This window comes from Pieris rapae, chromosome 6 (assembly GCF_905147795.1).
Source record: "Pieris rapae chromosome 6, ilPieRapa1.1, whole genome shotgun sequence".
In the NCBI taxonomy this organism is placed as follows: Eukaryota; Metazoa; Arthropoda; class Insecta; order Lepidoptera; family Pieridae; genus Pieris; species Pieris rapae.
In genome coordinates, this window is record NC_059514.1 from 10663355 (window position 1) to 10807533 (window position 144179).

Here is a 144179-nt window from a genome sequence, read left to right on the forward strand (position 1 = left end):
AATAACTTACTTCCCCATTTGTTTATTTTAGAAACTTTTTCATTGCCAGATTTCTCAGAGCCTGAATTTTCTAACTAAAAATTAAATCATACCCTATAGTTTTCGGACTGATACAATTGTAACCGAAATAAAAAGGAATAGAATAGAAACAGATAGTAGTTAAAATTCTACGAACAATATGTAGGCATAAAGAAAACCGTGCACATATAAGATTTCTTAAAGCCACAAGAATTTGGACCGATAGCTTCCTTTGTCTTAGAATTTAGGAACTAATAACCGAAATTCATCGTGGCATCCAATATCTCCATGCAAATATTTTGAATTCTTGGTGTATTTCAAGGATTTGTGGGCATGCGCGAAAAGTTGTGTGGAATAGAGTCCGTTCAGTTGACGGGTACACCCTTAACGAGAGAGTGGCGTGTTTTCCCGCGAAATTTCCACGTTTTCGTGTGAGTGAAGTGCGTTGAAGTGGTTTGAGTGGGATAAGAGGTGAGTTCGTTTAGTTTTTCAATCGAAATTAATTTACGTACGGGTCGTTCAAATATCGAATACTTGGGCTTGGGCTTTTAGCACCCGAAATACAAAACTTAATAACTTATTTAGATTTATTTCTATATTATTTACCTTTGTTTCGTTGTAGTTTTACAAATCGTCAAATTAGTAAGATACATTGTTTAACTTAGGTTTTAGTTCATATTAGTACAGTAACGTTAATTATTAAGTTAATAGCTTGAAAAAACTATTGTTGTTAAGGCGCGAAAGGCAATCCTATGATAACATGTGGAATCTTCTTGTGCAGTTTCTTTGAAAAACTTCAGGGATTATAAAAAGTTTTTTTTTTTTCGTTTATCTTTCTACACTAAAAAGAAAGTTATTATCTGCTACAAATACTATTTCATATTTTTTTTAAGTTAAAATGAACTAAATAAACCAAAATCTTGACCTCAAAAAGACCCTTTAGAACGTTACTTACTATGATTAAAATCGAATTAAGTGTAACGCCTCGATATATTTCTGCGTTTTCATTGAGAATACTTCGCAGAGGTACGGTACAATTTTTATTTTAATATGTCTATTTGTCATAATATTGTTAATTTGTCATATTTTGGATCAACAAATATTTAAATTGTTATATTTCTTTATGTATTAAAAAAAAAATTGAACTGACTATAATATGTATAAATGATTACTGAAAGAAGAAGTACAGTACTTCCGATCAATTGCTGATCTGCCCGTATTTTTTTCTTATATACAAAACTGCTTTTCATCAGCTACAGAAGCTGAGCTTAGGATCAGTTCTCGCTTAAATGTTTTCATACTTACAGTAACAGATAAGAGAAATGCCAGTGGCATAATTAACATTTACGTAACGAGATTCTACGCCAAAATTATGCCAGGGAACAGTCCCAGTTAGCTGGTGGTTAACTTGTATCAGGTGATGGTAAATACCAAAGAATTGGACGCGGTCAATTGTGACAATTTTAATTATATGTTGAGTTTTAAAAATATTTATAAATTCTTATGATTTAAGAATTAATACGAATTGCGCGATATACGATGATTTGTACGATGCGTACAGAATTTTAATAAAATTAAGAATTTGTGAATGTTGAAAAAAAATTATATTTTACACTCAATATTGCAGCGTGATATTCTTAAAATCTCTGTTATAAAATAGTTTAATAGAATACAAAGCGTAGCAAGGGTTGCCACCTCATTGCTTCATTTTCACCCCAGTGAAGCGAACGTGGATCATTTTTATTATATTCTTTATAATTAACTCGCTAAGCCCTTCTCATTTTACATTTTAGTTCTTCGTTTTTTATGTTTCACGGACGAGCAGAAGTGTATTCTGGAAAATACGTTTTACAAAAAATTCGTTATTCACGCGTAAATTTAATTATATTTAATTAGCTTTGAACACAACTTATCCGAGAATAATACCATATGGGCATAAGTTGTGCGCGATTTGTCAAAGCAAAGTAGTTTACAGACTACTTATTCTTATGAAATAGTATTACAGTAGCGTTAGTGTAACGGTAATAATCATTGTGTAACGTTAATTGCGAGCTACTCGATTGTCAGGGAGTTGCATTGATTCGGTTATCGCTGCGCATTCTTAAGATATCTTTACATACGTGTATATATCGTAAGTATCTGTTTGTCCTTTTTATAACATGTGTGAAGTTTGAGAGCAAAAATAAAATAAATCATGGGACTGTCAATGGCTAATATAAATATACATGGTTAAAATTTATGTTACAACTAATTACTGAAATGTAATATCACGTTTTTCTCGTGACAATTTTTTTATGACGTGTTCCTGGTCACCTTCCTTTAGAGATGATTACTGAAAGCGCTAAAACACAGATGCTAAATAAGTAGAATACTTCTTCTTAATTATCTTACTATTATTACACACATTACACTTATGTTCCTCAAACGGGGCAGATGATACCTAACGTAGATAATAATCAACCTGATCGGTCCTGGGAAATCTCTTCATTTCACTCCTATACTATTATTATATAACTATTTCTTTGAACATATAACATACCGAAATTGTCTAGTTATAGATAGACTTGCTAACCCAAAAACTCTATATGAAAATAAAAACGAATGAAACGTATTAGGATTCCGTACATGTCGCACGCATCTATCGCGATAAGGTGAGCAAATACCTGCTTTCCGTTCCATTTCATCGCATTAACTTGCTCAATTTGTGCCGCTATACCCATAACGCGTAATGTATCATATAGCTATTTGTATATATTATTTCTTTGCACGCCCTTTTGCCAACGACTATAGATAAATTCCTTGAACGTTTTCTTTAGATGACACCGCTCTTAGACTGTGAACCCTGGTTTTGGCTTCAAGCGTGCTAGTACCGTCTTTCAGCACAAGTATACATTACTCAAACAGCGACTTGTGAGCTTCCTAAGATAGCGTGTGTCGGAATATTGATTACATACTTAGCCAAAAATTAATAAGAAAACAGGTACAGAAATCTGATGCCCAGACATGTTATAGTGGCAATCTCTATAGTTTATTTGTTATATAATACATCATATTCTTTCATTTGTTGGAGTTAAAAGGGATTTTTTGTAAAATTATCGTGGAGTTAAACCAAAGCGTGGGCTTATGTGGTCGTAACGGCTATTAACGGGGCTTAGGACAGGTGTAATGTGGCCTTCATTAATTTACGCTCATTAATTTAAATTAACATTTATTAACGGATATTATTGTAAATGTTTGAAATAAATGAGATAGCTGCGTTTAAATAAACGGTGCGGAGGTATTTCGTTTTTTATAGAACATGAGCTGAACGGGCAGGAGGCTCATCTGATGTTAAGTGTTACCGCTGCCCTTGGACACTCTCAATGCCGCAATCGCGTTGCCGGCCTTTAGGAATTTTTACGATATGACGTAGAGGGATGTCCCAAGATCTCTACTGACACATATTTAAAGGTTTAGATTAAGTCGCTGCTAAGTATAAGTACTAAATTTTGATAATGTTATTGAATTATTAATGAAACATAGTGCTGTGTTATAATGATTTAACTACTTTACTTCGACATATACTTAATCAGATTTTTTTTAAATGTCTGATAGTGGTGAAAACATTTACTATTTTTCTGTTCACCAGACTAAAAACTTACATTAAGACCATAAATATAAACTTATAATTATAATATTGCGCGTATAAATCGGCACAAACCCATTCAACAGTCGCTCAATAGGTAGCCGATGCAAGAAGCCTGCTTTCGACGAGAATTCTTCTTTGAATACAGGATGTCTGTATAGTATTTTTAATACAGGGCAAGTAAAATTAAAAGATTCAAATACAGGTTTCAATTGTCTTATAATTAATTTATACAATAAATGTAGACAATCTTACACACGTAAGCAGGAAAGCTTTATGTATTTATGTTTTTAGAAACCTATGTTTTTTTAAGTATCTAAATTTAAAATCGAAATGTAATTTATTGATGTCGGTTGTTGCAGTCTATTTCATTATTCAATTACAGGAGAAGTTTATGAGAAGAAATAGATATACCCAGAAATAAATATTTTATTAATTTTCTCTAAGTGAAATTTCTCCAGTGTTTTGTGCCTATTATACTTGTTATAGTTATGCAACTCTCATTCTTGAGGGCGCAAGTGCGAGTTCGACTGTGCACCAATTGGAGTTTCTGCCTTAGACCCAAAAAGTCGATGGCGTGTGTCAAGCACAGGAGGCTGATCACTAATGCCTAATAGATTGACATACGTTCATGAAACAGATATCTGAGGTCAAGACCTAAAAAGGTTGTAGCGCCATGCGATAAGATTGAAAATAAAAGCTGGGCTAAAGTTGTTTATCCCAGTTAATATCTTAAAATTGTATTCGAAAATACCAAACAATTCAAACCGGAATCTGGATAAAATCCTCACGGGAATTGGCACATTGATGCAAAATTAACGTCAAAAGTTGAGCCACAGCCTGCCGATTGTAATGAAAAATTAATTAGATTCCAATACAAGCTTTACAGGCAATTCCAAAACGATAGCCTAACTTTCAAATTGTTCAGTTACGGTTTATTTGCGGGATTGTTGGGTAAATCTCTTGATAACTCGAAATACGGATTTGGACGCGTACATGAATATTAATTCTTGAACTATCAGAAAACGTAACTTCTATCAGCCTCCTTATGTTGCCTACTGTATGTATAGAATTCATCCAACAAAAAACTTTACCACCCTTTGATGGACTTTAGGATGTAATAGGAGGCGAATGGGGCGGATTACCTGATGGACCCTCACATTGCAAGAAGGCAGGTAAGTGCGTTGCCGGCCTTTTAAAAATTGGCACGTTCAAAAGAAGGACCTTAAGTCGAATTGGTTCGGAATTACTTCAGTGGGCAACTGTTTCCACATAGTATCGGTGCATCGGTAAAAACTGTCTAAACAATCGCCCAGTTGTGGAGCGACGGACGTCGAGGTGAAACGGATGGCATTTAATCTTTCTTAAATAATACAAAAAACTATATTTGTGTAGGTAAATATTGTTTCTTAATACACACGGTAATATATTATATTATAAGACTCTTGTTAAGTGCATATTAGTTATCGGATGAAAGGAAACTAAACAATAGTTGACTTTGTAGACTTTCAAACGAAACGTGTGAAAAGAACGTGTTTACCTGTTTCTGTTTATTATCAAACTATAATACTATAGAAGCATCCAAATATTCTCTTATGTCATATTAGCCGGTGCTTGTAAATGTAATAGTTATTATTTGAATAATGTATGAGAAAATATTTATTTAAGTGGTTAATGTAGTTGCTTACAGAGAGCTATGTAAACTATAAAATTTATTCATGTAACTTAGGAATTGAATTTCAATGTAGTATCTCCAAGAAATGTATACGATATTATTTAAGAAAGCGAGTTAACTTATCTACATATGTTATGAACGTTTTACTTTAGGTCAAAGCGAATTTGCTCCCATTATTTACAAAACTTAATTAAATATCTTAAACTAAAAAGGTGGAATGAAGTCAAAATAATTAATAGAGGGGAATTATGTGTGTTCAATTTAAAAACTCATGAAACAATTCAATATTATACCAGAAATAAAACTGTATATTTACTGACAACTGTATAGTACAGTTTAGAAGATAGTTCTTATATAAATACTTAATCTAACCTTTACTATAAATCTTATAGTAGCTTATGTATATAAATATAGTACACACAATCAGAATAATGTAGCGAAGAACCCTGAGGTCGAATAGCACTTAATATAAGACTGGTAATTGAAAACCACGCAGATCCATCTTAAAGAGAGCTCTACGAAGAAATGCTTTTGTTTTATTCAACTTTTAATCAGATCTTCAAAGGTCTATTAGTGTTTATCTAAGAGGAGGTGATAGGATCGAAGTAAATATTGATCTCATTCTACTCTTTGAATAAATAATCTGTGTTTTTGGGATTGTAAGTTCGTAGGTAGTTTCATATAAATATAATTAAAACGGACACGAATACTGTTTGATAAATTATAAGAATATTTTGTAGTAGATTAATTTATTCCATACGTTTGTTCTTGATGCGTAGCGTAACTTGTTGTACTTGTTAAATGTATTATTCTTTCTTAATAGTCCTATATGCAATTGTTATGCACAAACAAAATCTAATATATAAAAATCTCGTGTAACGGTATCTCTTATAAACTCAAATAAACTCCTCAAAAATGGTCGAACCATACTGATTTTAGTGTAATTTTGTGTGCTAATTGATTATATTTGCGATTTGACAACACTTTTTCATTCCCCTACAATCAACCCCAATTTTGTATTTGTTAATTAAAAAATTATATCTTAAAGTCTGAGGTTTATATAGAGGAAAATTCACAGAAAAACCTAAAAAAAAAATTCAGGAAAACCGAACAGTCTTCGGGGTAGCATAGCAAAATGTTCCTTAGCAAAATTTTGCATGCTACAATAGATGTTGTCTAGAACATTTATTTTCCGAGTTTTCTCTGTTATTCGCGTATTGTAATTCCTAGCGCAAGTGTACTATCGATTACGTGGAGAACGACTATGGATTTACTCGAGATTAAAATCATGGAATAGATTATTCCTGGTATCTTTTTTTATTTATACTCGTGTATAATTTGAAGTTTGATTGAATCGATCCTTAATCGTATTAATTACGTATAATTGACGAAAAGCATCAGACATAAATGTCTTAATATCAACGTAATGTCATGTAAGCGATCCATTCTAACAATTAGGGTTCGTATCTCTCGAACAATCAGCCGGGGTTCGAGCTCGACTGTTTGCAAAACTCAAAACATAATTACATTTCTAACAATGGGCCTATTTATTGTTTAACCTCTTTATATAGACACTTATATACTGCGTTGCTGTTATATTTATTATTTATTGCATAATCTAACTAAAATATAAAAAATGTGCGTGCGTACAAAGTACACATGCCAGAAGTGAAACTTCTTTGTCAATTAATTATTACTAAGGTTAAAGCCCCAATAGATGATCGTGTACCAGTATATGATCACTCCATGTATTTGTATATATCTATATTCACACTGTATACGTGCCATACTGTATACGTGCTGATGATATATATAAATAAAAGACGTAATGCGACTGAATTTCCATCTAGAGTTCTAATACGTAACTCCTAAACGAATACATCAAACAATGGCGTGTATTTATTTCTCGATCTCCCTTTCTCATTCGGTTTCAATCGCTCTCTCCCTTTTCTTCGACAAAAACGCTGCACATCGCATTCGTGACGTTCCGTAAAAATTTTACCGTCCTGCGTCTCTCTAATAATCTCTCCGCCTCTCTTTTTTTTGCATGACTTCATTTATTATACCATGTTTTATGTAATGTTTGAGTATTTTCATACATCTATTTGGTTAATGATATATAATTATTTAAAAAAATAATTAGTATGTCATTCGATTATATTATTAAATCTTATATTGCTCTGTATACAGTAAATACAATTTATATTGTTGTGAAGCACAAGGTAACATTGTTTAAGTCAGCAATACTGGAATATTGGTGCTAAGCGTCTCTGTGACCAAAGTTGCTAAGCCCTGGGGTGTCGTGTGCTTGGACAATGGACACCGTTCTGTTTATTACACAATACAGTACATCATTAAATAGGATATAGGCCACAATAATCGGAATAGCTTGAATACCTTGATTCGAGAATAAATTTTCTCAAATTAGCGGCATGATTACAATTTCCTAAATACTAAATAACTTATACTGATCACTTTAACTAAATATAGCATATTTTTTTCTTCCTTTGTAGGTCACAACATTAAGTTTCATAAAAACTCAAAGATCTCGAAATCCTATAAAAGGACTTAATAACTGACCATAGAATGCTAATTGTAAGCTTATTTTTTATTATATTGATTTATTGTATGATGTATGTTCGGTTAAAAATTCTGCTTTTAGTTTTTTAGTTCCCCTAGTCAATTTAAAATCACTGCGGTAAGAAAATAACATGAATAAGTATTGAAAATTAAGAAACAGTACTATCAAAAAATTCCTTTAAGAAAAGATTGCTTCAAAATTTTACTGTTGAGAGAAATTTTGCGGCTGGATTTACTTTTTTATTATACACTTGGCCTTGTTTTTTGAACAAGAAAACATACAGAAATTCTAGCAGATTTAAGAATTTACTGTTTTTTTTACGAATCTAATCCAACACATTTTACACAGATTACATAAAGTAAATAACAATTCCACAGCAATCAAAGGCTTTGTAGATTGAAATCTACTTGTTAGTATAGGATATTGAAAACATGGAGATGTTAATTTTGTAAAATGGATACGTCCCCTTTTACGTGATTGTTACAAAATAAAGGTTGACGAGGAAACGGGTTTGATCTTTACAATTCCATATAATTTATGTCCCGTATAGATGTAGGTACAATCACAAAAGAAAAAGGTCGGTTTTAGTCTTCAATTCTAAAAATATACTGATGAAAAGTGATTTAAGGGAACCGTAAAATACTGTTTGGTTTAGCGTTTAATAATATCAAATTTTCATGGGGTCTTAAATTGAAAATTCTGGATTTTCAGAAGAAAAATTTATTTGAGGTTTAATACACGCACTGTATATGTCTACTGAATAAATATTTAGTCTTATTTAAGATAATACGCCATTCTGTATAGTTATAATGAATAAGGTTTGGCCTCCTTAAGCGAAGACACTTTAGAACGAATGTCTTAATTAAATGGCGCACCAATATATTAGGTATACTGAAAGGTATAGGAAATATATAAGGAATAGGTTTACTCAAAGACCATGCGCGATTTGTCCAAATAAGTCAAGATACGTTTTGCCGACTGAATATTCCATATAATAAATAAGATAAAAAAAGTTAAAGCTAAATTAAACACAATTCTAAATTCTAAAAACAATAGACTTCATTTTCAAATTTCTTTATAAGTCCAGAGTTAGTTGTATATTATGCGTTATAAAAGGTATTACATAATAATGAGATCAAGTCAATTAGCTTAACATGTTTCTTATATTACATTTAACAAAATTCCGCTTGAGCCGCAGGGAGTATGTAATAAATATTTAATTAGGTGCCGATATATAAACATTCTGACGAGCTCTTACATAATGCAGTACTTCATAAATCTTACGAACCTTTTAATTAAGCCTGATAATACGCTGAGATTAAATTGATCCTTTTACTGCGTTTGCGTTTTGATACGATCAGTACAAAAATATATTTACTACATATATGGTTTCGACTCGATTGATATATGGACAACTTTAATATTTAAATTATGTTTTATTTATAGACATGTTCTACAGAACTAGCTATTACTTGGGTACAATTGTTTATATTTTTTATTTAATATAAGTATGCTTTTTCCGCAGTGCTTCATTCAACCGTTGAATTACCAATCCCTTAAGCTTGACAATATAATATGTAATAATATAAAATTAAACAATTACTAAATATTTCATATCTTATACATTTTTTTTAAATAAGTTGTTAGAAATTTTTACTAAGACTTCTTGGAACATTCCTATCTAGCCTAACTGAAGACTTATAAGTAATGTACGTCTTAACTAATACGGATATTTAAAATGAGAAAGGGACACTCTGTTCTTGGATAAATTTTTTTTCTTACCACTGTTTAGCACTTACGACAAACGTGCACTAACACCAATTCAAATGGTTTTGTCCTTCTCACTAGGCCCGTGGTGTCAATAAGTTTAATAACCACGACATTCATTAACGTTGATGGTAGGTTAATATTTTTTTCTGTACTAATAACGTAGAGTGCCTTTGGAGCAACTTCAGAATCCTTCGCGCTTCTAATATGACCAACAATAGTCAAACGATTGACTATCAAAATTAAATATCAAAACATTCACACCAGTAAAGAAATAAAAAAAATAAACTGTGATAGAGAAACATTATTATACAAGAATTTTATAAGATTTGGTTGCTGACGGTACGAAATATTTATGGCAGCATGTTAATCCGTAGAATCTCTCGGTAATGAACTTGTAACGTTCGCAAGATTAATATTGAACCTTTGGTTTGTGTCATGAAGATTATAATGTAGTGCTGGGACACGTCACTAGAAAAATTCTTCCTATAATGTTATTTTGACATTATTAGCACTATGATATCTTTTAATCGTTATTGTTATGATAAGATATCTGTTTGGAGGACGGTAACTTGAGTAAATATTGAAGCGAACTTATTCCTTTGTATCAGAACACTGTGGCGGATTCTCCTGATTTTTAGTTGGCTGGTTTTCCTGATTTGTAAAATCCATATTCTGGAGTAAAACCGCTAGTTCGCCGCCCCCAACCAGTAATCCACCTCTGTGTCCTCAGCTTACACTTTGGATAAGTGAAAAAAGCGAAATTACAGGAAATGTATTTCCTTCTTTCCTCGTCCACTTATTTTCCACCTTCAAATTGAAATTCAAAATCATTTAGGTAACACAATGTACACCTCAATTAAGAATTACATATGCTTTTAATTTTATATACAACTTTCAGTAATTAAGTTAAACAAACATAATAATACATAGTAACTAATTTATACATTTCAGTACTGCTACCTGCCTCTACCTTGAATATTTGTAAACCCGCTACTGTATGGAAAGGTAGCAGTTCTATTAATAGACTTAGTCGTTTGCAAAACGTGCATTCAATTTCTGTTCATAAAATTTTATTTATTTATATTCTCATATTACTGTCAAACATTTATTGCTCAGGAATGTATAAAGACTGTTATTATAATTTAACGAGTATTTAATTTAATGGACGACATTGAGTACGGCTTTTTTATTTTGTTATAATATTTAAACGTTTAGTTCCTATATGATATGGAAATGTAAAAACAAGAGATCAAAGAATCTTTTCTAAAATCGTATTTTAAATGTTGACCGGAGCGTTAACTTGAAAGACTTTCCCCTGAATCAATTTTTACGCAAATATTTAAATTCAGCAAAATGTAAATTTACCTTTCCTTTGAACACGCATGTTGTATAAATAGACTAAGAGTTAATGACACACTTTTTAATTTCAAACTGTCGCGCTCTTCTCGCTCTTGACTTACTTTACTTAATGTCCTATAAATTACTTGGGTTCTCTCGGCAGTGCTCCCAAAGTTCCCGAAGATCCCAAAGATCTTCTCGGTCCAGTAGATGCCCAGAATACGGTGAAGACGAAGTTTATGAAGACTTGTAGTCAGTGCGAGATGTCCTTAGTGACCTTACATTTTCACACCCGCTTTTTTCTGGCTTTGCAAATGTCATGGTTTCTGATATGAAAAACTTCCACCGCTTCCGGTCCTGTGCCATGTCCCCATACGTACTTGTCTAGCCATTTGAATGGTTTAGTGATTCTTCGTTTAAAGTCACGTGGTCTCCTTAGCGCTTATAGTGCCCCATGCCTCATAGTGTTTTTTTATAGAACAGGGGGCAAACGGACAGGAGGCTCACCTGATGTTAAGTGATACCGCCGCCCATGGACACTCTCAAAGCCAGAGGACTCGTGAGTGCGTTGCCGGCCTTTTAAGAATTGATACGCACTTTTTTAATAAAAAATTATAAGTCGAATTGGTTCGGAAATACTTCAGTGGGCAGCTGGTTCCACAAAGTTGTGGTGCGCGGCAAAAACTACCTTAAAAACGCTCAGTTGTGGATCGATGAATGGGTAGATCTAGGCAATACCGGTGGAAGTTCGTATTCTGCCTCGACATCCGATGATGAAACTCAGCTGCAGGTATTAATACGAACAACTCCTCTGAACACTCTCCATGGTAAAAGCGGTAGAAGATGCACAGGTTGGTTTAGTTTTAAAGAAAATCGAAAATTTATTAAGATAAAAACATGAATTTTATCAGTTTATAAAGTATTTTAAAAACACCACTTCGTATAAATACTTTTCCAATAAGATATCCTTTTCATCTCTTAGACTACGTAGTATTGTTGTGTCACAATGTACCCGTGGTATATTTGTTTAGGTTGAATGCCAATAAAGCCGGGTCCGATGTAAATGATACAGCAAAAACGGGTATCAGATGCCCGCTATTGTCCTTTATTTCGTTGGTAAGGTCTACCTGTGCTGAAGTGGGAAGGGGGGTTGTATGTTTCTTTGGTTGGCATAAAAACAATGACATACATATATTTTTGTTGTACATGTACTTTGTTTGAACAACTAACTTGATATTTTATCTATATTTTTATTGATTTATTGTGTAATTGTATGTTTTTAAGTACAACAGGTGTTTAATAAATAGTGATAATGCGATACATCCTCCTTGGAAAGAAAAACAAAAACTGTCAGGCATAAGTCAGACATTAGTTATAATAATGAGAAAGTAATCAATGCTCTTTTGTTTTTTTTAAATAGTAGTCAATTGTTTGTGTCTTATCGGATCGTGTTCTAAAAATAGATCAAATAAAATATGTTTTTCTACGGGCGTGATAAATTAAGACGTGTGTATAACATTGTTGTTAGTGGCGCGTTGGTGTTACGAGTTCAACCGACGAAGAACTTCCAATAAACTAGCGGTAGTAACTGAAGGAATGATTTAAAAAGTGAGAAAACACTGACTTGGTTAATTGTAGTGCTACTATTTGTTTTATAGTAGAAGAAATGGATTTTTTCTAAAGGAAGTGTTATGCATAGTATTGCACGACCATTTGGGAAGAATTAAAAAAAATGTTATTGAACGAAATATGGCTAAACCGTTATGATCCGGAAAAAACAAATAGATGACTTGAAAAAGACCGTCATCTCCGATTTCGAAAAAAATTAATGTGATTCTATCTGCCGGTTTTTTTTTAAACAGCCAAGGCTTCGAATACCTAAATCATGGAGCCACTATGAAGAAGACAAATAACAAAGTTTCTTAAGTAAATACGCAAGAACGGGTAAAGTTATTTCGTTTAACCAAGGCTATGGTCACCCCTAATATAGGTCGTAAATTTGAAGATAACGACGCTGTAGTTGCTGCGGTATAGGAGTTTTAAAGTATCAAGAGAAAATTTTAAAGACAGATTTTTAGCTTTATAAATAAGATATTCAAAATCAATAAGCCTGAAAGTCGACCACGTCTTTTAATAGGTATTCTGAAATAAGACTATAAATAAATAAATAAGAAAAAGTGTATATATTCCTAAAAAAATGGGCAGACTGTCCATGGGCGGCGGTGTCATTTAACTTCAGGTGAACTTTTGATTTATGTTAAAGATGTAATAAGTACACGTTTATATACGTTTCAATTTTAATTTATTTCAGTGTACTTAATACTTGAGTATTTAATTGATTAAACTAACATTCTTAAAGCCAAATGATATCATAAACATAAATAATTATTTTAAGTATAGATGTGGTGGTGTTAATATTATAATTTTAACTCCTAGCGAACATTACTAGGATTTAAAAAAAACCTTGGTCGTGCTAAAACATAGGTTTTCGGTGAAGTTATAGAAGTTTTCCGATCCATTTCATTCCGGTTACCTGCGGGAAAACTTTCAAGGTGCTGTCGTTACTGAGCTTTTTTGACAGAAACTTTACCTACAAATCTGCCTTTACACCGTTTTGTTTTTTCTTTCAAAGTTAGGACTTTAGATAGATGGATTTTAATATCCTAAAATGTTCGGAAAGTTGTTTCATTCTAATGTTTTAATTTACAATAGCTTTAAAAGAATAACCACTACTAATTTTTTTTTAATGAAAAAGGAGGCAAACGGGCAGGAGGCTCATGTGATGTTAAATCATACTTTCGCCCATGTATGCATATTACCAACAACTCGCAAGTGATTGGTACGCTCTATTCTTGAAGGACCCTAAGAAGAATTGTTTCGGAAATACTTCAGTCAGCCGCTGGTTGCACATGGGAGTATGTTGTAGTACGACAGACGTCGAGGTAATACGGATGGTATTTTTTTTTCTGCCTTGGCGTCTGATGATGAAACTCAGCTACAGTGAGACTTGAAAATGCGATAGAAGATGCAGAGAGACTTCACATCACAACACAACGTCAAGATCAATTCTACTGATTAATTTTTTTAACCTGTTGCGCCTACAATTGAAAACTTTGTTTAAAGTTATAACTGTAAAATACTTGTGTAACGAATAGAGCATCGAAGTTATTGTTTTACCAATAATACTCGACATACAAGAATGTATGTTAATACAATTCACGATTGGATATCCAAGTATTGGATAATCCAAAGACAATATTATCTGAGGTTGTCGTTACATCTAGTTTATGGGGTCAATCAAATTATGTAGGTTAAGATTCAGGGACCAGGCAAAGTGCGATCTAAGTGTCCCACAGATAGACGGATTTTGACAGCTGGGAGAGGCTTCTAGTTACTATTTGTGATAAATTAATATCGACAATAATATTGAAACAAAATAAAGTGTTATAGTAATCATTAAGTATGCCTTACGTGAAATTTAAAGGCTTTATAATTCTGTACATTAAAACTATTGATTTATAAGATATTTTTGTTGTATCCTTATAAATTCTCTGTATTTCCGCAATATTAGAAAGTAACATTGAAATATAAAGCGAAGGTAGCGTTGACAGGTGGGTATAAAGTGGGATGCAGTGTGTGGAAAATCAAAGCAGTCAGTGGTCCGTGGCGAGCACCTGCGGGGCGCGTCTTACGTTGCTTCATTGATCGTAAGAAACAACTGGCTCTGACATTGGAAGATAAATTCGCTTTTAAGATGATTTAATTTTGAAACTTGACTTATTATGATCGCAATGGAGTTGAAACATATGTACCCGACAGTTACGTTGAATTAAATTCCTGTACCAAGTTTTTGATAGCTTAACGCTAATCAACATTAACAGTAAATTAAACTATTCTATAAAATATTTAAATATAATTTATTTTAAATATTTGTATATTTTAAATAAATAAAAGATAATAAAGAGTTACTTTTATGGCACAGTAAAATCACAAAAACATACAAATGAAACGAATTATTTACTTGATACACTACTACACGTTGTGTAGCTATTCAAAATATTCATGTATGGAATAAAAGTAATTCTTAGTATTAATTCAATCAAAATGGCACTTGAAAATATCTTCTTAAAATCTTGGAACTGAAAACCCATTGAACGCTACATAAAATATATTATTTTCGTTATATTTTGAGCTTAACTCATAGTAGTTGTAGAAAACAGGATAATTACACCGTGTAAAGTGAGATATGGCCGACCCTCGTCTTATGGAGTGTATGAAGTAGCTCAATGACATAAGCATTTGTCTACGTCACTTTCAGATCCATGGATCTTGGAGTCTTTAGAAAAAGTCACCTTACGCACTAAGGGAATGTGTGCAGAATATTTCGTGAAATCCTATAAGCTTTGGTAGGGTAAGAGTAACAAGTTCCTTCTTTTATTTTTTGGTCACTCTGGTGGTTTGTATTACGACAAAAATTAAATTAAATTTATCACTAACATAAGATTTTATAACTAATATTAAAGTATTAAAGAATCTGATGGAAAGTGGTTTTAAATATAATATATTAGTTATTTCCACTATCTGGACTAATATTTCATGTGGTCGTAAGTGAACCCTGTACATACATGCAATTTGTAATAATAATAAAAATTAAACTTAATAATATTAAATATCCTGTACATTATGACCTCCGTTGACAAAAGAGTTCAGGTCGTCTTTCTAACCATGCTTCATCACCACTCTCTTGCAAATGTCAAGCCATTCCAGCTATTTTAGAGCCAACGGGCTTCGCTTAAGCCGGATGTCGTAGATCCCTTGGTAGATGAGACGGGCTTTGGTATGGGATGGTACTTGTGTGGACACGTTTGCCCCGTCTCACCACCCTCGGACAAGCAATAAGCTTAAGCGGCCGCAAATGAGGCGAAACATTCCAATTTATATTATTAATGTGTAGGTTAAAATTAAATATTGTATATTTGATTTTTATTTTTTGGTTTTATTTAAATAAATATTATTTGGAATGAATATAATATCAAAATTGTCTTACAATTACTCCGATATTAATGTTAATTTAGTACATAAATCAACGTAAAACCCTTAATAGAACTCGTAAAGCTCACAATAATCATTTTACATTCCAGAATATATTGCAAAAATTGGTTCTAAAGGGGCAATTTAAATTGCTAACAATTATTATAAACTGTTCTCCGATAACTTTATTACACTTATTTCGAGATGATCGTTGAAAACAATTATTATTATGTTTCAAAACGTTTACAATTATACTCCTTCTAAGAAACAACGGCCTTTAAAAGCATTGGTTAGGGATGGAGAAAATATAAAAAAATAACAATATTACTATCTACTGTTTTGTAAGTTAATTTAACAAAATAAAATTAATCAGTTTCCTAAAAAAATCGTTAAACTAAGTTATCTTTTAAAAACTTACTTGTACTTGTACTCACTGTATACCCTCTCTTATTGCTCTTCAATTAAGTTTTGATAACAATTAATTAGTAAATAGGTTGAAAGTTTATGACTATTGCTGAAAGATTTAGTGAAGTTCTAGGAAAAAGAGATCTGAGATCTAGATATATCTAAACAGAATAAATGCAAAATTCTAGTTGGCAAAAATTACAGATTACTTTCTAATTCAAAATTCGTCAAAATTCATAATATTGTTCTCCTAGCAACCCTACTAAAATAGGCGTGCTGACAACATTTCAAAGTTGACTAAGCACGCTCGGTGCGTAAAGATAAGGCACTTTTATAGTCGAGGATTTTCACAGTTTGTTTTATATTTGTTAATGCCGCGTCTAAAAACTTTTTATTTGAAAAAGTTTCAATTTATGCAAATAGTATTCTATCTTCGTATTTCAGATCTGTTTTTTTTAACTCTTCTTTGTCTAAAGGTAGGGAAGTATATTATTAACAAATATAGAGCGATGCATTGCACTTTGTGGCTGCTAATAAACCAGAAGGATTTTACGCAGACAATTTCTTTTTAATATATATGATTTTAAAATGTTTTTGAATAGTCAAATTATTAATATCATAAAACTTTCATAAAAGGAATGGTTACAACATCCCTCAACCCCGCGCTACGGTGTAGCACCTAACTCGGTCGTAGGCATATGTAGCGTATATTTGCCCCATAATATTATCACAGATATATTTTGCACCATCTGTGAGTCAAATAGAGTCATTTGTTTCAATTTTCGTCCATTAAAAGTTAATACGTGCAGCCTTTATGGCAGGGGGATATAAAGTAGACAGGGACTGAGATTTATGTTCTACTAAATATTCCGTAATCTAACATTAAGTGGACTTATATACCACAGCTGTAAATCAATCCATAAATGAGATAAAATAAATAATTAATTATTATTTCAAATAATATTAAAGAAGTCTTATACAATTTTGTGAGGCCTACGGTTCCTTTTATTGGTAGTTTTTTGATTGAACATTATACAAAATTATTTTGTAATCATCATCATAACACAAATGTAATACTTAATTTTCATTCTTAATAATCGAAGGAACGTAAAATGCCACCGGAAATCATGAAATGATTGGTCTATATACTATACCCTTAATTAAGTTAATAGTCGTAACATACGCACTCAGTTGTTCTTGTACTATCCCCATTCCTTAATCAATCTTAATATATCTTACGCGATATGCAATATAGGTGTATGTAATTAATGGGTTTTGAGCGCAATCAAGTTATGTTGAAATCTTATCCGCAACAAATCGAAGTCTTCAAACTTGGTACAAGTTCACGTCTTATATTTGCTAACTAGTTCCTAAGGTTGCCTTTAGAAAGTGAATGATGTATCGCTTACATATTGTAAATTACAAATTAATAAAGTTGTGTACTTTTACTTTTTAATGTATAAAATACATTTTAATATTCGTAAATAATAATATCGTTGCATATTTGATTATTTTAATAATTAGTATAAGACTAACAATTTTTTTAATAATTTATTAATTTTACAGAATTATATAATAAAAATATAATGATTATGTTACATTAGAATACCACTGTAGTTTGCCATAGCCAAATGTAACCATAACAGTCTTGTTTATGAGCGCGGCAAATGCATGTAAAAGTAGTTTTTTTAATTTACTGTATGTTGGTTAATGTTACCTACTCTCTGACTGGGCAATCCATTTATAAGCCGCGGTAGCAACTACCTCAGCATTCTCTCGCCGAAAGGTATATTTTTATTATTTTTTCCACATGTTCTACGAAAACACCTGCTTCATAAAAATAAGCGATTAAAAATGTATATTATTTCTTTATTTAGAATGAATGTCTCTCGCAATAATGTTGCTTATTTTTTACACCTCTATTTTATTTTTAATGCTTTTAAGTATTTGTTTTTATATGATTTGCTCCAGGGGACAGCTAAACCTACTGTATATAGTTTTGTTTATGTGACTTCTGTCCTGGGTATTAAATATAGTTTTGTGTTATTTGCTATAAAATGTACTAATAGTGAAAAAACGAGTGCTATGAAGGTTACTAGGGAAATCAACCTTCAGAGATTAAACTACCAAAAATGTATTCATGACTGCTTTAATTAAGTAGAAAAATTTCACGTTCCTTGTTTGTGTATCTAAAGCTCCAGCCACATGCTTTATTTTCAGATGTCATTAAGAGTTGATGAAAGATCAAGATAATTTTATTATAATTTACATATAATACTCACCTGCCATCTTAAGCTAGCTCTAGGAATATTTGTTTTAAACCTCAAATATAGCTCATGGTTTAAGCGAAGCCTTAACCCTTGTTCAAATAAGTTTGTGTGAGAAAGTTTTTGCGAGCGATAGAGGAAAGCTTGAGACCACTAATCGATGAACTTACCTGAACTACTGTGAACTATAAATGACTTGGGTATAATGAAGCTATTAATTTACTTAATCAGTCTTAGCCAAAGTTTCTATGTTATTTGTTTGTTACTGACATTCGCATTATTTACTGGATTATAGATAATTCGAACATACGTTTTCTTAAAGTTTTCAAAACTTCTTCGAACAACGCAACTCACATAAATACAATAACTAAATAATAATAAAGTATGTAATATTATAGTCCCATATTAATACAAAACAAGACAAGCTTTTGCAGGAGCATTAAGCAGTATTGGCTTAGGTGCTTAAGCGTGCGACCCTAAGGTCATTCGTTTGAATCACGGCGTTGCACCAAAAGAGTTATCGTTCTATGGTAGAATTGAATACGCTCGTACGGTGGAGGTATACAGTATGATATATTTTATAAAAAATTCACCTATTAATCTATCATAACCTTAAACCTTAAACCTTATTTAGTTTTCATATATGTGATAAGATGATAAACTTCTGACAAACAGTAGAAATATACCTACTCTAAATATAAACAATTCACAAAAGGAGGTAAATAAATTTTCTATATCGTATTCAAATTTAACGTATAAAGCATTCACTGTATATATGCCACTTAACCTGATCTGGTTCGCTAGTCAAGCGAAAAGTGAAGAATTTTCCTTATTTTTATGGGGTAAATCTGGGTCATTGCAGGCGTCCTGACGAAAAGGGACCATGTTTATACGTCCAAAAGAGAGTCGATTGCGGAAGTAACGAAAGGTGTAAAACCAATGGCACGAGGAAAACAACGAAACGCTGTTGTAACGATCGCTGGAAAATAAGTCCTAGAATATCAATTGATTGATGAATTTTTGTTAAAACGATTTATGAATTACTTTACTTACGTCAAAATGTCTCTACTCTATTATATCGGTATAATATATACATATATGTTTTAGTATAATATCGTACTAATGACTGATAGAAACACATATTTGATGCAAGCTGCAAAGTACGATAAACGTTTTAAGATTTGCATAAACTTGAAATGTTACGTCATGAAATGTTGATCACTTCATGACGTTGAGAATATTCATTAGTTTAATATCAAACCTAGATACTATTATGCGCTATTCTAAAATTTGAGAATATTAATTGTGTTAGTGGAAATCAAATCCGATTCTGAACGTTCTTAAGATAAAATTTATTCTCTGCTGTCAAGAAATATTTTAAGCCTATTTAATTCAACATTTAAACAAACACATTTGGTATTAAACAAAACTTTTGTTACGAAAACTATATCATGTAACGACTGAGCTTCGTTCTCTAAAGTCTAACTTTTGTAATATTCTGACAAATGAATTTGTTGACGCTCAAATTCATTTCATAGTATATTTCAGAGTAAACAATTTTATTGAGAATTCAAGATTACAAAGGACACATGTTACGGATATTTTAAAAGAGCAAGTGTGAAATTTGTATGTGCTATAATATAATCATTTAGCCTTTTATTCAGACCATTTTTTAGCTACATTAAACTAAGTATTGGAAGGTTAAGGAAAATGAAAAGTATTCTAATATTTGTATTTTGCTGGTTTTTTGCAGATATGTTTGCCAATGAAATATAGTAAGTATTCATTTATAGTCCATTATTTTTCATTAGATTTGTCATAGAAAACTTATTTAATATTTTTCTATTGTACGATCTCCGGATGAGTAAGGAAAACTAAGGAATTAAAAATGGTGTGTAAGGAAGTTTATTTTATTTTGATAAACTTGTTCGAATATTATAATTGAACATTGTCAAAACACATGCATTCACAAACTCTATTAAAACGAGTAACTTTCTAATAAAACTTATTATCCCTAAGCTCTAAGCACATTAAAATATTAAACCTGTTAGAAAGTTTTACAATGTAAACTACATCAACCCCTGTCACACGTCCGAAACAGATTTTTAGCATGAATAATTCGGAATTACTATATCAAATCGTTATAAATATAGCATATTCAGTAATCAGGATTACTTCTTTTGTAGGTTAATTAAATTAGCTTTTATGAATACATTTGCAGCCGCAATTGGAGATGTTAAACCATCAAACGTTAACTAATTGTAAATTTACATAAAACATTATAATTACAATTATAATTACAGATAATTAAATGGTATGCGTAATGAATTGTATTAACGATATTATTATATGAATGTACCTTATTTTTACATTTACAACTATAGATTGATTTAATAGGTTTTTTGAGCCATAATTAATTGCAAATATATAAGATACGAGAAGTGTTCAAGAAACAGTGATGGGGCTATACATTTTCAACATATAGATATATAATAAAAATATATACAGATATAATAGTAATAAAAGCAATCAATTCCCTTTTGTTTTATTTCAATGAAAGTCTATTGTTTGCATCGTGTCGTGAACGCGCACAAGTCCAGGGTTGCGATGACTGCCATTCAAGCTTAGTGGATAGATAGAACATCTTCCACATCACCAACCCTAGCTTCTAGTGATTACTATTCTACTATTTCACGGTTTAATGAACATCTCAGGGGCCATTAATTTAACAGTAAGATGCAGTATTTAATAAATTTTAAAAAAGTACCGAGAGCTTATTACGCCGGATTTACACCCTCTGTCTCCTTTGCCGATGAGTAGGGATGCCTACAGGTTCGAATTGAATGACATTTAATTCGAACATTATTAATAAAATAACATTTAATGGAAGATAATTTCGTCATAATGAGTATCATGGAACATCGCGTGTATATGTGACTTTGTTAAGAAGTCTCATAGGAAGAATCTTAAAATTATGCTATAATCCAACTGTCATAATATCAAATGAACATAAGCCTAATTATTATTGCAATGCCGCTTATTAAAGATTTTTCCACTGATAATTTTTCTTTATATCCAAATCAAACATGCTGGTTAATCACAATGATTTTCTTTTCTTCTTGCATTTCATACTACTGGCGTTCCAACGCATAACATTAGGCTTGACAATCGCTATTTACCCGACTTACGATCGTAAGTTGGGGTATAATACTAAACCAAAAAAATATTAAATCAATCATTCGTTAATACTGTGGGATAATCGATCTCAATATAAATTGAAGCAAAAGTCATTATGGGCTTAAAGGAACGACATTTTTTCGCGAATCGAGTTTGTTCTAAATCTGGCTTTTATTACTGACCCTTCTGAGTAATGGATTTAGGTGTGTGGTTTTATGTCGGCTATTTTACTTAGAACTTTTTACCTTTTGGCTTAGATCTGTTAACATCAGCATTTCCAATACTGCTATTTTTGGTTATATCACATTGATGTTATTTTAAATGTATATTATATTAATAATATTACTGTACAGCCTGAATCGGGATAATTATAAAGGTAAAATGGTTGCGGTGATGCCAACTATTTGTAACACGATTTCCCAACATATATATATAGAAATAACATGAGAGCGACAGTACGCTCCGAATATTCACTTAGTTTTTACGATCTCTGTCAGAGTTCAGCTCGTACATAATAGAAACAGCAAGTACGACTCTATATTTATAGTACTGGAGCATACTTAGCGTAGGAAATGTGGTTCATCGGTTAGCATTAGTTCCGTCTCACCGCGTGCGCCTTTCATCCCTGTATTTATACCGATTCATCAACAGTAGAAGCGTTTACTGATATATGTAACAGCGTAGATACATGATATAAAGTATTAGAAATTGAACAACGATTATCTTGGTAGAAACTACTTTCGAAACATGTTTCTGTATTTTAAGCATGCAGGCCAAAATAAATTTATACAATGCGCTGCACAAAGAATATGGAACGACGGTTTTTTTTATCTACATGACATAGACAAAATTGGTACTGTAAAGGTACTGGTAAGAGTTGTATGTAAGTTGAAGACCAAGGAAAGTGGTGAGTTAATAAGATGAAAGTGTCTGGAGCTTCTCTTCTCTTACTTCGTTACGGATAATCTGGGCCTTTAAAAGCAAGGTTTATCATATTGACGATGATCTAAATTAGGTTCTCATATATTCTCATTTATATATAGTATGAATCGAACGAAAGCCTTAAATTCCTTTTTCTACCGCAAGATAAAACCGTTAACTAACAAAATATTTAATAAATATTGTTAAAGGAGCTGTTTGTACACCATTTGTGATATGGTTTTCAATAAGCGTATAGAAGTCCTCAGCCGGATATTGAAAACTTCGCGGTCGACTCAAGGTCACAAGATATAACAAAACCTTACAGAAAAGGAGATTATGTGGCACTTTATTGCTTTTCTAGGCGTTTTTCTTGGGAAAGTGTACAGCTTTACTTTTATGTCGAAACAAGGGTTTTGGGAATAAAATATCGGTACTTTTCTTGGGTAAGAAGACATTAGTAACTTTTTTGAAAATAGAACAAACGTTATTTATAAACTTTGAACTCCCTTACCGCACTTGCTACACGATAAAGTTATATAATTGATAATATCTTTGATTTTTATATTCTCCGTTATCTCTTGTATTTCATTCGTGGTTGGGTTTTCTTTCTTGCTAGCCTTTTGCACCTCTGCAGTTGCAAACATTGTTACATTGACGGTCCCCTTTTCATTTTGTGTGATACCTTGTCAGCTACTGTATACTTTAATCTATTTTATTTTTCTAAGTATACATAAGGAAACCAGCATTATTTTAAGCCGAAAATCTATGACATAGAAGCGATCGGCGTAGAAGCTGAACTTTTTATAGCCTATAAATGATGAATAAAAAGCCGAAAAACTTTGATGCCACATTAAGAGAGAGGGAAAAATACTCCTACTATTCTTCGATTTACCCAGACTTTTTTAAGTGATATCATCGCGAGTCCGTTGCCAACCTTTTAAGAATTGATACGCTCTTTTCTGAAAGTCGAGTTTGTTTATTATTATGTCACAGAGTTCATATATTAACCACATCAAAGTCTAATCAGTTTATAATCGGTAATACTTGTAGTTTATTCAATTTGACAATTTTAATAGTGATAATCTGCAGGTCTTGTTTTTCTCAAAATTCAGGTCGTGATTTCTTGTAATTGTTCAAGTTCTCGTTTGTCGCTTCGTTAAAACTCGGTCCGTTTGCCTTTCCATCGTAAGACGACAATAATCATTTCACTCGTTTACCTGCCCATTACGGTCTACCTTTCTTTCTTCAATTGTAACCCTCGACTTTCTGCACCAACATTCAGCTGCCCTCGTACTTGTAACTACTCGTGCTTACTCCTCCTCTGCAACAAATATAACATAAATAAATAAACATTAAAGTATGTATAATATATTTTAAAATAAAATTAACTTAATAAATAAATAATATATATAAATTTTTAATTCTTCTTTTATTTGTATTTATAAAATTAATATAAATGAAATAGTTAAACATACCGAATAACTTATGTTTAAATAATGATACGGGAAAAAATCATCCCATCTTGCTATGAACACTTTCATCGGCATAAAGAATTGTTTACAATCCTTTGTTTATAGAACAATGCTCAAAAGCCTCGTAATTCGCTCCACAATGCCTTGATGAAGTCCAAAATTTAAATTATAAAAATTGTTTAGAACTTTGACAATGGATCAGTTTTCAGTTTTCTTATACCTGACAGACTTTATGTATAGGGTACCAGAAGCCTTGCTGAGCTCCGTATATCTGGACATTTTCATAAATATAGCCAAGGATAACGTTGCGTAGTACCCAGTGACCAGAAGTTATTAGCTATTAGAAACGTACAAAATACATAACTTTCCCTTTTATAATACTACTGCAGATATAACAACTCAATGTGTATTATTACAATGTATTTGAAGTGCTTATGTTGCTAGTAGATACGAGACATTAAAATGATTGGTGCAGGTTAAACATTTTTATACGAGACTATTGAGACAAATAATTGATAAGAGCCCTACTCTAAAGTAAGACTTAATATTTAAGCAACTTAATTTTTTGAAGAAAATAGTATAAAATTGTGTTAAACTTTTTATAGTTTTCTAATAAGGTCAGATTATCTATGTATATATTCTTCGAATTTCTTTATTACTATTCTAGCATTTACTACCGATAATTTTCTTTTTAAATGTTCTTACCAATTTTATAACTTTTCAGGGGCCCGTCTCGGCTTCGCACGGGTGGACATTTATTTTTTAAACATTTTGTAGATTGATATGTTCCTTAATATTGTGGAACATTCTTTTTTTCTATCATCAATTAAAATATATTTTATGGGGATTTTTAAACAACTTGGGTGACATTATTAGCCTATATTAATCAGTGATAGGTAATGCAGCATTCAAATGGTGAAAGAATTTTTTTAGTCCAATATTTTTCGATTCAATTCGTTATAAATATACAATTATTTCCTCTTTATAATATTATTATTAGTATAGATAACACTTGTTTAGAGAAGTGATACGTAATCCTGGATAATGTTCCAAAATTATCTTATTAAAAAAGCTGTGCTTTAATAAATTATATACAGAATTAAGGAAAAAGGAGTACAAATTAATTTAAGTGCCGACCCAATTAGAATACGCAATTATAAAAAGCCTTCGAGTATTTTTAATTCTGACTGTGAATGAAGTCGAGTGAAAAACGCCGCATTTTCTGACGAGAAAAAATTTACTATTCATTAATAATTTCTACTTGCCTTTGAAGGATAGTATCCATTAACAACAAATTTATTAAAATCAACAATTTATTTATTTAAAAAATTTAATAAAAAAAGGTAAAGCTGTAATATATTCTATGAAAGTCAAGATTATTATAAACGAAATATGCAATTTGTGTATAGCCAATGTCATGTCATTGTGTTAAATAAAAAAATAACTGAATTCTTTAAAATTATTTCGTATAATAGTTAATAATTTAAAAAATTAGCAAATAAAAATATATGTGATTGACTTTCTTTTTGACGTTTCAAACGACCGAATCGAAATTGCTTTAACAGTTATGAATGCAATGTTAATCATTCATTATCTCGATGTCCTTAAAGATGATACTTGATTTGATTTTTTACATTATTTCTATTAAAAACATATTCATAAAGTACATTTTCTAAATAAATCATCTACTTATTCCAACTAAATTGACTTAGAGACTGAGACTAGAATTTGAGAATTGCTTTAAATTGGTAAAATCGAATTTTATGAAAACGTTAATGATAGTTTCGTTTAATTTTATATTCGGATTTTAACAAGATCCATCTGAGTAGGTATATAAAATATACAGAAACAAATAATATTTATCTGCCGTATTTTTCTTACAGCGGCCACTTGCCTGAGTAAACCTTTTCTATCCCCGAACAAAGAGATTTTATTAAGTTGAATAATATTGTAGGTTAATCAGTAATAAATCTAATTTTTTCTTTTGTGTTCTGTGATGAAGATAAATGATAATAAATTAGCATAACAATTTAATTTGCATATATGCAATGCATACTCTTTTATAAGTAGAAACTCGTTGAGATTTATTTTTATACATTTGTTTCATTGGGAACATTTATTGTACTTATCAAAAACATTGTCGACGGAGCCACTAAAATGGTTGTCCATAAGCTGCGATGACTACCGGTTTGGATATAGATTCGTTGCGTTGGCATAGGGGCCAAGTTACGTCTAAATTTAACAATAACTAATAATTTATTATGTAATCATACTATCGTCTTCGTGAAATAGTTGTTCTGTTTCACATTCAACTCATATTTATCTAGATCCTATTTTTTAATCATTAGTCATTGCATTCGATTGTATTTATATGAAAAATTGTAACGAAGCATATTGTGTGAAATATCAATAAAACTATAGTTTTAACGACAAGCACGAATCAGTGATATGTCACCAACACGACCAACTTATATTTCAGCGGTTTTAAATTATTCTGCATATTTTTATTTAATATCGTCACGTACGTGAATATTTTTAATTTGTTTCAATAGAAAAGAGAGGAATTCTATTTGTTATTTACAAAAACTAAATGAGTTCAAACACTTCCTGTATTTTTATTATACCTTCAATACAATTAGACGGTAAGAGACAAAAGAGAACAAAAACACCGATTGAGTTTTATGAATAAATGTAGAGGTCTCTAATGAGATTAATAACACTGAAATTAACTAACTACTCAAATACAAACTAATAAAGTGCCGCCACAATTATATTTAGTATCTGGATTTAGGATTAAATGAAGCATCTGTCAGACGACAGCCATTTGTTAATACCTCTTGAATGATAGCGCGCTATTAATAAATACGATCTATTTACTGAATAAATAGCCTCACTCGGCTATGAACAGTACTACTAATAATAGTAGCTTTATTGTGATAATCTATCATAAGGGCCACGCTTTTTTGTCTCCAGAGAGGGTAGCAATATTTTTGTTGTGGCCTCGTGTTTAGTTATACTTATTTTGACCAGGAAAATATAAGGAAAGACCAAGAACAGGTTGCATCCCAATACGATGGATTAACCAAGCATCCAAAATCATCTCTAATCTCCACAGACCAGAGACCGTCACACATGGAAGCAACAGCTGTAATCTGCTCGAACAGGATCGAAGGTATTACGATACCCAACAGCCAGCATGTGATAAAAGGAGGAAGTGATAACGGCAACAATTTATGCCATAATCAGCTTACATACAATATATACAATATAATATTAGGTATTAGGTTATGAATAAATATTTTCTTGTAAAAATGGGATCTTTTTTGTGATTACATAGTGTAAAACAAAGTTGCTTTCTTTGTCCCTATATCCCTATGTATGCTTAAATCTTTAAATCTACGTAACCGATTTTTTAAACAAATACAGAGATTGAAAAGGAAGGTTTTTATGTATAACATCCATTTAATGATGGAGAAATACTGTTATACTTTACTGTTATACTGTTATACTCTACTACTATATTCTAGAAAAGATTCTATAACATATTTCCAAAGTAACACGTGGGATTTATTTTAGGGCAAAATAAAATATAAATAACTTCTTAAACAAACTTGATTTTATATCGGTCTTGTGGTTTTTGTACAAAATTTATGATTGATGTGACCTGAGAACTTTTACATTACAATAAAAAGCGTACCTTTCTCAATGTTGAGCGATTGGAAAAATTTGAATGAAATAAATCATTCATCAATCACAAAAGCTACAAACATTCAAATAATATGTCAAAAACGCTTCTTTCTCAGTCCGCCCTCCGAACTTCTAAGTACTTCAGACAATATACCCAGCGTAACTGCATAATGACTTTGACCCATTAAATAATTTCGCAAGAGTCGAAAGGCACACAAATTAAAGAGCTATTCTAATAAATGGCATCTTAAACGGTCTTCGCCTTAAGCTAGGGCTGTGATTTATGAGTTTTAATGCGAGCTTAAGTTGTACAGCATTGTTTGCGAAAAGTATTTTAATCGCAATCATTGTTTCTTTAGTTACGTAACAAGTTTTTATTTAAAAGTATCCAGTGATTTATTATTTATTCATATCTTTGTTCGTCATGTACGGTTTAAGAACGAATACTATTATTTCATAAACATTTATTATTATCATTACCTATGTGACACTGTCTTATTTAAAAAAATCATATTATGTTACTAGACATTTATGTATATAATATTTATTTATTAGACAGATAATAAGAAACAAACACGTGATGATTATTTTATATTCCTATTTAATTTTATTTGAAGTGATAACCCTTTCTCGCGATAGTATCACATCGATTTATTTATGGAGTCTGCGGCACACAGATGGCTAAGTTATGTTGCGAGGCGTCCCTTCTGATACTAGAATGGATGAGCGTATAAAATTGTGTCTGAACAAAATCGAAATATTTCTTGCACGGACGATGTGATTCGTATAGAAAATATATTTTAGCTAAGCTTAATTTTCGTAACTTAAGTTAATCAAAAAAGCGTTCAAAATTCAAAATTATTTATTTATTTAGGTAACACAATGTTACTTATAAACGCCAGTATAGAAATACACATTTAAAAAGCTTCTATTTTTAAAATTTTCTGCCAGTTCTCAAACGGCAATAAACTCTGCCTCTCTCAATAAACTCTTTAGTGGCCCAGTTTTTTGTTTTACACAATGTTTGTAAGGAGCTGCAAACATTAGACTATGCTCCTCATGACTCCTTAAGTAATTAATAGTTAATTAATAATAAAACAATTAAAAACGAAGACTTGCCTCTATCAGCAGTAGGCATGGTGAAATAGGAGCACGCACTCACGTGGGAACAACCGGCAAATACATAGACTAAATAAATACCTAGCATCAGTGTATACACGAATTCAAGTAAGACCAGTCACCACACGTAGCACCCGTTCACGAGTATGATGCATGGCTAGGCATTAGCCTCCTTGCCGTATAGAGAGACCAAAGAACAATAGCTACATTCAGACATTATTAATCTATCATAATCTTAAATATGTGTGGAAATTGAGATAAAAGAATACTAAACTTGCAAAATAATATTTTTGCTATACAACTGTTGTAAACCACAAACCTTCAAACCAATCAGGAGTAATATCCTCAGAAGCCTCCCAATTTCCCGGCCATTTCCCCGAGCACACGTGCCAACGAATTTGTTGTGATAATATTTGTGGAATTGTAAATATATGTAATCTTACGGGTGTTATATCTTTACGTTATCAGTTACTTTTTTTTAACAAAATTTTATTTCCAGTGATTTATTATACCGACTGCGAATTCTAAATGATACCAGCTATTTCAGTATAAGAAAGTTTATATTGTAATGACGTCAGTGAACCTAGATAAGATTAAGTCAAATTCGTCGTTTTCTGGCATTATTTAGTTCGATCACTTGTGACACACTCGGACTACGTGAAAATAGTACGGGATAATTTAAAACAACATTCGGGAAACTTTGTTTAACTAAATACATTATTAATTTTATAAAAAAAATGATTTAAACTAAAACGCTGTCAATCAAAAGAAATATAATATATCATTAAGTTAGAAGTATATTTTTGTAATAGTATATTTAAATAGGGGAAATATAGGTGTTTTCTTTGGAGTGACGGCAAATTTCAAAGTGAAATCCCAGACTCACAAATTATCAGGCGTCCAACAATTGATTTCGATTGATTTGGTAGATAATGATAATATAAAAATTAACGATCTTTTGCAGAAGTTTGTACACTTATTTAACTATATGGCAAGTTTTATGGAAGATCGAATGCAGTACCTACTTGGAATACGCTGGGTGTAGGTTTACATTACGAGATCAGATGAGACACGATTGCACTCCATACAATTTTTATAATATTACTCCATAAGTGGCGTAACGTTAGCTACGGTCAAAGATCTGGGAGTAAAATTGAATGCGGATCTTAGTTTTACACACCAAATAGATAAAACATGCAAAAAGGCTTACACAAATATCACTGCAATCAAGATCTTAAACAATGAGTTAATTAAAAGTCACTTGGAGTGCAACGTGATGATGTGGCCCCCATATGAAGCTAAATTCAGTCTCATGTTAGAGTGATTACAAAATAAATACACCCCTTACCTACAAGAGACTATGGAGTGTATCCCTTGTACCTGCTTTTGTCCCAGACCCTGTTTGTTCTGGGTATGGTGGGTTATGACCAGCTACGCCTCAGAATAGAGCCTGCATTTTTAGTATATTATTAGGATACTTACGGGTCGGGTTCATAAACTGGATATAATGGAGAGAGGCTGTACCAAGAAAAATAAGACGGAAGCCTTAACTTTTAGATGTTCCGCGCGCACTTTCCAACTTGGTTAGCGAAGCGCCACTCACTGGAGCAATACAAATAATAAATAGAATTTCTTTCGAGGTAGACCTATTTATTTGTACACTCTGACTTCACATGAGTTGCATACTATATTATTAGTTATAAGATCTAGATATATATAATATATACGTTTTTAAATTTTCTGTAGGATTATCGGTGTAGGTATCATTGTGTAGTAACTGTTAAGATACTATAATTATGTGGAATATTCAAATACCTATAATACTAAATAATAAGTGTTTAACATAAACACTTTGTTGTAATTTCTGAATTAGAATTTTACCGTTACTGATAATAAGAGATTTTATATAGTATATTATTCAATCAATTTTGTAAAGCGGGTATTAAGAAACTGTATAAAAATTGTTCCAAGCAAAAAGGCTATATAAGCCAATACTTAGATTACTTTGCAAAGCTCGTTTCGTGAAAGGTGGGAAATCTGAGTATTGCCTTTGAATTACTGGTATCTCTGGCTTCAGACGCTCCATTGTTAATGGATTATGCCTTTTGTTTTGATATTCCATACAAAATAAGGCGTACGAAAGTCACATTTATTTGATGATAAAAACAACATTAATTAAAGAATACCACTGGTGTCTCGCTTTATATATATATATACTTTTAAACAATCACTAATCAATATAGTTTTAACACATTAAATTTAAAAACTAAAGAAATTTCCGTTTTGTAATTTTTTTTTCATCAGGATTCAAAAGTTAAATCCAATGAGACATAGTGGAGACCTACTTTTTCAATAAAGCGTAATAAATTCAATTACGCTCCATTTATAATCGAAGTACTTTGTTCAGGAACTTAGGAGCCTAAAAGCATACGTGGGTGATGAGAAGTGTTTACGTGACCTATAATATAACAAATACGTTAAAGAAATGCTGACTTTATACGTATAAAGAAATTCTTGAATATAGTTATATTGAGGATGGACTAAATGTATTCTGTATATCCACATTTAAAAAAACATGGTTAAGTACCTAATCCACTGTTTTTAAATAAATATTTTTGTTATTTTTTTATGCTGGCCATAAAATGAGGTACCATATGAACTTCAATAAATATATAAATAGTGTAGTGCAAGTAATTTCAATAAAAATTAATTACAAAAAAAGAGTTCGAGTCTCATAAAATATTAGGTTTCTTACATATTTAACAAATTTGTTTTATCAAAACCGATTTTGATTCTCTCCTAAGTGTGTTGCTGTTGAAGTTGTGCACGAAATGCACTGATTTGAATCAATCACCTCGACTTTAAGTTTCTGGAAAATTTATAGACACATATATCCACTAAAGCACTCCTAGTCGGATTAAATAAATAAGCATACTCAAGTATTTTGTTACTATAATATGACATACATACAGGTCCTCTTTCTATTTAGAAGTCGGTTAATAATGGAATACGTTATTTATTCGTTTGGTTAGAACTTGACTTTATGCCTTATAAATGAAGTGTAAAGATAAGAGATGAGGTCTGTGAAGGGTTTGTAAGGATTACGGGACATCTGATAGCGTTTGTTCCTTGAGTAAAATCCACTAAAACCCTCTTAGTACTCAGCACCTCTATGTGTTGAAGCGATTTGAAAATTGAGCATTGTTATCTTTTTGTAGTTATGATTCATGTTATTTTATATTATGATAAAAGAAGTTTCAACAAGAATGATTTAATGAAACATTGAAATTGTATCCTACACGTTTCTCAGAACAAAATAAAAGTTGTAGGAATATATTTTCAAAAGAATCTTTAATACTTGAATCTGAAATTCTGTTACTAAGATAATAAGTTAAACTAAAAGTTATTTTATGCCAGTATTTATGTAAACTGATAGAGTATTCAAACTGCGCACTTGTTTACTTCCGTCTCGCGAAGGCGTGGAAGGATTTCTCGAATAAAACCAAGATTGCTCTATTTTCCCATTTATTTTGCGGTGCTATTTTGTTTACGAAATAGACAGGCGTTTACAATTCATACTATTAGCATAACCACCAGCATTATACAACATTCTGTTTATATCTGCTGTGTAAATCTTACTTTAAAAATGCTTTTGATTACAATAAATCTAAAACATACTGAATATCTAACTATTTATTCATGCTATTAACTCATGCATTACAACGACTAATTAAACACTTAGATCAAAGCTTAAAATCCTGGAAAGTAAAAACTGTATTTGAGAAAGCTGTAACATCGTAAATATGTAGGTATATCATATTAGTCAAAATTAATTACGTCTCAATTCTTTAATGTTCTTCGTTTAATTAAATAATTGTATTAAATTATGACAAGGTAGAAACTCTTTGAAATACTGTAATTACAAGTTTATTGCGGAAATTGTATCGTTGTTGGATGGTTAAATATGATATCAGACTTACAGATTAAGAACATTAAAATTGTTTATTAACATTTAAAGTTATTTAACTTGCATTTAATTGAGTAAATTATGTATGTAGATTAAATCACAGCTATCAAAGAATGGACACAATTATTATCCCGTGAAAAGACCTGTAAATGAGCAATTGAATATTCATATATTTTATCGAAAACCTTTAATAAATAAAGGAGACATATTCATAATTTATCAAATCATAATATTCTTAAAAGCATTCGAGTTAATACGCTTAGCTAAAAACGATATGAAAGGAAAACATAGGGGTTGAAAGTGTTCCTCCCGAGGGTCGTAAACGCCTATTACAAAGGGATCGGTATAAAAGTATCGTAGATAATAAATAAAACACCCTGTGATGTATTTCTGATGGAGGTTCTATGGGACTCGATCGAGTGGGAAGGGTTATTGTTTTCTATGTTTTATGATATGTATTCCGATCCGAGCCATCCCGTGGGAGTTCTTTAATTTCTGCTTATCAGCTGATTTAGACTTATTCATTTGCATTTTACCCGCCTTTAGCGGTTTATCGGTAAGTTTTCATAGAATCGCTAATAAACGGTGACTTAAACCGTTCATAATATAAATTATATCCACCATGGAGGTAATTTTTATATTTTAGTGCTATTTTGAAGCAGTTTTGTTCCTCGTAATACCTCGACCATGTCAGACATGTAATTGAGAGAGCATATTTTTATATTACGAACTTCAACGATTAAAGATTTTGGCCGCTAGAGCATTTCCATCTGAATACCTTTACGCACGCTGAATAAGCCTTCATGTTCGCTTCACTCTCGATTTAAGATAAGCATACGTATATTTTAACGGTTTCTGTTAGGTTATAATAGGTTAAAGTAGGAAAATAAAGAAAGGCATCGCCAATATAATGGCCATGCAGGATTTCAAATTTAACCCTTGATTTATTATATTCAACTTCTCAAATTCCCGATTCAAATTACCGGCAAAACAAAGTCTGAAAATCATTGCGGGCATGTACCAGATAAAGTTTTATATTGGATGAGTTTTAACGCGTTAATAATAATCTAATAAAATTATTATAAACTTATTTTATTCACCTTAAAATATAACAAATGAGTAATTATGCGGGAAAAGCAACACCTAAAAGGTGCTTATTAGCGATATAATTGTTAGTTGAAACAAAACAATAGCAGAAATATGACATAATTTTTCTTGACTTTTTTTGAAACGATACGTCTCAAGTCACTTCTTTAAAAACAGTAAAATCTTAATTGCAAGAGAATTTTCTTCACACTTATCCATTTATAAATGAGGCTCATTTGAAAGCCTTCAGTCGTATTAAGGTAATCAGCAAAATAACTGAAATGAAAATTAATTAATGGAATTTATTTAATTGCTGTGTCCATCAAAGGCAAACCTTTGAAATGAAATAAGAGAAGAGGTTTTATTATAATCCAAAAAAGATAAAGAGATGACTGAAATTTACTGATAAGAAAAAAAGGTTTTATCTCGTAGCTCAACATCGTCTCATGCTTATTGAATAAAGAAGTACTGATTTATTCATATCAAAAACGGCTTAATTTTAATTCAGTGCAATAATAATAATAACAGCCTTTATTCATACATACATAACACGATACATTTGTCATTTGCAATTAAACACATATCCATTTTAATCTTCAAATGTATCTATGTGCCCCTTTTTGGCAAAAGCATGCTCGAAATCCTGACATTACTCTCTGTACTGTGCCACTCTCCACCATGTACCACTAGCTGCTTCTTTTATGTGTATAGTATATCTATCTAACTTTTAAGTGTTCTCCCTCTTTTCCGTTTGCTGGGGACCAGTTTTGTAGTTTTTTTGCACCACTTTTCAGTTCCTCTTGTCATGTGCCGCGCCCCTTTCCACACACACACACACTCTTTTTTTGTTATTTTTACATCTGTTACCTTAGTTATTTTTCATAACGCTGTATTCGCGCTTCTTTTCTTTCATCGTACACGTACGACACATCGTTCCATCGATCTTGGGCTTGTTGTTGGAAGTTTGCGATCTATATGTTTGTACACGTAGTGTACAATCATTGAAGAGCTTTCTTTTAATAATTCTTTAAGTGCCCAAAAGCCTGTATCCATATAGTAAATATTAATATTATTCTTCAGGTATAGGCTAACCACCAACTTGCTGATAAATGTATATATATTAAAAATCAATACAAATGACAATGTTCAATAACAATTATTTAATATTACATAAGTACTAAAAAATAATAATAATATATCCTTCAAATTTTAATATAATGTTATGTTTGTGTTATTTTAAACGTGTTATATAACCATATACTAAATATTGTTAATCCGACCTATCGTTATCTTTAGTATTATGTAGTATTATAATATGGTAGGCATTCTTTTATTAACTATTCATGATTACTTTACCATTGTACAATTACCATTGTACCTACATTATGTAAATGATAATTTGAGGAAACGCTTAATTTGGGAATATTTAAAAAGCCGCTATAAATTTATGTTCCCTTTGCGTTAAAATAAATTCCGCTTAATGATGATGAGTCCCGTAATAAAATGAGTAAATTGTAAAAATAAAACATATTTTATAGCACAAATGCCCATTAGCTGAGTAATTGAGACAAATTCATGTGAGTTTTGTTTAAAAGTTGCTTAGTGAGTATATGGCATTACAATTATTACAAATATCTCAGTAGTCTAGCATTATATCACCACACATATATTCAGTTTTAATGTAACGTATATAAATAATATTGTAATGCAGAGTAGCCATATTTTAAGGGGAAGAAATTAATCAAAAGCATTGGGGATCACTTAAATAATCAAATTATAAACATCTTTATTGATTAATTTACGTTTAATGAGAGGTTTTTAGGTACAAATATTATTTAGTAACACAATTAACAAATTTAAATTTGCAAACTTGTTTGTTGTTAAATAATATAATCGTTATTACAAATTTAATTTATTGTTTCTGATTTAAACTTACTCTAAGACTTTAACATTCTTAAATATAATTTTACATTAAATCATTCAGGTAACTATTCTCCAAAAGTCCCTAAATCTCAGTTAAACATTAATTATATTGTTATAGCGAGTAATATAGAGCAACAGGTGTCCACAAAGATAAATGTAGTCCGAGTGATTTACACTAAAACTTAAATGTATTATCAACGTAAAAGCCACCTTATTTCAAGGCATTACGGTGTATAGTAGAAGATATGACAATTGTTTGCTCGTTGCAAGTTTGGTTAGTGCATTGGGGAACTTTGACTGTGCCTTATAAGTACTGAGTGTGGTAAATGTATCGGCCACAAACTTCAAGAACTTCATTTAATTGACATAAATTTTAATAATCCTAGCAAGCAAATCGAAAGCATTATTCATACTAACAAAGAATTTGTCTGTTTCTGAATTTTTGTTACAATAAAAAAACAATTAGGTAATTTATTGATACATTTTTCGGTCGTATCGTAGAGTTAATATTTTATTTTTAATAGCTCTTATATTATTAATAAAAACTGTTCGTTATATATGATATCTTATAAAACCTTGTTAACTAATCAAACATATCTATTTGCTAAAGTACAGAATTAATAACTCTAATTAAGGTCTTAAACTACACCTTAGTAACGGGACTCGCTTCTTCTGCTCATCTGCTGACTATTAGCTGGAAGAACACTTGGCTGCCAGCTTCCACCTAATCCTTGCTAGGCCCGCAGCTATTGTCTCTATGAAAATCCTACGAGAAAACGTAACAGCATGATGAAATAAATAGTTAAAAACATCAATAGTGCCTATGAAACATTGTCTAAGGGTAAAATTCAATTTGAGACTAAATAGAAACATGATAACCAAATGTAAAAATCCAGGTTATTTTGGACTTTTGGAGATATACTTAGTGCTAAGTCTGAACTCTGAATCTTACCAAATTATATGCCGACATTTTTCTTGATTCCATTAATATTTTTTTTCTATCGTAACATAATACTTTTATAAATAATACAATGAAATTATTCAATACAGAATATCTTACAAAAATAATATTGGTAACAAGTGTCCCAAATCTCCAGCTAAGCCTGTTTACGTACTGTAATCTATTGGAATAGATCGCGATGTCGCGTGATGGATGAGCGTTGTGCTCCCAATATCTGATTGATGTGAAACTGTTCTATACATGCGATTAATATCATGTTTTATTGTTTGCTTTCATAAGGGTTGACCTTCGCATATTGAGGGTTTTATAAGAGTCCTTAACTAAAACATACTAATCCTTTAAACCTATCCTATACCTAAATGATTTATACATACTTCTGTTGCTTGCTTATAGCTTTTCGTTTTAATTTATTCTATAATTCTATATAAAATTAGTTAATTTTAAATTTATGTATAAAACTAAAACTCAACTTGGACAACATCAAGGTCAAATAACTTCTTTCTAAACATGAGTTATTCAAATATTCTACATAGAAAGCTATCTAATATCAAGTGAAAAGTTGAGTTTTCATATTAAAGCGTTTTATTTGTTTCATAGTTAGTCTTAGTTTAGTATCTGGCATTGAGAGTGTCCATGGGTGGTATCACTTAACATCAGGTAAGCCCCTGCCCATTTGCCCCCTGTTCTATATAAAAAGTCTTCATTAAAATCACCCGCTACTTACTACTAGATGGCGCTGTCTAAAAAATTATACACAATTTCTAAGGGAAAAGGGGAGCTGAGTATATAGCTAGTCATGGCATAAAGTGAGTTGTTTAAAATATTATTTTTTATGAATCTTAATATTGAACAGTATAGGTACGTAATTACGAATTGTAACAGACCTCGGCATCAGCACTCATTCACTCAGCAGTTTTCAGCAGCCTTTGTTTTGTCTCTTTTGCTTATGATAATTCAATAATTCTTTAGGTCGCTTCTTAAATGTTTGCATGTCGTAGTCGCTATTCAAATATTGGCAACGTCGACTAGGCATCAGCCCGTAGAAAATATTTTTAAACAAAATATCGCGGCATTTTTCCAAACATTTCGTATTATTAGGTAAATATTTGGTACTTTGATACAGCTTCTGATATCATTTTAAATATCATAGGTTTTTAATTACCACCAGAATTAGGACAATAATTTGTCATTCGCTTAAATTGTCTTTGATAGAACTATTATAATGAATTATTATTAAAAAAAGTACATCATAAAATCTATCATGCCAAGAAAGCTCTAAGTGTAAGCCATATAAATTGAGAATCTAATATGATTTCCATTCACATTTTTCACATACGGAATGTGTAAGTTGACGCTCCCCGGCGATCCATCATGACTTAAGAACCTACTGAAAGAGATGGGGAATAAACGAACAGAAAATATTTTATGCGTATAAGAATTGTAACTAAAATGTCTGTAAAGAAGCAAGTTTTATTAAAAAAGAATACTTTGTATACTAATGTCGTATCTCGTATTTCGTTATTTAAGTCATAGGCAAACATTTAAAATAATAGGAAATATAAAACTATAAAAAATCAAGAATAATATTAATGTAAATTGTAAATATTTTCAGTATTTACCGGTCTAGGATTAGAACGTCGTCTTGGATACGGGCCTCTTCAAGTAAAAAATCTAAGCCTCAACTACGTATATTTAAATCAGTAATTTTGTTACATACTCACACGGGCACACTGTTGATAAAAATACCTTGAAAATACAAAAATAAATAGATTTACATACATTTTTAAATTACGTTACTAGCTGCCCCCGCGAACTTAATTTCACCTTAATGTGATTTTACTTAGCCTACTATTTTTGTACATACTAACGTAGAACAATTTGCTATGCTACCCCAGAGACTGTTCGGTTTTCCGAAGTGAATACTTTTTAGGTTTTTCTGGGAATTTTTATATAAACCTCAGAATTCAAGTCATAGGTTTTTAACAAATAGAAAATAGCGGTTGATCGTAGAGGGGTTACAATAAATTAGTGTTGTGTGCATTTTTGTATACCGTATCATAATAAATAAAAACAAAATTTTTTGTCTAAAAAATAAAATGTAGGGGTGTGTCCACCCCTATATTTTATTTCTTAATATTTAGGGGAATGAAAAATGATGTTGTATGATTCGCAGATCTCACCGATATGCATACAAAATTTCATGAAAATCGGTCGAGCCATTTCGGAGGAATTTAATTACTATACAGTATCATTACTGTTACTAGTATTGTCGTTATAATTTACAGAGTTCATAAATAAACAACATCAAAGTGTTATATAATAATGACTATGATTACTATTACTATTGGTAATTTATTATGTCGAAGCAATGGCGTCACTGTCAGCTATCATTGTCATTATAATATGTCAAAGAGTTCATAAATTAACAAACAAAAAGTCCAATCAGTTACTACTTGTGGATACACGATATAAATACATCTGCAAATTAACGACTACTTTATAGTTATTGATTCCATAGTCATTATTATTTTAAGAGTAATTTATCATTTCGGAGAAATGGCGTCAGTATCAGCTGCCATTGACATTATAACATCACAGTCAAATTAATTCAAAACCTTTAATACCCGTTTACTTGATTTGGCATTGTTGCTTGATCTATAAATAAACAGTTGTTCAATGATCGATAGTAATAGTGATTTCATAGCCATTCGGTTTGCTTCATGTTATATTTCAGTTTTGTTTTATTTTTGACTATGAATGTATTTAATTGTGTTTTCTGTTTCTTATATATTGTTTACCTATGTAATCTGTTTTGGCTTTAGCTGTAGCTATAAGAGTACTGATAAATAAATAGTCATTATACACTTTAAAAGTAATTTATCACATTAAGCTGTTTAAACTTAAAGACTTATACTAAATATTAAACCAATCATTTGACACTTGATTGCCTTTTGACTGTGTAGTCGATTTGGTTTCGGTCTCGGAACGAGTACACGAAACTTGTTTTGCATAATAGGGTTGCTTTAAATACTGATTGGTACGGCTCTTATTCCGAGATCTATAGAGCGCACTTACACTTTGCTCAGACTAAACTATCGAGTTAAGTCATATTTGGTATTTATAGAGCAAACTACGAATCTCTCGGAGTGTTGGCTTAGCTTAATCTCAAGTCCACGAAATCGACGACTTACCAAAAACTTTGACTATAAGCCTAACAAAAATAATGGCCCAAAATTTACTTTGCCATCATATCTTTTACTTGACTTTTTATTTTGTCGTATCTGCCCTATAGCAGTGACATATGTTGACAACAAAATTCAAACTAACTTCAACTCTCGATTCAAATCTGTTATTTTCGTTTGCTTAAAAATATTAATATCTTAGATATTTAATCTTCTCTACCGTGTCACATACTGTAAGTATCTACACTATCTATAAATATCAATATGCTGTAAGATAAATACAAAGATCTTTATACACTTCACTCACTAATTAGGTATAAGCCCGCGGCAAAAATTTAATGGTTATCTTAGCCAATAAAAGACATTCCTAAATGTTCACTTAGACTGTTTATTTTTTTAGCTGGTACTGATCATGACAATAATAATGAAAGCTGGAGACCAAAGAGGGCAAGAGCGTCCACTATAGATGCCACATTTAAATATGTAAATCAGCCGGGAACAAGCCACAACTGGACTGAAGAAGCTGGGTTGACGGAAACCAGTGTTGAAGTCACCACTAAAAGTCAATCAGCAAGCAGAAAAAATAAACCTTCATTTGAGGACCTTAAAAAAAATTGCTGTGGCAAGAGTTGGACAACAACAAAAGAAAATATGAGATAGAAATGGAACATTTAAAATTAAAAAATCAGTTAGAAATAGATTCTTCAACAAAAAAATAAATTATCATTAGAAGCTTTACAGTTAAAAAAAGAATCGGAAAATAAATGATTAAAATACAATAAGTTTTGTTTGATTTTCTTTATTACCAAAAACGTAGTTAAATTGGGCAATCACAGATTGCCGGAATGCTAGACCGGTAGGATATATTTCATTGTTTCTATGTTCTTCAACTTCTGGTGTCTGATCAGCAAGATCACCATCGTCATAAGCATCCCACTCTCTATACATATATTATGCAGTACAGCACAAGCAATATTTATATTACTGGTATTTGTCAATTTTGACCGTAGTCCTAGCTTCATTTTGGTTGTGTTTGTTCCGAACATGTTATACTTTTGGTATTCGGGATTCATATCGGCTGCAGTTCCTACCCTTTCAATGTTTTCTATTAAAGATAGAACTCTCTCTCTATATTCTCCATTATGTCACTTTCGATAAAGCTAGGTCCAGGTCCAAGTCAAAGCCAGTCGTTGTTTTAAAGTATAATTAAACATTTGTAACAGCTCACACAAACAGAAACAGCAAAAGTGAAAAAGCGATTGAAAATTTGTCATAACAATGCGATCCGTTCTACATAACAAAAAATTATTGTCAATGTAATTACATATGTCATTTAACTTTTAAATAATTTTTCTAAAGGTAAACTTGTAAAATGCTAGTTATTGCAATAATAAAATAAATAGATATCAATAAATGTGTACCGTTTTCGACGTTTAAATATTCGTTATTGTTATACTTTTTGAAAGAATAATAAAGAATGTATTCCGTGAAATGAAACATCACTTTGTATTTTGTCATTTTCTGTCTTAGCTTGTGCTTAGCTTAATCTTACCGTTAAAATGTCTTTAAATACCAAATCATAGTTTATGCTAAGTGTACCCTAAGCTAAGTTTTTCGTTAGTAAAGTTTGAGCTAAGTCAAAGCGCGCTCTATAGATCTCGGCATTAGATTGAGCAGCCGAACTAAGCAGAACTATAATCTAACAAAGTAGACTATGATGTTGAAACTAAACAGCTGATACTAGTAGATAACCTGACTTTATTTATCCGCTGGTTCTGTCTTTTTGTTAAAATTCAGATCGCGCTTTCTCGTTATGATGCAATTCTTCCTTGGCCCCTTTGCCAGTTCTTCCGTCAATTATCTTTGACTTTCCTTTGCTTTATCCTAATAATTCAGATATTTTATATTATTTAATATTAAGTTTAATGAAAGCATTATTTGATTTAAACAAAAGCGAAATAAACATAAAGAACATCAGTAACCCCCGTACCGCCGTAAACTAGTTTTATACCTCAAGTTTACGAGCGATGTGCGATCAAAGATTCTAATCTACTAATACAATCGCTGTTCCATTACATTTTTATTCTTATCAAATTCGCGCTTCGGAATTGGTTTTAAGATTGATAATGTCATTAATGAATGTCATATTTTCTTTTAAACTGTTACTTAATATAAGAAATATAGTCAAATATTGATGAGCTGTTCATTACTGCCCACGCAAATTCTTATAATTTTATATCTATCTATGTATATATATTTTTTTATATGGGGTATAAAATTTAACAGTTTTTTTATGTACCGTCGCCCATGAACCCAAGTGCGTTGCCGGCCTCTTAAGAATTGGTACGTTTTTTATTCTTGAAAGACCCTAAGTTGAATTAGTTCGGAAATACTGGGCAGCTGGTTCTACATTGTGTTGGTACGCGGTAAATCAGTTGCTATACTTCAAATATTTTAAATGAGTTGCCGCTATTAGTTTTCTTTTTATATTGGTATTCGGATCAAAAAGGTTTCCATAATGAAATCAAGAAATTCACCAATTGTTCGGTGTTCGGTATCAGACACTTATTCAACGAACTATTAACAATAAGGCAACTAATTCTTAGACCGCTGAATCCTGAATTCATGGCCGTGTGACAGGTCATGCGCAATGTGCAAATGCTAACATGTGTGCCAGCGATTTGGAATTAAAACCTTTTCAGAACGTGCCCGAACTTAATATGTTCTTTTATGTTTAAAGTCACGCACGAGTCCACCTGAAGGGAATTTGGGATCCCACCGACGTAAAACAAAAACAATTTGGAAAAGAGTAATTGTTTTTTTAATGTATTATTATTATTAAACAAGTTTAGTTCATGTATTGTATAATAGTCATGTTAAAAAATGATTTGCTTCAAGATGCACAAAATACATTTTCATCAAAAATTGTGCTTTGCACAAAGGCACGACTGGCTTAAATTACTTTAAGTGAGCTATGTTCTCGCGGGATAAGCTCGCAGGCTCAACAGCCTTGGCTTGGTCAAACTAGGAACTAAAAATATTTAAATTAAGAACAGTTCTTTGTTCCTAGTTTCAAGTTGAATATACATAATGAGCAGAATACGAATTATATAAGAATAAGGTGAAAAAAAAATAGATGCTTCAGTAAATCTGAATTTTTCAAAAAATTATAATATAGAAAAACCATCGATGTTCTTAGGTGTAGGAATTGTCCCTTTTCAAACGTAAAGTAATTTTATAAATTAGATAAAGCGTCACTGAGTAAGCATAAATAATATTTAAAGATTCAGAAACAGACCTAATCCATCATTAAATTTGGAGAAACCCAAAATCTTTATTGTTTATAATAAAGAAGCTTTTTATGGATAAAAACGGAGAGAACTAACTAATCGACTAACGACTGCCGTTAAGCACTTAAAATTACTCGTATGTAAAAAATAAACGTACGTATAAGCGAAAAACTAGTCTTGTTATTTTTTCTGCTAATAGGTTCAATCTCAAATAGGCGAGATTGATAATTTTGTAGTAGATAATTAAAAGATAATAATTATTAATGATACCGCAGTGAAGCCAAGCCAGCTGTCACATCGTCAAATGGGTGGCATTGTTCATTATTCGCGGTAATTATGTATTGCTTGTCAACAATATGTTAATTTGTAGGAGTTATAATGAATTAACGAAAATGCTTTGTTTTCACTATAATGAGCCCTATGAGGCCTGTTTTATCGGTATCTATAATATTACGAACGTATAAGTTTTTAGTAAATGCTTCGCTTGCTTATTTTGAGCAGTATTTGAGTCAAAACGATTAAATCTAACCTTTGCTCCCAAACAGATCTTCTTTAAATGCATTTTCTACATTTTGTTTTAAATAAATAAATGAACGATTTACTGAAAGTTATCGGAGACTATGGCGATAATTAAAATTAAAATTTGTTTTAGTTTTCTGTTTATTCATTTTCAATTAAAATCATAATAATGACTTTGTTTATAATTAAATTTGTCAATTCTTTGAATAAACTACGTGATTATACAGTCGTAATTAAATGTTAAGAGATCAGCTTTGTACGGTAATGTAAACACGTTGAAAAAGTGATAAAGTACAAGGCATTCTAAAACAGACAGAAGCAATTAATTTGGCGAAAGCGCAAACTTTTTTAACAAAGCCAGTTAAATTGGCAAGAAATGGCCGTAGAACTTTTGAGTAAGTTTTTGCCTCTAGCCATTTATATCTGTCTTCTGTAAGGAGCAGTTTTAATTCTATTGGCTTTCAGTTAATATAAACAAATTACTTTAGTCAACTTATTTAAATTTTTATAAAACTTAAATATTTATAAATCTGATCACACACTAATTTTCTCATCATTTGAATTAAGGGTACATTTTAATTACTAACAATGCATTTCCTTGTTTAGGTACCTGAAATTCCTTATCCGATAGCCGATCAATAAAATATAAAAAATAAAACGTTATGAACTAAATAATTATTACACTTTTGAACACAATATCTAAAATTTCTTCAAGGAATTCCGTTATCATCTATATCATGCTGTTCTTAGCGATATTTCACCATATAGATCTACCAAACTCTTTTAAATAATACAAAAGCTGTACCTCCAAAAATAGTTTGAAAATTCTTGTCTTGGAAATTTAATTTAAAAATCTTTGGTTATTCAGGGCATGTATGCAGAGTGCAATATTGCTAAGCTAAAGTCCGAAAATGTAGTATTTTTACACACCTGAAGGTAGGATTTTCATTTGCCAACTTTTCAATGACCAACCAGCATTTAGTCTGCAATAATGAACGAAAAAGTGTCTGAAAATCAATAAATTATTAAGAAGTTGTATAGCTTTTACGTAGTACGAAAAAGTACGATTTGACGAAATAGTAAAAGGGATATTTGTTGTTGTATGATATGTTTGATGAACGACAAGACTCTTATTATAAATATTTTAAGAAGGTTTTAAAGTGTTTTCCTTTTGCCAAAAATTCAGTCCGATGTTGCTCATCAGGTTATGTAAATAATTAATTAAGTATACAAAATCACAACATAAATTGTTTCAATTTTTATTATACAGTTTCTATTGTTTGTTGTATATATAGTTTGTTAAATACTTCTCTCTGTCCTGAATCTGAAGAATTTTCGTTTTGCTATTATAATTTAAAATAATAACAGTGATAAAATCTTTTACTTTAGGGGATATCAATCGATTGCCCGGATTTTTAATTATTCCAACATTTTTATCACACCGCCATCTCTTATTGAGAATATTTAAATCCTTCTTTAAATGCTTCATAGCATACGTGGTACTGTATTGTAATCCGTTTCCATTTCGTTTTTCCGATACCCAAAAAGTACTCTTTTTTTAAGATTAAACTAATTCTTTGTACTCAAAGAATTAGTTTAATCTTACATCAAGAGGACGATAGGACCATTTCCTATGTAAATATAGAATATTCATACAATAAAACATGCAAGCCAACTCCTCTGAAGCATTAGATTTAATAAGCAACAATATAAAAAAATATTTACTTGTGATAACCTATTCGGCAGTACAAACTCAAACGATGAGAGAACATTACGAAGAACACCTAAAGTTAAGGGCGTGCGTGCGTACTGAGGTGCTATTTGCTGTTTTTCTTATTGATATAAAACAATATCTTAAATACTAATTACACCTATTCACACATACATAATACAGTATCCAATAGAATATTAACATAAACTGAATAAAAAATGTCCCGCAAGTTCAAGTCAAAAATCTGTGAACATTCCGAGTAACCTACTGCTTCTTGATTTAAGGCGATACTAATTTGATTAGAGATCCATCACAGACATTAATAGCCAATTCGAGAACAATTTCGACCAGCCGTATTTTCGGTCGCTTGGGGAATAATATCGGAATAAATTTAATTACAATCCAATGGCGCTCATCACCTCTCTATCACATCTGCTCGTTTAAATTTGGGCTAATGACTCAACAACTTTGAGCCACAATTTATTAATTACCATATATATATATATATGTCAAATCATGGTCAATTTAATTGACATAATAGCAAACCCATAAACATAAATTTAAGTAAAAATCTGACAAATCGTTTGACTTAAAATTCGAAACACAACAAAAAGATGTAAGACATAAAGACCTTAACGATTTTTTGATAGCTCCATTTAGAATACGGCGGTAATTAGATTCCCCTTAGTGTAATCCGGGCAAATGTACGGTTTAATGTCCTCAGGTGGAGCTGTTTTTATCTTTCTGGAATTTCACCGTATTTGTTTCGTACTTAACGTGAATAACTGCTAAGGAATGGAGGCTCACCTTAATCTCGTGAATTTAATCCAAGGGGGTCGTTCAGATGCAGCGAAATTTGAACACAGGGCGTGTATTCAAACTCGATTTTTTCATACATATGTCGCCTACAAAAATATATGTTACACTTTGACTTAAGTCATTTCATGTTAACTGTGTTAATGTTTTCAACATAACTAATTATTGAATTTTTTATTTCACATTACTTTCTAAGAAAACGTAATATTATTATTATACGTAAGAAAACGTACCTGGCAATAAAAAGAAAAGTTGTATCAGAACGTTTTATTATTCAAAAAAATACGTAATAAAAAAATAGGATTTTAATTAAAATATATTTAGACTTAAATATGGAAACTTATACTTTAAAATTCCGTAAACACAAGTTAGTGTAATCGTAATACAAGGTAACCGCAAAGGCAATACAGAAATGAGAAAAGTACTGTCAGCAAATCCATCAGACCCAAATGGCGGATATTACCATAATGCCATTTATCATTTCCCGAGCCTAGCTTGATTTGCATAATGGATGTCATAGTTTATCTATTGATTCCTTTCAATTTAACGAATTGCCAAGCTGTTGATGACATACTATGAAAAATAAAGTTGCTGAGAAACGATCACGATCATTGTGAGGGATTTTAAATATAAGACATAGTACAAAATCCGTCTAGAAAAAGGAGGGTACGCCTTACTAGCGATTATATTCTCAAAAAGTCTATCTGCTATTAAATGAAACTAAAAAACTGAAATCACCGTATAAGGGGCATCTTGCCTAAATTCCTCGGTTAAATAACGTGGTCCATACAAAAGTAATAACAGCTACTCATGTTATTAAAAAAAATCGTGACGTATAAATCACTTTGGTGACATGACATGATTTTAATTATCCGTATCAGATTAACACAGATATTCCGAGTTTTTCGCTCTTAAAATGTAACCTATATTTCCATCATCATGATGAAAGGTTTAATTATCTTTTTTTACTTCCGGAAAAGATTCAAAAATTCCCAGTTTTAAATAAAAATAGCCAATTTCGTGGCCAGCCATTAAAGTAATTAATAGCCAATTAAAACATCAGCCGGTGATCACAAATTTATTGGAGATTGTAACGTTTAATATTTCATCAATCACTTGACGAGTAGGCAAATGATTTTTGGCCTATTTTGAAGATTGGACCAGGTTTTGTTACATAAATAGTAGATTGTGATAAAATCTATCATCTGAAGAAAGCAATTTCCTCAAAGTTAAATTAAATTCTAAATATTTATTTTATCAGATACAAACTATAGCGAGATCATATATCAAATTAAGTTGGTATGCCGTCTATGCCTATCAGATGAAATAATTGCTATCCACTATAACTCACATAGCATCCATTAGGCACTTTAATTGTAAATATTAACGAAATTAATCACAAATTAGATAAAACCAATAAACTTACATTTGTCTGAAATATGTTATTTATTAAACCAAAGGATATATAAATAAACCATTAACTAAAAACAAAAAAAAAACAGAACCTATAAATTCCATAATCATAAAAATCATTAAATTGACTCCATCAAATGAAAAATAGTCGTAAGAAGGCATAATGAAGATGATTGATGTGAGAGGACTGTCACGGATCGACAGGTGCCTGATGGATGCTGAGAAAGTCATTATAATTGCCTATTAAAATGGTCAGGGAATCGTATAAAAGAAATGGTGTTATGTTAAAAGATAATACACAAACATGTAAGAATTATTTTTATTAAATGTAATACAAAGTGTTAGTGCTATTATTATCTAGAAATAGTTTTCATGTTTAACATTTTAAGACCAAACAATTTAGTAAGTTTGACTATATTAAATAATAAAAATTTTACATTTAAGATATAACAAATTTTAATTCTCTCTGTTTCAGAATTGACAGGATGATTGCACGAATTTACTTGCAATACAAAGCAAGCATAACATGATGTAAAAATAATGACAACTCTACCGAACAGGAACTCTTCCCGTCTTTACTCTAAACATGATCGAAATATAGAAGGAACCAAGTACAAAGATGTCGAAAATAAAACCAAAGATCCCAGCGAATTTATGATGCTGGTTGACGATTTCAGTGATTACTTCTACGGCAATGCTAGTCACGATGTATTTATTGCTCACAACCAAACACTAGAGGTATTAAACGATGTTTACACTAACTGTACGTTTAACGGGACGTTCAATGTCTCGTGTTTCGGGAGAGTGGAGACGGTTCCACAATACAACTATTGGGGTTTATTGCTGTTGATCTTCCCGTTTTTTACGTTGTTTGGTAATGTGTTAGTGATTATGAGTGTGGTGCGGGAGAGGACATTGCAGACAGTGACGAACTACTTCATAGTGAGCTTGGCGGTTGCTGACCTTCTAGTGGCGGTCGTGGTGATGCCGTTTGGAGTGTACTATCTGGTAAGTCAGAATATTCACAACTTTTAGTTGTATTTATATAAAACAGCTTACTAACGGTAACCTATTTCTAAGAGTCGTGGTCAGCCTGGAAACATCTGGAGCGGACAATCTGTTTCCACCGGTTTCCGTCCAGTCTCTTATTAGAGTGTACAATTTGGGTTTTCACTCGATCAGTCCATCTGATTGGTGTCCGGTCACGTGACCTTTGATTAGATTTATACAAATATCATTAAAATTAACAACTTAATACAGTTCTAGAGGACAAAGGTATATGCTTTCTTCTATATTTGAACTTATATACGGTCTGTTGACTAGGACGCTGGTCCTATATTTCTGGTATTAATTTCGCGCATCATGATCCATAATAAATCTTAGATGGTTCCAATATTCTATTCAAAAGGTTTGAATATAAACGCATTTAAAGGAAAGTTAATCTCGCGTGACTATAACACCCTGTGTACTGCTTGAAATATGAAATACAGAGTCAACCTGACACAATAGCATTCAGCTCGGAACTCCATCTATCATGATTTGTTACTGCTGCCCTTAGAAAGGGAGGACGAAAGTTTTCAAAACTTTCAAAAGCACGACAAATATTGAGTTTAGTAACTTGGTTTATACATTACATAGTGAACGTTTGTAGTAATTAGGTATATTAAATACGAGTAATATGGAATCTAAACGTTACGTTTTCAAAGAATTTGCTTACTTGGGTATATTATTATTCCCCCATTGCGAAAAGAATAGCCGTAAATGCCTTGCAATGCTTGTAACGATTTCAAGATGAACTGTAAAAAGAATAATTTATATTTATATTATTTATAAATACTACTAATCACCTAAACTAATCACCTTGTGTTGTCGCATTAGTAGTATTCTTATTCACTTCTTGGTGGTGGGCAATGGCCATTTTGATTTCCATCTATTATCTCTGCTGCATAGACTAAGTTTATCTCTTAAACTTATTAATTTTGTTTTTCATTTACCGTTATCAAAACTGACTTTATATCTATCAAATACTACTTTAGTGTCAGAATGTAGTGGTAACGGCATAAATTATTCCATCTGTTTGATAAGAATACCTTTAGCTTTCCTAGAATACCTTTATCATGTCATGCAAATTATTTATAGATTAACAAAACTTCACACTTCCGAGAAAAGAAGTTAAAAAGTATTTTTAGAAGAGGAATTATATCTTAACTTAGAAAACTCCCCTCAGTTTTAAATTTGCAAGTCATTAGCACAATTTAATTGACGAAGGCTCTATAATTTTGATGGATGGTGATTAAGTGCGCGTACAAGTCAAATTAACGCTTTATACCTTACAAGTAATGCTTATGTAACGGCTTTTAATCAGGTATCTGGTTGAAGGAATAGTTTTGTATTATTTACGTTACTAAAATAACTAATGAGTAATAGTTAAAACCGAGACCTAGAGACTCGTTTTATTAAATATATTAAATAGTACGTTTATTTAATAAAAATGAACTACCTCTTACTCGGGGATTAGTTCCCGTGAAATTTATATAACGTTAGCTAGGGCTACCTACCGTTTTCGAAATAACCTTTTGGTGGTTTTAAACTAAACATTTTGTAGCCTGCTACTATAGCCATACTGTATTAAAAATAACGAATAATGGAGCTTTATGCTAAAATAGTTTGTTAAACATTATATCAATATTATGACACTTCTTACTGGTGTTAATAATAACTATAAATATTCAGTTAGTGTCGCTAAAATAAAATACCACATTTTATTTCAGACTAAATGCGGTCCAAAAATAGCCTAGCAATTATGCAAACCAAAATTTCAAATAGTAATATTTCACGGAGGGTCCATCTACAATAAATTAATACGGAGACCGCACACCGAGTATTACCAGATTTTTGGTGAAAAATTTTTGCAATTCAAAAATATTGACATAACACACGTTCGTGACGACTTTTTGCGATGAAAATTTAAATTCTGTCCGAATATTCAAACCGCCTTTCACTCTTTAGTACAAACGCATTCGTTGTAATTTATCTATTTAAAATAATTCAGTATCCTAAATTACTTAAGCGAGTTGAAATTGTTCATATTTTTTACAAAACACCTAAGATTTACTAGGTATGTACCTACATTATTTGATTGACATCGTGTTACCTGGCTACTACGAGTATGTGACCTTTCTTTTTGTTCGATATTTGAATTCCTTGCTCGTAACTATTATAAATAATAAATACAAATACAAATAATACTTAAAAACTGTTGCAGTCCAATGGAGCCTTATTAATGAACCACTCAACACAAACCACTACTATTATTATAATTTAGGGATGGGCGACAGTCCTCCATCGTTTTCACTGCAATTAGATCAAGTCTTAATAAATGACGAGAGTAACATTTATTCTTTTTAGCTATTCGCGTTAAAAGCCCACATAAGCCAAATCTAGTAATATTTACTTTAAGATAGTTTAAATCTTAACATAAAGCAAAATTTGATAAATATAATTCGACAAATATATTTTTATTATATTTTTACGGTAGCGGGAAATTGATGAGTCTATTAAAAGTTTATGACGTTTCCTTATATCGCCCTCTGTGGCGATAAAAGCCTCCATGCGTGTCAGTACAAAAAATACTGTATTCAGTCAACAATTTTTATTGCTAATGCCCTGTTTCGCTATGATGCGGATTTTTATGATTTTCAGGAAATTAAAACCTATTCCATATTTGGTTTAAATATAATAATAATTAAATAAATAAATAATATTAATATAAACGTTTTCACATCAAATTTCCTAGACAATTCATAAAACTAATTATTGTATAAATACATACATGACAACAAAATTAATCATGTCAATTGTACAAAAACTACAACTTGTGAACTAAATTACCCTTTATGTTTCTTAAATATATTGCTTGTGTTCATTTTATTAAACGTCAAAACTTCACATCAATATTATTAACCATTAATCACAAAGTAACACAGAAACTTGAGGCCAAAACCTAAAAAGGTTCTGGGGTCACTGATTTTATTCTATGACACTGAAGTTATCGTTTTCGGCTCGCTTGCAATAATGTTTATTATTTTATTACATCTGTACACAGCATTTAAGTGGCATCTTTAGTGCTGGTTTACTAAATATCAACCATAACAATGTTAAACATGATGACAAAATAATATTCAGGTTGCAAGTCTTCACCGCGAATAATTTTAAATTAATTTATAATTTTAAATTTTTATTTTTAAATTTATAAATAGTATTTAAAAAAATAACTATGTAAATAGTTATAGGTAAATAATATAGAAAATAAGATGGTATTAATTTTAATTAGATAAGTAAGCGTTTGGAGATGGGCCAATGTAAAAAGTTATATTTGTAGGAAATAAAAAGGCGTTTTTATTTTATTTTATTTTATTTATTTAAAAAAATATCAACACGAGAACACACATAATTATAATACTTGCACATTCTAGCAAGCTGACCATTCTGGGATACATTGTTGTAACTTGTGGGTATCATAAATAGTTATAGTTTCATTTAGTTTCTTCAAAAGATAGCTATCAAGTGAGCCATTTGCTATTTTATAATAATACACATATTACATAATATATATAATATAAATAATATACACTTTGATAACTTTATAATTAATACATAAACGTATAATCGTAATATAAAAACGTTTTATAAGTATATTTAAAATTTATAACATGAGCGAAATACATATAAAACGAACAATGAATCTTTTTCACTGCACAGTCATAAAAATCACACAAAAGTATTTTGACTTTTAAAAGCTAAAAATATCTTTTAAGACGAATTTCTATAGAGTGAAAGCACGCTCTACTGAATCTAGGTCTGCTTATTGATAGACTAAATGGGTAAAAGATAAATGGAGAAAATACTTAATTGATAACTTAATTGGCTTCCATTATATTTAGTATATGATCATTTATATGTGGGAAAATCTATGTGAACTAAAGAGACATCATCATCATCAGCGTCTTTATCTGATCCATTACTAGACGTAGGCCTTCAACATTTTTGTTCAATTCGCCCTGCTCTGGCATCTCTGTATTCACTGGAAGCCAACCTCCGACGATGTCGTCAGTCTGACCGGTCTTTGTGCGACCGCACGCTTTTTTGTTCTGCCGGAGTCTCCACTCAAGCTGCTGCCAAAAACAAAAAATAAACTTATACTTATTTCTGATTAGTACAAAATTTAACGAACATATATCGCGATCAGGCAACCGGAGACCATTCTAGAAATAAACAGCAATTTTTAGACAGTTCTACAATTCGTAACCTGAATAAAGAATTAGAATTACTTTATTATTTCACTGAACTGAAAAGACTCTTTTAGTTTGGATAAATTTCAAGATTCCTAAATCTGAAAGTTGTTCACAATAACTGTATGAATATAGACTTAATTGAATTGGGATCAGTTCCAAAATGACGAAATATTGTGAAAATATTTCGTTCGGACGCTTTTAATATGAGCGTATTATATAATTACTTCAGTCGATTTCAACAATTGTTAATATTTAACGAGTAATATATTGTTCTGTTATCTGTAATCGACTGATGATAAAAAGTATTCTAGACGAATTGACGAATTCATATGATGATTAAGATAGCCCTTCGTTTTAGCGTGTTTGCGTCGACTATTGAATACTCCGCGTAAATTTCCAGTACGACAGTTTCACGCGTTTACTACCCTCACCAGGTCATTGTCTACCTAGTGGGAGGCTGTCCAACGCTTCAACGACTTTTTGCCCCATCGGTCATCCGTTCTTGGTGCAATTGGCCCCATAATAGTTTACTATTTGCGTATTGTATCCGTAGTAATGTGTATGCTTATTACATTATTTTTCATAATTACTCACAATTCTGTGAGAGAGTTTCTTTTTTTTTCTTGGCAGTAAGTTAAAATAAGGATTGTTTTTTATTAATTTTCTTATTGACTTTCATATACAAGTTCAATGTACACTACATTGTGCTTACTTATAAGATGCACATACTTATATGATAAAAGTGTTGTCTGATTACAAACTAACATTATAAATGTTTAATGTCCTATATTAAAAAATATATTATATTACATTGTTTACCAGTAAAAATAAATTAAAAAACATTCATACAAAAAATATCCTATTACAGTTGAATATTTGTTTTTTAAAAACATGACCTTTCACAGAAGTGTCATAAAGCCAAGGAAATAAACATAATGAGCTCGATAAATTGCTTGTATCTCACATTTCCTTTTTAAATTCCCTTTATTATGTCCCATCGAAAATAAGGAAAATAGAATCATGAAAATTGAAAGAAACTCTCTCCCTGTACATCGTTTTTAATACAAGAGAGTTTCTACTATTCGCTTGTCAGATATAGTATTTTTAGGGAAGGAATTGGTTTAGAGATTCTTGTTGACAGTCACGGTATTTGTGTGTTACGGTTATATGTGGGTTAAGATAAAATCCCACATATTCACTTTTAGTATATAATGTTGTAGCCTAGAAAGGTTAAAAGTTAGGGAAGACATGCGCGCCTATAAGACCTTATATATTTTGCCATCGTGCATACATATATATTAGGCATTCTCTTATATGTACAAAACATACACATATATAACACAGCATTTATGGAAAACAGCAACAACACGTTTAAAATGTTAATCTCAAATTTTAATTGTTTAAAATTCCTTACTTAATGCTATGTTTGGATTATACAAAATTGTATTGTAAAAATAAGAATTTATATTCTAGATCTACAAAGAAATTTTTTGCAATAAAAAGAGAGAGATTTAAAATTAAAGATAGATTTAAATGCACTCTCAGTTGATGAAAGTACCTTCTTTGAAGAAATGTTTGATTGAAGAATATTCGATGCGGAATGGCGTAGACACTGGAAATGTTAGATGAGCGAGACCCGTTTAAATTATTTCAAAAGGAATCGAACCGAAACCTCGAATTGACTGTAGACGACTTCATGTAACGTAACTTGTATAATAATACTTAAAAGGAAAACTAATTAACACATTACAGTTTTTGATAGAGTATAAGTATGTTTTCTATACTATCTGGGGTTAAATTAGTCTTTTTAAGAGCCAACAATATACTTGTGACACGGTTCGCTGAACATATGGCCTGCTTATAGATAAGCATCAGTTTGAGCATTATGTTTCATTTAACTAACATGTATAATAAAGTTTATTTTATAATTATATTTTATTTTAATTTATAATTGATTTTATTTAACTGTAGTTATAGTTACATGTTATTTTGAGTTTCTTTTTATTAATTAATTATACACTTCTTGTTCTTAAGGTGTGTAGGTGGACTCATTTTCTGCACTTAGACTCAAATTTGGTCCGTTTGCATAAAGAGTGTACTTTACCCTCTGTAGGTGTTTCTTTTATATTGACCATATTAGGAAATAGTAGTACCTATAAGGCCGCCCGTTTCCCTATAACTGTTGTAACCTGCTTATTTTTTGTTATTTTTTAATATGTATAAATGTGTATATTAAGGCAACAAAGTCAAAATAAATAAATAAATCTATTTTTAAATAGCGATCTTTATCTTAGGGAGAGACTGTATATATTAAAAAAACGTCGTAAGAGCCTAAGAACATCTTGATTCGTTTAAAAGCTTTACTCCGTGTTTCCTATTACGTGAAGGGGACGCAAAACGACTTAACAAATAGCCTTCTAAGATACGAAGAAAGCTGTCGAAAGAGAAAGCAAATGCATTAAACTTATTAAAGGCATTCACAGGCAGACTTCTATCGAGGAGAAAATTGAGACGAGCAAGAGAAAATGGATGTGCTATCTTTCGGGTATATCATTTCTCTTTGGATGAGTATGTAATAAAAATTCTTAAATATTTCATAACATTTAAGAAATTAATCAAAAATTGCTTTCATACTAATGAGGGCAAATTGTAAAACATTTAAAGCAGTGTTAGCCCAGTGCCTTCAACGTGCGACTTTCATGCCAGAGGTCGTAAGTTCGATCCTCGGCTGAACACTAATGCACTAATGTACGCATTTTAAATTCACTCAAACAGGGAAGGAAAACACCGTGAGGAAACCGGGTCTGGGAAACCCGAAAGTCGACTGCCTATTAGATTGAAAAATGATCTTGAAACAGATGCAAAAATCTGAGGCCCAGAGCTCAAAAAGGTTGTCACCGTGAGGAAACCGGGTCTGGGAAACCCGAAAGTCGACTGCCTATTAGATTGAAAAATGATCTTGAAACAGATGCAAAAATCTGAGGCCCAGAGCTCAAAAAGGTTGTAGTGTTTTGTGTTTGTAATAACCTTAACTTTGTTTTTTATTCGTACTCCGGGATTTTCTAAGATGAACTGTCAATTAAACGCAAAGAAACATAAAGTATAAGTATCAATAACCGAGGCAAGAGAAACTTGTTAGTAATTATGAGGGTAGTTGCAAAAGTGGGTCAAACTTGGGGGACGAGATTGTTATCTTTTACTTTTAGTAATTTTGCTTTAAGTTTTTATACTTTCTTGTTGCTGTTTTAGGGTTCGGGTCTTGTGATAACCTCAGTGAGGCCGGGTTTATGAACTTAGTTTTATAATAACTTTTAACACGTTCTTTTTATGGATTGTGAATAGAATTTGAAAATAAATTAAATAATCATACTGAGCCTCAAATTTCTGTACTGGTTTAATGACCATTATTAATCTAGTAAGTATGTTCATCCAACTAAACTTGATACACGCCGTCGGCTTTTTATGTCAAAGGCAGGACAGTTTTCTCACGATGTTTCCTTCACCGTTCGAGCGAATGTTAAATGTGCTCATGAAAAGAAAATCCATTGGTCCACAGCCGGGGATCGATCCTACGACCTTAGGGATGAGATCGCCTGCTGAAGCAAGTAAACCATCACTGTTACTCTTACTTAAATTACTTTAACTCACGAAATCTAATTCCGAAACAAGAATTAATAGACCTACAACTTGATATGTCTTACATAAATAGGAGAATGTGGAACAAATTCCACCTTATCATAAACGTAACTAACAAGTTTGCTACCAGGTTTGCAATGTTTTCCTCGTGATACTATCTTTATAGGCTTTTTATTATTAAAAAAACTCAGTCGTCCTCGCATAGTATTAAATCCAGAGTGAGTAAAGTTGTTAAACAAGTAAAATAGCAGTTTTACTTCAGAGAACTTTAAGACCTGTCATTTTCACTCAAGACCACTCTCAGAGTTGAGTACGTGCAAATACGGGTCCATAGTTTGACCCACTTACGTACGCCCCTATTAAGGACGTAAACAGTATTGTTATATTCCTGTTTTCTCCGTGATCCCCTCTTTATATAAGGGAAAGTATATTCGATACGAATAGGTTATTATAGATACATGCAAGTATATGTTCACATATTTGTGCTGTTCGCCTATGTATGTTCGCCGCTGCAGCATATTAACGATATCTAGTAAAATTTCACAGTAATCACCACGATGGCCGCCGTTGCAGAACTGAGTATTTTTTAAGATAGTTTCTACGAACCACCAATAGTTCACCACTATGTAGAATCAGCTGCCCATTGAAATATTTCCAAACTAAATCTACATAGTGTACGCACTCGCGAGCCTTCATAGGCTATCATTAAGATTGTCAATAGGCAATGGTATCACTTAACATCAGGTAAGCCGTTTGCCCGCACCCTCTTATATAATGAATATTATATGTTATATCTATATACATATATACATTGAAAGGAGGTAATATACTCGTAGTATACTTGATTGATCTAAAGCAAGTGAAATTAAATTTAGTGCCTCCAATCAAGGACAAAGCTCGTTTCCTTTAAGCAGGAGTGAATGATGAGCGCATAGTGTAACTAGCATTCATTAGAGTCTCTTTTACCCGCGTCTTAATGGGTGATCGTTATTTTAGATTACGACAGTGATGTGCTCATTAAAATGTTAATTGGTATCGATGATTAAATCTTTTGATTGTAGCTGAATATTATTTAGATAAATTTTAAGCACAAATTGTTTAATGTACTTAATGTGATGGCTATGCGTAACAAAAACTATAGAACATATCATTGTTATATTGTTTACACTGAGAACTTGACTTGTGTGTGGGTTATTTGTGTCGAAGCTTCGATCATATAAATAAAAGTCAAAAATTTATTTGGTTTTTGATATTTCACTAAAAACTGTTATTTAAACAATAAGCCAGTTGATATCGTCAATTAACATATATCTGAACACTTGTTGGAATGAATGGAATGGGATTCCATACAACAACCGACACCGAAGTTAATTCGACTCAAAACTTTATACATTCAATAACAATCTTAAACAACGTTTTCTCAATCTTTCCTATGCTGAAACCTCCTTTAATTATAAAATGTAATTGCTATGTAGAAATGATTCACAAGTACCGTTAATATATCAAAGGGTTTTTTTTCTTCAAAGGGTTGGACTAACTGTTCACAACCGCAACAGATGGAATCCTTATGTATAGGCGAGCTAACTATCTTTTTAAATATCATTTTTATAATTAACTTTCTTACATTGATTTATTTATTCTAGCATATGTAGTAAAAATAACATCGTTAAACACAATCGACACAAGGCATCACTAAGGAAGTGTCGGCGTGTAGACGATATCATACGTTAATCACAGGCGAACCGCGATCGTTTAATGAGCTACTAGTTGCCAGAACTATTATTACTAGGAAATGGGCTTTGAAAATTATAAATACATGCTGTCCCCATCAATCTTCTGTTGATTTCAATCTAAATAAACTTGAATTTATACGTTCAAGTTTATTTAGATTAAACAAAACAAATAACATGAATAATGCAACGGCCCTTTCAGGAAACCCTAGTAAGGAAAAAAAAGTGCGCCCGTAGAAATTACACATGTCAGTAGTACCAGCGATACAATAGGTTCATCTTGTTGTACCCGCATTACGTGCGGTGAGTGAGACTCCCGAAGCCCATAAAAAAAGTATGAAGGAGCAGTTTAAACAGAGATTACCCCAGAGGGTTATTCTCCACAGTGGAAACATGGACCCTCTGGGCCATGAATACTGAATACTGACTGGATGCACAGTCTGACCTGCGTATTCTGGGAGGGGGGAGAGGGCAAATGGAAGATTCATCCGCTTGGGCTGGTCACCTTGTATACCTTACCCATAGATGGGCAGATTCCAGCCTAAGGGCTTTCCGAGAAATGATGCGATTGGATCGCAAACATTCATTGCTATGCGGATGACAGCACTAGGTATACGGTTAACACTGGCCGGACAGGTATTTCTCGGGCAGTTGTCGATGAGTACCGGGACAAACACGTGTCTGAAGTAGAAACTCTACTACGTGGAGTCTCTGACTGGGGCAGACTAAACTAGTCCAATTTAACCCCAAGAAGACACAAGTTTGCACGTTTTCCGCTAAAAACACACCCTTTGTCGCTACCCCTCTTTTCGAAAACACTCTTTTTAAAGTCACAGCTAGCATTGGAATACAAGTAGTATAAGTAACGCCAAGGCGTTGACATATCGCACGAGGTTCAGTTTCGCGGTAACTTGGAGGGAAAGGCTAAATTAGCCTCCAAAAAGCTCGGTGTGCTCAGCAAGGCGAGACCATACTTCACTCCGGGCCACCGCTTGCAACTATATAAAGATCAAATTCGGCCCCACGTGGAGTACTGTTCCCACCTTTGGGCGGAGGCTCCCCAGTACCGTCGTCGACGACTACTAAAATAAATACTAATAAATAATTTTGATTTATGATTACAATAACAACTAACAGACTTATGTTTAGGCATACTAATATTAACCTATAAAACAAAATACCTATTAATATTCAAATACTAATAACTAAACTGGCACCTCAAAACAAAATGTCAATCAATCTTCTATTATTTATTAGAAAGCTTCAACCACCCTTATTAACGACTACCTGTGCTCTGCGGTGCCTTCCACATTAATTCGTTCGTAGCACAATGTTCTATAAAATAAGCTTTTATCGATAGACTAAAAAAGATTTTTTTATTGGACAAATGATATCGTGGAATGTTTTGTAAATATACGTTCTATGAAACTGTAGTACAAGACTTTAATATAGTTTACTTTATACTTTATGGGCAAAGCAAGCCTTGCGACGTTATCTTTCACTATTTGACCGAATGTTACATGCGCATTTAGAAAGAAAGTCTATTCGTGCACAGCCGGGGTATCGAACCTACGACCTCAGGGATAAATAACTATATTTTCTAGATACCATATAAATTTGTTTATATTTTTAACGTGAATAATTTCCAAGGCCGTCCAATCTACAACTGATTAAGTCAGAAATAGTTAGTAAGGTGGTTTGCAAAATGCCCAAGTTTCCGGGTGGAATCAATTTGTCGGCAACATATTGTGTAACAAGAGCACTTATGTGTAACTTTGTTTTGCTATTGTTAATCTGTTTCTTGATTAGGGGTTAGGGGTGCTGATTAGCTAATTGCAATTAAATCTTAAACCGAAAATTATACTGGTCAATAATACAGTACATTGTCGTGGGTTCATACAGATTATGCCGCCACGTTCTTTTGAGACTTTCCAAATAGGTATGACATATTAATCCCACACAACGGTAGTACGAGGCATCCTTTTCTTAACTTAGTGCCTATTCTGTCTTTCACAAACGGCTTGCGAAAGACAGAATTTCAGCAGACATCAGCACATTCGCCAGATGTGGACGCACCCTTAGAGATTTGCTTGCGAAAAAACTTAACTAAGGTCTGACACAAATGAAAAAGATTCATCGCCTTCATGCTTGTCTGTAAATATGACTTGACTTAATGATCTCTCTGGGCGGAGAGCGTTCAGAGTGTGTCTCCATCGCCTTCGGTCTTGAGCCTTGTATTTCACATCCCTCCAATTCTTTACGGCTATCTAATGTCTGTAAATATAGTTCAAATCAAATCAAATCAAATATCTGTATTCCGATAGGTAAACATGTACACTTATAAACGTCAAGAAAAACAAATTAAATTAACTGTAAATTTACATTTACAACCAGTAATAAATAAATACTAAATGAATATAATTTTCTTGCTGAAAAATCACTACACACTACTACTACTACTAGTGTAGTTGACTTAGTAAAGCAAATAATAAATAAAATTAAAACATACATCCTTTCCCGGAAAATCCCAGTTAAAGTCAGCAAGAATCGCAAGTGAAATTACTTTATAAAGAATAATAACTTAAAATAGCTACTTTATCTTATCATTCTGAAATCCCGACAAAAAAAATAGGACAAAAATTAAATACGCCCTAAGTGTGGGGGTTGGCGCCCTAAGTATGGAACACGCTAACGAGCTTGGGATGAGCACGTAAAGATCTTACATCTGCTATCGTGATGGCACAGCGTTCGATATCCGGCCCATCAAAGTGACGATTATGAAATAGATATTACTTACGCTGACGCATACATCTGTGTACTATGTATATATACGTATCATATACTACTTTATATGATAAGTCTTAATAAACAAAAGCCACCTTGATCGATTCGGCCTGGTATACATTATTATTGCTGTATCTTAGGTCGTCATAAGTATTTTACAATAAATTCTATTACTTCGTCGAGCGGCTCGTTGGTCTAGGGGTATGATTCTCGCTTTGGGTGCGAGAGGTCCCGGGTTCAAATCCCGGGCGAGCCCGAAAATAATTTTAATTTTACAAGCAGTTTGAATTTCTTTTTTAAATACAAATTCATCTTAAATTATGATAATCAATTAAAATAGAGTAATATCAATTTTTAAACTTACTGTGTAGCATGGTTATTAAATAATCTTTTGAGAATCTATATTTGCTAATGTATTACAAATATACTAAAATGATGCATGTTTAAGATGTATTGAATTTGTTTTTGTATTGTCATTAAAAAAAGGCTATTGCGGGCTCGTCCGGGATTTGAACCCGGGACCTCTCGCACCCTAAGCGAAAATCATACCCCTAGACCAACGAGCCGCTTACAAATATTGCAAATTTTCAAAATTCTTTACTTCTATGCCAACTACCGTACTTTCACTTACGACACGTGCTTATCTGTATTACCGAAACAATCTCATAGCCTTATAATACTTATATTAATTTATTAGCTAATATTATAGGTATTATCCTATATCAAACAAAATAAATATTGTGCTCATATGTTTATATCTGACAAATGATTATTGCGTTATGATTGGAAGAGAAACGCGATGTATAATTTAGATTTTGTTTATATAATTGAATTAAAAGGCAGATTTATATAACTGTATATTATTTGAACTAGGTTCCTTCTTTAATATGTTACTAAATTTCAATGTTCAATTTGGGTGCGAGAGGCCCTGTAGGGCCTTTTCTACTTTTGAGCTGAACGCCATTTTCATTCTTCAACAATCGCTATTTATGCTTAATAACGCTAATGCCCGAATTTGAATGACTTAAAATAAAACTATTCAGATCGCTACCACCATTTACATCTGCGCCTCAGAGTGAATTCTTTTGGTGCTAATTGGTGTAGACAGAGCCAGGTGATTGAAGAGATGAATCCTGATGTTTTCAAATATCCATTAAGTAATTAATGTAGATTGATTTGATTAGGTCACATCTTAACTCTATAGACTTTCTTATGACCACCAGTTGAGACAAAAATATTTAACATCTTGCATTTAGTGTCATTAACATTACTTACACAACTCGCTTTTACGCAGTAGTACTAGCACTATGACGTATAAAAGTCTCGATTTCTTTTAATTATAACAAGAAAATCAAAACCTTTCCTCATTAAGCCAACACTTGATATGCTAATACAGACATAAATCATGAAAATGGCAGCCAAAGTCGTGGTTAAAAGTAATAAATAATACATAAGGAGATGCCGAAATTCAGGTTGGAAGGTGAAAGCATAAAACGTCAGGTACAGAGGTGTAATCAAGTGGAGAACGATTTATAGTTAAGAGGTTCCTTTACGAGTGGCTGACCTTTACCGGCATATTTGCTTTTGTGCGCGATTATACTTAAATAAGGAATTCAGGATACCTTCGTTATTGGATATCATTTGGATGTTGCCGACTAAATTAGACATTTGTTAGTTTCATAAGAGTTTTAAAATTCCCATATGTACCTTTCATGAAAACAAACTCTAGTAAACTACTCCTACCTCCCTCCTACTACTTTATTTTTACAGTAACTTAATACTAATACAATAGAAATAGATTTTTAGTACAAAATATAAATTAAAAAAAATATTAGCAATACCAGTAACAACTTAAAACCTAAACCTTTTTCTAACTAATTATAAATAATGAAAATCTTGTGAATTCTGCCAGTGCAATTAAATAGAACCTGTTAACGAAAGAATTTCCGATTAAAAAAAATTTAAAAATGCAAAAATGTGTGGGTCTGATCAGCCCCTGGTGCCGGTGGATAAACAACATCCACCGCTTCAAGTAGATGTATGGCCCCGATCGGCGTTTTCTTGTGAAATATATTAAAATAAAATAAAAGTTGCAATGTGACTACCAAGCGTTTAGCTAAGGCATTTGATACGTATCGGAAAGAATTCTTTACTCGTTAAGAGTTACTTCATTATACAATAAATTTAGTTTGGTGGTTTTGAAGTTCTAGATGCATTCTAACGGAATTGCTCAAAGAAATAGCACTTTCATTGAACAGCTAATGTTACTCTCGTAAGCTTATTGTAACGACGTACGACGTGATTGCGTATTCACTTTAAGAATTTCTCAAGAGAACGTAGCCCAGATCTTGTCACTGTATAGCATTCACCAGGATTAAGTTCTGTGTTCATCTAATGTGATGTTTAAATTTGTTGTTCTCTTTGATGTAAGGCATATGTATCTTTGTATCTCGGCGATTGATACTGGCTATTAAAAGTATCACATTATAAAGAAGCTGGCTCGTTTAGGGCCCAAAAATCGATCTCTATTAAATTTAATTGAGTGATACCATGAATCCAATGAGAATGACCTTTCTGATATTCGTCATCACGTGCTTCACTTATTAATATTACAGAATATATTATGCTGCTTATCGTGAGTTTAGTAGGTACGTGTGAAAGTGAAAGGTGTATGACGTAATGTTACGTCTTTACTTTCAACTGGACTGAGCATTTTAAATGCCAAACAAGCGGCTCGTTGGTCTAGGGGTATGATTCTCGCTTTGGGTGCGAGAGGTCCCGGGTTCAAATCCCGGACGAGCCCATGGTCTTTTTATTTACAATCAATATTAACAGTGCTTCAAACTACTGTAGTTTATTTATAATTAATAATATTATATTATTTTCAAGTAACGTACTTGATATTTTTTTAAAGCATGTCCCGTTCTAATTCGGGCACAGCAAAATTTGAAATAGGCGTAAATATAGTTACCGCAAACTTTGAGCATTACCACATTTTGCTTATTTTACATTGACCGCACTGTAAATATAAATACTAATTTTCTGTAAATATAAATATAAATTATTTTCTATTTAAGCAATTTTAATCATAACGAATCGCATTTTAATATTAAAATTTTGAACCTGATATACACATATATTTTAAAGACGTCGAAATATATCTAGTAACTTGTCTATTGCTAAGTATTTGTAATATATTGAACCACTTAAACATTTTAAAACGTGTTTATTTAATATTTTTTTACTTAAAATAAAAGCTCTTTATATGTAATGAAATGACATTTCATTAATTCAAAATTGCGTTCATAAGTTGTCAGTGAAAGTTGGTAGAGGGCACAGCGGTCGGAGTGATACGGGGATTCAAGGGCGGATGATAGTCAGATGATTTGTTGTTAAGATAATTATTATAAAAACTTGTAGAGAGATAAATGAAGGGATATAATTGAGGAGGCGATATAAGTGAACTTTAAATGTCGTTTCTTTGTATTTTCAGGTGAGATAAAAGTGTAATTGTCATAGTTAAACGATAATCGTTGTAATATTGTTAAGGCGTGTTAAATAAAACAAAACTTTGTATTTTCAGAGAAACAATTTGTGGTTTATTTTGAAAATCCTCAATAATATATCTTATATATATTTGTGTACTATTTACAATTATATAAATGTTAAATAGTTTTTTGTCGTAGTAACCAAATGAATGTTGGTGTAACCAACACATTTAATAAAGCATACAGCAAAAAGAAATTAGGAGAACACGGTATATTATTAGATAATATAATACTGCATGATGTCTGGATGAAATAATGAACGTAATGCATTATTAACCTCTCCAATTCAAATTCCGATATTCAACAATCTCAGTGACTTATCCGAGCAACGTCATTCGCAAATTGTAATTTCACACAACCGCATACATTCCGCGGTCGGCCGTGTCCCTCGCCGGACATCACCACATACCAAATAGATAGCCATAGATAGCTTTATACTATATCAACATCCAAATACTTATATCCTACACTGGCCCTTCTAACATAAAAATGCAAAATTTTGAATGAAAATCGTAAGAAATTAACCTAGTTAATAATTTCTTATGAAAAATATATTTAAACAAAGAAGCTGTTCAGTTAAAGAGTATATTGTTAAACGGTTTTCGTGCCATCTCTTTTAGCTTTTAAGATATATGGCTCAGAGGTTTTGGGTTAGATGGGTGGGTGTTTTTTTGGGGCGCCTTTCCTTTTCCAGCGTAGCATCCATTTTATGCCTATCCTATCCTATGTCCAGGTTAACAAAATACTTATTAAGTCAAAAAATATAATTTGTTTATATGCATAATTATTAACATTAAAATATGTATATAGTCACGAATTTACATGTGAAATATTAAATAATATTAATATACGTTTGTTACGAAGTCCTATACCATGGAATATGCACTTCAACTTATTATTTATTAAGTATTACACGTCCGTGAGGTTACACGATGTCAGCAGTATCGCTATGTCGCAATTTATAATAAGAACTACACGTGCCTCACGTTGTGCTTTGTAATCAATATAGCCTCTTTGTGTCTTTTATTATTTTATATAATGTAGCATTCAATTTCCTAACTTCGGATTGACTAGCTGTAATTTTAATTATAATTTTAATTGTAATTTTTTTATTTTAATAAATAAGTTTAAAACATTTGGTTTTTTTTGGAACCTTCGGCTGTGGCCTTCGTAATTGGCGCAGTCGGTAGGATTTGTTCGTAAAGTCAGTGAATCGATCGCGGACCGGGCAAATTCGGAAACCTACAAGAGCCTGCAGCCAGAGGGAAATCAAGACATCGATTTATCAAAGAAACCAGATGTGGTGAGTACCTAGTTTTTATCTAGACTTGCCAAATTATCCTTTAAGTTTTTTTTATAATCCTATACCAAGATTTTCCATCCTAGAGAATCACGAACCCCTAGGTTAGGTATTATACGTAGAAATTTAGAATTTGATATAGGTAGAAATTTAACAGGAAATATGTCGGAGCTTTTAGTTGACAACATATTCAAGGCTTTACGTTTAGTTCCCGAGTTTGATGGTAACCCTAATGTTCTTACAAGGTTTATTAATTTATGTGATCAATTAGTGGCGAAATTTATAACAGCGGAACCGGGTTATGAATTAAGTAATTTAGCACTTATTAATGGTATTCTCAATAAGGTTACTGGACCTGCTGCGCGGACTTTAAACTCAAATGGAATTTCCGAAAATTGGATTAGTATACGTAATTCTTTAATAAATAATTTTGCAGACCACCGTGATGAGACCTCTTTATATAACGATCTGTCTCTTATAAGTCAAGATTCGGGGACGCCTCAAGAGTTTTATGAGCGTTGTCAGAATCTTTTCAGTATAATAATGACCTATGTTAGCTTGCACGATTCCGTTCAAAGTACCATTGAAGCAAAGAGAGAGTTATATAGAAAACTGACTCTTCAAGCCTATTTGCGTGGCCTTCGTGATCCACTAGGATCTCGAATAAGATGCATGCGGCCGGAGTCAATAGAGAAAGCTCTCGAGTTTGTACATGAGGAACAAAATACTTTATACATCCAACAACGCAACCAGAGTTGTACAGATAGGAAATTATATAATAGTGATAATAATCCTCCTAACAGCCATAATTCTCAGCGTAACTTTAATTTTGTACCTAATTTTAAGCCAGGCCCCCCTAGATTTTTGATCCCGCAACCTAATAGGCCTATGCCTATGCCTATGCCAGTTATGAAACCACAGTTGCCTCGTGGTCCTACTAGAACTCAGCAGATGTTCGGTGCTCCTCCACCTAATTACCGTCCTCAGAGCAATGTATTCAGATTACCTCAACAGAGACCAATTAATAATGGTCCACAACCGATGAGTGGTGTAAGTCATTTTGTTACTAAGACCTCTCAACCTAAACCCGTTTTTACCGGGCATGATTGGTCTAGACATGGTAATCCACCACCTTCTAATTATTTTAAATTTAAAGATGTTAATTTTAACGAATTATATGACCAAAACGACTATGACTTTTATGAACATGACTATTACTATGACCCTTATTATCAGGAATATTATTATTCAGAGCCTGTTTATGACATGACTTATGAACAGTATCAAGACGCTAATGACTATTCACCTCCTACTGTTGAAGAGCCACAAGAGAGTTCAACTTCAGATCAGGATTTTCAAAAAACGGTCAAGTTAGAAAAGCCAAAATAGAAATTAATTTGCATATTCAACGACAATTACCGTATATTCAAATTTACAATCCACCACTTAAGTTATTAATTGATACCGGTGCTAATCAGTCTTTTATTAGCCCCGAAGCAGTAAGTAATTATTTTTCAGATATACCTTTGACATTTGATCCATTCGAGGTGACTAATGTCCATGCAACTACTAGGAATAATTATTCCATTACTTTACCTTGTTTTTCGGAATTAAATAATAATGAAGATATTAAATTATTTTTATATAAATTTCATGATTATTTCGATGGTTTGATTGGACTCGATTTACTCACTAAATGGGAGTCTAAAATTGATCTTAAGGATAAGTTATTAGTAACTAAATTTGGTTCGAATCCGATTCATATGTATAACTCTAGAAATTGTAATTTGTATGAAGATATAATACCTGCTAATAGTACTAAGTTAATAAGAGTTCCCATTGATACGCTAGATGGTGATGTTTTAGTTCAAGAACAAGTTATCTGTAATTGTATCATTCATGAATGCATTACATCTGTCAAAAATAATCGTGGTTATTTAGAAGTAGAAAATCCAACAGATAATGATATAATACTTTCCTTTGATCATGCCGCACATGCTGAAATATTTAATGTTGAAAGCTATGATTGTCTTAAGCCTAATCGTGTTGATGATGTTATCTCTCGTCTTCGCACAGACCATCTTAATCCTGAAGAAAAAGTAAATTTAGTATCACTTTGTTCTCGTTATGCAGACGTATTTTATATTGAAGGTGAACCACTTACCTTCACGAATAAAATTAAACATCGTATTAAAACTACTGACGAAGTACCAGTTTATACAAAGAGTTATCGTTATCCATATATACACAGACAAGAGGTTAGAGATCAAATTGGCAAGATGTTAGAGCAAGGTATAATTCGACCTTCGGACTCAGCCTGGAGCTCTCCTATTTGGATTGTACCCAAAAAGGCTGATGCTTCTGGGAAACAAAAGTGGAGACTAGTAATAGATTTTAGAAAAGTAAATGAAAAAACTATAGATGATAAGTATCCCATACCGAATATTAATGACGTTTTAGATAAGTTAGGTAATTGCCATTATTTCACTACGTTAGATTTGGCAAGTGGCTTTTACCAGGTCGAAATGGACCCTCAAGATATTCATAAGACAGCTTTTAACGTAGAACATGGGCACTTTGAATTTTTAAGAATGCCCATGGGTTTAAAGAATAGCCCTTCAACTTTTCAGAGGGTTATGGATAATGTTCTTAGAGACATTCAAAATGTTATATGTCTAGTTTACCTCGATGACATAATAGTTTTTAGTGTTTCATTACAGGAACATATGGTAAATTTAGAAAAAGTTTTTAAAAGATTAAGGGAATCAAATTTCAAGATACAAATGGATAAATCCGAATTTTTAAAGCTTGAAACTTCATATTTAGGGCATATAATTAGTAAAGACGGTATTAAGCCGAATCCTGACAAGATAGAAGCAATTAAAAAATTTCCTTTGCCTAAAACCGCCACTGAAATAAAGCGTTTCCTTGGTTTAGTCGGTTATTATAGAAAATTTATTCCTGATTTTGCTCGTATAACAAAACCTATGACGCAGTGTCTTAAAAAGGGATCTAAAATAACGTTTAACGATTCAAATTACATTAATTGCTTTGAAAAATGTAAGTTATTATTGATTAATGATCCTATTTTGCAATATCCTGATTTTAATAAAGATTTTATTCTTACGACTGATGCATCTAATTTCGCTATTGGCGCTATACTTTCTCAAGGAACTATAGGTAGTGACAAACCTATAGCATATGCATCAAGGACACTTAATTCGAGTGAAATTAATTATAGTACAATAGAAAAAGAACTTTTAGCAATAGTGTGGGCTACTAAATATTTTAGACCGTATTTATTTGGCAGAAAATTTAAGATTGTCACAGATCATAGGCCGCTTCAATGGGTTATGAATCTTAAAGAACCAGGTTCTAGGTTAACGCGTTGGAGACTTAAATTAAGTGAATATAATTTTACCACAGAATACAAGCAGGGCAAAAAGAATACCAATGCCGATGCTTTATCTCGCGTCGAAATTCACAACGAAGACGTGAGTTCCATCATAGTAAATACATCTGAAAGACCTCCATCACAGTCTGATTCTGCCACTGAAACAGTTCATACCAGTGACGAAAACCCAATTCTTGAAGTTCCTATATCTGACGAACCGTTAAATAAGTTTACAAGACAGATATGTTTTGTCCTTGTAGGTGACATTAAAAAGCGACCAACTGTAACGAAACCTTTTGAGACACATACAAAAACGACTATACAAATTACTGAGACTAATATTGACAATGACGTTATTAATGCAGTTAAGGAATATGTAAACCCCAAGGTCAAGACAGGAATCTTAATCCAACCCCCATTAGCTATGTATAAGATAATCCCCATAATACAAAGTAATTTTAAAAATTCCGCAATGAATCTTATTTTAACGAAAACTGAATTAGAAAATGTTAAGGACTATTTACGTCAACAGGAAATTATACAAAAATACCATGAAGGAAAAACAAATCATCGTGGTATTACAGAATGTTACTTAGCATTATCTTCCAGGTATTATTGGCCTAAAATGAAGGACAGCATTTCAAAATATATTAACGAGTGTAATATTTGCGGTCAAGCCAAATATGATAGGTGTCCAATTAAACAGAGGTTCTGTATAGTTCCACCCCCATCTAAACCATTTCAGACAGTTCATCTCGATCTTTTCACAGTTCAGTCAGAGAAATATCTTACAATAGTCGATGCGTTTTCCAAATATGCACAAGCTTATCATTTGAGAGATAGCACAGCTTTAAGTGTAGTTCAAGCTCTTCTTATATTTTGCACCCATCATGGTATGATGTTAACTGTAGTTACGGATCAAGGTACTGAATTTACTAATCAAATATTTTTAGAATTTGTTCGTCTTCACAAAATTCAGCATCATAAGGTTCTAGCTCATTCTCCGAATGACAATGGAATCGTTGAGAGATTCCACTCAACTATCCTTGAACATCTAAGAATATTAAAATTAGAGAAACCAAACGAACCGGCAATTAATCTTATGCCATATGCCATTTTAGCCTATAATAGTTCTATTCACAGTTTCACGAAATGTAGGCCATTAGACCTAATTACAGGACATTTTGACCCTCGTGACCCTGTAGACATAGACTTAACCGAACATTTATTACAACAGTATTCTCAGGACCATAAAAGACGAATGACTCAAGTATATGAAATTATTAACGAAACCTCCTTACATGACAGGACTCAATTGACTGAAAACCGAAATAAAGACAGAGAACCTGAAAAAGACTATACCCCAGACCAACAAGTTTTTATACGTAATCCTATGGCAGCCCGACAGAAATTAGCACCACGCTATACGCAAGACACAGTGCTCGCGGATCTTCCCATTCATATATATACAAAAAAGAAGCGTGGTCCCGTTGCAAAATCACGCCTTAAGCGAACTTCTAAACATCCCACTTTGTTACAGGATACTACTATGGTTGACGCTTTCCCTATTTGATCCTCATTTGAGACAGCTTAATAATAAAATAGCTGTAATTTCAAACGAACTTAGTATGTTTGAGTCAGTACGTCGCAAAAGGGAACTCATTGACGGTCTAAGTTCCATTATTGAAAGCATTTCTGGTAACCTAGATTATGCGATAATGAACATAAGTTAGAAACGGAAATTAACAGCCGTGTTAGTTTAAATAATGTTAAAGTAATGATAGGTAAACTTAGGATTTTATACTCTAGTGATAAAGTCCTTGACGTAGAATTTAGACAGTTTTATGAAATAATTAAGTTAGGATATTTTTACTCAGAGAGGCAAGTTGTAATAGTAATAAAAGTTCCAATTATTGTATCCTATACCTATGACCTTTATAAATTAGCGGTTGTCCCGAATAAAAACCATTAAGTCCTTATTCCTATCTCTCCATTTTTGGCAATTTCTGGAAAAGACTCTAGGTACATAGAGACAGAATGTCCGAAGTTGAATTCGTGGTTTCTTTGCACCTCAAAGCCAGATTATAGGAAAGATAAACATGATTGTATCCAGCAGTTGATCACCCATCAGGAACTCAATCAGTCCTGCCCCTTAACTTCAGTTGTCCTGCAAAATGAGGCTTTAGAACAACTCGATGACAAGAATTATACAATGAGTTTTCCAACCTTAACGAAAGTTAAATTATTCTGTGGACAAGAACAATATAGGACACTACAAGGCAGTTATGTAGCAACCATTCCACTTAACTGTTACCTCAAGGCACCAGGATTTACCATTACTAATGTGAATAATCGTATAAAAGGTCATATTGTGAAGATATTGGAAATACCACAACACATTGAATCCAAGTATAGTGAACAACCAATATTAAATCTGGCATCTGTAGACCTGAACACTTTCCACAGTCTTAACACGAAGATGTCTATGCAGCCTCCGGTACATTTAAACCAATATGAGGATATAAGTTTATATCATACTACAATACCTCTATATATAGTATTGGTGATTACGATTATATTAGTTGGTATCATAACATATAGACGAATGGGAATTAAATCTGAAACAAAAGGACATCCTGGAAGAGAACAAGTTCCTGAAGACCCCAGTCTAGTTAAAGTGAATCCCGGACACATTTCATCAGCTACTCTCTCAAACAAAGTTCTCGAATAGTCGCTGATTTTAGGAGGGAGGTGTTACGAAGTCCTATACCATGGAATATGCACTTCAACTTATTATTTATTAAGTATTACACGTCCGTGAGGTTACACGATGTCAGCAGTATCGCTATGTCGCAATTTATAATAAGAACTACACGTGCCTCACGTTGTGCTTTGTAATCAATATAGCCTCTTTGTGTCTTTTATTATTTTATATAATGTAGCATTCAATTTCCTAACTTCGGATTGACTAGCTGTAATTTTAATTATAATTTTAATTGTAATTTTTTTATTTTAATAAATAAGTTTAAAACATTTGGTTTTTTTTGGAACCTTCGGCTGTGGCCTTCGTAATTCGTTTGTAGTCACTAACTGTGTAGTAAACATTTTTAATGATTTAACTATATTTCCACGAACTTCTACCTTGCGATTATGTGAGCTCGTTCGTAGCCCCACTATATTAATTTCAATGTTATTTACACTTAGACTTAAACATATAAAAATATAAAACACAGATCACAATATCCTCGAAAGAGAAAAATTATAAATGATATAGAGGCAGAAATCTGAGGCGTGGTGGTAGCTAAGGTACCATTTACTAGGGCAATGCATTTATCTAGTACCAAAACTCAGTACCCAATAACTTTGGGAGTGCTGCCAAGAAACCCCAATTATCCAGTAGATCAGGCGACGCAAGTGGAAAGGCTCCTCTCCGAAGAGATTCCAATCATCCCCAAGCAGGCGCTTGATTCGAACCCGCAGCAAATGGGCATCGCAAGGTGGCAACGTACAGTAGCGGAAGAGAGCCGGAAAGTCTTAGAGCGAGGTGAAATACAAGTCTTAAGACCGAACGTTCTGAAGGCTCACATCAGGAGGAGGTCACATCCTATGCCCCATCTAGGGGTTTTAGGACATTAAGTCAAGTCACAACACAATAATGTGTTATGAATTGTGGTTTATTTAAGAGTTATCGATTTTTCATTATATTATCGGAGGGACCATAAAATATATCGAATTTATTACGATGATAAGCGTAATTCATGCTTAATTTAAAGAAAATATTATTTCATTTAGATTGTAGTGTATGGAAAATTTCCATGCTGTTTTCTTAAATGAATTTTGAAAATTCTGAATTCTGAAAATCCCGTCGTTTAGAGCTGTGTATGACATTTATAAATAAAAATAACATTCTTCCCATTTATACGCAATTACTTTTATAAATAACTACAATTTAAAGTGATATGATTCATAGTGTGAGGCTGTATTATTTATATACTATCTCTTCCAGGCGATACTATGCTTATACACTTAAAATACTAATTCTATTGCGTTAATATACTGATCATAAAATACCATATCACATAATTAATTTTCACATCGCTCTAAAAAATAGAATCTAAAAAAGTGAAAGGTAGTTGTGACGTAGCTTTAACAGTTATTTTAACCGGTATTTCGTTTTCTTGGTACGTGGCTCGTTGGTCTAGGGGTATGATTTTCGCTTAGGGTGCGAGCGGTCCCGGGTTCAAATCCCGGACGAGCCCCATAAAACCGTTTTGCTTTTTATGTATGCTGTTTGTTAAGGTCGAAGTATAGTTTAACTCTGACGGTCAATGTAAATTACAATCTAGACAGAACCCAAACGCGTGAAATAATTCATTTTATTTGGAATCTCTCCAAAATATGACCATTAATTGCGTAATTAGGATCTGTTTAGGAAATAATAATTCTTGTGCCATTAATGTAAAATAATAGACAAACTGTTTCTCATATAGAGGAACACAATTTGATTTCTAGAATATGACGACATTCGATCAATTTTAAATTTAAATAATATATAGTTTTTTGGTATAATTTATATTTAAAATTTATTAGTTGTTTAAAACCGTATTTATCTGTTTGGGGAATCAAAGATTCGGCGTCACCAGCAAATTCTCAATTATTCCATAAAACTACCATTGCGATAGTATAACCATAATATATATGTATGCAACTCACTAAACCCCTCTTAAATATTCAAAGTACACTAAACTAACTAACTTTTGCAAGACATAATATATTATGTTATTTGAAGGCAAAATATTTCAGTTTATTTAAGTATACTTTTGAAAGATATAATCAGAATAAAGGATTATATAACACAGTAACTTGCAGAAAAACGTAGGACTGACTGCAAACCCTTAAATAAACCGGTAGAGTCTGACACTGGTGTATTATTTCATGTCAAAATCTAGTTTCTCCGAATAGCTCAAAAGAAAGCTTAAAGGTTTTTTGTTTTCGTATAAAGAGAAGACTTTTCTCCTAAACGGTAAATATACAAAAAGCACCGACGAGATTGCGCGAATACAGAACCCTTTTCAAGTAACAAATCATTTTACACATGGATAAGGAATATGATATAAAATATAAAAAAATAAAGTGTATATATAGTGCTATAACCTTTTAGATAGCCTTTTCTGTATCTATTTCATGATCATTTGTCAATCTAATATGCAATTAGAGCTCTTCCTGTGCCTGACATACGCCTTCGACCGGCGTATATATTTTATATCTTATTAAACTTATATCAATGAGTCTTAACAATAATTTACACACATAATTCAAATCTTCTCTATGCTGGAAAGGTGAAAAAAATACAGCCTAAAAACTGTAACAAATAAGGATTATGTGGTTACATTACACATTTACACTACACATTGGTGTAAGTGCCTAGGCCAAAGAGATTTTCATATTTCTATTTTCAGACACGAACCTAGTTGGGGCCTGGATGTATGTAGCACCGGGTAGAACGTACAATAAGATTCGCCTCTGACTTTTGTATCGCTGGCTTTAAGCCAAGTGCAAGGTCTTGTGTGTCGAGATAGGACACGCTTTATGAGTTATAGACCAATTAGAAGCGCCATTTCTGTAATTCATGATACACCTTTAATATACATCCGATTCACCTAGATTAAAAGTGTTGATAACATATCTACAATCCTACTATCTATCGTAAGTCACAATGTTGAGTAAAGTGTAAAGCCGGCCGGGGTCTCAAATATGATACGAGTATTGCATATAAATGTCGCTGTTTTCATACATTTATTTCAAATTAATAAAATAAAGTAATTTATTTTACTCCATCACACACATACAAATTTCAATTATTTATAACCTACATGGTAAAGTTATCAAAGACTGAAAGACAGACAATTTTAATTATTTTATAATGTTTGGTCCCTGTGGCAGTATATCTTTAAGCATTTCCTCGCTGTATAGCGATACTTATTCTTCTCTTATATATTATATTATATTTTAAATCACAAAATGTTTATTATATATTATGAATTTTAATTTGTCAGCAAAGGATGCGTAAACACACACATACACACAGGTAAAGTCGTACGTAAGTAACAGCTACCAACAGCTGATATTTAAATCTTCATCAAACAACAACAAAACATCAGAATATCAATATATATTTTACTATTTTCAAGGTCCTTGAGCCAAATTAACAAAATATAAAGGTAAATTGTTGTGTATTTAGTATTAATTACTAAAATAAATAATTCTGCCAGAGTTTATACGGGGATAATTAAGCCGGTTTGAGGCTGCCACAATTACCGCACTACGATGGCTTGTGATGGCAACGCAGTTTCAATTTGAATGCACGATGATTCAGATTATTTCAGTTCGAAATTTATCACAACGAATAGGACAAATTTAAATTGAAAATCAATGAGCCACTAATTTTATAAACAATACAATGAAATGTTGTCCAGAAATATAGCATTGTCTGTCTTGCATTTTTTCAAAAGATGAAAAAATTATTTAAAAACTACTACATAATAATTTTAAGTAGACGTTCCTTTTGACGACATTCACTGTCGTTTTTTTTGCTTTATTTCTTTAAGAACGTAGGAAAAACTTTGCACACAGACTTACGAGGACTTTGTAAATATTTATGTAAAGATTACGCCTTTGACTCAAAGAAGTTCTTATACTTTCCTCTACTATTTGCTCCTAGTTAAAAAGCTGGAACGGTTTAATAATAAAATATTTAATATATATTGTTCTTAGTTGAAGCAGGGCCCTAATAAATCACTAATAAAATTATTTATCACTATTATTACATTTATCGTACGAAGTCGAATTACCTGCGTAATTCTCCAATGTTTAGGGTTTTGTCGAACTATGACAACCATTTTCAAGACATTGATATTTTCTACCACAAGAAGAGAGATGTGAAGAAGTACCTGGAGAAGCGGTAAGACTCCGATTTTTTTAAGTAGTAGTTTTTTTTTAAGTAGTATTAATAAATTCTTAGTATTATTTGTTGCTTTTTTTAATTTTGCAGTTTTTAGCTTTATTCTTTTGTTTTTCTTTTAAATGACACTTTGTCTTTAATGCTTGTTTTCTGTTTTTTATTTAATCTGTGTAATCTGTTTTGGCTTTGTGTATTGTATTTGTGTTTTGTATAATAATATGTGTTAAGTAGCTGTTGGATTACTTATTATTAAATAAATAAATAAATTACCTAATAATTTCGTATGTACCAACAATACTGTCCATATTGTACCCTTAACTTTTGTACTAACTACTGACTGAGACTAATTAATTATAAAAATATATTATTTTTCATGCATCCTTTTCTAGTTTAGTATCTTATTCCTGTTTCCTGTTTTGAACGTTAAATAAAATATAATTTTTTTTTGTCTTAATACCTATATGTATTATGTATTTTTCACTTCTTGCTTACCTTATCTAATTTAATAAATATGTTTTTATTTGCCTGGAAGAGGTCGTTCGAAAGCGGTAAGGCCACAAGTTGCCTTTTGTTGCCTGTCCTTTTCATTTTATTCTGTTAAATTTTTTTATGTATTAATTAGCGATGGTGACTTATCCGTTGTTTATAAATAACATTTAAACAATAAATTACTAAAATCACTTAATAAAATATAAATAATAAGTTAGTGATATACAATTCGTTCACTGCCTATTACGCAGTATATTAAAAAAAACTAGCAATTATGTATGTGTATCCGCAAATTGTTTCATTTGATTACCGGAAGCATCTCCAAATATAATAATAAAAACTTCTTTATTTAAGACCATTTTTAAATTTCGGCATTCATATTTCGTGTTTTTATCGATGCGGGAGTAGAACATTAACGAAGTGTGTTTTCCGTGTATTTGCGGGTCAAATGATAAAACGATAATCGTTTATACAGAGGATTTTAACCGGGTTTTGGAACTTTGGGTTTATTAAATAAGCCTTAAGTTTTTTTTATAACAGTAAAAATTTAAAGCTTCAGAGTTTCTCCTTTATTATCCTATATATACCCTCGTGTACCTTGTGACATTGCAGTTGTCCTTTTTTAAATACTGGTTACAGTGGCATTTGTTCGTGCATTAGACTTATAAACAATATAAATCTGTAGTTGGAATTCGTATATAATAACCATCTTATACAATAAGCAGTCCCGAGTTTTGGACCACTTGGCAGTTACGAAGTAGATTGTATAGAAGTATACTTAACAATATTTTTTTTTGATATTATTATTATTATACAAATGTCTATACTATGTATACTATAAATCATTAGTGACCTTATACAGCCATCATTCACATCTGTTACTTTTCATTCTTGAAACGCAAAATAACGGTATGCTTATGTAGGCTCAGTAGTTATTTCGTTTCGTCGTGTTCGGTCGGCTGGTGACCTTCTTGTATACCTTACGCATAGATGGGTGGAGGCAATTGAGTCCAAGGGGGAGGCGCTAGCGGTTAGTTTGGACATAGCGAAAGCCTTCAATAGCGTGTGGCACAGAGCACTGCTCTCGAAGCTTTTAGCCTATGGGCTTCCCGAGAAATTAAGCGATTGGATCTCCAGCTATCATCAGCATTACTATAATGGCTGGAAGTCTTTCACGGTCCGCTACACAAGTGACTTTATTTTGCGATCTGTGGAAACGACCCCTAGTCTTCCCTAGGAGATACGATCTGCAATTGTGTTAATAAAGAGTATTTGCTTCAAAAGCCGGCACTCAAATGTTTTTTTTATGTCTTATAGTGCCATCTCCTTACAAAGGTTGGCAGTCATAATAGCTATTTTAATTTTGGATGCCGCGCTTCTAAACAATGACTTGCATGCTTTGACCAAACCACTGTTTCAAGTTCTTCTAGGTTCTTCAGGTCTCCTACAGGAGAGGGAGACTACTCTTTTTAATGTAATCTAGTCCAATTTAACGCCAAGTAGACACAAGTTCGCTCTAAAAAGCTAGGTCTGCTCAGCAAGGCGACAGCGACGGCATTTGGAGAACCGGACAAAAAGCAGATAGGCCCTCTAAGGGACGCAAAAAACCGCAACCCGCGACCGACACGCGGCGACAGCTCGCGAAGCGAGGCCAAGAGATTGCCTATAAAAACGGTGCATAAATTATATGGAAACTAAGAAGTATAATAAAGTGCAAAAGTCACATGTTGATTTTATACATTTAGATAAAGCTTTACAAAAGGCTAATCGCATTCGTTTAAAACAACGTAATGTTTTTTTATGAAATTGCAAAAGCCCCGAATATCAAAGTAAGCGTGTCCAATGTAAACACGCGCGACAATTTAAAACCTTAAAGTTTAACAATTTATCGTTGTGAATATTTGTAAATAAATCGAGTTAGAGGTGGGTTAGATTTACGATTATTTTTTATCAAATTCGGGAATTTTTTGCGGGCTGTGATTTATTCAATTTGCCCATATCAGAGTTTTAGCTATAGCAGTATAGGTAGAAAAATATTAACGAAATTTACTAATACCGTTATTTAGCAATAATCTTAAGCTCGTTTTTCGTTAAATAAAAAGTCATCAAGGTATTTAAAGTTTAAAAAGGTAAACAATTCTTCGTCGCATACCAATTGATTTAACGACGAACAGCGCATAAATTTGAAGACTTCATTTTAATAAATTAGATCATGTCATTCCCCGACATGCCCTTGAGTAGGATCGATAGCTTGTCACAGTGATATCAAAATTACCTAATTCTTTTTCCGATAGATTGAAATTCATTTCATAACGCTGATTTTAAATTGTCTAAAAACCTTCATTAAAATCTTGATCTTCCATTTAGGAACCAGATTTTTTCGACAGTGGTAGCCAAAGAATAAATGTTTGTTTTAACCGCACTACTATTAGATCAGGCGCAGGATCTACAGCTTGTAGGAGATGGTAACAGTTCTGACTTAACTGCAAATTTTCTATAAACATGTTTTTTTTCTTTTTTCGACACATTCGAAATAAAAGATTAATGAACCAATTAGACATTTGCTTTATATATAGTTACATTTACTCAGAATAAAGGCCTAGATGGCTATGTCATGTAAGAAAAGCCACTCGCCAGTTTATTCGCGAAAAATTATAATCGCCATAAATGAGGCATTTAGTATATACACTTCAGAATTATGACGGTTATCCTAAAACCATAACCTCAGGCCTGAATATTTTACATTGCTAATCATGTTTAAGGTACTTTTATGATCGGAAATATTTTATGCTGATTGAATTATTAAAATCCTCAATTGGGTATTATTGAATTTTATATACATATATGCTTTTATATTGACATGATTCTAAATGCAAAATAGGTCAACGCGTACAGAATTGGAGGCTTTGACGTTTATGTTATCTTTTATTTATTCTAAAATATTATAGTTCATTAACGGCTGTAAAAATAATATAGATACATATTTTGGTTTTATACAGTGATCGTTTGAATTTGTAGCGTATTTTTCGTTCACATCTCTGATATAAGTTAGAGTAAAGAAATAAGTGTTGTTTAATAAGTAAACGTAAACTTACTTTAAATATAAAGTTATGTACATATACTACGAAGTATATGTTGCCGTGTAGTCTATTAGTTTTATAGGTGCATAACTATTTGAAGCAAACACTTTCGACACATTCATGAATAAATAATGCATAACTCTAACGTAATTCCTGGGAATAGCGACTCCTATTTCCTATAGACCAATAAATTTACCTGAACGAGTGAATATACTTATCGGTTCAATTCAACAAAAAACAACGAAGTGAATTAACACCAATTTTTTATTTGATACAACCCCCACAAAGTGGCAGTTTATCTATATATAAAACAAATAGGTACTTTTAATGAACGTACCTGCAGACAATTTGGGAAAATGATTTTCCTCTGGATCCAATCAATCATTCTGTTTATTAGAGTGTGGGTTTAAAGCTAAATTCTGCCTCTGTTCAAATGGACGTGATTGAACACCAACCACACACAGAATTTGATTTTGAAGTCGTATTTTAGATTTGTCTAGAACTTAATTAAAATCACTCATACTTTTTACGATTATAGATAGTTTGAACCAAACATCTGTGTTGAGGGCACTGTCTCTAAAGTTCGATGTTCGAAGTGAGTTCGATTTTATTTAGAATAGTTTTAAAATAACTTGATATACAAAAATCCTATCTCTCTTACTAGTTGCAATCACTTTATATTTAATAAAAATATTGCCATTTCATAAAAACTTATTGTATGTTTGCTGTTGGATTACTTTTCTCTCGTATTTTTATTTCTTTAAGATCCTTTTTAATTGTAACCAGAACGTTTCCCTTAAGGCCACTTAATTCACACATTATGATTTCGTATTTGTTCTTGATGTGACTTTGTAGAATGATGATCTGGATTAAATATACTACTTCTGTATAGAGAGAACATTCTTAACACCTCACTAAAATTACTTTATTATTAACGTCTTTTATTGTTATAACAATAAAAAAAAATCTTAAAATTGTGCTTATCCGTGTATATTCAATACTATATACTATATAATTTAATGGAAAATAAATAAATAAATAAATAAGAACGAAGTAGAAAACAAGCATTTAAATATAAATTAAACAAGCTTCATGTTAAGTTTATTAAAAACTGATTAAAGATACGCTCAAGTTAGCATAAAACATTAGAGAAACTCAGACATCAGACAGGTTATACCACCTAAATTTTATAAAATCGATGACAAATATGCTGACGCACTTCTGTGTAAACTTTCTGCATTTGCCTCATTGGAATTTACAATCCAATCAATGAAGTTAAAACGCATGATAATCAACGCCAAACAGTTTCAAAGTGATTCTAGAAACTGATTTGCGGTAGCCCTAATCCGAAATCTAATGACCACAGGAGACAGATACGAGATCGAGGCCATTTGTTCAGAGCCAAATCTCAAATTTCTACACAGTTTAAAGGGCTTTTAGAAATCTCAGGAGTAAGCTCTATAAATAATATATTTTACATAGTCATTCCTGATTTAGTTGAGTAGTGTTTAACTACCGGACGTATATCAAGAGATTGTTTTCTTGTGCGTACATGAACACATGTACACTTGCTCATACGATGGAGGAATATAGGTAGGTAAAGTTCTGAATAAGTTTTATATATTTTATCTGTACGATAAACCAAATTTTAAGTTTTCAATATGACTTTATAATATATATTCTCAGCAAAATCTGTTGTTTAAATCGGAATATAAATCCAGTGAAAACCTTTTTAATAAATTCGAAATTATTTCTAAATGATTATATATTGATACATATAACTCACGTTTGAAAATCAATTTAAACTTTAATTTAGAAACTAGGTATCATTTCAATTGCTAACGAGTACAACTCCAAGAAAATGGATCTCAAACAATGAAATTGCATCCTTTGCTGTTATTTTGAATTGAGATTGCACCCAAAGGAAACTAACCATTGTAATGTTATTAATATTGGCTCTAGGATATTCTTTGAAGTCGCTTACCTATCTTTGAATAAACGCCATTTTCTTTAGTGTCATTTTCAGCATACAAAACGGAATAACAGTTTATTTCAGTAATTTAAATAAAATCCAATTTTATTTATTTATTTCTCACATAATTATTCTATCTAACAGTTACTTATACAATAAAACTACAAAGAAAAAACTAACACTGAAATTCCTACTTTGAGCATTTCTCTATAGCTGCCCACTGTAGTATTTCCAAATCCAAGAGTTTGAGACTTAACATTTTTAATACTTGTAATTAGGGGAGAACCTACAAACACTCTTATTCATAAATACTAAATCAATCATACTTGTACCTAATAATTAATACTGTAATAGTGTAGTGTTATAAAAAAAAATAAGTTAGTAAGGAGAATAGTTTTTTTTTTAATTTAAAGATTAGAGACAGATTTTGCCTTAGCTTTTGATTTCAGCAGTTAATGTATTTACAAAATTAGAATTGCAATACCTAAAAATTACAAATTTGAGTGGGAATTGTAATTAAGTGAGCGGGTCTATAGGGGAGGTCAGGACTAATTGAACAATGGCAGAGTTCCTTACACCATACAATTCAGTGCCCGATGAAATTCCTCTGTGACTCGAATTTCGGTTTATTAATATTAAAAGAGAAGGATTACATGGAGATGTTTGATAATAATATTTACGAATATATTGATAAATTTCAATTTTCTACAACTTAATTTTTTACTAGTACTTAATTTTTTGGGGAAATTATGTTTTAAAAATATAATAGCTGCAATACATACGACTAAAGATCCTTTATTGGTTTACAACCCTGTATGGCTAGGTAATTAAAATATCGTGTTAGAGCAATTTTCTATTTAGAGAAAAGGGTGTTATCCCACCACTACTACTTGTTTCAAACATACGTCGTCAATTTTTGGATGTAGGAATTAAGTATATTTTCCTTCACGACAAGAGCAAATGTTAGCACACGTAGAAAGAAACACCTTAAAAAAGATGTGATAAATGTAATATTAGGTGTAGCTAAAGTGCAACTTTTTTTTTATAAAACGGGGCAAACAGGCAGGAGGCTCATCTGATGTTTAGTGATACCGCCGCCCATGGACACTCTCAACGCCAGCGGGCTCGCGAGTGCATTGCCGGTTAAATTTTAATGTTTAACTTAGTCTTATACCTAACGCATCTACTTGATTCAACTGAAAGTATATAAACTTTAAAAATATCATCGCCATGTAATCGCACCCTATACATACAATAATTCAAATCTCTGTTACAGGGCACAATAACAATATCAATTAAAACTTTATTATGTTTCGAATTAAATTTCCTGATAAGTATTTCAAACCAGGAAATAGCGGTTTAATTTAGTTTAAGTATGTGTGTATGTGAAAACTTTTTAAATTGCGTATTTCATATTATTATAATGAATATTAAAATTTACGACAAACGATATCGGTAATTGTGATTTAGTTTTATTTATGTGTAATAAATTCAAATTCACGAGTATTTTAGTAAAATAATATGCTTGATGGGTAAATAATTAAATAAATTGATAAAATATTGTTTGAAGGCATATTAATATTAGAAGGGTATCGATTAATCAAAATGAAATTTGATTAATTATTTAGAATCACTAAGCATGCATACAAACTTCCTAAAGAAAATTATTAATTTAAATTAAAAATATTAAGTTTAAAAAAATTACTTATTAAAAATACTGATTAAATTAATTATGCTAATCAGACATCATCATCATTTAATTCATATTCGAATAGTGGAACACATTACAGATGTGTTCCACTATTCGAATGTGAATTCTCGTCAAGAACAGGTTTCTTTCATAGGCTTTCTATGGAGCGCCAATGTTTCTATTGGTTTATTACGTTTAATCGTGCAATTTTAAGGGTTTAATTGTAAAAATGTTATAGTGTATATGTTAATTACTAGCCGGCCCCGCCCGCTTCGCTGGTCGAATTTTCAAAGGAAAAGTAAATTTTATTCATATTTTTTTTATTCATTTAATTTTGCTTTTTTTGTTAATTTTTATTTTTTTTCTGAAATTTACAATATTTTTCAAAGAAGAGTCAAATTCAAAGAGACTCGTTAACACGTTAACATAACGGAGTTGAAACTGAAAACTCGAAATTAAAACGGCGAGTAATTTTGACCGACATCAAAGCTCTAACCATACTGGCAGACCGCGCGAACCATCAGCACCTTCAAAAAGTAAAAAAAAATATTATTATATTAAGTTCCAGGTGTAACACAGTGACATGATAAACCACAGAGAAAACTCACGCCAGTACAATCGGTGATAGGCAAATTTTCATTAATCACTAAAATTCTTCCTACCAAATTTGGAATTTATAGGAGCTATAGTTTAAAAACGGGAATTGTTCATTGTTAACGCCCCCGCAATCCCCTTGGGGGGATGAATTTCTTAAAATCCGTTTTTAGTTGACCTCTACATAACGAAAGTAATATTCCTACCAAGTTTCACATTTCTAAGTCCTATAGTTCCGGAGATTTCGTGATGAGTAACTATAGAAATTGGAATTCTTAGCTGAATGTAAAAGAACATTATCCGTTTAGTAAACTCCGTTGCCATGGAAACAAAAGAATCAAGAGAAAACGCTTGCAATTAACGGGATAAATGTTCATAAAAGTAAAACAGCAATAAAATTGCTAATAGAATTCGAAAAATAAATAGCCATAAACCATTCGCATCGAATAGTGGTAGTTTCATGTCGATACGATCAGTGGTGTAGGCGTGATTGAGCCTCAAACGAAGACCATTTTCATTATATATATATAGATTAGGCTCGACGTAAATAACAAATAATTTAAATAAATATAAACAGATACATTAAAGTTTTAATGGTGTTTAGTTATCCAAACATTTAAATTGAGGCGGTTTTCCAAGTAAATAAATGAAATTCGTCGTTAAAGTTTTGTGGGCAAAATATTCAGCTCTATTTGAACTGTAAACATGGTTTCCTTAATTACAGAATTCAGTAACTCGCGAGACCTCTATAAATATGCGGGGATCGAATTTAATTACAACTTGCTATTGTCCTTTGAAGGACTTTATTTTTCTATCAGAGTAATTCACTCCTATCATTCTGCTGAAATGAAACGTTATTCCAACAATTAGGTACATACTTTATTTTGACACCTTAATAATGCCCCACGTAAAAAAAATTTGGACGAACAACTAAAGACTTTGAGCCCCAAATTCGGCATGATTTAATATTGACACCTAAACTTTATTTAATAAAGGGAATCTTATTCATAATAATTATAGCTTACAAGAATAAACACCTTAAATCATTATTTTGTTAAAACAAAATTCTCATAAATATTATTAAATTTCAGCGACTTTGCACAAACCTGTGTAATATGTCAAGTGTCAGTGACAGCTCTACGTCATCCATATGTAAACTATAGATACATAGCAGATTAAGACAGAATAATTATGAGGAAACTGGAAATTAAAATATAAAAGATAACATAAATCGCGCCAGGCGATTTTCAAAATCTAGTAGCAGCGCTGTCAACACGGTTCTATATCGCCTGCCAGTCCGCTACACTAACATTTTTCCCTGTCAGTTCATAAACACGTTGTCGACAGATAACATCGAAGAGCTCGTTAAGCGGACGTCGACAACTATTTTATCCAAAGAGGCTTTTCAGACACTTTAGTTTTTTGTGGAAACTCACTAACACGCGCTACCTACGTCTCACAATGACATTTGTATTAAGCCAATTTATTTATAAAATAGTTAATGATACTCTTGAGTATAATATATAATCTTTGACAGTGAGGCATAGAGTATTCTCAACCTCGCCACACATTCAATTAAACACAAAACACATTATGTATAAAAAAAATTTCAAAGTATAAGATTTATGAGATGGTCAAAAGAATAAAAAGTTATAAAGAATTCCTAATCTGTAAGCTTTATTCCGAAAGTTGTAAAGTCGGTAACACATTAGTGACACTGTTCACAATAGACCGGCAAAGCGTACAAGTTGCCCTGGGGCGCTTATTAAATTACTGACACGACGTTTTCGGACCGAAAAGTTATTTTATACCGACTTGGTGGTTTAATTAATTCATATTGTACCTAAATATCTTTGAATAAGATTTTTTATTAAACGCAAAAACACGTTTGTTTCTGTACTTACTTCACTAGCACTTCAAAAAAAAATGTTAATTTCAATCATGTAATATGAAACAGTTTTGACTACATAATTGTTTTATGAAAATGCGTTTAGTGCCTGCAAAATTGAAATATTTTTACATAAAACATAAATTTGTAAAAACAATTTATGTAAACTATATTATAGTAGTATTAGCATTTCATTAAGTATTATTTTTATTAGTCATTTAAAAAAACTGTAACACATGTATAAGACTATTTGACGAAATAACAACATAGAAAATATGAACCACAACAATGACTGTAATCCAATAATAATGTTGTTTAGCAATTCGCGTAGGCCAATGACGCGGGAAACCCATGTCAATCTGTCAATTGTCAGTTGTCACGAGACATAGTTGTGCCCTGTCATTCGATTTGTTCGGCGGCTAAGGCCTAAGCGAATTTTGTTGATAAAGGTGAATGAGATGTGATCTTAAATAATAATTTCACCGCGTCTTATGGGTTCTGGCGATTATTGCATCGTTAGTCTAGACTTGAAATTTCGAGCGATTGCATCCGTTTTAAGTTATAAAATATATTATGAAGTTTTAATAAACTTAAATGTTTTAGAAATTAAAAAACTAATGAAACATCTTTGTTTGAATTCGTTGACAATGACATATTATAAACCTCTGTAAAGAATGATTGTTTTTCGTAGAGCAATGTGTTTTGTCTTTTGCGCGCTAGATGGCGAGGGCTCCGCGTTACTAGATAATGGGTATAGTAAAAGAAAATGGTGGTAGGCACAGTAAACATTATACTTTATATATGACACCGTTAAGGTTGAATATAATAAGTTATACTTCATAATTCGTGCCTTAAGCGACATATATAAAGTTTTTCAGTCTCTGCGCGATTTCAACTATGCGCTAAAAGCATATGGTATAGCCACCCGGGGGACAAGAAGTACGAAGCGTGAATATTTTCCACGATAGACTATAAATTTCGGTGTCATCTGCGGATAACGTGTATACCCACGAAGTTTCGTGACAAAACACGCAAGAGTTTTTCGCAGAGTTATACCACATGCACACATTTTTATTAGTAAAATGTTCAACGATTGTAATCGTATCATTTGTACTTATTGTACAAAATGGTAAAAAATTAATTTGGAATTTCTGTATGCATCAATGCATCTGTAGGAGGAACGATAATATTTAGTACATATACACGAACCTTAGTATTTAACATGACTTTTAGGAAAGAAGAAAATCAGAAGAAACATGGAGGAATGCATGATCGAGCAGATGAGTGTCACGTCTAATTTGAAAAGCCAACCAGGCTGTCTGCGGAATTTAGACTCATGAGATCATCCAGAGACCAAACATAAAGCAAATGCAGAAATTTCCTAGGCGATCAATCTTATCAAGCAGCTAGTTATTCACGCCTGAGGTGCATGATCGAGAAATAGGAGGTCTCTACGCTAACATAGTTCTAGCGCGGAAAGGAAGGAAGCTTATAAGCTGGCTCAATTACTCGTCCAATCTTTAAGCAACTTCTTACCGCGATAATTCAGTATTATGTGGTTCTACGCGTGCTATCCAAACCTATTTTTTATCACCACTGCATTATTTCTTAACTATTTCATATCCATAATAAGTGGTGAAGTGTAATTTTAACTGTCCGAAATATGTGTAGCTTGTAGTCCACGATATGCAAGGAATTCAAATCTAAATACACCCAAACATAATGCATCAAATACGTGATCAATTTTTTCCGAAACCATTTGACCAAATAAAAGTAGGTAACAATAAATACAGTTAAATACAATTCTCTCGACGTAAATAATGGGACTAAAAACCTGATATATTTTAAACGCAACTATTATATACCAATGTTAGAAATACGTCAAGCGCTGCCATATTTTTCCATATTAAAATTATTGTTATTATTCCATTTCACAAACTGTTTAATAATAATAAACTTTGCTGATTTTGAGTATTGGCCACTGACTAGAGTGAGACAATGTCTTCTAAACGTAGACGCTTGAAATGATAATACATAGTGAACACAGAATTCTTCAATTGTTTTAAAATTTATTGTCACTTTTGCCTTATTCACTTTGTATACAAAGGAAGTATAATAAAAACTTTAAATGCATCTTTCTCGTACTGAAAGATGCATTATTCCTTATAAGAAACTAAACTAGAGTTTAGTTTCTTATATCACATCTGTTGTCAGTTTTTAACATTCATAAGCATGCCCTAAGACGCATCTTAACTGAATAAACGAATTTTGATTTGATTTGTTATCAGCAAACTAACATATACAACATATAAAAAATATATAAAAGCTAAGGTACACTGCTAAAGGAATTCGTACCTGATGCTGTATAGAAATTATGATTAATTAAATGTGCAATTATTTAATGCGACAACAAAATCTAAATTTCATACAAAAACAATGTTATGTCAAAGATATGTCTTAGAAACCTATGATGGTAGTTGCATCTCTGTAATTTCGTTGTCCATCACAGCAATGTCTGCGGCTGTCTTAATTGTTAAACTTAATACCCGGAAGTAATATATAATAATATTATACCCTTTTATTTACATCATTTTTTTAGGTACACATAATAAACATATATTACATTAAACTAAGTAATAGAAAGTTAAGAAAAAAACTAATATTTGTATCTTGCTGGTTTTTTGCAGATCTGTTTGCCAGTCGGTAAAGGCCTCCTCCAAATATTTCCATTCATACCTTTCTTGGGCCACTCAGTTCCACATCACTTCTACCACTCGGCTCGTGGTAATATTTGTTGTCATTTCCATTTTTGACAATGTTGTCTTAACGTAGAATTGATAGAGGTTTCGGGTAGTTAGTGTTCACACTGGTTGTTTATGGTTAGGCGCTGGAACGTATTGAGTGAATGAAGCAATTGTCAGACACTGGAAAATGTCAAAATTTTAATTTGTAATATCATATAAAACAGTGAAGAAAAAATAAAAATATATAAATTGAGGCCTTAGTCGGATTGGAACTCCGACCTCGGAGTGCCGATACATTTTTTTGTCTCTCGAATCCACACGTTGTTACACGAGGTGATTGAAAATTGTAAATATGTAATATGTAAATAAATCGTCGTAAATCGCACTGGGTTAAAGCTGACTCAATTATTTACGGCGTGCACTTTGTTCACGAATAATTATCTTATCACATTGATTTCACTTTCTAAATGTTTCTTGTCAGTTGTTCGATTAAGTATAAAAGTAGTTCGGTTTGCTTCTGACCCTCCTTCATTAGCGATACAAATTTAAGAATCAACACTTCCACTGGTTTATTGCGCACTTCTGTCTCCCTTTTTATGCTTATAAAATCAAATTGAATTGATATTTATATTTTTAAAACACCAACGAACAAGACACGACGCGAAGAGTTCTGGCCGCGCCTACCCTCTAGGAAGTAATACATACTGAATAAAATAAACCACACCCACTTTGCAAAGGTCAGTGGGAACTGATCTGATGAAAATCTCTTTTACCATTAGACTTTTACATTATCCCTTAGTACATACCTAAATATTATGATGGCCACATTTTTCACAAAACCTTTAAAAATATTAATGTGCGTTGCCGGAACAGGCCGCTAGTGAATAATATTTTTATTAGGGTTTAGGTCTGACGGTCGGCCTTCCCTCGCACTAACCTCTGCTATCTGCTAAGATATTCTTTTGCGGGGAAGCATTTAAGTATTAAATAGCGTAAATAACATTCATATAATATAAGGTATAGTAGTAAATATATCTTAACTATTGTTAAGATATATTAACGTTTAAAAAAGTATCACATCATTACATGAGTAAACATATTGCCAACCAATTTAAATATGCTACATCTATTTTTATTAATTTAAATAATTAAATATTATTTAAATATATATTTAAATGTATACGTAATAAGTGTCTGTATTGTATATATACTGTGTGTATTAACATTAACAACCATACCAACAATATAATAAGTACGGAATGTCTGCACCAATGTTCGCAACAGATAGAGTCCTACGAGATCAAAGGTGGTGGGATTTTCTCAAAGCTATCCAACCGTCTCACCGCAATAATTAAGGGCTTGAAGGAGTTTTGGCCACTCAGGCGTAGTAGATGGAGCGAAAAATTAATAAATCACAGCAACATTTCAAATCCAATCTCATATATTGTGTATAAAACAATATCTTAAATACCACTTACATATTGTGTTCACTAATTAGTCATTAACAGTTTCAATATTAATTAATAATAATTAATATTCTTGTGACCTGTCAACTCTGAACTCACTCACGGTACGACGATGGCGGACCTTTAGCTATAAAGTATAAACATTTGGGACAAACACGTTAGCGTCATCAGCCATTGCCGATTTGACATTTCAGTGGTTGACTAATTTTTAATGTTTAAACCTCAAAATTCAAATGTAATCAGATGAACTATGAGTTGAATTATAAATAATAGTAGTGACTAATGAGAAATGACAGTTCATGTTAACCATTTTCTATGAAGTGATTACGTTTAGTCGTTTAGAGAATCCTAAATGATAAATCCTAATATATTAGGTGAATGTACGTCTAAGTACTAGCTCACCCCCAAAAATAAAATGTAGGTTCAATCCCGGGGAAACTAAAATCGTGGGAAATGAGTCCTTCCTATACTTGGGCAATGTTCTTTTCACAACGCTAGCGCGCTTTAAGATATTGTTAGCGCCACCTAGTGACCACTAAGAAAATTTAGTACAACCTAACCAAGAAGGCGATTTTTTACACGAATAAAGATATTTTTTCTTTATTTGATTTATAAAAGAATACAAATTGACTATTTTCTATTGAAAAATTGTAATTATAGAATCCTTAGTAAACGATAACAATTTCGTACATATCTGATAGAAACTTAATTTATTTTTACAATCGTTCTAAAATAACCTCGTGTTGATTTAATCCCAAAGATGTATGGCGATTGGGCAGCCCAGACTACATATTTTCTTTATTATAAACATAATTTAGTCTAACTTAAAAATATTTTAGTGAACCTCGGGCGACGAGTGGTTATAGATTATTCATTTAAGTTTTAAATTAAATTAATATTGAAATAAAACTAATTGCCTTGAATAATTGCAGAAGCGAGTTTCAATGAAATTCCCGAGTTTAAATTATTTTATTGGAGGATTGGATACCAAAAACTAGGTAAGTTTATTACGTCAAAAATTCATATAATACACGAATTTTCATTTGTTGGTATCGTTTGTTTTGTAACGTTCAAAAAACTATTTAAATTAAATGGCCATTACAATGACAGTTCTAAATTTGCTAAAGAAGTTTTTGCAACAGGTACATAACGTCTTACGAACGCTTTTTAACACGATTCACTAACGTGTATACCTACTACTTTATCGTCAGCTTATAGTTGTGGTTATTTTACTATTCAGAAATCTCTGCCTTCCTGTATGCTTAGGCCCTTCTGTTTAAGTTTAACTGGCAAAAGAAATTCCTATAAGTAACAATTTTCTTAGATGAAGAAAAGTATTAGTTTTTGAGATTAAACTGCATTTTTTTTCCTTTTGTTATCTCCGACAATAATTGCTAGTTTTTCCTTTCTTTGTAATCCTAGACTTACTAGAACTAAAATTCATCTATTTGTACGTACGACTCACTTATCGGCTACTTTAAATGGTCCAGTGAATATTTTACAACATGCTATCTCGATCTTACAACTTACATATTTTACAACAATCTTCCTGCTTTCATAAATGAGGTTTTAGTTTCTATTTAATTTTAATGATAATTACTTTTTAGATTTTTTAAAAATGCTTTTTTCTTTTGCTAGCTTACTTATGCTCTCATATAATTGATGTGTAAAATTTGTGATGTCATATTTTCTTGTGTAATTGTATGCATACACGTGGCTAAAGAACTTATAAATCAATTAATTAACGAACGTAGATGAGCGAATTTCTCATTTATTACACAATTCTTATAAATACAACTTTGATCAAATGTAAGTAAATATATATGTTTATAGAGTGGATCTTTTATTATGAATTTGAAACATTATATGATACAAATTCACCCCTCGATTCCTAATGAACCATAATGGATCCCTCATCAATAGGAATCTGAGAAAATATACTCGAAGGACAGAAATATTATTTGTGGATTGGAATGGAATTTGATGAAAAGCGAGAATGTACGGAGAATATCAAGGTGACCGGCTAGTTTTAGGTTGCGGATACAAGCTGCAACTATTTAAGTGAAACATATACGCATTCGTGCAAATATGGGAATACAATGTAAATTGATTGAAAGAGTTATATAGAAATTTAAAACTTAAGCTAATAATATGTAAAGGATTATTAATGAAATGTAATTACCATTGAAATGTGTATTCTCCATTCATTACATTTACTAGTATTGCGTAATTGCGTATTCATATTATACCAGAATATTTTCTTTTACATTGTTTATTTCACTGATCACAATAGCATAATTTTAAAGTACCGTATAAGATATTTAGTAGTTTGGCTTCCTTCAATAGGTATTAATCAGGCATTTATAACTTTAACAACCAACATACATTAGTATTATAAGGGTAATTTTTGTTAAAACGTGTGCACCGGTCTTTACCAAAGCCAGCAATCAAATCGTTCATCCGATCCAAATGACTTCTTACACAAGACGTGATTCTTTTACAAATTGAAGATGGACGCTATTAGTGAAAAAGTTTGTTTATAATATTAGATCCTTACTTGTACTTCTGGCGAATGCCTTAAAAAGTACCTTCAGCAGTTTACGTTTCTGAAACAATTTCGGAGTTCTATTCGTTAGTTATTTTTATATTGATGGATTGTATCCGCGTAACATCAAGTTCTTAGTGCTCTCAAGTAGCTGTATTCGGAAGACGTGGAACTGAACAAGACAGTGACGAGGGTGCGTTGAGATTTACACCGGGCTTAAGTGATTTAATCTCAATTATACAACTAATTTCGCAGTATTCATTTACAGGAAGCTAAAATTAAGTAAAAGACTCAAAAATGTATTAATAACTATTTCCGTAATATAAGCATAAAAAATACTAGATACGATACAAATCATTGGAGTTGGGGTTGGGTTATGCAAGTTTTGGATATTAAATTAATATTGGTTTGCCTTCTGAAGTAATGGATGGTATTTTCCTTTACTAACTTCAAGAGAGGTACTTCAACTAGTCTGACCACTTGTCGAGAAGTTATGTATAAACTTAGGCTAAGGTTGAGAGACGTTATAGTTAGACGGATTCGAGGCTAAGGAAATAAATCCTACAAATCGTAATAATACAAAATAGTAAAACTTCAAAGTCTGGTTTCTATAGTATAATTACAGAGAAAAATTTACTAATCTGCCAAGCTATTAAAAATATAATTGTGTGAATTAAAACAATTTGAGAATACTATTTTTATGTTAGAAGTTTTTTTACCAATAAAATAGAAGTGCGAAATATTAATTTCAAATATTTAAAACAAATAAACGCAGATTGTAGGTGTGGCTACATTTGTTGTAAGCGTTGATACATTACCTGTTTTATGATACTATAGTTTTATGATACATGGAGAGTGTTCAGAGGTGTTGTTTGAAAAAAGCGTAACAATCCTTAAAAGGCCGGCAACGAGTCCTCTATGATAAATTATATTGTGTTTAAAAGGGAACTTCTTTACGGGATTTGAATACAGCTATTTTGGATGAGTTGAATAGTATATGACGTCGGTTTGTTATAATTTTCTTATTACGGACATCTACTTTATGAAACCAGCTACTTAATATCGAACCTACTCAGAGGCAGATCTTGAAGATACTGCTTCCATAAAGGACGGCAACGCACTTGCAAGCATTCTGTTGTTGCGGGTGTCCCTGTCCGGGCGGCAGAAAATACTTGACTTTAGTGTTTGCTTTTGTGTGAGCTGAGGCTGAGTCGTTTTTATATTGAAATGTAATATTCGACTTACGAGACTGTAGAATTTTCTAGAGTTAAATATCTAAGAATAATACAACATCGCTTTATGTCACCCATTTAAACAAATGATATTCCATTTTAATTAAAATAATACCAATAGTTTATAATATTTTACCCTATCACTCACAAAAGACGCGGTTTGTGCCTTTGACATCATTAATTAAAATTTCAAAACATAACGACGAGACTTTGCATAAACTAGGATAATATTCGGTATTTTCTTAATCTACAATCTGAAATTCATTAATCTTAATTTTCGGTGACATTGCTATTCTAAACTCAGTTTGGCGCATTTGGGGCCTGGTATATTAATTGGCGTGTTAGGTGTTAGATAAAACCAACAATTTTCGTTTATAGTAAGAATTTAAATATTTTCGTTATGCTAAGGCAATTTTAATATCCTTCGTACCTTAAAGAATACCAGCTAAAAAGTCCATTGTGAAACCTACTCGAACGCATCGATAACAGTCATTATAAGTAGAAGAATTAGCCAGTATATACGAAAATTTATTCTTTGTTTGCAAGATTCGATCCAAGTTCTCTTGGAGTTTAGACCCTTTGCGTTCTATAGATCATATTTTGTTTAATTGTTATTGTAATAAACATATTAAGTGGATACCTAAGTAATATTACTATTTAAATAAAAATAGAATATCCAAAATCAATGTGTCAATGTCACATTAAAATTCGATTTTGATAAATCACATTTCAAAAATGAAGGTAGGACAAAATAGTTATAAGAAATATCCTACCGTCTAGTGTTTCATTACTAGTTTTCTTACACTGATCATAATAATTACATGCTTCAGAGGGTTTATAAAATAAACAATTGGTTTAGAGAAAACTTGGCGTTCAGTCTTTGTTTAATAAAACGTTAAAAGTATTTGTGATGAGTGAACAATGAAGCATCCGATTGAGGTAAGTAAAATTTTTAATTCATTATTATTTGTTAAACAATATGTTATTCATTATATAATAAATAAAAATATAAACAGGATATAAATTACATTATGTCACTATGAACGAAATAACACAAATAATTCATGAATTTAGTTCGGGGATGAAAGTATTTTGTTGTACATTACAAAATATGTTAATCCACGATGATGTGATGCGCCTGAGCAGTGACATTGTAGTAATTACAAGTAGATTGTTTCGATGGATTTTCGTCAATTTATTGTCGGTCGCTGGCTCCATGATTAAAGGATTTAGGTGAAACGCATTTACTATCAATTTAAATTGAGTAATTAACTGTTAATTTATTTATTTCCAAAGGTATTTATTATATGCATTATGTATTTATTTACATCGCACACGGAACAAATAGTTAAAATGATATTGAATCAATAAGAATGTTAGAACAGAAATTAGAAACATAGGATTACTAATAATTTTATATTTCAAGTTCATAATTAATCGCCACACAGCGACGATCAATCGTCGATGGTCGACAAATCTTTCGCATGTTAATTCATAATCAGGCGTAATCCGACATAATCCAACGTAATGACGTATCCAACCAAGCAAGTTATTTGTTTAATAAACAATTATAAAACCTCGGTTTTGTTCAGACACACTTTTTTTTATTAATATAGTAGGTAAAATACCATTTAAGTTTTATACAGTTATTTTAAAACTAAAATGCATTTATAAACTCCTTGACAATTTCAGGTTACGTGCATCGTTTGTCAATTACGATTCTGTTGTGCGGATTGCCGGTGGAAGCACGAACAAAGAGCTCATGAGCTAACCTATGACTGTCCCCTTTGCCGTGGCAACCCCTTCCTTTGTCATCCCCAATACCTTAACCAAGACTTCATTGAACACCTTACAACCCACCTTCCGCTCCGGTGCAGAAAGTGCCAACAAACATACACTACAATGCAAGATTTCCAAGATCTAGACAAATGTACTACTATATCTGAATTGTGTAGTTTCAAAGGAGATGATGTTGAAGAGAAGTTTGATTCTATTTATGAGAAAATGCAAAATGATTCCGATAATTTTGAGGCGATTGTATCTGTTAATAAATCAAGCAAAACTGCAGTAATTACGCCGATACTAAGAAAAATTAACATTGTAGAATACGATTCTAGTGAGGACGATAGTGTAGAAGGTAATAAAACGCCCCATCCTAATTTAGCCCCTAAAACACCAAAGGTTGATAAACAAAATACCCCTCATGTCAAGAAATTGAGACAAACGCCACACATCAAGAAGTGGATGCTGAGGCAGGCTGCTTTCGATGAAGACGAAGAGACTTTGAATGATGCTTCGCTCAATATAAATCCTAAAACACCAACATCTTCTAGAAATGATGAATTGGAAGGTACATGTTTTATTTTAATTATATTATCTTTAACATGATACCGAATATCGCTTTATATTGATATTGTCTATAAACCTGTATCAGTTCCAGAAGCGAGCCAGCAGGTAACTACTCCGACTTCACATCTTCCACACGTTTTAAAATTGGCCCAGATTGTTACCACTAGTACTCCAACTAACCCAGCAACGGAAGGCTGGCTTCGCTTTCCTGATACTGCAAATGATTCTCCACTATCAGAAATTGAGAATGCTGATAGTCCATCACAAAAGGTATGCTTAGGGTTCAAGAAATAAAAGTTTTTCGAATATTTATTTATATTTAACTGATTAGTTAGCTGGTTAGGCTGCAGAAAAATTATAGCGATCAATGGATATAAAAATATTTGCCCTCGGGACAGCCTTCTTAATATAAAGATAAAATAATCTAGTGTTAAAGTCAGAAGTTCCAAATTCCATTTAAACAATTTGACAACAAAACAAAACATGATATATTCAGTATATCAAAAATTTAATATTTATATTGTATCGTCTAACGTTATCCCTATATTTTCTTTACTTGCCAATATTTCATAGACGTCATAAATGGAGATACCAATTCGTATTTTCTTTCTATTCGAAGAATATTCAAATATTTAGTGAGCAACGCTGTCGCTTGCAACTTTCAATTTACCTATACCTTTATCGATCCCAAGAATGTACTTTTATTAAAAACGGATCTTTAAGACAACCGTTAAGAAATAAAAATTGTGAGCATGGAAATTAATTTGGAATATTTATGTCAGTATTATCTCATCGTTAAATGTAATATGCTTAATACATTGTTCATTATATTTTTAATTGTTAATAAAGGATTCTTTTTTGATCATCTGGCATACATTTATTTAATGGGTAATAAATTTAATGCAGTAATAAATATTGTAATATATACCGTTCTAATTAACTGTTTTTAATAGTCAACATGTTAGTTTTTGTTTAAAATTATTTGTCATTATCTTTACAGCCAACGGAAATGCCAAAACTGAAAGGTATTATCGTAGACAGTCGTAGAGGAAGTCAAGAGAGTACAGAAAAGCAGGTCACTTTTCAGGATTCTAATGATTCTTCAGTCAAGAAAAAGGTTACATTCGCTGATGGAACTGTTTTCAACCAAGACGCACCTAATATTAAGCGCGGTACTTATCTATGTTTAATCTATATCTCATTATGTTTATAACATCAGAACTTCTCTAAGCATATTAATAAGTATGATTGTGAAGTAATATTAATTGATTGCACTGCAATACGCTGATCCAGCTTTGTTTCAGCGCCATAAAGTTTATTCCTTTCTTTATGAACGCTGATAGTAAAACTTTTATGTGAGACAAGCTGACTTACCTCTGTTGTCGTGTACATTGTAGAATAATGCGAACAGGTGTAATTCGAAGTTAGTACCGATCGTTTACAATGTCTGTTTTACTCCTTAACGTTTAATTAAACAATTTGCAATTATGTTTATACAGCGCTTCTTTGTTGTGAGATTTCAAATTATTTTATTGAATAAGCAATAGAACTACATGCAATATTTTTTTAGACATATTTTACTTTATAATTCAATAACACAGCTGGGATTTTCTTATAAATCGATTTTTATTAATCATAGAAAATGTTCTTTCAGTCTATCGCAAGCCAAAACGAATGTTAACTCCAGGCCCACAAAAACCGAAAAGAAGTATCACCAATCCACGATTTCAAGCACTTCTTAATAGATTTGAGAACAGATTGGCAACGATTTCCCAAACCCCACTAAACAAACTAGAGAAAAGCCAGGAAACACCACAGGCTGAACATAATGTTCTCGCTCGAGCTATAAGTTTCAAAGATAGCCCAGGCCTTGAAAACACGAAAGATAGTGATTTGTTTAGTTCGTGCGTAGATCCAGAACCAAATAATGCAATAACGATGCTCACAGCAAATATCGCAGGATCGCTACAAAAATGCCTCACATCACTTATCAGATCCCAAGAGGACGAGACAGAAATACAATTTAAATTTACAGTAACGAAGAAAAAGGTGAGCGTGCAAAGGATGGCGAATGATGGCAAGGAACATTTTAACGAGATAGACAGAGACGCAATCGTTGAAAAGGAAAACATTTGGTCGACTGTCACTAAGGTCGTGAAAAAGGTGTTTTGGGGTGACAAAGGTAAACACGATTTACATGATATTGCCTGATATGGACCAATTTCATACTGTAAATATACAAGTTAGAATATAATAAGATCGATTTGATTCGTTGTATACAACATATATTTTTTCATGCCTTTATTTTAAGATGATTTAAATGCTTTACTTATATTTCATAGAAACTGTTATATCAAGAGGCAAATTTTATCGTAATTTCCTTTCTATTTAAATATCGACATAATAATATGGCACTATAATTTACAGCTGTGCCGGCCCCTACTACAACATAAAGCAAAATGTATTTGATTCAATTACGTTGTTATAAAATATCAAAAGTGCTGACAATATTTTAAAATTCTGCTTAGAAAATTGTTTTCATACGATGTTAGGAAAACAATTATGAAACACGAGGGTTTACCCGTTGAGCTGCGATGCAATATTGCCGCTTTCCATACAAGAATTTTCTATATAGCTTTTCATCTTTTTAGCATAGGGTATAACGAGGATATTAATTTTTTGATCAGGTTCAATCAGAAATTTTTGAATTGTTTTGTTATACTAACGCAATTTCATTTATTGCTAGTTTAAAATATATAAATTATATTAATTGTGTTAGGAGAATTATTAAGCGCTCGTTTTCATTGTAAAAGAGAGAAAGCTTTAGCAATTTTGTTTTGTTTTGCTTCGTTTATCAAAATCAATTAATCGAATTAATAATTTTAGATTAGATAACTTAGTACATTAAAATAATGTTTGATATTTTAACTCAGTTACGTGTTCATGAAATCGCTTATTCAGCTTTAAGAGCTTGTTTATGAGTTCAAACTGAGTGGATAAACGTTATTATGCTTTAGAAAGCTTTGGCAAATTTGACCAAGTTTGGAGGTGAACTAGATTTTGCATATTAAAGTGATTTGTTTATTAAAATATTTTTTTTACTACAAAAGCTACAGAAATTATTAAACTATATTGGGAGACAATTATATTAATTCGTTTTACATTTTAGAAACACCACATCGATCCTATTGTCACGATTCCACATCCTCGTCGTCCTCTAAAAGAAAGTACGAAGACATATCCGATGACAGTCCTCTGAATCACAAACGTCGGAAGTTCGAAGGGAGACTCCGTGGAAGGCCACCAATAAGACCCAATCTGGACATGGTGGGCTCAAGAACACAGTCGGCGGAGAATTCGTCATTGCTAAAACAGCTTTCGTACCCGGAAGAAAGTTTGAACCAAAGCTTTTAATTTTGATTTGAATGAATAAATTTATTTTAATTAATTTTTTGTGATTGAATGTCCAACGTTTTCCATTGATTGATTCATTATTAAAAATTATGTATTAGGTTATTGTGGTAATCAAGCTGTAATAAATGATTAATTCTTAGTAGTTTTATTGTTTTTGTTTATCATCATAAAATTTAAGAGCTGGCTTCTGTCTGAGGATTAATCGCCACTCTATTTTTTTTAATCTGTATTATTGTTACATATTATTAATTCCTTAAATAATTCTAATATTTAATCTAGCATGAAATCTCGTCAATAGTTCTAAAGTGTGTGTATGTGATAAGATAAAACTTATAACGTCGAAATTTTTGTCAATAGGATAACTTGAAAAGATTCTTAGCAATAGTCTTCTAACAACGAAACCTATGCGTATCTTCGAAGATTTTTACTGACGATAAAGTTATCTATAAAGCCTAAATAGAATATAAGCGTAAGAACTTTGTTGGACGGATGAAGTCAATGTAATGAAGTCCTACCTTTATCTTACTGTTTATAAAAATTCAGTAAAGAAATATACTTAATTTATTATGAGTGCTAAGTTCACTGGGATCTAGACTTATCAACATGAAAAAATATTACAAACAAAGCAAACAGTTATGACTACTACACACAAGAACAATATTAATGTATGAGTGAATATGATATCACTACATAAGTTTCTTTATCAATGCAGAATATGTAATATTAAATACTCACAAAAATATCTTGCATAGGTTATGATTAAGGCATTGTAACTTGGCACTGAAAATTCCCTTTTACTTTGACAATTTTGTTTGAAACTGGCCAATATATACGATTTTGGCAAGAACCACTTGACACGTGTAAGCTAGAAAGTGTTAAAGAAAATAACAATTAATACATATATGGGTCAGAGCTTACAGCTGCAATCTATGATAGTTAAATGAGGTCATAAGAAGTGAAATATCATAACGTATAAAGTAATATATTCATAAGAGCAAATATATTTTAATACAGTTTTTTTTCGCTACATCGCCCATTGGCACTGAGGCGCTATTACGACCGCAGACGAAGGTATATATGTGATTTAATAATTACGTAATAATTCAATCCTACCGTACTTTTCACATGGAAGGTCATCTGTCAGAAACCAAATACATCTATTAATCAGATAAATGTCTTCATATCAGCAATGTACGGACATCGTTACACATGTATTATATTAATTGACGTCTCATTCTTCATTCTATACGGATTTATTTGTTGGTTGGTTGGTTTTGCTCAATCAATACAGATTTATTATTTAGTTGTTTGGCTCCTACGCTAACTTCCAATACCGTAAGGCACTGACTGTGATCCAGCATCAGCATCACAGATCTCAGAAAAAGCCTAAACACTCGATAGGGGTTTTCTTTTTTGACAACGTGGACAATGGACGTAAAATAATCGGTCTCTATCTGAATCGGTAAATATCTCTTGCCTCTCACTATTAACTGTATTTGAGGTTTATTTTTATTGTTTTTATCTTTACATTTTAAATATATACACTCTTACATTATAACCCAAGCTAATTCTATAGTAGATAAAAAAAATATTTTATCGATCATTATTTATATCTTGGGTTATAACAATATTTCAATTTACTGATTTACCGAATTGATGAAGATTCACACACACAGGAAGTATGTTTTAATAAATTGTTACTTTGTAAATTAATTAGGCGTTATTTTCTCACTATAAAAAATAATTTCGATATCGATAAAAATAATATCCTGTATATAAAAGAGAATTTTCCAAGATTTGTTTTTATTTTCAGTCTTATTAGTTCTATCTAAGAGCAATTTTACTCAATAAGTTGATATCAAATATACAGACATACAGGCATTTTAATTAAGCTCATTAATTTCAACACAGTTACATGAAAATTTTATTAATCCCTTTTTTTAAACATTAAATCAATGGATGGATCACACAACATTAAATCCATATAGTCGTTAGAGATTCACAAATCTGCGTAAAAGCTCTGGAATCCGAATTGTGAAATTAAATAATGTTGCCTCAATCAAGGCTCCCTAACGGTACGGTTCTTTCGAAAGCTTTGTGAGACCAAACCGAGATTTGTTTGATCTTCATGATTGCAACACGTGTTCCCACATAAAATTTCTTAATGAATTATATCCGAATTCAAAGGGAAACCGCCCGTATTTAGTGGACAAAAGAGCTATTTTAATGTGATAGTTTTGGTTTAATAGCCAGTATAGCGGGATTGTTATACGTAGATATTTATGTGCTCAATAGAAAATTCTAACCCCGAAGACCAATATAAGGATAGGTTGTAAAAGCTAAGAACAATAACATATACTAAAACCAGACAAGTATTCTTCCAAATACTACGTCTATGAGTACTACTGTTCCATAGTAATCATATCGTAACTGCTAAGAAACAGGAATTATGTCATCGTGTGTTATGTCGTAGTGTTATTACTATACATTTTAAGTGTAACAAGTGTAATATACATTAATAGTCATTGCAGGGAATATATATCGTGCAATATTACTTAGTAATTCATTCGAAACACGTCCGTAGCGCGTGACGATATTATTTCAAGTTCAAAGGGTAAAAAGCGGTACTGTATTAAAAAGGATGGCTCTGGTAATAGAACCCACGCACGAACTATTCTTTATAGAAATTTCTGGGACGTTTGTACGATTTAGATATTTTATAGATATGACATGGACTATTGTCGAATCCTAAATCGTTTTTAATCTCTGAAATGATTTGCTCAATTTATTTAATTTAAAAGTAACGAACTGCCATGAGTAAGTTTTATTTTAGCAATTTTTTTTATTTAATAGAATATAAGACCATGAAGCATTTTGTAGATTTTTCAGTTTAATATGACCGTTTCAGCTGATAATCAAGTCTAGATTATCATTACGAATAATTGGTCTATATGTCGCAGCGAACTAGTTTAATTAGCCGTTCAATTAACAGCTAAGCCGTTTAGCTAGTCCTAAGCCACGCCTAAGCCAAGGGCCCAGGCCTAAAAGATGTTTAGCCAGTTGATCAAACTCCTAGGCAAATCACTTGGAGTGATGACGTTTCATTACTTGCCTAGCCTGTTAACTGTTACTTTAAATTTAATTCCACTTTCTGCCACTCTCAAACTCGAAACCAAACTCTTCAAACTATCAATATGGCGTCGGCAAACCACAACTTTGATGGGTTTTCTAAAGTTTCATAAAAAAGAACAAGTACAATGGAAGAGTGTAGTGACAATAATAATGTGAATTTGCTTCCAGCAATTTAATTTCGAAAGAAATATGTTTAAGTCATATGTTACATTTTTTGTTATTTCAGCTAAATAATGACTCTATCGTACGAATGGCATTAGCCAGTCAGTCAGTCAGTCAGCTATTAGGTATCGTAAAAGTTGGTAAGTTTAACACAGCTTTAAATTTACACATTTGATTTAACATCTACAATAGATTCATAAGTCCTAGTAGAATATCTTATTGGTCAGGTAGTAATTTTAGCTTCCATCGAGGTGAAAATCTGGTTACGACATAAATCTGTGTCTGAGGTATTTGTGAGAGGAACTCGTAGACAAAGTCTAACTGCAATAGTTCTGAGTTGAGATAAGATAACAACTAGTTTCGGAACTCATCATAATAATATTTCGGTTTTTGTTTCGATTCATTATTTTTGTGTTAATTTATCATACTTATTTACATTATTACTAGTAGAAAACATGATTAATATTTTAATACTGGTTTAATATTTCCATCATATGAATTCGCACAGGTAAACATTATTTTACTTAAAAACCTTTTAACGTTATAAAGCTTAAAACTGAATAATAATTCCACATATTGTAAATATGTGCAATGTTTCGCGTTTTGTGTAATTATGACACTAATTATATTGATATTGAACTTAAGAGTACGCGAGGAAATATTTGAAGATCATATCAAATTCAACTTAGACATCATTTTTCTTTATAGGCATGCGGATAGCTTTCTGCGTCTAGCACATGTCGATTGTTTATTTCTTTTAAACTTGCTGCACACAAATAGACCTCCTTTGGTCCACCTTTCGTATCACCCTTAGGAACGAGAGGCGGACGGTTAGCCGTTATGCATTCATTACTCTTTTCTCGTTCACAAGACTTCATTAAGAAGAACAAAACCGTTTAAATTGTTATTTTATAATAGCATTAAACTACACTATTACCGACACGGGCAAGGTATAAGAGCAATAATTAGCGATGTTTTAGCTGGTAATATTGAGGAAGAAACTAATAAAACGCGGACAAAAGACCTCAGACAATGCCCCTAATGGCCGCCGGAAGTCGCGCTGATACCGGATGTCAGGGATGTGACGTCACGATAAGAGTTAGATGGGGCTTAGTGCGCCTTTGTTCTATTTCATTTAAGATTCTACAATTTTGTGGTCCAGCTTTTGAGGCGTTTAATAGGAATATTTTAATTGATATAATAGCTGTGTAATTTCCAATGTCTATTGCTTGGTCTTTTTAATATTAATAATAAAGTTGCATATTACATGAAGTTTTACTGTAATCCTTATTGGTATGTATATAATAAAAAGTAATAAAAAATAATGACTAAATACCTTAAGACTATTGTATACATTAAAAATAGTTTTTTATTATTATAAGGGAGTACTTAAACATAAGGTAAATACTACATATTATATTGATTTAAAACTGATTATTTATTGAAAATGCAAATTATCGTCTCTGAGCAACATCGGCTTTCAACTCGGGGTTCTCAGACCACAAGCTTATCTATTTGCAACTTGCTGATGCAATTTCATTAAGAGTGCGAGTTTATACTCGCTTACCGGGATAAAAGATTTTCTTACGTATATCACTTCTTCAGCTTTATCGTTATCAGAATTTAAGGTAAAATTGCTGCGAACTCATAAGAAGCAAACTTAAAAAAATCATTTTTCTTGAATTAAAGTTTTAATCTCGGCAAGTAGGTGGTTTGTAATTTCCACAGTTAGCTAAAAGACATTATATATTGACCTAAAATTATATAAATCACACAGCCAATTGCAGTTCCAGTATATCATTGCACTGCTGGTTGTCTTTGGTCGTTACTTTTCCTACACACAATAAATACGCATGCAACATTTTTATTATGAAAAATATCCGTTCTCGCTGCTACAGCGCACACAGCCTGCTCAGCTCAGCTAACAATTTTAACTAAACGCTTTGCGAACTCGCGAAACTGACAGGCGATGGAGATAACACAGATTGTGTTTGAATTTTTAGTATTTCACTCCGTCCGCATCATGTTCCTCGATGCTTTTTGTACAGTTATTTAATAAATCTAAAGCTGGATATAAGAGTTCTATGTAACCATTCGTTTTGTTTAAAATTTACTCGCAACGTACTTTAAAGATCATAATTATTTTATTCTTAACATAGTTACAATAAACGCATATTTTTTTAAATGAAACTTCTTTAGGCGCATGAGGATAATTTTTACGGACCGTCACGAACATGTGCAGCGTTTTTGTTGAAAAAAAGGGAGAGAGCGATTGACAGAGATCGAGAAAAAATACACTCCGTTGGTTGTACAGTTACATATTAGAACTTTAGATAGCAATTCTGTCGCATAACGTCTTGAGTAAAAACGCAGATATTTTATTTTTTTATATTATCATTAGCACGTATAAACAGTATCAATATAGATATAGAAATACATAGAGAGATCTTAACTGGTACATTATCATCTATTGGGGCTTTTACCTCAGTGATTTACAACAACAACAACAATTTACACAAAAAACAAATCGATTTTTTGTTTACAAGTTTCACTTCTGACAATGTGTACTTTGTACGCACGCAATTTTTTAATATGTACAATTGAACATTGTATTAATAACTGACTATACTTATTTGCAGGTACACGGTTCCTGGGGCCTACCAGCCTTCGTGTGTGACGTGTATATTGCGATGGATGTGACATCTTCGACATCCAGCATCTTCAATCTGGTCGCCATATCTGTCGACAGGTAAATAATTAACCAAAACGATAGCGAATAACAGCGAATTGCTATACGGGAGCTTTCTTTAACTGGCCCGTGAAAATTAATTAAGTTGTTACCCGTGTACGACCCACAAAGCTGAGATCTTGGATGTTTGAAAGCTTTTAAATGTGTCCATAAAAACTTGCTCGTATGACGACGGAAAATATCGTGAGGAAACAGACATGTTTTAGACCCAGAAATCGATAATGTTACCAAGTGCAGATGGCTAACACTTAAATTTTTAGATATTTTTGTGTTTTGTTGCCCCCTTTGCAGATATTATGATAACTAAGACTGGCACTGAATTAATACATCGAAAAACTTCGGAAATTCTTGACTTTATTGAGGTCTCATGAGTATTTGACGACATGACTATATTTAAGGGTCTATATAAAACTAGACCAAATCTAGTCTTTAACATTTTCTATATAACTTATTCATAGCCTTAGCCTTGATGTTTATAATCGGTCATGACACACCAATCTTGAAATGGAGGAATCAAATTTAAAATACAATTTAAGAGCCTAAAATGCCTTGAAGAGATTTCACGTACTATATACATTACTAGTAACTTAAGAGAGATACTCTGAGTGCTTTTATTAATTCCATTGATGTTTCGCTTTGCGCTTTGCTATATTATCGGAAGATATTGGTAATTTATTTTCTTGGAACACATACGACGTTTGAAACTTTATAAATTAAATTGTTCAGTTTTAAAACACAGTTAGTTAGCATTTAACACGATGTCCATTGTCCTTTTTTAGGTTAAACGTAAATATTATTTATATGTAAACCAATATATTTATTCTTATAGTTAAAATTTAATCACTTTTGTTTTCACTTTACTATTTCCTGCACCTATTTACTTCTTAAAAGTTATTGTTTTAATTTTAACACGAATTGATTAAATACATCAGGTTAATAGCATAACATTTTTAAACCTTTTTTTGACTCTGACTCAACGTAGGTACTTATAGTATTTCAGATTACGAAGTTCAAATTATATTCCATAATGTATGTTTTAATTTCATTATAGATACATAGCAGTAACCCAACCAATCAAGTACGCGAAACACAAAAACAATAGGCGAGTTTGGTTCACCATAGTTCTGGTGTGGATGATCTCTGCAGCAATAGGAGCACCTATCGTTCTTGGACTGAATGATACACCAGACAGAAATTACGACGAATGTCTCTTCAACAGCCTCAACTATGTGTTGTATTCGTCATTGGGGTCCTTTTATATACCCTGTATAATGATGATGTTCCTCTATTACAATATTTTTAAGGTGAGCGAATTTATTTTCTTAAATGTTTCTTTAAATAAAATATAGTTGTATGATTTATTAAACTTTACATAATTCCTTAAATACTCTTTATTTAAACAAATGATGTGCATAATAGTTCATGAGATAAAATAACACAAATGAATTCTCGTATGCAGCGTTAAGGCAGTACAGTTATCTATTTTAACAGGCCTTAAGAAACCGTGCCAAGAAACAGAGAGCTGCCAAAAAACCTCCAATATCTGGTGAACCAACAGGAACCACAGCTGCTGTGGTTATTGAAAACGTTGCTCAAACCAGACAGTTGGAGACAGCTATAGATGAAAGACCGACAAATACAGGCTCTGGCAGTAACGAAGATGACCACGAAGATAGGTAATTAAAAATATGGTATATGTCGAAATAAGTTTTATTCAATAATGACAATAGATAAAACGCTAAAACTTAGTGCTGGAAGTAGTTTATCCATCCACTAAAAATATGTGTTTAAGAGATATTTGTTCTATACATATATATATTTAAATTTGTCCTTCTCCTCCAAGTATTATAATAATGATTCTAACTCTAAGTCTTAATCACAATTTCATCCGATTCCTGATTATTTTTTATTATTTCTTCTGTCTGTCGGCCTTCAAGTTTACATTTTGTAAAATGTTTCACATGATGTTTTGTTTCAAACAATATTTGCGGTTCACTAACACTAACATAATACTGAGCGATTAAAATTTAATTTTTATTTTCTAACAGGAAGGTATCCTTATATTACACGCATATCATTTAACGATTTTAAAACGATGACGTGATATGTTGGAAGTAAAATTTTTGTATTAAACTAACCAGGTATCCAGTATCTCGAGGTCTCGAGAGATTTAGAAATTTTTTACACTTGATTATATAAGGTAGATTTTCATTGATAATTACAAAAACGATATATTTAAGTTGTATCTATATTTCCATTAGTTTCGACAAGCGGTCTGTTGAGATGGAGGTGTACACGGAAGAGTGTAACGTGATCCCTAACGACAAATCTACAGAATTCATGTTGGCCACACTAACTGAACAAACCACTAGGTTAGTTATTTTGTTTACACACATTTTTTTAGTTTGACTCAACTCATATGTACAATGCATTTATATATAACCATTTAAAAGCGTTGAGATTATAATAATAGCTCTTAAAAATAAATAGAGTTTTCAAGGTTATTTCAATCTTTCAGAACCCCAAGAAAAAAAGTAAAATCCCAAGCTATTCAGGATCCTAACGGAAACAACGACTCAGGGTATGCTCCCTCCAATCTAGAAGATACCATTAGGGAACACATGACCCCTCCCGGATCTCCACCAGTAAGAGATGCAACCGTTCTAAGAAATATGGCCTGTGATACGTGGAAGAAGAACGGCAAGAGACTTGAACCCGATACAAGGTGAGGGACAAGAAGCATCGAGATTTGTTATTTCTGGTTAAAAGTCTTGCATTCGGTATAAGTGTTCATCCATTTCCTTCATATATAATACTTTAGTAACCTAACATCATTTTTTTGTTTGAACCAAGTGACTTAATTTTAATAAGAACTCAAGAATCCTTTGGGCGTATTAACTAACATAAACAAATCAAAGTCATGGGTTAATTTATAATTTTAGCTAATATATCGGGAATTCAGCGGTTTAAAACTATTAATTCAATTATTAGCAACTGATATATATTAATTGACGTATATTTACCCCATGCTTGGCTGTTATATTTCTGTTAATATTATAATTTTTAGTTTTTGTTGGTGTTACGTGTTAATAACCTATAAACTTTTTTATGAAGTGTTAATACATAAATAAATGCATATGGATTTATTAGACTTTTATTTACTACATAATGTATTTGCATTCTATTATCAGATGCGCGTCAATCGCTTTTCGATCAGAGGATGACTTGGGGTCCAGTCACTACGACCTCCGAGATGGCACAAATAGTAAAAAAGAAAGGAAAGCCAGCTCCACGGCGAGGTTCACTATTTACAAAGCGAATAAAGCAAGCAAGAAGAAACGCGAAAAATCCTCCGCGAAAAAGGAAAGAAAAGCAACTAAGACACTGGCAATAGTTTTAGGTACATTTATAACAATAAGTTACAATATCTATACCTCAATACATTCTAAAACTAAGTAATATCTAATGTTAAATGTAAAATAAACAAAAGAGAAAAACCAGACGCATTAATCTGTATAGTTCTACCCTTTTCGACTCGGCGTCGAAATGTTTAAAACCCACATTATAACGCTCATGATTTCTTTAAAACTTACATTGAATAACTTTTACCCCAAAAACTATTCTTATGATCGAAAACTTGACACAAACGGAAATCCGAAATATATTAGAGATATTTTTTCTATAGGTTCTATAGGTGGGAAACTCTTAAGTGGTTCACCTATTTCAAAAGGGAACTTGTTAAAACTTGTTTCGAGTTTCCAAGTATTTGCGAGGAACAAAATTACTTATATCGAATCTAAGTTCACACCTTTTCACAAATAATTCAAGTGTTGCGAAGTGTTAACTTGCGATATCTAAGAACCTTGTAAACTCGACGAAATCTTCAAAATTAACAGCCTTTTTCCAACTTTATTCTTAATTAAAATAAATTAAAATTTTCCTCTGCTATACGTAACTTTATTAATTTGTAAAAGTTTGTTGTTTTAGATTCGTTTGTCCATTTCCACTGTATTTTTGAAAAATATTTTGTTTTATTTGTCCTTAAAACATCCAATATAGAATTTATATTTACAGGTGTTTTCCTCTTCTGCTGGACACCGTTTTTCACCTGCAACGTACTGGACGCGATTTGCGCAAAATTTGGTCTTCAGTTTACACCGGGAGTCACTGTCTTCATTCTCAACACTTGGCTAGGATATATCAACTCCTTCCTTAACCCAGTTATATACACGATTTTTAACCCAGAGTTTAGAAAAGCTTTCCGGAAAATCTTGAAGTGCAGCACCTAGCGTCTGGATTACGTGGTCGTCTTCGCTCAGTAGATCAATTAGAAATAATACTAGGCATGAGCAGTTTGATTTGGCTATCAAAAATATAAAATTAATAAAGAAGAACACACATAAGGAAAATATATAAATGATTGTAATATAAATATAAAGTCACTCTTAGTAAAATTGCATTATAAATTAAATAACAACGAACACGATGAAAAGCGGCCAGATGCGATCATTTATAAATAGCATATCGACTGCTTTATCACAACTGTTTTCTCCTACTAGTTTGTAAATACTTACAAGTAGTTTTTGACGTAAGATTAGATATGTATAAAGTTATTTATATTCTGTCCTATAATGTTTAACATTAAAAGATGCTTATGTCTCAGAGAGCGAGGTCACGATGGGATGGTCGCATGGAATAAATAATCCGGAAACAACAAAAGAATATAAAAGACAAGAACTGAGTAAATAAAGTATGTTAGCGCGTCCTTTGTATTTCAAAGCGGAGTGGAAAATAGAATATTTTCCACCTCTCAACACAGAGAGTTATAGCAAAGCTTTAACTGTACCCATCAGTATTATTAGTAATATTAACTTAAATTTAATTATAGTTAGCAACTTGCCAAAAGTATATACGCTTTCCTTTTCTTTAAGGTTGTGATTTTATTTCATAATGTACGTGTGTATTAATTTTTAAAGTTTTCAAAGTGCTCAAAAATTAACAATTTAATCAGAAATAAGATTTAATCTAGGAATGCTTAAATCATGGTAAAGAACTGATATTTTTTGCAAAACCTTTAATATTACTTTTTTTTGCTCACCATACGAGTACCTACTATATAATTATAGAACATACAATGGTTAATAATTTAAGCAAATTAACGAGTAAACAAATATTGCCTCTCAACATCAAAAATACACTCAATCTAGTTTTTACACATTCAATGTTATGTTTTTTTAAACAAATCGGAATAGATTAATTGATATATATCCTATAAAAAAATATTTATGATGTCAATGCACGGCGTGATTTGAAGTTTGTAAATACGATAATTATATAATTTGATCATATCAAAAATTGTAAATAATCTTTATAAATTTGAATTTATAAGGTCCTGTGAGTAACTAGTCTCTCTACGAAACATAACCTAATAAGTTTTATTATTACGACGATGCGTAATTTTATAAAGAATATTTAGTTAACATATGTATTAATATTATACCTCGTAACATATAAGCTTTTTTTAAACATTTAAGTCTCGAGGTTTGAATTGAACAAAAACCATCTCAACTATTTAACTAACCAATTAACATTAAGCTAAATGTATAAGATTGTATTATATTAACCAACCTTTAATTAATAATTAAAGAGTTCATGTTCTGAAATAAAAATAGCTCAATAGAATGTCAAACAGTAAATTTATATTGTTTTATTTTTTTTAATAAATAGTTTTCAAGCAGCTCAAGCTAGAAAGGATTTATACAAAATAAGTTTAGACCAAAGAACATATAGGTCATAAGAATTAAATATTGTGATCTCATTTTATTATTTTAATTATGCTCAATTATTAATTTTCAAATACTCCAAACGTAACTCAATGTTCCTTGTATTATATATATAGTTTTTACGTATATTCATTTATTTCACCCTTACCAACTTGATAAATTCTTTATTATTAATCGTGAGTAACTGCGCAATATACTTAATTGTTATAAGCTAGAGTTTTACATAGGCTTAATATTTAAAAGTATCCTGATAATAGCTCTGTATAAAAGCTCAATTTTTTTTAATAAATGAGATTCTTATGCAATAATGTAGCTTATGTGTTAGTCGCGCCAAATTTAAATGTAAATATTATTCAATATTATGTGTAATTTGTAAATTGTAACATTTAGTAAAATATTTAAACAACTCGTAGATAAAATAAAAATAATTTGATAAGCTAATGGTAACTTTCTTAAAATACGTTTTTTTAAGTATTTGTTAAAATGTGTTGTGATTAATTTGTGTACGCTAAATTAACTCAAATACTAAACGAACATAATATTATCGTGTGTTAGTAATTGTACAGGTAGCGTTTGAACTTTCTATGCAAAATTGTGATGATTACAAATATATTACTCTGTTTATATACGATTTGTTTTATTTAATCGCCTTACTCCAGACCAATCTATATGTAAAATACTAAGACAGTAAATACTTAGAATTCAATTTAATAAAATAGATGATATTTTTAGATTGAGACTTTATGTTAAACATTCACTTTAATTTTACTTAATCATACAGAAAGTAGAAGTAGGCATCACATTAAATATCACGTAATATAACAAAAAAAATGTATTAGGAACTTGAACAGAGGTTTTACACACAGACATAACCATAAGCGTTAAAATGTCATATAATCTCATGAGATTATAAGACAAATTAACGCTTGTTAAACTTTCTATTATACATAACTATAGTATTTTAAATAAGTTTGTTTGTTTTTTTTCTTAAACTCTAAAATCTCAGAAATTACTAGTGGATTTGAGAATCTGGTTGATTCTAAAACGTAGCACCTAGTTATGAATAAAATCTATAAGTATTGAATAGCTTTCGCCACAGGTTTGTTTTAAAAGTTGCTACGAATACTGCAAAGAATAACCAACAACAAAGAATTTCGTATTTATATAAAAAGAATGTATGTAAATGTAACAAGTAAAACAAGAATTAAATATACAAAGAGGAGCAAAGATAACGAAGTTTCAGCACTAAGTAGAAACAAAAGTATTGCGAATGAAATCTAACTAGTGTTCCCCAGAAAAGGTGGCTGAATTTTATATGAGCCCTGTTTATGTCACATGCAAACTTTGTTCACCAGAAATGTATAATTCTAAAATACCCGCCCAGATACCTTTTGAATACCAGATTATGCAAATGAAATTACTTTCATTATTATTATATTAATTCATATGAGAAATAAAGTTTATTCTAACCGTTATATTATATTAATCATTTCACATTATTATTATATATTCAAGTGGTATGTAGGTGAATCTTCAAAGTATTCTACATAGAAACGAACAAAATATACATATAACAGTTGGAACCGTATACTGTGTGTGCTTAGTATGTATTAATTATAATTTTTAACTTAATATCAGGTGTTGCAGATCATCATCAATCTTACAAGTTTTCAAAAATTCCTCCACCAATCGTTATTTAAATCGTTTCCATAAATTTTGCCGAATATAATTAAAAATGAAATAGACTGAAGTGATTGGCGTTCACTAAGTAAATTCCGCTTTGGAATAACTTTAAGATGTTTCAATTAATGTAATGACTTCTTTCCAACTATTTGAGGTCTTGCATGAATACTAAATGTCGTTCCTTTACGTTGGGTTGATACATATTATAGTGTAGTCAAAAGTTTTCTAATGAGACAAAAATTACAAATTTAACTTTGTAGCCTTTAAGATGCTGGGTAGATAGAATCAGTTACATCCCCTTGAAACCAACCCTTAATGGTCGTATCGGTGTGCTGCTTTCGTAGTAAATAAATTATGCCATATTTAGATAATTTCCTTGAAACGTTACCTCCTGCTGTCATGTTTGTATTTACATAATTATTGTCGTTTGCTGTCATATTATTTTTCTGTGAATTCCAATACTAGAACTGAATATTTTTGTCGTCCTTTTTCTGTTTATATTATAGATTGTTTCTTGATAAATATTTAGTAGATTTTAACGAAACCTTAAAAGGGAGGTCGCGGGACGCAAGTTGTTCACGGTCAGTATATAAGTATAACGTGACATTATCCTTCCCGGGTGAAGCTAGGTGCTTGAATATGAGTGACTTTCTATTAAAATGTGCTTTTCTGACTCCATTGTTGGATAGAAACGGACGACAGCTTCAACTTTTGGCCTTAACGTTTGGTGCAAAGTATAAGATTACCTTATTTAACTTTTAAATTTGAAAAACTAAAAAACAACCGAACCAATACTAATTTAATATAATAATTAATTTACTGACTGAAGTGCTTACGAATGTTTTTTTTATAATAATATATATGTGCTAAAATGTAGTAGCAAGTGTTGAGTGGTTATGCAAGTTTCAGCTGGTCTCCATACTATGTAAAATACATAAAAGCTGTAGAAAATATAGAAAAAAAGTTTGTGAAACTCCTTAGTTTTGAACAGTATCAATGTTTAGATATTTATGCAGATTCTTACAAATATTTTAAATTAGAGTCAGCAAGACTTATTATTGTTACACGATATACTTATAATATAATATCGCGGCGCATAAAAAGCCCGCAATTGTCCCTTGTGCCTCGAACTAACACGAATTATCTTCATAACTCGCCAATTTTCCGAGTTTCACCTTACTATGCCACTTATTATATAGGATATTGGAAATATTTAAAGAGGCGGGAAGACTTTGACTTTGTTCAGCATTTTAAAGTTATATACGGTAACAATTGTCGTGTGTTTAATGTTAAATTTCAGTTTTCTTGTGTATTAATGTACTTACTTATGTTTTCTATTTCATATATATTGCTTATCTATGTAATCTGGTTTGTCTATTGTCTAAGTTTTTTGTACGTAATATGCATTATAATAAGTGAAATATGTAAAACTATAAAAAATAGGTTCGCCATAAAAAGCGGATCTTTTTTGTATATTTAGTAATGAATAATTCGAAATATTGAGGATAATTTTAAAATTTAAAACGGTTATACTTTAAACCAGCCGCTAGTATAATAGCCGAGTTGTCTCGAAGTCCGAAGTCAATTTCAGGCATATTGTCCGCAGAGAAAAGATTCATCTTCAGTTAATGTACTTCATATTACATCTTTGGAAAGCCATTGTGTCTGGGTTTAAAGAATTAGGACCATTCTTATATCAATCCAGTTGAGAATATTCTTAGAATTGATTTGTTCTTTGATTCTTCAACTGCTTCTTTGGAGTATATACTGAAAGAAATGTTTATCTATAGATATAAGAATATATTTTAATATAATTTAGGTAGCTCAAAGTATAATAGAGAGAGGTATGTATAAATTTTTTGTGGCTGGGTCATTGATATTTTAATGTTCATCTTTTCCCATCACCTGAAATCAATAATTGTTATTTGCAGACTCGAACCCTCAATAGACCGGAAGCCCTGTTATATTTTATTCTTTTATAATAATTATTTCAAATTATGTACACATTCGAGCTATTTATTCAGTAGTCAAAAAGGCTTCTCAATGATATTGAGACCCTATTTCCATAAATATCGCTCAACGCAAAACTAAGTACTAAGTGAAAACGATGATTGTACTTACTACATAAGGTGCACAAAATATTTGAAAAGTCTTTGCAAAGTGAGAGAATATATTAAGTAAGTTTATATGTCGCTGAACGAGTGCACTAACTTCAATGAATTTCAAAGAGTGTTTTCTCGTACTGTAGTCATTTTATTTTGTACTTTAAATATGCATGTTATAGCACTGTTAACATTGTGTTTACCGCGAGTTTTTTGTTCGAAATTTGAACATGTTCTAATTTCGTATTTGGAATCTTTTAAGTAAGGCATCGCCGCGTCAAAACGTGGGTACACCGATATACTCCGACAAACAACGACACTACCAGTGGTATTTTCACGTACATATCCGAAGTGCAGCAGTGAGATTTTAAGCTGCGTTTAAATCAGTCTCGTAGAGGTCAATTATCTGAGACTATGTCGCAGTAAAGTAGTGAAATCAGAGAGTTAATTTAAATTTGATACAAAAAACCGCTCACACAACAAACCAACGTTGCACAACTTTTGCCAAAAGAAAGACTCTAAAATAATCAGCTGTTTCGTGTCTGCCATCTTGTTTTACATTATTAATCTACACGCAAACAGTTAAACGTTTTCGACGCTCCTTTATTTAAATCAAAATGCTAGCGACTTCATTGAATATCTTCAATTAACTGCCTAGAGATTAATTTAACTATCTGATTTTACTACTTTACTGCGACAACTATATTTGAAAACAGACTGCTACTCAGGTAGCTACAATATTCCGGAATGCATTTTAAGTGTCGATCCGTTGAACTAGTGAGTTTTGATTAATCAGATTTTTCTTTATTCGGTGCTTAATGTTAGCATTCCATTTGCGTTTTTAACACAAGGAAATGTTTCGACTTCATTACATGCTGTGTTATAAATCAGATTACGTAAATAATTACTATTCCATTAAAATAATATGTATTTTTTTATAATAAAGAACTATTGAATTTTAAAAAGTATTTAATAAACTCTTGTATTACGTTTTCATAAATTGTTTAATGTGTGAACATTTTATTTCAGTTGAAGAAGTTATATAAGTACTAAGAAACTATGTAAAATGAAATGGATGTTCATTGTCACAAGCTGCAGTCACTCGCAATTCTCTAATGTGAAGATGATTAAATCTTAGTCAGCCTTTAGTTCTATATTCCAAACATATTTTTTTAATATTTTTTTTAAATTACATTTATGAGTCTAAAAACACATAAATTAAATTTTCTTTGCAGTTTTTTGTATATAAAATGTATTATTTCGTGTGTATTTCAAATTGTCATGTAGAATTTACGTTGAATAAAAAAAAGATTTATATATTTTTGTAATATTAGTTAAAGTGTAAATACAGTGTTTAAAAATTATGCTAACTGTGTACATAATAAATTAGTAGATAAAGAAGAAGAGTGTTAAATAATCTAGTGACTTGTGTAGCATTCAAATATTTATAAGCATAGCTGATTCTTTACTAATTGATTTAAATAAAAACCATATTTTAAATTATACTTTTAAGCTTTGTTTTAACTTAAGTAATTCCCGAAAAGAGTTTTCAGGCACTTAAAGTATACAGGGTGTCCCAAAAGTCGACGTCAAGTCGAAATTTTCTCATAGGTAATGCCATACCAGTTATCAGAAAAATTAAAAAAAAATTAAGTCATGTATTTTTGAAGTTATGGATATTTTTTTGTTATTACAGAAAATGTGCACCATGTGACAGTTTTTTAATTCCTGTTGTTACCAATATTTACTTTTTGCCAATTTTTTTTCTCTTACGTCATCCCGAATTGTGTTTGACCTATGATCCTAAACCCTGTGCTGATCACTCCAACTTTTAGGAAAATGTCATTTTATACCGTACCAAGTTTTCAAAATTAATTTTCGCACTACTTCCACTGATCGTCCTGAAAAAAAATGTATTACTCCAGTTTGGCAAGTATCGTTTAGGTATTCGTCAAATTTATAAAAAGCTATATTGATTAATTTACTTTTAACGAAGGCTTTAAATTTATTTAGTGATAATTCTCTAATTTTGCTTAGGAGTTTGTTTTAAAAACGAATCCAATTTTCATATAAGGAGTAGTTAATTTTCTGGAGCCTGGTTGGTCGTACACTCAAATTAGTTCTATTTCGCGAATTATACTCTTGAAAGTCACCATTTGTTTTAGAATCGTTTACATTTTTTTGTAAATGCAAGAAGGTATCAAGGCGTTCATCGATTGACAAAGGCTATGAGAGTATTAAATCTCTTTTAGAATTCAATATCTGCAAAACAGAACAAAAAGCTCACTTTCGTGATACTTCTCATTATCGTTTTATGTATCCCAAGGATAATATTTTTAAAGAAACCTCCTCCAGTTCATCCTAATTAACACTAAATGAGTTATAAATTTTCTCACGTTGCAGCTGTTGCATTTTCTTAAAATACTTTCTTTGAATTTTCCCTTTTCTAAAAATAGCAAGACGGGATAATGAAAGAAAAATTACATATATTTGCATTAGAATTTAGATTATCCGCCGACTCCAATTTTAATATATTTTCCCTTTTATAACTAGGTATGTCATCAACATTTTTTTTAATAGACAGTACAGTACACAGTAAAATTATTTTTCTATTGATTATTAAAAATGGTTTCTATGTGAGAGTAAGACTCAGAAAAATTGGCAGTAGTTTCACGCCTTATTTCGATGCTGTTACAGAGTGCTAAAATGACTCAGCTCTGGGAATACTTACTGGTTTTACTTTTAATATTATATGAACGAAAGCATCATTGAAGTGTATTTTTTGAAACTTCCCAAATTCACAATTGCGCTTAAACCATAACATTAAAAACAAAATAGCCTAATTACCAAGAAATGTACGCCATTCCATTCAAATATAAATATGCACGTATGAATAGCGGAATTGTTCGTACATTTCAATCCACATTCATAACGAGTAAATAAATAAATTCTTAACGAATATACGAAAAGGATAAAAGAGTAAGTTAAACAGACAATTAACAGGAAAAATGTGAGGCACAAAGAGGCACTATTTTGCTATGCAGATTGCGTTTGCATTCCGCATTTCTGTCAGCTACGGCACACTGTTGTACTGGCGTCGACCGAAGATTTTGGAAGTAATTACACTTTTCCTTGTATTTTATTCACATTCGTAGCTTTTTTTATTTAAATATAAGCAGGTAAGGTAATTCACGACTAAGCAGTAACGGTTGGTGGTGAAATATTAGAATAGGTACCCCATCCAAAACTCATTATAATCGATAGCTCCATGCTTTAGTACGTACACATACAGTTCGAGAACAACACTGTTGAGCAAAGCGCTCTTGTATGTGTAATACATTCCTTAACTGCTTTTATATTTTTAATTACATCTCAATCGCTTTTCCAAAACTCGAATTGTTCAAGACGAGACACGTGCTCTAGACTGAATGATTGATTTGTTTACCTAACTATTACGTCCGAGAAAGTATGTTATATTTAGTTCATTAAAAACAACTAGCTACTTTCAGTAATCGGTGCTTTGGAACAGTTAAGATAGGAATTATTAAACGAACTTCAAGAATTTAGATTACACAGCAAAACCCGAGCCAATTTTAAAATCGCTGAATCACCAGTCTCTTGAATTAATAACATTGGAAGCTAACGATATAACTTGACAAGAAGAATAGTTTGTAAATTAATTTGGTTTATCATACTTCTGTTTGATTTTCTATTGTTTGCCTATAATACAATTCAACCACTTAAAAAAATAAATATTTAAATTAATAGTTAAGTGAATGTTTGAAAATGAATTACTTTTATCTAAATTCATATTATCGCATAAAAGTTCTTTTTTAGAATTGTGTGATAACTTTTAGTTTGAAAACGTAGAAGAATGTGACTAATGAGTTTAGCCCAAAGTACACCTAAAATATTGTAGTGATGGGCTGTTTCAAAGGTTATATGAATATTCATAGTGGGCTGAGTAAACACAAATTGGGCTTTCTGACCTACGGCTACAAATTATGCCACATATTTTCACTTCACGAACAATTTATAGTCAGCTCTTATTACCTGGGATTTCTCATAGTTTACTCTCATAGATCGAGTCTTTAGGGCGGACCAATATATTATCTAAATCTATAGATAGTGTTAACAGTAAGGGTTTTTCTGTATCGATTTCGCGCTGATGCAATAATTATCATATACATGATATTGCAATATACATTAAAAATATTGAAATAACGAAGGCTACATTTTCTACTACAATTGCTAGGATGAGGTTATTATTTGTTTTCTTTGGAGCGTTTTGTTATGCTTGATCACTTATGAAAAGTATTTATTCAAGTCACGTAAAACTTTGAGAAAAAATACTTCGTAGTTTTCCAAAACAAAATTACCAAAAGATTTGTAAAACAACTACGTGACACGTTTAATACAAATTGGAAACAAAGCAATAATAATATTTAAAGCTGACAAATGTAAGTGTGTAACTTTGGGGGCGTGGGTAAGGGCAGAGGACCGCAAACTATTAGGGAATTTAGTTGTGGTCCCTCAGCGCCTATAAACCTCTCCATAATGTGCGGTGCGCCTTAGACCAGCACCTGTCTGACACTTTACACGGGAAATCCATCACTTTCATGGTCTTGAGATTTTCATTTCGGCGAAAGACATTTATTTTCACACGCCTTTGAAAGCTCGGAACTTTTGAATGTTTGGAAGCCTCCCAAGATTCACAGGTCGTATGGCTTGATTTTGCTTCTTTATAAATTAAATGTTATTAAAGATCAATTATTTAACTGTTCATTAGTTACATTATACATTAGTTACAAAAAAGATTTATTCTGCTAATGCCAAATCACTAGACACATTATTTGGTATTTTTGACTATGTTAATTACATATATATATATATATAATATATTTGTACATATGTTATTAACAGTCTCAATTAACAAGAAAAAGAACTAATTTACAAGATGTTTCAGATCATCATTAAAACCAACCAGCCAACGAAAATGTATAATGACTATGACGCTACTCCTGAATTTTGCCATCAACTTGAAAATTTATACACAAAACATGACTAACATAACATAATAATATCGTTTTCTATCGATACTATAATTTGATTAAGGTCAGGGTCAAACATTTATTCGACTTGCAATCATTTTCAATTCATAACCAACTAAATTCATTACTCACACGAGAAATATTCACTTGTTATTATATATTAATACTTGTTATTATTCAGCCGTTCGGTTTTTAGTACTAAACGTCTTTTCAATATCGTCCTAGTATCTTATTAACATTTGATGAAATCGTGAGATCAACGTCTAAACTGAAGTAATATAATGAGCCTCAACACCATTTGTTCTGATGTCAATGGAAATGGGTAACTGTCACGCACGGTATTAGAGTTAAGTTCCTTTTAATCAACGCCGAGACAGTCGGACCCGTCTCCTTAACAACCAATACAGGTCTAAATAAATAAAACAAACGGGGTGAGCTAAATAAAACCGTTTAAAAAGACGAAGAGCTCTGACGGACTATGCCTTTTCGTTACAAACTTCTACGTTCAGAAGGAGCCAACCTATACGGAAGTATTTGTACCATTTGATTAGGATTTTAAGCTTTGTGCCTGTATTGACGGTGGTATTAGAATTTCCACTAGTAAAATTTTCATTATTATTATAATTTCGATTGTCACAATAGCCCTTAGTATTTCAGTATCAATAGGCTCGGTTAAATCGGTGTTAATATTATCCTGCTCTGAATAATGCTTAAAGTACAAGACGTATTGATACTGATAACATCAAACTAGCGGTTTTAACTATCTCTCCATCTAAGATTACGTCATACTGGAGCAAAAATAATTGAGGTATGAAGTGATGAAAATTTATTTTATTATTACCCAGAAGTTAGTCAGGGGGGGGTCTGGGCCTACGCTTTTGCGGTTCCCTGCACGACATGCTTGCTTTGCTTTGCTTTGCTTTGCTTTGCTTTACATGGTAGCATAGGTACAGACCTACTCTACCGCATCCTTCTGATGGGTAGAGTGGCGTGGTCTTGGGAGTAGCGCAGGTCGCTGAGATCCCCAAGGCAAGTTTGGTGGACTATCCTTCTCGAGGTTGCCGACCCCGTTTTTGGTCTAATACCCTATGTAATAGACGCAACTGAAACCACCAAGCGAAGTTTTGCAGGGATGGAGAGGTCATGTCCTTGCAAGTTCATCGTCCAACAAGACAGGACGGTGGACAGTCAATGACCTCCCGCGTGTTTGTGCCGTGCGCGGGGACCCGTACGGGAGGATGAAGGAGTCCTGGGGGTTGAGTGGCGTAGTGCGCCGGATACAGATGTGCGCTGCACACAACACACTTCTTTGGTCTAGATTTCTCCTCACACGGGAGGCTGTGGTCTAGCTAACCATGGTCAATCGGCTGTGGTATCCCATAAGCGGGCTATCGAGCGAGAGTCGGGGTGTGGGGGGGGGGCCGTCGGCGTGGCACGGGACTCGGGGTGAGTTTGCGTCATTGTCTCTTGATGCGAACAACCCGGTACTTCTTTGCTGCGTGCGGACGCGTCTGCCCTTCCACGCGCTGGCTCTATACCGGAGGAGTAGCTCTGACGTCGCTTGCTAAGCAAGGGACGTCCCCGACTGAGGGCTCCATGGCGGGTGGAGAGCTCTGACGGTGAATATTTTCCATATCACCTCATGGATAAAGAGGCAAAACAAAACAAGAAACATAACCAACATCAGACTGCACCCACGGATGCGTCTAAAACAAACAAACACAAGGGTGCGTCTCGGGACGTGTCACGGTGCGAGTCACCAGTGGCGCGATACTCTGAGACCCCCGTCTTACACACGGATGCACCCAGTAGGGCTGCGTCCAAGACACCAAAGGAGGGAGCAGAGGCCGAGGTTGCCCCAATCCAGGTGGCACCCTTGACCGTGCCCTCTCCGATGGTTTACACACCACCGCACAGGGATTTGTCCTCTGCTGCGGCCAGGGTGGCTGCGTCGGCCGAGCCAAGGATGGCAACTCCAAAGGATGCTGTAGAAATGTCGGCATCTGTAGGTGGGGCATCCGCGGCTAGACTGATGCAGAAGACCGAGGCTGCTGCGGGGAGCACGTCTGGTGCACAAACCTCGGCCTTGGATTTGTCGGCCCTGAAAACTGCAATCCAGGAACCGACCCTAACCATGGTCGTAAGCCACTCTAAAAAGCGACGGCTCAGGAAAGCCAAATGGGCGTTGAGACAGCAAAGTCTGGCTACCGATGCTCAGAAGCTACCTGAGGACCCTGGAACTGCCCCTGCTACTACCACAGCAGAAGGAGGCGGGAAAGGGGGACCGAAGCCGAACGGGTCGACTACCGCGCTCAAGCCTAGTGGCTCTGTGAGAAGTAAGGGACCTGGAGTGCCTAACATACACAACAGCACCAAAAATAAGCAACAAGCGAAGGGCAAAAAACGCGATAGGCCAGAGGAAACTGTGACACCGACTGGGGAGAGCAAAAGGGTAAAACCCAACAAACCTCAGCCGAGAGCAAGGACCTCGGGTAGCTACGCAGAAGCGGCAGCTTCTTACAAAGCAAACGAGCTTTGTGTGGCCGTGATGACCGAGCCCTTCGTGGACATGACACAAGATCAAGCGGATAAAATCCGCCTACAGATCGAGGGCAAGATTCAAGATGAACTTATGGCGGATCTTGAAGCTACCCTAACAAACGAACCCAACGACATCAGGTTCCGTGGTAAAGCCCACTTCTCCGATGGGGTCCTCAAAACTTGGTGCGAGGACACCTTCACACTGAGATGGCTGACCGGTACCTGCGATGTCATTACCAACCCTATACCAGACACCAAGCTGGTGGTTCGACCTCAATCGGAAATTCCAAGAAGGGTACCGTGTCTACTACATGTACCAGATTTCACTGGTAACACGGAAACCCTGCGGAAAATGATTACGAGGCAGAACCGCCACCTTAACATTAGATCCTGGACCCTGACGCACGAACGAATAACACAGGACCCGATAGGTGTATCACTCTTCTTTCGTGTGCCAGAGTCTGAGATCTCAAAGATCAGAGCACATGAACGGCATCTATACTACCTGATGGGGAACATCTACATCCGCATTTTGGAAAAGGATGAACCCTCACGGGTGACCGCCGCTCCGATACAAGCCACTACCACATCGGGGACGGAGTCAAGTGCGCCGAGGCCGCCAACGTCAATGACGGAGGTAGCTACGGCAACCGTGACACACGCCCCTATGGAGGTAGTTCAACAACCACCTTCACCGGTGCAACTAACCTCGGATGACGAGTTGTTTCAGGAGACAGGGGAGAGTGAATTCAGCGACAGCTGTTTGCGCTCCTCCCCCTTGCCGAACTGACCTTATCCAGGCCAACCTCCAGCACAGCCAAACAGCGTCGGCTTCCTTACGCAGACTGCTGGAGACTAATCCAAAGACCATCGCTGCGATCCAGGAGCCGTGGATCAGGAATGGCAAGATATGTGGCCTGGGCAGTACCGGAGGAAAACTTCTACTGGACACCTCTGTAAGTAACCCAAGAACCTGCATAATCATACCTAATCATGTACCAGCATTTATTTTAAACGAACTATGTTCAAGGGACCTCACAGCAATTAGGCTACCTAGAAACAAGCATCCAGATATCGTCCTGGCGTCTGCCTACCTACCAAGTGACGGGGACGTGCCCACTCCAGAACTCGGCCATCTGGCTGACTACTGTGAGAGGGAGAAACTGGAGCTAATCATCGCGGCAGACTCCAACGCGCACCACACCCTATGGGGTAATGCTAATACCAACGCTCGAGGTGAGGATATGCTTAATTTTATACTTAGCAATAATCTTATCTTAGCAAACAGCGGCTCAGAACCAACTTTTATCAACGCACGCTCACAAACCATAATAGATTTAACCATGGTAACCGCTGGTCTGTCAGATCACATACAGGACTGGCACGTCTCCAGTGAGCTATCATGTTCGGATCATAGGTGGATCCGCTTTGCAATTAAAGGGGAGCTACCTAAACCACAACCAAGACGTATACCTCGCAGAACCGATTCGGTAAAATTCAACAGACTAATTAGTTCTGAGGTAGACAAAATAACGATACCAACCACCATAGACATACTAGATATAGACAAACATGTAAACAACGTAACGTCCCTACTCCTGACTTGCTATGAACAGTCGTGTCCCCTTACCACACCAAGGTGGGGGGGTAGGCATAACTGGTGGTGCCCCGAACTGGAGAGACACCGTAGGAAGGTCAGGAAGTTGTTCAATAGAGCATGGAACACACGGTTACCTACCGACTGGGACAAGTACACAGTCGCAAGAAGGCGATTCAAAAAACTCTTACGTACTAGGAAGCAAGAGTGCTGGAGACACTTCTGCACCAGTATTGAAAGCAACAACCAGGCAACCAGGGTGAAATCATGCCTTTCCAGAGAGCCCCATCACTCGATCGGTTGTCTTAGAAAACCTGATAACTCATTTACAAAAACAGACACAGAAACTTGTGAACTACTACTGGCAACACACTTTCCGGGTTGTACGATTGCCAATGACCAGGCTTGGCAACCATACTCAGAAAGAGCCACTGCTAACTCAGACTGGCATGTAGCTCACAAAATAATCACTAGAGAAAAAGTAACGTGGGCAATCAACTCCTTCCTACCATTCAAAGCGGTTGGCTTAGACGGCATTTTCCCAGGTCTACTAAGATGGAGTGGGAACGCTATAGTAGACTATCTTGTCTCTATCTTCCGAGCCTGTATTGCACATCGGTACATACCCTTGCAATGGAGGGAAGTAAAGATCATATTCATTCCGAAGCCGGGTAAGGAGGACTATACCCAAGCGAAATCCTTCAGGCCAATAAGCCTCACCTCCTTCTTCTTAAAAACGATGGAGAGGCTAGGAGACCTGGAGATACGCAGCCAGGTATCGCTATCCAAATTCCTACACCCGAATCAACATGCCTACAGCTCAGGTAAATCAACAGACTCATCACTCCACAACGTCGTGTCTCGCATTGGCAACTCTCTAAAGCTAAAGCAGTCAACCCTTGGTGCATTTATTGACATCGAAGGCGCCTTTGACAAAACTAACTTTACGAGTATAACCAGAGCACTAGGTAAATGTGGAGTACCATCAACCCTGATAGAATGGACAAACAACATGTTAAAACAACGAGCTATACAGTTCACCGTTAACTCCACAACACGAGGCATTGTCGGCAGAGGGTGTCCACAAGGCGGAGTCCTGTCGCCGCTATTGTGGAACCTAGTTGTAAACGAACTTATTACGGAACTAAATGCTGACAATCTTTATACAGTGGGTTATGCGGATGATATAGCTATTCTAATATCGGGTACCTTTGAAAGCACCTTATGCGACCTCATGAGAAAGGCTTTCAAAGTGATTGAGAGATGGTGCAACAAGCACGAGCTTTCCGTCAACCCCTCAAAAACAGAATTAATACTCTTCACAAACAAAAGAGTTCTTGGACCGTACAGACTACCAAAACTCTTCAACACAGAACTCATACTAAAGAATGAAATCAAGTACCTAGGTGTGATTCTGGATAGTAAACTTCTCTGGAACAAACACCTAGAACACAAACTAAACAAAGCAACGATCGCCTTCTATCAATGCAAAAAGATGATGGGCGTGAAATGGGGCTTATCGCCGAAGATAACTATATGGCTATACACTGCCATTATCAGGCCAATGCTGGTCTATGGAGCCCTAGTTTGGTGGCCAAGAACAGAGCTTCAAACGGCAATCACGAAACTCAGACGCTTCCAAAGGCTTGCCTTGTCCGCTGCTAGCGGTTGCATGAGAACTACACCAACTGCAGCAATGGAGATAGCCCTAGGAATCGTACCTCTGGACCTACACATACAGCAGGAGGCAGCACTAGCTGCCATCAGGCTTATGGTATTGGACCTGTGGGGAAAGAATCACTATAGTGCACACACAGCGATTCTGAACAAGGCAATAGAGTACCAACCTCTTATAGCTGCACCATGTGACAGAATCACTAATCAACTTATTTTCAACAGGAACTATCACATACAATTGAGAGAAGAGGAACGTGATCAGTCTACCCTGAATGAGCTACGTATATATACAGATGGTTCAAAGACAGGGTGTGGCTCTGGCGCTGGCATATTCTCTCTTGATCTCAACATCAACATACACCTACCCCTAGGCACACAGAGCTCGATCTTTCAATGTGAATGTGTCGCCTTAACGGAGGCAGCCAGAGCCGTGCAGCGGTTAGGAGTTAATGACTTTTGCATTAAGCTCGTATCCGACAGTGCATCCGTGCTGATGGCGCTCGGAAACAAAAAGATAAACAGCAAACTAATACTGGAGTGTCATGAAGCACTGGAGGCTTTAACACTAACCAATAGGGTTACCTTGCAGTGGATAAAAGGACACAGTGGCTCTCTCGGCAATGATGCTGCCGACGAACTTGCGAGAAGAGGCTCCGGAATGACGCCGGATGGCCCGTATCCGCTCCTTCCCTTGCCCTTCTCGCTAGTTCGAACGTGGATTATCCGGAAATCCGTCGAAATCCAGAATCAACGATGGTCGCATAGTTCAGACTGCAGGCAGTCCAAAATGGCTCTGCCAGTGGTGAACCCACAACTAACTAAGCGACTTCTAAACCTAAACAGAACCGATCTCAAAACAATGATAGGGACAATAACGGGCCATTGTCTCCTTAATAAACATCTATTTGTCCTAGGCGCGACAGACAGCCCCTTGTGCAGAGGCCGTTTCAGTGCAGAGGAATCAGTCACCCACGTAGTCCTGGAATGCGAGGCTGTGGCTAAACAACGTAAAGAAATCCTCGGAACAGTGAGGTCGCTCCGAGAAGCCTGTGAAGTGCCCAGGAGACTTCTGTGCTTCTGGAAGGAGCTGGGCTGGCTTAAGTAGCCAGGGCTTTACGCAAAACGGACCAATTTCGAGTCTAGTTGCGGAAACTGAGCCCACCTACCTTACCTTACCTTACCTACCCAGAAGTTAGCAATAAAATTACCATAATTTCCATTGAAATGTTGTCTGAGCAATTTCCTAAACAGACGGGTCAACTTTACTCGTCGATATCGCTAGTAATCGCTCTTTAATTAATATTTGATTGTAGGCTTAGTAAATGATGTCTTTAATCAACGCAATTTAGCATGAATTATACAGGACTATAATTCCCGATCGCGAATTTAGGTGATAAAGGGTGTTCCGGAGATGTGTTTAACGTTAATTAATTTGAACTTATTCAAATTTATGATAGTAATGGCTTTATAGGTAAATGGAGTATTTAGCAGATGAATTTTCCTCGCACTATTTTCCTAGATCATCACAGTTCCACAAATAGTAAAAGTTCGTTGGTCCAAACTGGCAGTAAGATACACCAGGCTAACTGTAAAGTTTTTAAACAGGTCGACTCGAAAGATAGATCAGTTTTATAACATTTTTTATTTAATTATAGGGAAATACAATACTTTTCTGTAAGACATATTTTAAATCAACATGACAACATTTCTACATTTTTCTTATAATAGGTTTGTTGCCATGGCAACTTCTTTTATGCCAGTATGTACATACTTCACCAGTATATACATACTTCACACCCTCTTTAGTTTTTTTTTAAAGAATTTATGTAAATAAATTCTTTAAACCCAATTGAGTTCTTTAGGTTTGTGAGTATTTTCAATTTCTTCTACTGCGGCTAAGATAAAATCATCGTATCGCCTAGGAGCTGTGATATTTGATCTACTTCTTAGTGACCTTATTGGAACGGATGCGGTTTCTACATTGTCATTATTGTTCACAGCTTCTCCGACACCGTTGTTAACAGGGTCTTCAAAATTAGAAATTGAGTTGGAGTCACTTTCAATATTTGTTGGTTCCTGAATATTTTGTTCCAAAATTTTATTGTTATCATTTTGTGTATCAACATTATTGTCATATTTATTATTGTCATCAAGCGTCATAGTAATTTTCTTTTGTAGTGTTTGTTGTGATGACAATTGTTTAGGTTTTGCTGTAGACTCAATTTCATTATAAAGTGGTGAAAGTTCGTACTTGCTTTGTTCGTAGTACATGCATTTCATCACTCGTATATCTTTTGAAGTAATGATATGGTTTTTCGAAGGAACGTATATTCTGAAAGCTTTTGACGTTTCAGAGTATCCCACAAACATCCCTGGAATTGCTTTAGGTGCAAATTTGTGACCATTATATCCCTTTTTCAAAACAAAAGTCTTACTACCAAATATGTATAGATGATTTACACAGGGCTTTCTACCAACCCATCGTTCAAATGGTGTTTGATTTTCAATGGCATTATTTATGTTTCTATTTGCCAAATAATTTGATGTAGCCACTGCCTCGCCCCAAAGTTTCAATGGTACATTTGCATCTATCATCAATGCTCTTGCTTTTTCTAATAGGGTACGGTTTTTACGTTCAGCAACTCCGTTTTGGTGTGGAGTATAAGGTGCGGTAAGTCGTCTTTGAATGCCACACTGTTTTAAGTAGGTGTCAAACTGCTTATTAATATATTCAGTCCCGTTATCGGATTGTAAAAACTTAATTTTGTTACCTGTGTGTGTTTCCGCTAACTCTTTGAACTCTTTAAATTTTTCAAGTACTTCGCTCTTATTTTTCATTAGATAAATTCTACAGTATCGACTATAGTCATCTATAAAAGTAACAAAGTATTTATTTCCGCTTATGGTGGGCGTTTGAATAGGACCACACACATCGCTGTGAATGATTTGTAAACATTCTGTCGTTCTTTGAGTTGTTTTATTACGTGGAACAGGTTCACGGTGCAGTTTTGCTTGTATGCATACTTCACAGTCATTCAAATCTTCCGATGCATCAAAATTTAAGCCAATTAAGTTTTCATGTTTACGTGCATATTTCAGATCATTTACGTTCATGTGACCCAGTTTTCTATGCCAGTCATTAATACTTGATAAAGTTGTTGATTTCTTCGGAAGAGAACTTGTAACCTCATCATCATTGACTAAACAGTTCCTTTCATGTTGATCTGGATACACATAGTAAAGACCGTCTTTTTGTTTATATGCAGTTATATTTATTTTGTTTTTAGGGTTAGTTACAATAGCTTTATTTTTAGTAAATAGCACTGAGCAACCAGCATCTGTCATCTTACTTACGGACAGTAAATTAGTACAAAGGTTCGGTACGTATAAAGTATCTTGTAAGCGTGTTATTACCTTACTGTTGCCGTTTTTTGTTATAAAGGAAACTATTCCTTTTCCTTTAATCTCTGCAGTGTATTCGTCCGTCGCAAAGTTAAGTTTTCTGGATGTACTATCTATTGTTTTAAATAAGTCTCGTTGATAAGTCATATGAGACGTGCAACCACTGTCTAAAACCCATGTGTTGTTTTTAAGTTTCCTATTATTTGTAAAAAAACACTGCATTATGTAATTATTTTTATGGAAAGAATCAAATTTCTTAGCCTGTTTACCTTTATTTTCCTTCCAGCAGTTTGAACAAATTTTATGGTGTTTGTGTTTAAAGATATTACCTCTTCGTTTACAAACTTTACACGATGCATATAAAGCTTCTTCTTGAAAAGAGGATTCAGGTTCGACGTCATTGGTTATATTGTGATTATGACGAGCTTCATATTCTTCGAGTATTTTAATTTTCAGCTCTTCAGGCTTAGGAAGAACATCTCGTGATTCAATAGCGACTCTGAAGTTCTCGTATTCTTTGGAGAGGCTGTATAGCATTAATATTGTTAAAAGGTCTTCGTTGATAATTATGTCCATGTCTGCCAGTTTGTTAACTATATCCATGAATTTGTTTAAATGACTTTGTATTTCATGACCATCTAATTTAGTTAGAATAAGTTGTTTCAGTAAAAAGGCTTTACGGGCAGGTCCTTTGCTTGCATAAATGTCTTTTAGTGTACTCCAAACGGCTTTTGCAGATAGGCATTTTTTTAATTTGGTTAAGCTCAGAGGGAGATATCATAAGAATTAGTTCCGATCTAGCTTGTCTGTCACCTTCTGTTTCTGCTGCACTTGGATCTTTACTCAAAGGAGTTTCAATGTATTTCCATAATTTGTTTCTTACTAAGACTGCTTCAGCTTGTATTACCCATGTATCATAGTTTTCTTTTGTAAGAGGATCTATTCTTGCGATCGACATTTTGTGTTTCGCTTTTTCTTTTTTTTTTTTCTTTAGGAACCACGCTCTGCTACCATGTAAAGTTTTTAAACAGGTCGACTCGAAAGATAGATCAGTTTTATAACATTTTTTATTTAATTATAGGGAAATACAATACTTTTCTGTAAGACATATTTTAAATCAACATGACAACATTTCTACATTTTTCTTATAATAGGTTTGTTGCCATGGCAACTTCTTTTATGCCAGTATGTACATACTTCACCAGTATATACATACTTCACACTAACATTTCTTTTGACTTTGTAGGCAATACGATTGATACTCCGATTTGCTATATTATTCGTTATAGGCGTATCTAAAGTATTTTGTGTTTCGAAGAAACATATTTAAATTTACACGGTCTGAAAGGTTCGTAAAATTGTAGTAAAAGGACTATATATGTTAAAAAATATCTATGTATTGTTATTCTATGACCCGTACCAGATCAATACTTGAAAAAACTCCCTTGTAAATATTTCAAATATTTGAAACTTTTTAAACATTTGGAAAGCTTTAAAGCTGTCGAGTTAAAAGGCAATGCAATTTCAATACTTTATGAAATAAAGTTGTAAGAGGAGCGGGTTTGGAATTCTGTACCCGGCTTCTTGCAGCCTCCCTCGGGACAGGCTGAACCATACCTGAGCTTATCATTTTAAACATATTAAATCTAGAAAAGAAAATATTTTAATCAAAATTCCTTAATATTAATTGTACTTCATTGTACAGTATAATATTAAATGTATGGTATGTACAGTGTACATAGCAAATATTTTAATAAACAGTTATTTTCTTTTTAAATGTTTCTTCTGTAACTGCATATTTATATGATTTTACAACGAAATAGATAAATACCATATTTTATTTAAATTGCAAGCGGTAACATATTATTTTATACATAACATATATTTTTTTATAATACAATTACAGTATTAACAAATTATAAGTATTAATTTACGTTTATATTAATGTAACATTAATGTATTACTAAAGAACAAGTAAGAAGATCTGTAAGCCCTTATAAAGTAAGCTTCTTAGGTTAGAAGCCACAAAAATACAAGAACCTTATTGCGAAATATCTACCGCAGCTTGACAGGGGCATTATTGGGTTAAATGATTTGATCTGATACTAAGCGAATAGGATTTGCTGTCTTCCCCGATACGTGAACCGTTATAGAAGCAAATTTATGAGAAAAAAATAAGCCGTGAAAACATAATACAACTTACAAAAGAAATGTTTAAACAGAGTCCTCTATTTTACTTTATTTTTATATCATCAACTTATTATTATTAATAAAAAATTGAAATTATTGTATTCTCGTCACAAAGGAACTTGTATTTCACAAATGAAGTTTTAAAATATGCAAATCAAATTTATTAAATTAGATCCCATGTGAATGTACTATTTTAGTATGTATCAGTTACTCGCATTGCGCAGTATGTGTATAATAGAAGAAAGATAATTTGTTGTGGACATAGTTTAGAAGGGTACAAAAGACTTGCACTTTTCACAAAGAATATTTAACATAACCTTTTTGAGAGCTTCACCCTTGAAAGGCCGTAGTAACTATGTAAAATATGCCTCTAAATTTTCGAATATGATGCGAGAGAAAGTCTAAAACGGATCGTATGAAACTAGAATACCTACAGTATTTTTGCTCGATAGTAGGGTTAACATATATTTCTTTCTTAGTTTTAGTTAAAAAAATACTTTCATTTTGTTAAAACAATATCTTCAACAGTTAAGGACGAATTGCTGTTATTTATACTTTGGCTCTGTTTTGTTTCTATGGCAGTTAGGTTAAGTGGGTTATACGTATTTAAATCAAAACCTATCTTATTACGTATTGGAATATTTTATTAAGTATAATCATTGGAAAGAGAGTTATTTCAATAAAGTCTTCCCAATTGCTTAGGAACGGATAATAAAAATAACTCTTAAAAGAATCTAAGTTCAGTGTAATGTATCACATAGTTTTAAGATAAAAGCATATTAATACAAGTATTAATCCAATATTTTAGTAAAGTTTTTCTACGGTAAACACGCGATGTCTAACAATTTTACTTCATTTTTTACTACAGTTTTAGAAAATTGTATTACGATATCGAGTTATTTATCTAAAGGAAATTCCTAGATCGACTTCCAAATATTCTATTAACATTCAAGACTGGATCCTTTTGAGTAAATTCAAATAGCTCCTGAAGCTGGCCTATTCTTTCGGGACCTTTTCAAATTCTCATTGTAAATTCAATATTTAAGTCTAGTGAATGCTTTCAAAGTCATTGTTGAAGGCACAATATAGATTCCGAACTTTACGTTTATGTTATGAGTTTCAGTGACGGGCATTGTATTTAACGAGCTTTAACGTTTTTTCAATAAAGCTTCCTAGATGAACACCTCGTCTTACGAAAATAATAAGCAAGTAATTGGATGGAAATCCGTACATCACTCATACTTTAAGGGTATTTAGAGAAGTAAACTCTATATGAATTTAATTATGTCCTACAAACTGGTCCCGTTAAAGTAAAATTGGAAAAACTAAATCGTGATATTAGACCAGTGTTTTCCAACGATGGGCCCACCCTCATAGGGGGGCAATTTGATAATTAAGTCTAAAATTTATTAAAATTACTTGAAATTAGATCTTAAGTTTATTATTGTTTTGAAATTTTACTTAATGTGTTTCGTTAACAATTCTTCCTCAAACCTCTATAATGTATGTAACTTGAGTAAACAATTCTATTGTTTAATATTATATAAGTTACATAAGAATATTAGAAAGGCTAATGTGGGGCATGGGACAAAAAAGGTTGGGAAACACTGGATTAGACATTCCGTTAATTATAATTAAGATTATTTCGTTCGTAATGTCAGAGAACTAAGCAGAACTAAGATGGCTTGATAAATAATGTGGTGTTCTTCATAACTCAGACCCTCTTCGTGCTCCTTTAGACATACATAATAATCATAAAGCTTACTCTAAAAATTAGTGCTTGAAGCGTGCGATTCTCTCCCCTCAGGTTGTGCCTTCGAAACCCTGTCAGCTATGACTTCGTTTTTTTCGTACATTAGTTATCTATGTATTATTTGCTATTTGTGCATTTCATCATACATGGCTATTAGTTAACCATATTTTCCTTGTAAATATGATTGTGAATATCCTGTTTAAATTTACGGGCATATAAATTATCGTTTTTGTTTGCGATCGCATCCATCGACTAATTTTTATTAATATTTTTAAGTTTAAAATATGTATTTCATACAAGAATATAATTTTATTTACCTTCAAAATATTTAAAACTCCAATGTATACCTACAAGAAATAATCAATATTAGTAAGTTGCACAAAGAGAAATGCTACGTAAGTTATTTATCGTGAAAACGAAGTTTTTACACAAACATCTTACGCAGACACATTTTTTCATCCTTGAATACTTTTGAAAATTCACGACTGAGCTCATCAATACTGAAATGTATTCAAGAGCACGGGTGTACCACAAAGAAATGTTCGGTTGCCGTCGATACACAATTCTAAAATAAGAAGAGAGTACATACATCTTTATAATGTCTCCTTACCAGGAAGAAAGGCACACAATATTGTCAGCTGTAAGGATTTGGAGAAATTCTATAATATTAGTATGGGAACAAAGAGAGGTTAGACTGATGCTGATTTATACCTTAACCCGAGTAAATCTCAACAATGACTAATCAAAAAATGTGAGGATTGGCGATTAAAAATATTTGGGATTGCTCTAATTAAATTAGGTTAAATTAAAATTATGTATTTCGAACAACGGGACTCAAGAATTATTTCATAATCTTAGCATTTTTACCAATTAGATACGTGCGTCAAATATGATGTGCACATAGTGACATGTATCGGTTTTAAAAGAGGATGTTCCGCAACAGCGCTCTAATAATACAGGCGAGAACGACAGAACAAGACAAATGGCCATGCAATAAGCGCTAGACAATTATCAAATATCAAATGTAAATGTAATTATTTCATTACAAGTAACCCGACGTATTTTTTCTTTGACTAAAGGTAACTTTTAAGAGACGTTTAGAGTGCTTTATGTCGGATAACATAATATAGATTATTAAATAAATAACACACCATGAATGTGGTTAAAAAATGTATTAAGAATATACATAGCGCAAAATCATCTAAATCATAAGCACGCCCGACATACACACCATCACGTACATACCCACACTTTTACACCATTACACAACACAACCAATTTAGGCTTAATTAATTAAATTTAATCACAGTTAGTTAATTGTATTAAATACTTTGTTTGTTTGTTCCCTTTTATAAATCTTTTTGTTATAATATAATGTATATCATGTATTCCATCTGTGGCTATATTCTCAGTGTATTTGTTTGCTTATAATTTATGTTAGCTGTAGGAGTACAAAATAAATAAATAAATTTAATGATCTTTCTCACTGTCTTCTGGATGTTACCCCACTCAGGACTGTCATTTTAAAATTCCGTCTTTTTTCCAACTTATCGTGTGTACTTCGCTGTGCCCCTCTAAGGAATGCTTCACTTGTATTACGAGATTTGGATAAACTTTGAAAAACTTCTTTTGAATCTATTCAAAACGTTCGTTTCTTTTCTTAGTGTTCTTGGAATCAAGCATCGCTCCTCATTCGCTTTGGCATTAGGAGTACAAGACAACAAGTTCAAATTCAGAAGTAATTTATTCATAAAGGTAATGCACACATATAAACGTCAAAAAAGAGATATACATTGAATAATTTTAATATTATAAATTTCTAATTATTTCTATTATCACTATGTAGTTTAAAAAATTGTAAATACTATATATTTGATTGTTATGTTTAAGTTTTAATAAACAATAGAATATCGTTTATTAAATTATATTTCTGTTTATTGTTTGTATTCTTTTACCTTGTTGTCTTTTTTGTATTGTGACACTGTAAATCGACCGTGCAAACCGATAAATAATGTATAAATGTTTCTGTGTAAATAATTGTAAAATTGTAGCAGAATTAAACATTCTATAAGCCTCAGCACCGCATCATTATTACTATTATTACATTATTGATGGAAGTCTGCGATATCCATACTTTAATGATAGTTAAAACTTTACTGTTCACAACGATTTATTTGTCACTTATTAGCTATACAATTACAATTATTAATTATGTTTAGGAACAAAATGCAAACAAATTTGGGAAAATGTATATATGAAACTACTACACTTATAACTAAACTTGAACGTCCTTATGCCTGATTAAATGGCCCCAACGTCTATGATGAGACACAGCAAAATGCATTCTGCAAACTCTTCTGCGGAAACAGCTTCAATTCTCGAGAATACGTCGCGTGTCAGATACAATTTGTTTTAAATCCGTTAAGCTTGTGCTCTACTCTATCGGTAACTTCTACGATTTCTCCGAATGTATTAAAACGTGGCAGCTCTTTGTAATCAAGGCTTATACGGGGTTTGAAAATTGCCCCTCGAACTTCTAATGTAGCAATAAATAAATTATTGTTTTATAAATAACTTTATTTTAATATGGTGATATTGCTTTAAGATAATATATGGTTTAAAGTAATTATTATAAAGGATATAACGTCCCTCAATTTAGAATAAAAACGAGTTTAGTTGTAATAACATATGAAGTCTTGCCGAATGGCGGCCGGAAGCTGAACACAAGTTGAAGCTTCTTACAAGTATGTCATACGTTCTTGTAATTAATTTCCGGCAAAGCCTTTGCCGCGGGCTCCACGTAACCTGGTTAGGAGCTTCACACTTAGTGAACCGATGATGCTATTACTATCGTAATTAATATGATCCTACGTATCTATATATATATTTACACTAAAGTTTTGTATGTCGAAAATTATTAAAAATGATTGGAATTCGTTACAAGTGTACTTTAAAGTTTATCCACTTGTGCTTCCCTCACACTTTGAAGTCGAGTTTCGTTTAGCTTTTATAATTTATTGTTTTTTAATTTATTTGTGTACTAAATTACTTTTTATTAACAAATAAGTTAATTTTCTCTCTCTATCCTCAGTCAGTAGCTTATTTCTGATCGCCGAGGTTAGCATGGGAAAATTTGGGCGGGCTGTTTCCACCGGTTTCAGATCAACGCCTCTTTATGCCGATATAACTATAGTATATAATGTTGTATAGTTATAGGCATATGTTAGACAGGCTAGTCCGTATGCGAAATTGGATCAGGTTCACAGTAAGGATCGATGACGTCTGCTATTCTCATCATTCTTCCCCAGCAACAATCATCTGTCTCAAAAGCGCCAATGCTTTTTTCTACAGAGTTAATTTAACAAGTCAAAAACTAAAATTCAAAAAAATTTTATCAAAAATATTCTAATTGGTAAACTGCGTTTAATTAACATAGCAATCCATTAATTATTCATGACATACGCAGATTACATACTAATTTCACTAATTGTGTTAGTTTGTATATACTATTGAATTATCATAGTGAGCAGCAAATTCAGTGTCAGTGTAGCTGATAAAAACTTATTCTAGTTTCTATCAAAGGTAATAATAATATTACTGTAATGCTGCAAGGTTTAAAATATTAACCACAAAACAACATTAGACTTGAAATATTCCGACTCAAGGAATACACAGAACACGATAGATTAGAGGAAAATTACAGTTGATATTATATACATACAAATTTTGGGTGTGATTGGATAGCAGACCGTGGTTGACAAGACTCATTGCGTTAAATTAATAATTCATTAGTAACTTCACGAACACTTTTTATAAGTGCCCAGACCACAGTCCTTCCAAGGTCCTTAGAATTGAATATTGTGAAAGAATAACAAAATACTGTATATATAATAATTTTATTACATATTTACAAATGATACATAGAACTCATTATACAAAATATCACAAAAGGTAGCTATAATGATCTTATTTGTCATGAATGCTCTTCGGGTGAGTATTTATATGAACACATTATTGCGACACTAGATGGCACTATTCTCTGTGGGGAAATACTTTACCAACTTACTTAAAAGCAGTAAAGTATTACAAAATAAAAATGTATGAGATAGATGTAAGTTAGCAGCGCCATCTAATGCAGTTGTCATGTTATAGTTTAGTGGTAACCGTAGCCAAGACCGTGGCCATAACCGCCGTAGCCGAGACCGCCGTAACCGGCAGATGACGAGCCGTAGTAACCGTTTCCGTATGAGCCGTATCCACCTAGAAATATATAGACAATCGTAAACTTACGAATAAATACTATAGCAATGCGGCCCTTAAATTTAGACAATCGTTCATGGTACTCAAGGAATCTGTATTATCAAAAACTGTTGTCAAATGATTATTGAATGAATAATAATGAATCACTAACCAGAGTATCCTCCGTAGCCTCCGTAACCTCCAAGAGCTCCAAGACCGTGACTACCGTAGCCTCCGTATCCGCCAAGGCCGCTGTAACCGGTGTGGTCAGTGGTGTAGGCAACTTTGCTTACTGCGACGGGTGCTGAAGAAAGAAATCTTTGTTATCGTTTGATTCACGTGTTTGTTTGAAGTGAAACATTAATATCAAGGTGTATTCAAAGCATAAGCTAATGTTGTATGAAAAAAGTTAAGTAAAAGTAGGCATTGAGTCACAAATGATTGCGATCAATGAAAACACGAAATTCAATGTTAGATAGTTCAATGTTAAGGTCGCGGTGACTACGCAAAAACCAACTTACCGCATGATCGATTACAATTTGTATTAGAATGTTCATTTTGGTATAAAGAATAGGTTTTATAGGAGAGCGTTCACTTTATGTTGCGTAAAATATATTGGATTAAAAGTACTCCTACATTCCTTAACGTTAGGTTTAGTATTTTATTTTTTGGAATTATTTCTAACAAAATGTTCATCAGTAAAACTTACTTCATCTAATTATTTACATGTTATGGAACAATAAAAAGGGATATTATATATGTCTGTTCGAAACTGTAAGCTGTAAAGTATGTAGACGTGAAATTAAAAATATTTCATATAAACTTTCACCTGGAAGAAAGTTCGTAAAATTGCTGAATTTTTCATTACTCTTGCTTTGGGATTCTTGTTGTTCTCAGTACAATTTGGAAATAAAGAGAACAATGTGATACATTTATTGTGAAAGCCTGAATACTGTCCTTTTCCTTTACAATTTCAATGTGTTTTGATTTTATGTTTAGTTTTCCCAAAGAACTTCACTAGAAACTAACCTATCATTATAAGTTTGGATTTTTTTTCGTTTCTGCTGTGAACATGTTTTTTATTATTTTTATGCACGCGTTTGCACCTGATATAATTATGAGTTTTTATCCAATTCAACGAAAATTATACATCACGCTATTTTGAACAAGTACAAAAATATTCTTTCATAAAATTTAATTCATTTTTACCCTTAATGGGATGTTGCTTTCTGAAAAAATATGAGCGATATTTGTATTAAAAACATTTGCAAATTGTTTTAAGGGAGCCTTAGACGTTTGTATATGCTAAATTAACTGAGAAAGATCAAACACTAAATAGAAAACCAATAAAAAAAGCCTGAAATATTTAATGGTAAACTTTCAAATATTCTCGCGAAATTTTAGAAAAAATTTAATCGTTAGATTAATTTTACATTTTTTATTTTTTGAATTATTTTGATGTCTTTTCATTTACTTAACCCACAAGTTGTTTTTGTTGTTGCAAAATGTTTCTGTAAGTTAATCAAAATTTCTGTCAATTCTTTAAACAAAAGTAAGTATGTTGCGTGTTGGCACTATAATTGTCTAATCAGACGCGAGTCAATTTACATAAGGAGTCATTACTCCTTATGTAATGACATAGGTGAATAATGGCAATGTGTCAAGGGTGGCATACTTCCCACGTCTTTAATCTACCAATGTTGAGGAAAATTATACCAACTTCTGAAGTGCAAATATCTTGGCCTCAAATTATACGATCTTGGCTACTATTATGAAATCTAAAAGGTAGATCGGTTTTACTGCACTATATAAAATATAATACACAATTTTATTTTAATTTTTAAATTATAATCTTTGAGAAATATGTTTTTATCCTAGGTCAATAGCACTGTGGTCTGTACGCAACAGACCAAAACGTTTCAAATGGATAGAAGGATATTGAACGACTTATTCACACGAAATGCAATAAGTATAAAGCTACAGATGCGTTGCGAGTTTTCATAAATGATGCTATATATTCCGTACTGGTACTCTATTACTTTGTCTCTAATCAAAACGAGATCGAAGATATCTCGAAAAACAAACGAATTAGCGGCTCATACTATTAAATAACAATTTATTGGATATTGTCGAAGTAAATTAAAAACTCTAAAAATATCTTAACTGGCAGGTTCGTCTAGAATGTATCCAAACCAAACGCAGGTAAACATATTATAATGTTGTTATATGAGTGTGCTTCACAAATAGGTATGATAATGCATAACGAGAGTGAATCTTGTTAAACTAATCCTAACTGATTCTAACAATTAATGCCGTTTTATTGCAGCCCCGCCTTTGTTTACTCCGCAATTTATACGACAGTTCGAGCTTAATCGGTTCCTAGATTCCGAATTAAGGCGAATAATTAACTCGCGACAAGCAATATACAATATTTACTGTTTCAATATAACTTAACATACTTTTTGCTTACTTGAGTGATGTTACTATTAAACATTATAAAATAATTGCAGCAAATATTTGTAATATGCACTTATAATAATAACAATAAGGTAATTATTCGTAATTAACACATTGCATTAGTTTCGTAAATTTAAGTTGGCCTGTCGACCGTGTCTAGCGATCCTTACTGCACGTTATTGCTTTTAATTGGCAATGAATAAAATTAGTAGTTCGTTAGGATTTGCAAATCGAGCTGTTCAATTTCTTTACGAGTAGATTAATTAGAGAGCAAGAACATTATTTTAACGGTCATTAGTTTAATAAGTGTCTGTTACAGGGAATGAGAAATTTAAAATAAACATCATATCATTTGAGGATTTATATCCGATGCATATACGGGTCTAATATTATGTACTGTGTTAGACGTGGGTTTAGATGAATATCTTAGGCTGAGTAGACTGTGTTTCGTGATTCCTACTGATCCAGAATTCATAATTGACATACCGTATCCACCGTATCCTCCGTATCCACCGTATCCACCACCGTATCCGCCGTATCCGCCGTAGCCTCCATTACCACCGTAACCAAGTCCGCTGTAGCCGCCATAACCACCAAGTCCGGAGCCGGCAAGGCCACTGTAGCCAAGACCCCCATAACCAAGACCGACAACACCACGTTTCTCGGTCTTCTTGGCTTCTTCAGCGGATGCTGCCGCGACGGCAAGAGCTACTACAATCTGGAAATTACATTTAATATTAAGTACTGAAAAATAAATAATTTGCCTAAACAGCTTCTAGTAGCTCAGTAGTATTTGCTTTATTCACCTTAAGTATTATAAAAAAAACAATTTTTAAGTAAAATCCCTTGTTATTTTGCAATAGCAACGTGTAATGTAAAGGCTGCATTGACTCACTTGGCCTTCGCCGCAGGATATCCCTCAGCTAAACACAGTGTTCAGTTATATTACTGATACCATTAATAATAGCTGTCTGATTTCCATACTTAAATAAATTTCGAGTGGGCCTATAAACTACTGGGAGACCTTCGAGGACTTTTTGGCACTCGAATAAATAATTGTATTGAAAATGCTGCCAGCGTTAAATGTGCCCTGCCACAGGGACCAAACTTTTTAAATTTGATTTCAATTTCTTTTTATTAAATTTTAACTATTTTTATTATGACTATGTTGGTTAAGAAAATTGTAAATATAATTAATACGTGATTGTTATGATTACTAAAATATGTCATTTTATTGATAAGTAGAATGTTTGAAAATAAATTTAATCTTTTTAATAATTAATTAAGATAACTTCAGTTCTTAAAATACTATTTGATAAACAAAGGATATTTGTACTAAAGGGTTAAGCAACAATTGATAAAATCTGTAAGCAAGAAGCGCAGTTCCCGACAAAGAATTACCCTTTTGATATCTAATTACTGGATAACTATTTCGCACAATGGCTATTGTCAACATTGCTTCATCCATTGTTTGTTAAATTGTACCGGCTGTAAGGACTATTCAGCTAAGCTTCGTTTATGGGTGGACATTTCTTATATTAATTAGACCTTTTTAAATTTTAAGATTTAATAAACAAACTAATTATATTGTCAACGATTTAAAAAAAAATTCAAAAACCAACAACTAGGATATTTTTCAAAATATAACAACTAAACGATCGATTTGTTTCAATGTAAATCCATTCATGAGGTACTTACCAAGAACTTCATGTTGTCTATTGTACTGTACACTGAGTGACTGATGCCTGAAGCTGCTCACTGACAGCTTTTATACCACGAATAGTGGCCGGAGGAGTCAAGGACTAACCGTTATTGTTATAATTTTAATACGTCTGTGAGAATATACGAATTCACGCTCAAATCATATCGTTACTTTTGAAAATGAGGTTAGTAGCGTAATTTTGTATTACAAAAAAATCATTATTAATAAATCGGAGGATTACCTCCGAAAATATTCAAAACTATACTATTTATTATGTAATTATAGAACAGAAAACAAATTCATTCCTTATAAAAGTAAAAATAATACGATCAATACATAAAACTAAACGAAAACATTACAACAAACAGAGAGAAAAAAAGATTTAACACCGTATACATAATAATACACCTATCTTTATTTACATGGAATTTATTGACAAATAGTGTCTGTTACACCAGTTCATAACTATAGTTTTGTTAAAATAAAGAGGTCAGAGGAAACTCTAACAACTTCTGAAAGAAAAACAGTTTCCCAAGCAAAAAGTCAAGTGGAAAAACGATGTCTTCCCGCTCAAGTTTTTTGCGAAAAGCCTCATTTTGTCAGCACGAAAGAAAATAATGATGTAGTTTTTAAAATACACGAAGAAATAAGTCAGTTTATAATTATAACTGTTGTATAATGTCCGTTGTTGCATCTGTCTGTCTATCTTTTTTTGGATAAGAATAGATGACAATCTAAGAATGGCGTTAGGTGTAAATTGTGAGATTTGAGAGTAATTGTTAGATATGTCGGCTGAACTGAGGGCTTATTGTACCTTATTGACATACTTAAGATGTGAAATTATTACAATTAAGCAAATTTGTTCAAATCTACTTTTAATTTAATAAATTCTCGAATCTTATACGTGTAATAGTTTGCGTGCATCCCTTCGTTAACGTTTTTTTTAATGTTTTGTCCAAACATAGGAGAAACTCTACAAAAACATTAAAAGCATATGAGTGCCAATACTAATTATACACTAATGTATATGAAATATGATTTTATCTATAATTTGGTTAACAAAAACGTAAAGTTCACGTTATAGCAGGTCAATTGGCGATGGGTAGCGCAAGCGCAGGTGCTTAATGTACTACTTGATTTATGGTCCTTCTTCAATTGCCTTATTATTATCTATATTTATTTGTTAGGAACAATGATAAAGTTTGGAGATGCATGAATATATCAGAACGTTTTACTAGTAATTTTCAATTATATTGTGATTAGGGTGCATGCTTCCTAAACATTTTCAGGTTGCTAACTTAAATATTTTGGAGCTGTTACCAATAGTTTTATTTCCAAAATTTGCGCCCCTTTTAGTACCCGTTTGCCACCATTAGACTTCCTCTACTTATTATTACCTTATTGCATTACCTTATTACTAATAATGTAATCCTTGTAACATCTTAATTTAGTTTTTTAGAGTTCTCCCTCCTCTAAATCATATAAAACGAATAAAAAAAAATAATGTTTACAAAATCCCGAAAATCCCCATTGCAGGTAACGCAAATATCACGTAGATTATCGCATGTCGTAGCTAAGTGGGGAAATTGGTCAACATCCTCCACCTCCATCAACACTGATATAATTTCAAATCCTAAATCAATTTGCCTGGCTTAGGCTGCTTATAAGGTAAGGCTGAATAAACACGACCGCATAAATCATAATGCCCTTACAAATTAGGTCACACAAGTAATTTCATTATTTATGACTTCTTGTTATGACGAGTAATTTAAAGTGAATCACTAATTATTATTTGTACATACTTTAATTACTTCATAACTATAAATTTAATTGTTTTCACAATTATTTTGTATCATATTTCGTTATTCTTTTTTGAGTTTTACACCTTTGGGGAA

At 32.5% G+C, this 144179-nt stretch overlaps 2 protein-coding genes and 4 non-coding genes across 8 annotated transcripts; 4 read left to right on the plus strand and 2 right to left on the minus strand.

Annotated features, from left to right (window-relative positions):
• Nucleotides 1-405: 405 nt before the first annotated feature.
• On the plus strand, nt 406-111737 carry LOC110991687 (dopamine D2-like receptor). Of its 3 annotated transcripts, XM_022257151.2 has the most exons (9): nt 406-489; nt 48430-48962; nt 105998-106107; nt 107159-107411; nt 107599-107783; nt 108369-108479; nt 108626-108832; nt 109299-109507; nt 110182-111737. In XM_022257151.2, the coding sequence occupies exons 2-9, from the start codon at nt 48495-48497 to the stop codon at nt 110394-110396; spliced, it is 1758 nt and encodes a 585-aa protein (XP_022112843.2). In that variant the 5' UTR covers nt 406-489; nt 48430-48494; the 3' UTR covers nt 110397-111737. The 3 variants fall into 3 exon arrangements, with proteins under 3 accessions (XP_022112843.2, XP_045484519.1, XP_045484520.1); XM_045628563.1 differs by lacking the exons at nt 406-489; nt 105998-106107; nt 107159-107411; ... (3 more) ...; nt 109299-109507; nt 110182-111737 and adding exons at nt 42520-42548; nt 95994-96651; nt 96736-96920; ... (1 more) ...; nt 98305-98832; nt 99820-100206; XM_045628564.1 differs by lacking the exons at nt 406-489; nt 48430-48962; nt 105998-106107; ... (4 more) ...; nt 109299-109507; nt 110182-111737 and adding exons at nt 95096-95240; nt 95994-96651; nt 96736-96920; ... (1 more) ...; nt 98305-98832; nt 99820-100206.
• Trnap-ugg lies at nt 61583-61654 on the plus strand. The gene has a single exon. It is a non-coding gene; the product is annotated as a tRNA-Pro (tRNA).
• Nucleotides 61893-61964, minus strand: Trnap-agg. The gene has a single exon. It is a non-coding gene; the product is annotated as a tRNA-Pro (tRNA).
• On the plus strand, nt 64130-64201 carry Trnap-ugg. Its single transcript has one exon. It is a non-coding gene; the product is annotated as a tRNA-Pro (tRNA).
• Nucleotides 73828-73899, plus strand: Trnap-agg. Its single transcript has one exon. It is a non-coding gene; the product is annotated as a tRNA-Pro (tRNA).
• A 26028-nt stretch (nt 111738-137765) lies between the features above and the next one.
• On the minus strand, nt 137766-142369 carry LOC110991688 (glycine-rich cell wall structural protein). The gene is made up of 4 exons (XM_022257152.2): nt 142281-142369; nt 141069-141300; nt 138298-138429; nt 137766-138146 (listed from the first exon to the last, which is right to left on the minus strand). Exons 1-4 carry the CDS (start codon nt 142290-142292, stop codon nt 138040-138042), a joined length of 483 nt encoding a protein of 160 aa, XP_022112844.2. The 5' UTR covers nt 142293-142369; the 3' UTR covers nt 137766-138039.
• Between the last annotated feature and the right edge of the window lie 1810 nt (nt 142370-144179).

What these genes read in the sequence shown, in the direction of transcription:
- LOC110991687 (XM_045628563.1), top strand. Translation starts at nt 48,495, where the DNA reads ATGACAACTCTACCGAACAGGAACTCTTCCCGTCTTTACTCTAAACAT. An exon ending in TAGAAATGATGAATTGGAAG is followed by an intron (nt 96,652 to 96,735) that starts GTACATGTTTTA and finishes AACCTGTATCAG; the next exon opens with TTCCAGAAGCGAGCCAGCAG. An exon ending in GGTGTTTTGGGGTGACAAAG is followed by an intron (nt 98,833 to 99,819) that starts GTAAACACGATT and finishes TTTACATTTTAG; the next exon opens with AAACACCACATCGATCCTAT.
- LOC110991688 (XM_022257152.2), bottom strand. An exon ending in CGGAGGATACGGTGGATACG is followed by an intron (nt 138,430 to 141,068) that starts GTATGTCAATTA and finishes TTCTTTCTTCAG; the next exon opens with CACCCGTCGCAGTAAGCAAA. An exon ending in AGGCTACGGAGGATACTCTG is followed by an intron (nt 138,147 to 138,297) that starts GTTAGTGATTCA and finishes ATATATTTCTAG; the next exon opens with GTGGATACGGCTCATACGGA.